The sequence below is a fragment of the Polypterus senegalus genome, chromosome 2 (genome assembly GCF_016835505.1).
Source record: "Polypterus senegalus isolate Bchr_013 chromosome 2, ASM1683550v1, whole genome shotgun sequence".
NCBI lineage: Eukaryota > Metazoa > Chordata > Cladistia > Polypteriformes > Polypteridae > Polypterus > Polypterus senegalus.
Window position 1 is genome coordinate 132,225,295 of NC_053155.1, and position 144,179 is coordinate 132,369,473.

At 40.4% G+C, this 144,179-nt stretch overlaps 1 protein-coding gene across 1 annotated transcript; it reads left to right on the plus strand.

Moving 5' to 3' along the window:
- Positions 1-26,437: 26,437 nt before the first annotated feature.
- Positions 26,438-82,536, plus strand: LOC120523366 (prolactin receptor-like; the record flags this gene model as incomplete). The annotated part of the gene is made up of 9 exons (XM_039744628.1): positions 26,438-26,587; positions 38,474-38,615; positions 41,817-41,986; positions 44,317-44,495; positions 46,061-46,214; positions 53,963-54,050; positions 69,197-69,266; positions 76,440-77,156; positions 82,522-82,536. Coding segments are annotated over exons 1-9 (1,605 nt in total), but the record flags the coding sequence as incomplete, so codon positions are not given.
- Positions 82,537-144,179: the final 61,643 nt, after the last annotated feature.

Sequence of the window (144,179 nt, forward strand, 5' to 3'; positions counted from 1 at the left end):
GTGCTCAAAGTAAGGCACCGAATCTTCAGTTGACCTAGGTTAGCCCATAGCAATTGCTTCTAACATTGAATTCGGCCATTGTGCTTATAACCCTGTGGTGTACTGGATATACAAATATCCAAAGATTCTGAATGTTTGTGGGGGTGATGTATACCACTCTGATCTTTTTATGGGTGTGGGGGGGATTAATTAACTGTAATAGGTTCTCATGTAATACACTTTTATAGCCTGTCTGCTTAAATTTACTGTTCTCAGGGAAGAACAATTCCACTGTTAACACCAATGTAACCAGTTTTAGATTCTCTTCAACACTCATGACAGCTCAACTAAACATAGGATTAAACCAAAGAGACTGAAAGCTCAGTAACAAACTAGCTACTATCTATCTATCTAAAGTCCTTAAGGGATGATAATAATTAACAGTGCTTTATGTTTCCTAATATTTGTGGTATAAATCAAACAACATCTTAATTAAAGAAAGAAAATTATCTTCTAACAAGACAAGTCTGATAAAACCTTGTAATCAGTAATCAGGCTGGAGAAAGGTTTGTCCGTCTGTGTCATTTATTACTCTTCAGCTAATGCTTGAACAGGGAGCATTCTTTCACAGCATAATCTGAAAGGTCAAATATTAAAAGTTTTATAAGGAGCTGAATTTACATAACAGTGTCAATCAATACATACATTTACTTTGGTTGGTTCATTGGTTTACACCCAAATGATCCGTATAAAATCAAAGTCTATTATATTATTATTCTTATATCCTTTGGGTTGAGCCACCACCCTTGCAATTTCTGTGTATATAACAACTGTCCAATCTTGTTGAATATAGTGTCACACACGTGTGCATGGGAGGCAGCTGAAGGGCTTAGAAAATACTGTTTATACATCTGCCCGGGGGGTACGCTGACGCTCTTTCTGAGTTCTCTGCAGGTCTTACCTGGGAAATCCCACCAGGAGCCACCATTTCCAAGAAGGACACATCACTTCTGGGTCCGGCCCCAAGAATGAGGTCACTTCCGGTTCCGGCCCCCAAGGATGATGCCACTTCTGGTTCCGGCCCCAAGGATGATGCCACTTCCGGTTCCGGCCCAGAGGACGACATCACTTCCGTCCTCTGTCCTATAAAGCCCACTGCCTTTGCTCTGGCAGGCAGTTCTGTTTTGGACTCTGTTGTATAAACTTGAATATAATGTCTCAAGTACTTTTGCAGCCAGGAAACCGCATTAAACGGTTGGCTGCCCCAAACCTTTTCACGCCTCACGTCTCATCTTATTACAATAGGATATCTCTTAGTTATCCTTCAGTACATTTTGTATATTACATCATTGTCTTTATTGTTTGCTTGACCTTTGTCTGGTTTCCTGATATGCCTGAACAGGTTTCTGACACATATTAATCCTTTATATTATATCTTTAAGATGAATGCTATATTATCCTAAAATTATTCTCTCACATATTACATTGCCTGATCTGTAAACAAGACAACTCACTATGAAGAACTACACAATTTTTTTTTTGTGTAAGAACACTTATGATGATAAATCTACTGAATATGCAGTTACTGGGGATTGCAACTTGGAGTTTCACAGAAAGCGTTGTATTTGGTGCTTGCTCTAGTAATATAGATGTTGATTTTAAACTAATTGAAGTTCTACTTCCATTCAGCTCTGAGCACAAATACGTCATTTCATGCTATACCTTTTAAACTCTTCTTCAGATGTCATTAGAGCTAAGAAATCTCCTCATTCCTTTCTCTGGTATGTTTATATATATGTATATATAACTTAATGTGCCTAGGGTTGAAGCACTCTAAGCTCCTGCAATCCTTCGCATAAGACCTATGTATGTGTTGTCACAAAATGTTCACATATCGTAATGAAGAAAAAAATATCCTGTGCATAATTCAGAATACTTTGATATTTGGTATGTTCAGAAATAATATAGTGTGGCAATCTGAGCTTTAGTGAGCCATGTGGTGGACTGAAACTTCATCCAATGTTGGCTTCTGCCAGTACTCAATGACCCTGAACTAGATAAGGTAGGCTAGACAATTAATAAATAAATGAAAAAGTATTAGTAGTGTAGCATGTCTATTATGTTCTGAATTGTTCATAAAGTATGACAGCTTTTAAATAGGATGTGCAAGTCATACTACTCAGAAGCACATTAAATTCTAATCCTAGTGTTGGGTGAGGTAAACATTAGAGTTAATTGATGTCACAGCTTTAAGCTTAATGTTAAGCTTTATGTTTTAGTATGCAATTATTTTTGCATACTAAACAAGAACAAGAAATACACAAAAAATGTTATATACCAGTCACACCTTCTTGAACATGTTGTGGAAGAATAATTTTAGGGTAACAGATCATTCATCTTAAAGAAATAGCATAAAGGGTGTGGACACTAGGGGTCGCTGTTGCTCCGTTTAACCCACCAGACAGATGTCCCAGACATACGTGTAAAAGCACAAGAAGATTTTAATGATAATATTCTTCAGTAATAGTGCACAAAGCACTGCACACTCCACAATTCTCCAACAATAAATCAATAATCAATAATACAATAATAACCACACAATCCTCCACTGCCAGCAGCTTCATCCTCTATCACCCAACTCCAGCTCGATCTGCTGGGGTTTCCTGCAATCCTTTATAGTCCATGACCCAGAAGTATTCCATCTCCGGGTCAAACACCTTCTTCAGGTGTCCCGGATGTACTGTGGCTTTCTGTCCTCGTGACTCCTAAGTACTTCCGGGTTAACGTCACCGTAATAGTCCCTGGGTTCTTAGTGAGCTCCCCCTTGCGGCACCCAACCGAGCTGAAGAACCGGAGTCCGTGTCCCATGCTGCCCTGTGGGAATCCGGGGAACCATTTCCGTCCAGGGGAACTGCCATCTAGCGTCCCGGGGGATGTAGTGCCCTAAAAAAGTTCTTTCTCTTAGTTGAGGGACGTCTTGGCCAGACTAAAACGCCGGCCGTCCATCACAAAGGTTAATAAATATCAGAAATCAGATGAAGGTCAACTGAACAACAAAATTTACTGAAAGATGACTAAGAGATGACTAAGAAGTAAGCAGATGTCCTATAAAGAACCAGAATGGACAGTTGTTATATCTACAGAAATTTCAAGGGTGGTGGCTCAACTCAAAGGTATAAGAAGAACCAGAATATAATATAATAGACTTTTATTTTATATACAGTGGTGTGAAAAACTATTTGCCCCCTTCCTGATTTCTTATTCTTTTGCATGTTTGTCACACAAAATGTTTCTGATCATCAAACACATTTAACCATTAGTCAAATATAACACAAGTAAACACAAAATGCAGTTTTTAAATGATGGTTTTATTATTTAGGAGAAAAAATCCAAACCTACATGGCCCTGTGTGAAAAAGTAATTGCCCCCTTGTTAAAAAATAACCTAACTGTGGTGTATCACACCTGAGTTCAATTTCCATAGCCACCCCAGGCCTGATTACTGCCACACCTGTTTCAATCAAGAAATCACTTCAATAGGAGCTGCCTGACACAGAGAAGTAGACCAAAAGCACCTCAAAAGCTAGACATCATGCCAAGATCCAAAGAAATTCAGGAACAAATGAGAACAGAAGTAATTGAGATCTATCAGTCTGGTAAAGGTTATAAAGCCATTTCTAAAGCTTTGGGACTCCAGCGAACCACAGTGAGAGCCATTATCCACAAATGGCAAAAACATGGAACAGTGGTGAACCTTCCCAGGAGTGGCCGGCCGACCAAAATGACCCCAAGAGTGCAGAGACGACTCATCCGAGAGGTCACAAAAGACCCCAGGACAACGTCTAAAGAACTGCAGGCCTCACTTGTCTCAATTAAGGTCAGTGTTCACGACTCCACCATAAGAAAGAGACTGGGCAAAAACGGCCTGCATGGCAGATTTCCAAGACGCAAACCACTGTTAAGCAAAAGAACATTAGGGCTCGTCTCAATTTTGCTAAGAAACATCTCAATGATTGCCAAGACTTTTGGGAAAATACCTTGTGGACTGATGAGACAAAAGTTGAACTTTTGGAAGGCAAATGTCCCGTTACATCTGGCGTAAAAGGAACACAGCATTTCAGAAAAGAACATCATACCAACAGTAAAATATGGTGGTGGTAGTGTGATGGTCTGGGGTTGTTTTGCTGCTTCAGGACCTGGAAGGCTTGCTGTGATAGATGGAACCATGAAATCTACTGTCTACCAAAAAATCCTGAAGGAGAATGTCCGGCCATCTGTTTGTCAACTCAAGCTGAAGCAATCTTGGGTGCTGCAACAGGACAATGACCCAAAACACACCAGCAAATCCACCTCTGAATGGCTGAAGAAAAACAAAATGAAGACTTTGGAGTGGCCTAGTCAAAGTCCTGACCTGAATCCAATTGAGATGCTATGGCATGACCTTAAAAAGGTGGTTCATGCTAGAAAACCCTCAAATAAAGCTGAATTACAACAATTCTGCAAAGATGAGTGGGCCAAAATTCCTCCAGAGCGCTGTAAAAGACTCATTGCAAGTTATCGCAAACGCTTGATTGCAGTTATTGCTGCTAAGGGTGGCCCAACCAGTTATTAGGTTCAGGGGGCAATTACTTTTTCTCCCTAAATAATAAAAACCATCATTTAAAAACTGCATTTTGTGTTTACTTGTGTTATATTTGACTAATGGTTAAATGTGTTTGATGATCAGAAACATTTTGTGTGACAAACATGCAAAAGAATAAGAAATCAGGAAGGGGGCAAATAGTTTTTCACACCACTGTAAGTCACTTGGGTGTAAACCAATGAACCAACCAGAATAAAATATATGCATTGATTGACTCTGTATGTCAGTTCAATAGTGAAAAATGAACCTTCATTCTTTGTTTCTCTGATCATTCTGACTCTGCTGTAACAGACCGTTTTTGAAGAATGCTCCCTCTAAGGCATTTTGCCGAAGATTAATTAAAAGATACAATGAACAGTTTTTCTCCTGCTTGATTACTGATTTGTCCTGTTAGAAGATGTTTCTTTCTTTAATAAGATGTTAAATTTGTACAACAATGTACAGTACATCCAAGTGTAAAGAGTTAATTTTCTAGTTGATAACTAAGCTAATTTTCACCAGCAAAACAACAAAATGTTTTGTTACAGGCAGGGTATGTTCCCTGGATTATAATTTAATTTATTTATATTTTACTGTGTCTTCTTTGTTTAATTTTAATCATTTTTTGATATGCTTATTTATGCATTTTTATTACTTTTGTTCTGCTTAAGCTTTCTTCAGTATTCCTTGTGTTTTGTGGATGGAATTTCCTGGAAGCAGGGCCATCCTGACGTCACTGCTTCTGAGACCACCCTCAGCCTAATATCTTTATTGATAAAGATTCTTTGTTGGGTTTGTCAAACAAGTCAAAGGAATGACTGTTTCTTCTTCCTTGGAGGGCATTTTTGTATATTTTTAGGAAAGACATTAAAATTATTTAGAACTTTTGAAGCCAGATTTATTGAGGTCCATTCCAGGCAGACTAAGGAAGGTCCGTACCTGGGGCCTCATGTATAAACGGTGCGTATGCACAGAAATGTTGCGTAAGAACTTTTCCACGTTCAAATCGTGATGTATAAAACCTACACTTGGCGTAAAGCCATGCACATTTCCACGGTACCTCATACCTTGTCGTACACAAGTTCTCCGCTCGGTTTTGCAGACTGGCAGCACCCAGCGTCAAAGCAGTACTACTGTTCCTGTGTGGTTACACCTTATTTTCCTGACGCGGCTTTATAAATACACTGAAACTAACCACATATTGTTTATTAGTGTAATGCATCTGATTGTAATTGACTTGTAACAATATAATGGTCCAGGGAATAGCCATAGTATTACAAATACCATAACTGCGTTAGCGTTGTTACTCTCATTGCACCTTCTTCTTCTTCTTTCAGCTGCTCCCGTTAGGAGTTGCCACAGCGGATCATCTTTTTCCATATTACTCTCACTGCACCACTCAGAGTATTTATATCACTGTATCTGAGTGTGACTCACAGCAGAAGCAGATTGGAAAGAGAATTATTGGTATACAGTATCAAGCACACGCTGTCTCAGCCACGGCAAAATGTTTCAAAGCCTTGCCTGTACGGACCTCGCGGATCAGAAACAGTTTCATTCCAAGAACTTTAAATGCACTTAATCAAGCACTCCTTGTAGAATTGTTTGTACTTATAAGTACAATTACCTCACTGTAAACTTGCACTACAGTTATAATATCGCACAACCTGAGCCACTTTATAAAGCGCGTATTTACATATGATGACAATATCATTTTTAAGATGAAATGCAGCAAAATATGTTTAGTATATTATACAGATAAAACTTTAACTTCATTTAAATAATCTATATTCTTCACTGGGACTGTCGTGAAGGATAGAATAATTAAACATGTACTACGAAGATATTTCAATGTTCCTTAAACGTTTTGAAGAATCGGCGCTCTAAGCTTACAGATGGCTTAACGTCTATTACAGAGCTGATTGTGTGGCGATCGGTTACTTGGAGAAAGAAAAGCAAAGACTGCAGTGGCGGCTACGCCAATATATATCTATACTAATAAAAGGCAAAGCCCTCACTCACTCACTCACTCACTCATCACTAATTCTCCAACTTCCCGCGTAGGTAGAAGGCTGAAATTTGGCAGGCTCATTCCTTACAGCTTACTTACAAAAGTTGGGCAGGTTTCATTACGAAATTCTACGCCTAATGGTCATAACTGGAAGGTATTTTTCTCCATTAACTGTAATAGAGTTGAGCTTGAAAGACGTGGGGGGCGGAGTTTCGTGTGATATCATCACGCCTCCCACGTAATCACGTGAACTGACTGTCAACGCAGTGCGTAGAAAACTAGGAAGACCTCCAAAAGCGCTTAAGAAAACATGCATTATATAATTGAGAAGGCAGCGAAACAATAAGAAGCGAGCGAGTGACATATACTACCATATTCATGAGTGCTGCTACTCGAAAGAAAGCAAGGTGTAAACCTAAACTTTAAATTAAGTTCATAGACAGGCTACCACTGGCGTTTCACATGCCCACAGGTAATGCGGGATACAAGTTTAATGAGAGGACGCAGGATATAAACGAGTTTTGATCACTTTGTAACTAAGTTAAAATTGTAGGTGAAGGGGTGTGCTTATGCAAATTCCGAGAGACTGTGTTTTTGGGGGATTGACAGTTAAGGCGGGTGGGGGAGTCACGTCATCATCTCCCCTCCCATTCATCTAATTTCGCTCTGAGCTGAGCTCCAGCTAACGCCGTCTTCGAAGCTACCGTCAGACTGCCACCAAATACTCACAGAAAAATCCACAAGTTAATACACACACTGTCTCTAGAGTTTCTCCACACTGAATCCTCCAGGCACTACTTACAAAAGGTCACATTGACAATCGTGTTACGTTATTTTTAAAATCTTTCCTTTTCTTAGCACAAGCACAGCTGAGAAGCTTTGATGCATGTGCTCCATAACGCGTTAAAAATAATGCATTTAATCACACTTTGCATTACAAGCAAAGGGGAGCTTTTGTCAATGCATGATTTCCTGGTACTGTACACCGATTACATTGATCAGCGCATCCCGATTCATTTTACCCTCGCACCACCTTAGTTTGAGAAGAAGTATGAAAAAATATGAGGTTAACACAGAAAAACAGATCACCAATTCAAGCTTTATGAATAATCGATTCGCCATCAATAATTGTTTTGGTAAAGCCATCCTCCTTCCATTTTATAATTTTTCCGCCACTAGCCATGATTAAATGAACGGTAAAAAGTAAGAGCAAAGCGAGGGTGACTTATTTAGGCAGGCATATATATGACAGCAACACTCATGACAATGTCAATCATGTTACGTTATTATTAAAATGTTTCCTTTTCTTTTCATTGCTTCTTTAACACACTACTTCTCCGCTAGGCGCTGGTATTTTGCTATATATATATATATATATATATATATATATATATATATATATATATATATATATATATATATATATATATATGAATGACCTCCAAAGAGCTGAGACTTTTGATATCATGAACGTGTCTGCAAAAACTGGGGTCTCCTGCCCAGCAAAAGTCGAGCAGCCAGCGCACGTGCATAGCTGTGCCGGCCTTTGAGACGCTGACTGCGCTTCTGCCTTAAGTCAAAGTGAGCACTTTTAATTTTTTTCATCCTCCCCCTGCGCTATAGCCCAGACAAGTGCAAACACGGGACCCCTTTTCTACACCACGGCAAAATAATATTAAGGCGATTCACACTTTCTTTTGCACGTATATCGATTATGAGGTCCTCAGCTCGGATTATGAAGACACGCACAGGAGTGGAGGACTGACAGTGCCATCACAGCCGATTAATTGCGGGGACGTCTCACCAGTCTACACAAGACCCACCGAGACTGTCCCCAAAAGGCGATCATAACGTCAGTGAACACATCTCTCTATACTATATAAAAGAAAAAGGCAACTTTCCTTTCTTTACACCTTTTTCCTTTTATCCCAAACCAAAGCCTTTTTCTCTTAACACTGCAGAGGACACAAAACTAATTTTCTTTAAATGCCGGTAAGGCACATTACCAGAGGCACAAATTTGAACGTTCACATAGAAAATGTAATTTCAATGTACCTGTACTTCTTAAAACGTTAATGTTTTACTGTTTAATAACTTATAGACTATAATTTATTATTTTTCCCTTGCACTCAGTGACCAAACCTATACACACACATATAGACACATACAAACATACACACAAGTATATGTATGTGTATATATATATACACATACATACATACATACATACACACATATATATAATTTGTGTGTGTGTATGTATGTATGTGTGTGTATATATGATGTAGATACGTATGTATATATATATACAGTATATGTGTGTATATGTAGATATGTATATAGATATGAAGATATGTATGTGTATATATGTATATATATATGTATGTATGTATGTATTTATGTATGTATGTATGTGTGTATGTGTGTGTGTGTGTATATATATGACAGCAGCAATCCAAGCTGTGAGAAAACAGTAAAAAGGAGGCGTGTCAGACGTCGTGGTACATTTTCTGATGCAGCTACCGAAAACAACTTCATGACGCTGCCGCCAAATACACAAAACAATTACTTTGACAATCATGTTACATTATTTTTAAAATGTTTCCTTTTCTTTCTCTTTCCTTCTTTAACACACTACTTCGCCGCTGAAGCGCGGTGTATATATATATATATATATAGATAGATAGAGATATATATATACTGTATATAGATAGATATGAGAACAACATATATATATATATATAGATAGATAGATAGATAGATAGATAGATATGAGAACAATACTCATATCAATGACAAAACAATTACATTAACAACCATGTTACGTTATTTTTAAAATTTTCCTTTTCTTTTTCGTACCTTCTTTAACACACTACTTCTGCGCTGCGAAGCGCGGGTATTCTGCTAGTTGAATATAAAACAGAAAGAGAAAATAACAACACAGCTAAAAACGCAGCGACACATTTTGGCAAAAGTTAAATGCTTGTGTCATGAGCACGAGGCGGCTATGCAGTGTCCGCAACGGACATGGCCATACACCATGCATAAGATACCATATTGACATTGATTCTTCCTCTGCCCAGTGCCACCACAAGCCTAGAGCTGCTCCTGAGTACTGCTGCAATAAATTATTTCATCGAAGGTCGCACACAATCACTGCGCCGTGAAACCCATGTTTAATAACGTGCTTTAACTCCTATCATCATGAAAATGATATCACGTACGGTACAGGCCAAAAGTTTGGACACACCTCCTCATTCAATGTGTTTTCTTTATTTTCATGACCATTTACATTGGTAGATTCTCACTGAAGGCATCAAAACTATGAATGAACACATGTGGAGTTATGTACTTAACAAAAAAAGGTGAAATAACTGAAAACATGTTTTATATTCTAGTTTCTTCAAAATAGCCACCCTTTGCTCTGATTACTGCTTTGCACACTCTTGGCATTCTCTCGATGAGCTTCAACAGGTAGTCACCTGAAATGGTTTTCACTTCACAGGTGTGCCTTATCAGGGTTATTTAGTGGAATTTCTTGCTTTATCAATGGGGTTGGGACCAGCAGTTGTGTTGTGCAGAAGTCAGGTTACTACACAGCCAACAGCCCTATTGGACAACTGTTAAAATTCATATTATGGCAAGAACCAAGCAGCTAACTGTGTAAGGGCTATTTATTTATCTACCAATGTAAATGGTCATGAAAATAAAGAAAACACATTGAATGAGGAGGTGTGTCCAAACTTTTGGCCTGTACTGTATACATCTCAGTATTTTAGTTATTCAGAGAGCTGTAATATCACGAATGTAATGGATTCTGTGTCCAGTTGGAGGAAGAGAGCCAGTTTAAGAAGCAAGTAGTGATTCACACACATAGAGCACATAGAAAATCAAATACAAAACAAAGCATTTAACATGCTACTTTAATTACGATGTGATTTGAGAAACTGGTTAATTAAACAATTTTAAGATGAATTTTATGATGTTCCACTTTAATGACAAAATAAACTACGTGATTAAAGTGGAAATGTCAAGATTGAAGTTGACATTTCGTGCTTTTTCCCCACTGTGTGCCTTTTTTTCTTTGTACCCTAATAAGCTTTCATATGAGACAGTGGGCTACAACTTGCCTTTTCACGGCGACTTTGATATGTGACTTCTTTTTTATTTCCGGCACTGTGCGATTTTGTGAACGTGAGCTTTCATGTTTCTCCAACATGCTATATCACTCGATCAACTTCCTTTTGTTGATTATACCACGGCTTATTTGAACAAATAGTATGTTTTTCCTTTGCCTCCACTTGGTATTCGCTGAAATTCTTATATTTTCCCCGTGCTTTTCCCATTGTCTTTTCACAGAAGGCTGAGCTTAAGGGCGATTTATATTGATTTGCATATTCAAAGAGGCGTAATTCTGGGAGGAGTTGGGGTGTTACATAAAGCGCGTGCACGAGCGTTAGTTTTCACGCTGATCGGGATTTATGTAGCAGAAGAACGTGGAAGTTGGAGTACGCACAGATTCCTGCATCTGGATTTTTCTGTGCGTAAGCACAGTGTGTTATAGTGCGAGTTCTATGCACGGCGTTATACATGAGGCCCCTGGTGTATGAGCCTTTTAGAGTGTAATGGATTTAGTGTTTTTATGTATTTTATCATTGTCTTTTTTGTTTTTGAGCGATTATGTTCCATATTTTATTTATTTTCTATTATGTTTATAATTGTATGCTGCATATTTTAATTTACTTATGTGGCATTACCCTGATGTCACTATTTCTGAGTCCTTTTTCTGGCTATATAAGTAAGCTTAGAAGGCTCTAGAGTTGGGAATCATTAATTTATGTTGTGATTCTGGCACCAGGGAATAGCAAATGGTTGAGTCCTCCAAAAAACCCACAAAATAGATATAATCCAAGGCAAACCTGATACAGGAAATGGGAGGCTTAAGGGCCCAACTAGGCCTCAGACAGGAAATAAGCCTTTAAAGGTAGAAGCAGAAGAAATTAAAGCAATTCTCTTGAAAATGTCTCACCGTTGGAGAACTGTGTAACTCCAACTAGTACAGAGACAAGTCCCTAAGAATCTTTATAAAAGTGAAGATTTATTAACAAAAAAGGCAAATGAAGAGCAGAAGTTCAAAAGACAATCCACAGTAACTAAGTCTGATTACAAAAATCACAAGTCAAAATCCTGAAACAGACCAATAAATGTCAAAAAGCCAGTAAGACAAAGAATAACAATAGCAAAACTGGAGAAAACTCGCCAAACCACCAGTGCCCATAATGTACCCCAAAGGGACTGGAAATCCCATAATTCTTTATAGGGCTGGGAGGAGTCCCTCAATGGTGACTGACAGTTGGCCCCACCTCTTGGGGAAACACCCACAAAATACATGGAATATAAAGGCATTTTTCAATGAACAAAGATACATTAAACACATTGACTAAGTGACAAATGAACATAACTAGATTAACAGAAATAATAATAAATAATTCAGATTGAATAATGAATGAAAAAGACAAGGAAAAAGAACATAAACATAAGCCAAGAAAAGAACCCTGACCAAAACATAACAGTTTATACTGGAGTCAATTGAGTACTGTTTTTTTTTTTGTGGTTTTACTGCTTTTGTTGATATTTTTTCTGAGCTTTTTCTGGGATTATTCTTTTAGATCACGTATTGTGACTTGTCTGCTTTGGTTTTCCTTTTAAGTCAACTTCTTATGCCTGTTTTTGCTCTGTTGAACTTTTTTTCTAGATTTTGGAACTTTTTAAAATATTGATTTTTAAAGATTCCTGTTTGCCATTTTCAATACAGTCCTGAGGTTCACAGTCACCCCTCCTTTTGTGAGGCTTTTGGAAATATATTTTGAGACATTTCAGTTTATTTTTTAAGGCTAAAATCCCTTTTGGGCCTGCAAAGCCTGAGACAAGTCACTGGCACTTGAAATATTTGGAGTCCTCACAACTTTTCTAACTTGCTTTAGATGCTATTTCATAATATACAGGCTTTACACTCTTTTATTTATTTATTTAATTTTTTGAGCGCACTTAACTCATAACACAGATGGGTTCATTGTAAGCTTGTTTTGTCTCCACTGCTTTTAAAACACATTAAACCTAATTTGCATTTTGTATAGGAAACAAAAACAATATATAGCTATGCCTAGAATTTCAATATTGTGCATCCCAAGGGACAGTGACCGTCTGCACAAATATTTATCTTCTCAGAGGACGTAACAGATCTTGGACCGCATCTAAACTTTTTCGTAGTGGTCATGTGTTTTGTGTTGCATCAATGAAGGTTCTCAGTTCACTCAAATAAAAGAAAATGAGTAGTCAAACTTCTGCTGGTATGAATTCCTTCTATCAAGCTGCTGCCCTTCATCTTGTACTCTCCATTAAAAACTAACAGCAACAAGAAAATATACCTCTTTTATTTCTAGAATACTATATATTTTTGAGATGTACTATACGGTAGAGTGCAGTCTGGTAGCTCCAAAGTTGTTAAGACCCAGGCTTCATTCTAGTCCAGTCATGTTTTGTTGACGTGAAGGAGACAAAATGTAAAGACAAGAGGCAGAAGCTCATCAGTGGGGAAGTTATCATTGGAATCCCTCAATAGTCTGTCCCTGGACATGCTACTGTTTCTAGTTTGTATTAATGACATTTTGTAGATTCAGGTATAGCTTGTAAACTAGTGAAATTTACAGAGCATGCTGACATTGAAGGGACAGAAGATACTGAGGTGGCAAACAATACAGAAAGACTTGGACAATCTTCAAAACAAAGAAAAACAATTGGAAAATAAAGTTCAATTACAAACATGAAGAATGACATGTAGACATAAGGAACATTAATGATAAAAAAAGATGACCTACAGGAATCCAAATCTAAAAAGGATTTAGAGGTTTTGACAAAACATCTGGAGAGACAAGTGGAGAAGAAATTTAAAAGGCAAATAAAATGTTACATTATTATCCTGGAAAGCTAATATAGGCATTTGGGAAAAGAAGACATCTTGCTTGTAAGGCCATAGTTGACCACTTTTTCCTGCAAGTTTTGTTCAGATGAACTATGATGAACTGCAACTGAAGTCCGAAATACTGTATTACTCACAATTATTTTATACAGACTAGTGCTGTGTGAAGCACCATTTCATGTTTAGGTTTCACACTTCTATGTATTAATCTAAGTGTATACACTTTTTCTTTCATGCTGTCTCAGTATATAACTCGCAGTATAATGTTAGGTAAGAATGACCAATCAATGTATGGCCAGTTGGAATGCATATGCATATGCAGGACACAGCATAGGTAAACAATCCTGAAAAGATCAGCTGCTTGCACATATTTTTATGATTAAAGCTTCTGGTCTGAGCTGTCTTTCATCAGAACAGCTAGCCAATCATCTGTGTGAAATATAAAGTCCAGAACAGGTAGCCCAAAGGTAAAATAAAAAGAACCATCCACCTGGACATTGAAGATGCCGTCCTTGCAACAACTTCACTTTTGATTTTCAGTAAGCCGTTTTCAGATGGATATTCTTCCTCACATGTATTTTTGGACACTGCTCTTCAGTCTTCATAAGTATAATTTTTTTAACTGGTGTGAAGCTTTTTCACTTTGAAACATGAGTGTATTTTTATTAGGGTTTTACATCCAGATATTCCCTGCTGCTATTATTCTATTTTAATAATTATTGCTTTGCTTTAAAACTTCTGTACTTTAAACATTGAACTAGAGTGACTGAAATACTAAAGTAAATACAGAGCACTTGGTGAAGGGAGATAGCCACTTCTTTCACACTGGGTTAGAGGCTGAAGAAGGAGCACCTCTGATAGTAAGCTACGTGGAATGGAGTGGAGTTTGGGTAAGTTGTGTTAGGAAAGGCGTATCAGTTTCCAGTGTCTAGGTTACATCTGGGAACCAAGGTATGTTAGCCTTTAGTTTCTTGGGCTTACCTGGGGACACCAATGTGGAAAATCAAGCCAAAGCTAGTAAGTCCTTAGATGGAGTTGTAAGGAGTAATAGGCCATGCAGTCATCACTCATAATCAGTGATCAAGTGGGTAGGGTGTGTGTGTATCTTTCTGAATAAGTGTGTTAAGATTAGGATGAGTGAGAGGAGGCCAATCTATAACAAACCTGGTGAGTCCAACTCACCCCATAATAGTACAGATTTATTGTTAACACTGTTGAATACTATAAAGTTGTATTGTAAACACATGTTGGATTGCTGCAGTTATGGCCATCACACTACAACAAAAGACATAGCAAGTTATACAGAAAAGAGCAACCAAGTACATCCTGGGTCTAAAAGGCACACCCTAATCTGACAGGCTCAGGGAGTTAAAGCTGTTAAGTCTCAAGTGGGACAAGTTGTGCGGTATCTAATCCAGGTCATCAAAATTGTCAATGGCATCAATAAAGTTGCTTCATTAGAATGAAATAGTAGGTCATGCCCTCTGGGACACCCAAGTAAATTAAGGGAAAGTGCATTTATGCCAAAATTCTGAAAGCACATTTTTAAACAAAGAGTTGTGGGAATCTGCAGCAAACTACAGAGTCCTATAACTGGAGCAGAAACCTTGACAACCTTTAAGAAGTATCTGGATGAAATATTGGAACAGCTGAGTGTGGAAGGGCGGGAGAACGTGCTCTTTGAGGAACTGGAATGCCATCCAGAGAGTTTTTGTTTAGCTTTAAATACTACCAGTATAAGTATTGGAATGAATCCTGCAGTGAAGCAGCTGGTAAAGACAATCCATGGATGGACTGATGTTTTGAGTAGTCTATCACAAAATCACATCAAAATGAATCTGAAGCAAAGAGAGAAGATAAAAAGAAGTGGTCAACTGGAAAGTGCAGTGTCACTGAAAATTACTCCAGTATACTGTATCTATGATGAGCAGGATAACAATTCTTCCATTTTTGAAGACCTGAAATGAGCGGTGTATTTTGTATGGCCATGTTCTGACCAGATCTGTTTAGCTTTTGCTAAATGGAATCAACAATACAGTTCAGGGCCCAAAGGATTAAAATTCAATGCATTTATTGTTTGATTCATGAGTTTTAAAAGCACATTCATCACTGGTATTTAGTTAGATGCATAAATCAGTTTTGGAATAGCAGTCATGTGTGTGCCCCACAAGAACAGTCATCCTCTAAGGTTACTCTGTGTATTTCTGAGCTTTGTAAAGCATCTGCTGTGCCAAATCTGGAATGTACATTTATTTGAAAACACAAATGGTTAAGCATAAAAAGTCAGAAGTTTGAAAATAATGTTTTGCCAGCTAGTTTTTCCACAGTCTCTGCTGATTTTACATGTGACTTTTATGTTCCCCTCTTTTGAGGATACCTGAATGACACTATGGTGCCTGTGGTTAAAAGAACATCCATAGTGTTTAAAGCAGATGATCCATGAGAGTACAGTTGAAGAAGACAAAGTGAGAAACAGACTCTCGGTAGTTACAAGTAAGAAACATTTTAAAAAGAACAGTACATCAAGTATAGTACATCAAATTCTATTCACCATAGTGTTGAGTCAAGCTTTGAAAGTTTCTGATGTGATACTTTCAATAAATAATTTGTTAATTTAACTATAGACATCTATATGAAGAAATATTTGGAACAAATGTATCTTTAATTAGATTTCATTGGTTTTGTGTTTTTGCTGAGCTGATTTTAAAGTTAACTATAAACATCTGCTTTATGGGAAGGATTTTAAAGGGACACAAGAATAGTCAAGGTCTGAACCTAGAAAAACAATAAATGTATCTATTATCTTCTCAAGCATAACTCATAAAAAGAAGCTTGCCAAATGTCCTGTCTCTGCTTACCTTTGAAAATAATAAAAATATCTGAAGATCCTGGAGGAAGAAGGACAAGACTACCTGAGGGAAAAGGGGAGGAAGTGAGAAAGCACAAACAGGACAGGGAGGTTTGGGTACTGTGACTGCTGGCAGTGTACATACATGACTTACCCAATTACTGTCTCTCTCTAAACAGAAAGATAGAGCTACCAATGGAGTTCCCTAACCATTGTTTCAGTAGCATCTACCCACATTCCCTTCAAAGACAATGAGACAAATAAGGCTCTGTTTTTGTTTGATTTATTTTTATTGTTATTTCAATGACGAACTTATGGCACCATTTTGTTAAGATTTTTTTTTTGATTGCCTCAACAAATTTGTGTTTTTATTTGCAGCAATTTTGTATTTCTAGTTTTCATTGAGTGCTGCCATTTCGTGGGTTTGAATGGTATAATGCTATGTGATTTCTAGGCATGTGATGTGAGAGCAGCAACATTTATTTCTGAAGGACATTTTTATACAAACAATGTAGCTCAAAGTGCTTTATAAGATGTCAAAGAGAAAGTTACAAGAAAAGAGAAACAAATAGGCAATAATATTAAAGAATAAGTAACATAAGTAACAGTGATTTCATTAAAGGTACCTGCACATTTTAAAATGCATTCAAACTTTGTTTAATAATAATGAAAAAACTTACCAAGAAAACCTTTAAAATTTTGGTTAGAATCTTCTGATTAAAAGATTATGACTTTGAATTTAGCAGTCTCTTTAAACTTCAATGGATGATCTGTGTCACACACGTGCGACTAGCATTGAGCTGAGTGGACCAAGTGGAGGTAATTACTCACCAGGCCAGGGGGTGGCGGGGTGCACTAAACCTACCTTTGTTATCTTTACAGGCCAAAAATGGGAAAACCTGCCTGATTCAACGACACTTCCGGTTCCGGCCCCTAGACTGACTAGCCAGATGACATCACTTCCGCTTTTCGGCTTATAAAGCCGCCATCTTTCCTCCATTAGTTAGTTCAGTGGAGAACTCAAAATAATGCAAAGGAGTATTGTAAAAAAACCCTTTTGCAGGCAGCAACAATATATGGGTGGCTGCCCCAAACCTTTTTGTGTGTGTTAAGTATATTCATTTCACGATGGCGTAGTTGGCAGGATGATGGCCTCCTTATGGAACTGGAAGCCAGACCAGAAAAAACCTTGACACACCCTCAAAGTTATCAAGCCAAGAAGCGTCAGGTAGGAGAGTACCGTTCCTGTGTTGCTGAGCGAGGGCTGGTCGGTGTGTATAGGGGGAAGCTGGAGTGGGTTCTGACTCAGAAACCTGTGAAGGGAACCTGGGCTAGTGAACAAGGGACCTACAGAAGAGAGTCAGGTTCAGAAGGGAACACATTGGGGACTAGTTGTGGGCTCCTGAGTAAGGGGACTGCTCAACAATGTCCCAGAAAGGTAAAAACCTTTGATAAAGGTGGGAGTACCTCAGGCTGGCAGGAAAAAAATGTATTGGACTGGGAATTCCACCCAAATGAGTCCACCAAAGAGCAGGCGTACAAGCTTTGGGTGAAAATCAGGAATTGGCTGAGGCCAAATCAAAGGAATGCCCAACAAGTAGTAGAGCAGGTAGCCGGTGCCTTGCTCATAAACGCGCTCCCTATATAGATTGCCCAGCTAGCCTGGGGACAGACGTGCAAAAATATGATCTCTTTAATCAAGATCATAGATCATCTGAGAGCAGAAACCTGCTTGGGGGATCCGAAACAGAACCCATGTGGACCTCGATGAATTTGCGTCCCTACCTCAAAGTCCCAGTCTCATATTGTGGAGCTAGCTCTGGAAAAACCTGGTGCACAGTGGCGCAGAGAAATATGGAGGAGGGGTCAGTGTGCTTTTACTAACCCTCTGGCCTTTTCACATACGGGAGAAACGATAGTTAATGGGCACAAAGTTACCTCTTTATTTGACTCTGGCAGTAACATTTCCATTGTTGCTCGCCATCTAGTGTTGCCGCGACAATGACTTAAATTTAAGACCCGTCTAATCTGCGTTCACGGGGATGTCTGATCGTATGAGTCCACCGCTGGATACATGTACCAAAACGGAGTTTTAAGATAAATTGTGGTTGCAGTCCTCGAGAATCCTCCCTTGCCCGTGATCTTAGGTGGGGATTGGGCCAACATAAACTGATAACACTTGCTAATTCCCCAAACACACTAGTTCTTGTTATGGACGCTGACACCGTGTCCTCAGCTACCTCCATGCCGGAGGAGTGTCAGATTTCAGCCTATGACAATGGCGTGTAAACGGCCGGACCATCACAGCACAACACATCATCTTCAAGCACTGCACCAGCTCGGGTTGAAAACCATGCCCCTTGAGGTTGAAACTGATCCTCTCAGCTGTCTGCAATTTCAATTTAGGCAGACTCCGGCTTCATTTAAAAGGGGGCAGTGGAACGATGACTCCCTTAAATTTACAAAAAATGCAGTGGCCTTAATAGATGGCCAACACACAGTAAATCCCATGCCTCAAAGTCCACACTTTGTGTTAAAGAATGACCTTTTATATCGGGTGGCAGAAAACAAGGGAGAGATAAGATCCCTCCTGTTAGTTCCACAGACTTACCGCCCAACAAGTCTGTGAACTGGCTCATACTCATCCCCTGGGAGTCCATCTGGGCCCCGAAAAAACTTTAGAGCAGATCAAGCTCCAATTTTTTTGGCCTGGGATTAATGAGGTGGTCCACTGCTTTTGCACATCCTGCCCAGATTGTCAACTGCGGCAGATTCCTAGGAAGGACCGCACTCCTTTAATCCCTTTACCCTTAATAGATGTCCCCTTTAAGTGAATCGGGAGTTGACCTGGTGGGACCCCTAGAACCCTCGGCCAGAGGTCATAAATGCATAATGGTCCTGGTAGATTACGTCACCCGATATCCTGAAGCTGTTCCTCTGCGCTCAGCTACATCTAAGGCTATCGTACGGGAATTGGTAGGAGTCTATGCGCGTACCAGCATTCCTAAAGAAATCCTGACGGATCAAGGGACGCCTTTTAACATGGAGACGTGCAAGAAAACCACTAAGTTACTGAAGATAAAACATTTAAGGACCTCGGTATATCATCCTCAAACCAATGGTCTAGTCAAGAGGTTTAATCAAACTCTCAAACAGATGCTAAGCAAGGTAGTCAATGAGGATGGAAGGAACTGGGATCAGCTCCTCCCCCTCATCCTTTTTGTATATTGAGAAGTCCCACAAGCCTCCACGGGGTTCTTACTCTTTGAATTATTGTATGGACGACAAGGTTTATGAGGTTTATTGGATATATTAAAAGAAGGCTGGGTGGAGGTGGCCCTTCCTTCTGTAAATATACTTGAATATATCATGCAATTACGTGATAGATTGGCTAAGATTAGGCCCCTCTTAAAATCTCACATGGAAAAGGTGCAAGCAGCCCAGGCTCGTTGTTACAACCATGGCACGTCCCTTTGGGAGTTCTGCCCGGAGGATTGAGTCATGGTATTGGTTCCTACCTCACACTCCAAATTACTGGCACATTGGCAAGGCCCATTTGAAGTTAAGGAGAGGAAGGGTTTGGTTGATTATTTGGTTATCCAACCTAATCGTTGACTTAAAGAGCAGATTTATAATGTCAATTTGCTGAAACCGTGGAAGGAAAGGGATGCTGATCCTTTCTCTGGACAGCAACTGCTTCCTCTTTGCTCATAAACTGAATTTTAACTTCGGTGATAATTTGAGTCGCCTACAGCGACTGGAGCTCAAAGCAGCTATCCTGTCTGTTCCAGAGGTAGTGAATGAAAAGCCCGGATGAACCTCCCTGGTTGCGCATGACATTGTGACGAAACCTGGGGTTATAGTCAGAGAATGCCCATATTGGATGCCCGAAGCAAAAAAGGCAGAAGTGGAGTTGGAGATCAAATGAATGCTGGATCTAGGTGTGAGGAGAGTTAGGAGTGAGCTGAGTGGAGCAAGTGGAGGTAATTACCCACCAGGCCAGGGGGTTGCGGTGTGCACTAGACCCACCTCTGTTATCTTTACAGTTTGCAAGTACATCCTATTATTAACAACAAGTACATGACCTGTCTGCCTTATCAGTCAGTTCATTATTTGATTATGGACTATTATGCGTCAACCAGCATTTTCCATAATTTTTTTCTTGATTAATTTATAATATGAAATTACATGGAGGAACCGGTATGAAATTGGCTACTATAACCATTTCAACAATGGAAAGCAGGGGAATGCATTATTAAAATAAATATCTATACTAGGCAAAACACCTACAAGAACATTTCATGAAAATGAACAAGAAAAACAAATGGCATAAACATTCATAATCCATATGAATAAAAGGATAAATATCTTTGTGTCTGTCCATTTTCTATGTTTCTGTCGTTCCTATTCTGCATTGAATTTGTTATTTCAACAGATGGTGCACTGCAAACATTGGCACTACATTTACAAACTCCATACCAAATGGCATATAACAGAGACATAAGCATTGCATGGTGCACTGCAAACATTTAAGTTAAGGTCTACGTTGATTATTTAGATTTCATCCTCTCTTTAGACGGTAGCACAGCTAGTATCTATACTAATAAAAGGCAAAGCCCTCACTGACTGACTGACTGACTGACTGACTCACTCACTCACTCATCACTAATTCTCCAACTTCCCGTGTAGGTAGAAAGCTGAAATTTGGCAGGCTTATTCTTTACAGCTTACTTACAAAAGTCAAGCAAGTTTCATTTCGAAATTCTGCACGTAACGGTCATAACGGTTGATAATGGTCGACAATGTCCGCCATATTGAACGTTCTTATTTATGGCTCCATCTTCACAAAATTTGGTAGGTGGATTCCCTGCTCTAACCAAAACCGATGTACATACTTTTTTCGATGGTATGACGCCACTGTTGGCCGCCATATTGAATTTTCCAACGTTAATAATTCTCCAACTTCCTGTGTAGGTAGAAGACTGACCCCATCTTCACGAAATTTGGTAGGCGGCTTCCCTGCGCTAACCGAAACCGATGTACGTACTTATTTTGGTGGTATGACGCCACTGTCGGCTGCCATATTGAACTTTCCAACGTCACTAATTCTCCAACTTCCCGTATAGGTAGAAGGCTGAAATTTGGCAGGCTCATTCCTTACAGCTTACTTACAAAATTTAAGAGGTTTCATTTCGAAATTCTATGCATAACGGTCATAACGGTCAACAATGTTCGCCATGTTGAACTTTCTTATTTATGGCCCCATCTTCACGAAATTTGGTAGGTGGCTTCCCTACGCTATCCGAAACCAATGTACGTACTTATTTCAGTGGTATGATGCCACTGTCGACCGCCATATTGAACTTTTCAATGGTCTTTGGTACTTATGGGCCCATCTTCAAGAAATTTGGTATGCGGGTTCCCAACGCTAACTGAATCCTACTTATGTACATATATACGTCCATAGCCTGCAGCTCGGTCACTGTGTGAGGTGGCATTGGGTCCCCCATCCCAACGCCTCCCACGTTGTTGGCTGCCTGCCTATATAAGGCCGTCCGTCGCTCTGGTCTCCACATTCCCTTCCTTGCTTCGCCATGGGACTCACGTCTCCCTGCTGATAACTACAGCCTTTTTATTTAATCCACGGCTTCTCCGCTGTTTTATTGTTCATTTATTACGATTATAGTTATTGTGTAGATATTTTAGACTTACTTTACATTGTTCAGTTACCCATTTCCTTTATCGTTCCAACCATACCCCCATTAACATGTCTATTGAGGTGATCACCATCGATCAAAGAACTGTCACTTACAGAGTGGTTTCCATACCCGGAGATGGCACCTACCTTTTCCATTCTCTTTGTTACATATTGCACGGCCATATCAGGCTCACTCTTAATATCACACCTATTCTTGATATCTTGATATGGTCCCACCTATTGTGGTTCCACCCACAAAGAACAAGGAACAGAACTACATATAAAGAGGTACTAGACTTGTAGTATGTTTAGTTATTTTTTGATTTTATGTACCTTTTCGTTACACTGATGTGTTACATGACTGGAAAATGCATGCAACTGTGGCTGAAGTTATCACATGATCAATTTCTCTTCTATTGGTTTCAGAAGTGCTTCAGGGCACTGAACATCCTGATTGGCTAAGATTCTCATGCCCGCAGGTCACCTCTGAGGTCAAGCCAATTACTTCTGGGTTAAATATAGGTGCACTGCTGATGTTCAGTATATCTCGGATGATTCTAAAGAAAACAACTTTGCATGAAATGCCATAAAAAAGTGGCATTTCGCTGCTTTTTGCTTATTACTTTTGTTTTCTGCTTTTGTTTGACGGGCATCACATTCGCTTATCCCGGTATTCCTACCTCACAATAATTCCATGGAACTTTGCCCTTATGAACACTATTACACAATCCCATATGAATTCAAGTAATGATTCAAAGTTGAGTAAAACAACATACATTAATCCATAGCACCATTCTTGTTTTCGTAGAAAGAAATTATGATCGGTGAATGATGTGTGTATCATAGTGACTAAGGTGCCACAATAACACACAGACACACACACACATTTTATGAAGACACCTTCTAGAGTACAGTACTTTGGTATAAAATAATGGCAGACAAACTAAAACAACAGTATTGCAAATTTAGTTGTAGGCCTAGGGCTGGCTAAGGGAAGAAACTAAAGATTAAGGCCTCATGGTTGAGCCTGCAAAGATTTGCTTTTCTTATCTGCCTCACTATGGACAAAAACTGAGTACCAATGCAATAAAATAATTATCTAAAGAGCTTTGGAAGAGCGCTAGAACAAAAGATTTCACAAACAAAAAAAAAAATGAAAGCAAAACACAAAAGAACAGAAAAGCAAAATAAACACTAAATTCAAAATAAAAATATAAAGGTTTTAAGAAAATATAATATCGCAAATAAGCAAAATTATGCGAAATAATAGAATCTGACTTGCTAAAAAATTTCAGAAAGATGTGCCTAATTATAGGTGAAGCATGTGGTTGTGCCCATAACATGTTATCATGACCCTCTTAGATATCTGCAATAACAAAAAGAGTGTCAACCAAATGGGACAACATAAACAAAAAAAAAAAAGAAATACTGAAAAACAACAAAACATCCTGAAACACATGTCCTTCCATTATTAAAAAATGTTGCTCAGATCTTTCAGTAGTATAGACTCATTTCATTGATTTGGTTATAATGATCAGAGTGGGGCAGAAAATAAATTTTAATGAATGACGTAAAATGATGATTGTTAATTTTTTAAAATTTAAAACTATGTCATTTGAAAAAGATTTAAAGCCAACTGTTTAAAGTGAACATCTTAAAGTAAGATTTTCAGAAGCCAACAACATAATCATAGCTCTCTTTGAAACAAAAACAGTGCTATTCTATGTTTTTCTTTTTGAAGTGCCTGCATTATTTGAAATTCAGTTGCAAAATTATCAGTGTTAAAAAAAAGATATAATATGTATGGGAGCAACACGACACATGATGTATCATTAAATCAGCCACCATATCTCAAAGATTTCCATAGTCAGGTCCACTGAGGGGAAGTCTTCGCCTTCAGTCACCTCTGACTTCATAAATAATTCCATGTGCATAACACAAATAATATAATAATGCACAGAAAAAAACGTAAATAAATTTAAAAATTCCAGAGCTGTATCGCAAGCTTTTCATAATTCTCAACAACTAGAGGTTAGCAGTAGTAGGGCAGTCTTTAATATTTCATGCCAGCTTTAAAACCTGCAGGAAGAAAGTTGTAAATTATTAATAGAGCGGCAAACATTAACTCGTGCAAGCAGTTTTCACACAATTGCTTCCTACAATATCCAAAATTTCTCTATTGTCTTCAAATATATTACAGCTCACCAAGTTTCATTTGTTCATCGTGTTATATTTTGAGCTATACTTCAGCTAATACAGTAAATAAAGGCTATAGTGAAATAAATGAGCAGAAGCAGGGTAAGAGTTGGGGCTCAGAGTTAAACCCCATGTAAACTGGACTTAAAAAGGGTGTGTGATGACAGCACTGCTCTTCCCAAACATACAGTACATAAACTGTAGGTAAGTTTTCATCCACTTGTGGTCATTAGACATATGATGAGTTAATTGGGGATCCTTTTAAAGTTAAAGAACATTGTTTTCTGACCAGTTGGAAAGCAGCAAAACAAAAACATGGTTTTCTTTTATGAAGCGCCAGGAGATTGTCAAGCCAAAAACTGTAGTCAGGCCACTAGCTGAGGTATAAACCATAAATCAAGACAAAACTAAAAAGTGCAATTCAATAATTTAAAACTAATGTGGAAAAAAAAAAAACATGATAAAACTCTTTTGGACTGAATATGCTTTAGGAAACTAACTCCTAACACTACAATCAGTTGTTTGTCTTGGGAATAAAAAATCTTGGACATAAAGAGAAGTACTGTGGTAAGTCATGTTATGGTGATGGTGTTTACCTGTGTGTGCAATGTGAGCATGTAACTGTTTATAGATTATCATATTTAAATAGTTACAGAAGGTGGCGCCTACCTTGAGCGCTGTGAGGTGGGGCTATTGAGAGAACTAGTAAGGGCGCACCTCTGTGGCATGTAGCAGGGGGCTCATGGTGTGCAACATGAGTCAGCCTAGTAGGGACAGGAGGAGACATCCAGGTGTGATTTACAGAGCTACAAGGTAAAGAAGTTAAAAGTAGCAAAGAAAATTGAATTAGTTGGAGGGCCTGAGACAAGAAAGTGACCACTTGTAGAAGGGTAATCGGAGTTAGAGCATTTGTGGTTGGGCATGTGTGTGTGTGAGTGTGTTTCGTAGATTTGGAAAGCTTCCTTATGTGTTATGGCGCATAGAACAGACAACATAAGGTGCACTTGGTAATGTCTTATATACAGTATACTGTACGTTTTATATATATGTAATGATCTGGAGTTACAGACTCCTAAAATGTGTTTACAATTGCTATATGCTTGTAAAAGTTCACCTTATATATATTTGTTAATGATCTTTATTACATCTAAAAAAACAAAAATAAAAACAGATATAAAACTTTGAATGTCTGTTGTAAAATTATTTAGTACTTATATAGTAATAAAAACATGTTTATGATAAATAAGATTCATTTACATGGCACATTACATACAGTAAGTATTAAAATACAGTCTATATGTGTATTTAAAGCATCATTATGTAATAAAGTCATTTAATTATTAAATATGAATCACCTAATTATGCTTTAATTCTTATATACACTGTTTCATTCATATATTGCTGACAGATGAAACCCAGTTGGAGTTCATTGGAAGCAGAACCCACTCAAATGCAGATGAGGCACAAGTCTATCAAACGGTACTGCTATGTTGGCCCAGTTTTAAAGCAATAAACATTTTAATCTGCACAAACAACACCAGTGTGCAAGAAGAAGAAAACAAATGGAAAAATGTAAACTGTATAAGGGTTTTAACCAGGTAGGATTAAGAGCTGAAGTCAGTAATAAGAGATGTTGCCCAATTACTTATTACTATAAGTATTGATTGGTGGGATTGTTCCTGATTTTGGACAGCTGTGGGATGACTCTATACAGTATGTAGAATGTAATAGAGGAGGAACCAAAGTATGTGTATTATTAGTAGGATATACAGGATTATTTGAATAATAATGATATTCCATCCTTGATGACAGTGGAGTAACCACATGTAAACATCTTATTTGAAAATCTGAGAAGCGTAAAGCTTTAATATACTGTAGATCAAGCGCTGTTTTAAATGGAAGAAAGTTATGGTGTGAAGATGTTACATTACTGCCCTGTGCTTGGAAGACTCTGAATGGAAGTCATTATTCCCTTTAGTCATATGTTAATGCACATGACCATTCGGCTGGGAATGTGTGTCTTTTAAAGCCCTGTGTCTCTGCACTGTTCAGGCACAGAGTTTTAAAGTCTTTCTTTTCTATATAAGAACTAATCATTGTTTAAAATACCAGATGACACTCGTTTGAAATTATTGGATTATAGTTTAATATTTGAAAACTGAAGAGCTAACAATTCAAAAAGTAACATGATAAATTTCATCCTCTTAAGTATAATTTCTCTGCAGCAAGCGGACACCCATGAAAATGAAGTTAAAGGTAAGCAAAATATTTAGCAGGTAGGGTGCCAGTACTATATCATGCACTATGTATTGTAGAATAAAATACTGCATTTTAACACATTCATTGTAAAACCAAAGTAAATAATGTGTCAGTTTCAAAGAACAAAAGTGTAGCTTCTTCAGTTGGCAACGAGTGTATAAAAAAATAATTAATTACATTGTGACTGTAGGTATTATATACTATAACTTGACATTGTATATATGCAAGATTTGTTATAAAATTTATGAAACTGGTATTAAAGAGAACTGTATTGTAAACATTTTTTTCAGTCAATCTTACTGAGTTCATGACAGGGTCTACATATAGGTATGCACTTATATATATCAATGTGTGTGTGTGTATATATATGTATATATATATATACACACTAGGGGGCTCAGCCCCCTGCTCGCTTTGCTCACCAACCCCACTTCGCTCACGTACAGGGAAGCGGATGTACAGTTTAAATAGATTGTTATTTTCATGGGAATTATTACACATGCATAGCAGAACTAACTATTTTACATTACAGAGAGTAATTAACCATAGTAAAAAATAGTAAAACGTAATAAATTGAAAAAAAATTATGTTTCATGTTGCATTAGAGGTATTCATTGTGTTATATGTTTTTGTTCTGTTTGGCTTTGAAATTAACACGCAAATACTTTTTAGACTTATACTTTTACTGTAAAACTTCAGTAAAAACAATTTTTTAAAATAACTTCTCGTCAATATCGCATTGAATTTTGATTCCGTGTTTGGATGTACAGTCAACCCTCGTTTATCGCGGTTAATCCGTTCCAGACTCTGCCGCGATAAATGAATTTCCGCGAAGTAGAAACCATATGTTTGTATGGTTATTTTTATATATTTTAAGCCCTTATAAACTCTCCCACACTGTTAACATTATTAGAGCCCTCTAGACATGAAATAACACCCTTTAGTCAAACGTTTAAACTGTGCTTCATTACAAGACAGAGATGGCAGTTCTTTCTCACAATTTAAAAGAATGCAAACATATCTTATCTTCAAAGGAGCACCGTGAAGAGCAGATAATGTCAGAGAGAGCGCTTGCTAAGAAAAGCAAACCATCAAAAAATCAATACGTGCTTTTAAGTATACAGAAGCACCGCGATAAAGCGGCATTTTGTAGAGGAGCATCCTGTCTTCTAGGCAAACAGCCACTGTGTAAACAGCCCCCTCTGCTCACACCCCCTCCGTCAGGCAGAGAGAGACAGAGAGAAGCAAACAAAACAAGCGCCACGCGGGAAGCATATCTTATAGCATTGAGGAGTTTTAGTTAATATGTAATACGTGCTCTGATTGGGTAGCTTCTAAGCCATCCGCCAATAGCGTCCCTTGTATAAAATCAACTGGGCAATCAAACTGAGGAAGCATGTAACCTAAATTAAAAGACCCATTGTCCGCAGAAAGCGGCGAACCAGCGAAAAATCCGTGATATATATTTAGATGTGCTTACATTTAAAATCCGCGATAGAGTGAAGCCGCGAAAGTCGAAGCGCGATATAGCGAGGGATTACTGTACATCGTAACAACGCATAATATAATTGCCTGTGAGTGAATATCGTTTCTTTCTCTCTAATAAATAAACTGACTTTTTTGAATGTTTGTCCCTGTGATTTGTTAATTGTCATAACAAAAGCTATTCTAACGGAAAACTGTAAACGTTTTAATATGAATGTCATAGCTCCTTTGGTGTCTAATGTTATCTGCGAAAGATGTACTACATTACCTTTCTTGTCGCCTAAAATTTTACATGTCATTGCTGTGTAACCAATTGACATTTTTGCGTTGATTTGTTTGACTTAATCCTTTCTTGGTGCTAAGTTTGCCCGTGTACTCATTTTTTCTGTTGATAACGTTTTGGGATGAAATTCTTCAATAAGATTTGGACATAAAAAGACTTCTTTTTATTGGGAACTTAAAGTGAGGAAAATGTAAAAATATATAAGAGCTGAGAGTGCAGGAAATGTATCTGACAAAAGCATTCACGTGAATGAGAGGTGAGAGAACCATGGGCGTGGTTGAAAATGGTTGAGAGGAGGGTGGGACTTGAAAAAATCCCGCCCTTGGCAAAAGTCTCGTCTCAAGATTTTCTTTTATAATAGAGAAATATATGTAGCTAGTAGTCCACAAAGGGAGAAAATGAATCACACATCTTAAAATAGTTTTTTATTCCTGAGCTTTCGACAACCTACCAGGTGTCATCATCAGTGGAAAATGATTTGACATACAGGAATCGAAGGCACTACATAGCAAATCAGGGGGTGGTGATGTGGGGCAGGGGATTAATAAGGTGAGGTTTGGAGGATCTTGGTCATAAAATATTTTTTATTATTTATGCTATATACTATTATATACCCTGTGGTGGGCTGGTGCCCTGCCTAGGGTTTGTTCCTGTCTTGTGCCCTGTGCTGGCTGGGATTAGCTCCAGCAGACCCCCGTGACCCTGTGTTAGGATATAGTGGGTTTGAAAACAGATATACAAGGAGAAATCAAACAGTTCTAACTTAGCATTTATTAAAAAAATAAGCTGCATATTATACATCATCATTATGTTCTTATTATGTGTTTTCACTTTCAAAGTAGTCTCCCCTACATAATATGCATTTGTAATCAGTGTTCCTGTCGTTTTCGGGTGGAATGCTGAGTTCAGTCTACAACTGAGAAGTTGTTAACATTGTGGATGGTACAAATGCCTTCAAATTTGCTCCTTTTCAATCATTTTGAAGTTTTTCAACATAAAATAAAATTAGGGTTGATTTCTGGAATTATTTTCAGAGAGTTACATGCTTCTTAATGGTTAAAGCTTTGATCATCAGTTGACGCTTGCAGTTGTTTTCAGATAAAATTGCTTTTCTTCAGCATTTTCTTGGATGGTTATTCATTGACTACTTTGAATGTATTCTTTTACTTGAACAGCCACTTCTACATTTCATAACACTGTGGTTATCATTAATGTGAATCATCTTTGACACATTTTTCCTTGTTTTAGAAATGATATATCTACTGATAAACAGCAATTGTTGTCAAACAGTTGTCAGTAAAGATATACAGTATGAAGAATTTCTGTTGAAAAGCTTAATGCAGGCACTTTTTTTCATTTTTATTTATGCAGGGAAGATGGGCGGAAGACATGTATGCTGTGTCTTTCACATGCCTTTCCCAACAATAGGGAAATGGCTTTTTTTGTCAAACACATACAGGCCAGAGGGAGATTCTTTAGCCTAAGACAGGCAATTATACCAAAGATATTCTACCATAGAGCAGTTTAAATAGACTGCAGAAACCCATGTCATGCTGATAGAGGTATATAGATAAATAGATAGATAGATAGTACTTTATTTGTCCCAAAGGAAAATTTTTGCTTTTCACAGAAGCTCAAGAAATGTTATAACAAACAATAACAACTTCCCTCAAATAAATTAAAAAAGGAAGAAACCTCTGACTTGGCTAATGTTTAAGCAAGCAGTCACAGTGAGGCGTTATAAAGGCATGTTGCTACATGAATAACGGAGCCCCAGTGGCATTTCTTGACACACTTCATCTAAATAATTCATTAATTGTACTTAATGGTAGTGTTGCTGTTTTACTTGCCTTTAACATCTGAAGTTGACACAAATTATGGGAAGGACTGCTGTATGGATTTTAAGCTATAGTATGCTTATTGAATTCATGCCCTGGGCTCAGTTATAATTTGTTGTGATAGGTATGCATGAGGAAAACAGTGTTGAGATAGGAGGATACATGCTGCCCATAGCATAGCCCATTACAGAATTCAGTTGGTTTGTAATGGTCTCAGGACAACCAATTTTTTTTAAATGTGAGTTACCATTGTTCGGAGTTTATTGAATGTTATCACTCTAGGATTTTATAAAACGTCTCTATCCATTACAGAAGTTTTAAATAGCTACATCCTGTTTTCAGTTTGGAAGTAATTTGTGGCGGCGCGGTGGCGCAGTGGTAGCGCTGCTGCCTCGCAGTTAGGAGACCCGGGTTCGCTTCCCGGGTCCTCCCTGCGTGGAGTTTGCATGTTCTCCCCGTGTCTGCGTGGGTTTCCTCCCACAATCCAAAGACATGCAGGTTAGGTGGATTGGCGATTCCAAATTGGCCCTAGTGTGTGCTTGGTGTGTGGGTGTGTTTGTGTGTGTCCTGCGGTGGGTTGGCACCCTGCCCAGGATTGGTTCCTGCCTTGTGCCCTGTGTTGGCTGGGATTGGCTCCAGCAGACCCCCGTGACCCTATTCGGATTCAGCGGGTTAGACAATGGATGGATGGAAGTAATTTGGAATGATAGTTCAAATTGCAAGCAGGTAGTATCACTGGTAGTTTGGTGAAAGACATCTAGAAATGAGAGGGCCTCCTTCGGGTAGGGAAGTAGGCAAGCCAATACTACCAGTTAAACAGGGACAAAATGCTGTACAAAATTCTGTACAAAAAGGTTTGGTACTGAACCTGAATTGCATAAATTGGGTTTGAGAATGTTACATTTTGTTGTATACCACTGAACATTTTTTCAGTGTTAATAACTTTTAGACATCTTGTTATAAAAATGATCTTTGCTCTGTTATTTGCAACAATCTCCCAAGAGAAAATGTGTAATTGAAGGAAATGTGTGGTGTTTACCAGTTTTCAGTTTCCTTGATCACCCATAATGTATGGCATGGATATTTGGGTGAGGTATCCTGCACCCCAAACTCAGACGTCTACACTACGGCAAAACTTGAATTCGAAAAAATAATTTTCTTTTCCAAATGCCTTTTCACGTGCTTCCTATTCTTCACAACATAAAGCAAAACAATCCCACTCAATATAAAATATTGTGAGTGTTGTCCTGCTCCACTCCAGACTCCAACTCACCCAGCTGAGGAAGTGAAGTTCCCTTTCAATCTGGGTCCAAAAGCACTTGTGCCATGTCAGCATGGCAAACAAATGACTATGAAAAGGAGCCATCAGCATCACTGAGGGACATGGAAAGTCTGAGAATAAAAATGAGTCTTCAGTCTAGTTTTAAACAGTTCAATTGAGGGTGACTCTTAATATAATTAAGTAAAGAGTACCACAAATGAGGTGCAGCAGCTGCAAAAGCCATGTCCCCCTTAGTTTTACACTTAGTGCGAGAGACAAGAAGAGACAACTGACCAGTAGATCTAAACTCTCTGGACTGATGGTGTATAACACACAATTCAGATAAATATGTGGAAGTATACCCATGTATTGATTTAATAACCAGCAGCAAAACTTTAAAGTCAATTCTGAAACTAACAGGCAGCCAGTGTAAAGAACCTAAAATTGGAGATACAGAATTAAACTTTCTTGCCATGACCCAAGAATGGGCAGGAGCATTCTGCACCAACTGCAGCTTACGTATCAGCAATTTTCTGATCCCAGAATCCAATAAGTTGCAGTAATCAAGCCGAGAAAAAATAAAAGCATGAGTAGCTTTCTCAAGATCTCTAGGAGATAAAAGAGGCTTAACCAGGGCTAAAAGTCAACACTGGAAAAAGCAATTCTTGACCACAGAATTTGTCTGTTTCTCAAAAGAGAGGTTGCTATAAAAAATATCCCCTAGATTTCAAACATGAGGTTTGCAAAAGTCAGCAAAAGAGCCAAGAAGATCAAAACCAATCTGAGCTTTGACAGGAGGACCATCTATCAGCAGTTCTGTTTTATTTTGATTAAGATCGAGAAAATTGTCAGCCATCACGGATCTTAATTCTGCAAGACAATTGGGGAGCTGAGACATTGCAGAGTTCCACACAGTAATATAGACTTGTGTGTCATTAGCATAACAATGAAAAGAAATATTAAACTTCCTAAAAACAGCTCCTATGGGATGAAGATAAATAGAAAATAAAATAGGACCCAAAATGGATCCCTGAGGAACACCACACTTGACAGGAGCGGTAGATGAAAAAGACGAATTGAAAATCACTGAAAGGTTTTTACCAGTACGATGTGACCAGAACCATTTAAGAGCAGCCCACCAGATGCTCAAGACTCAACAGCAATTTCTGCTTATCTCCTCTGGCTTGCACTTCTCTGAATTTGCATGTCCTTTTTACCTCATCAAGTCCTCTCATGCCACTGTTATTGACATTTCTGAACATTGTTCCAACATGTGAATTGCTGTCTTGTCTCTGCAGACTGCTACAAAATATTAAATGAAAAAATGTCTCACTTATAATCACTCTGTTTTTTTGCCACATGTGATGATAAAAAAACAAATCCAAAAACTATTGTTACTGTAGGTATTTCCTTTAGGTAAAAAAAAACCTATTATAAGCTCACTTGAATTTGGCATTAGTGTTTTTTCCTCAACATGGGATATGAACAATACACTAATGAATGCCAACATCCAGCACTGATGTTTTTTATATTCTTTCTGAGGGAGAAGAGGCAGGATAGTGTCTTCTCATGCCTGGAAGTGATATTGTCATTTATGTAGCCCTGTAGCTGCACCCTACTCACATGTGTCTGTCTATAGATAAATAGATAGATATCTAGATAGATTTTTTTATTTGTCCTCAATGAGAAATTAAGACTTAACAGAACCTTAAGAAAAAAAAAATAAAAACTAGCAACTACAAAGAAAAAAAAAACAAGGAGAACACAGAACTTATGGAAAAGCTGGCTGCTGGCTGCACAGTGTCCATAAGCTATGATGCATGCTTTTTTGTAATAATGTTGTTTATAAATGTCTACATATCCACAGAAGTATGACACTATGGCTATAAGTCCTTATTTCCAAAAAAATAAGTTTCTACTTCATTTGTTATTTTATGTACCCAACTGATTGAAATGATGTTATTTAGTTTTTTAATAATAAATACTCAAGGAGCTTGCTGCTCAGTAGCACTAAACTTAGGAAAGTTTTTTTAACAAACATTTAAACTGAAAATATGTGCAAACCAGAAGCTGTGTGCCAAGAAATGATTTATATTTATGTTCACTTAAGGGTATTAGGGTATATTCGCTTTCTGTTTGGTAGGGCAGTAGAGATGCGTTATCAAGATGGTGACAACAAAAGGATTCAGAAGGCACTTGGTGTAGCCTTGGCATTTGTAGTACTAAAACAGTTTGTGCCAGTTCTAGTATTGGAGGAACATCGTCATCACAGATGTTTTCTTCTGGGACAGTTTGCTCTCTTGTTGGCAGAATGAAAAGCTATCTGTAGCTTTTCCTCTCTAACCCCCCACTCTCTCTTTTTGCCCACTGTACTTTTGCCTGTTTTGTAAAGTCCTGGGCAAGCAATGGATGCTTCCATCAATTCAAACTTTCTGTTATGTTAATGCTGTTATCTCTGCCTAATGGCCTTTCAAGACTCATGGTGCACTTTCATAGCATAGCACCCCCTTGAGGTCTGGCCCCTGTATTACATATTTTAAAACACACAAGACCTCTCCTGCTGCACATCTATACTAAACGCTAATGACACTAACTCCAAACTTTAACTTACCCATAACCAGAACTGTTATAACACAAGATAACCACACTAACTCCTAACCTTAACAATTAACCCTAACCTTAAATTACCCCCAATCCTAACCATTTATACTACATGGTAACTACACTATCCCCTAACCTTATCTTCCGCCGTGAAATGGCTGGTGTAGACCTGCAGTAATGTATGGTACAGCAGTTCTGCAGTTGGATATTGTTCCCTGCTGCTCTTCCTTTTTCTCTTTGTCATTGAGGCCTTCTGAGGGACTTGCATTTTTTCTAGACATAGTCAATGATTGCCCATTTTTTTATTTTACATTTCTATACAAATTAATCAAATTGTTCACTTTCTAACATGGTACATGGCTAACAAAATGTTTTGATTAAAATCTCCTGTTATTTTTTAGGGAATATGCCTAGTTCTTGTTCTAAGTTGTAATTCATTGTAACAGAAATCGCAAAATTTTATTTTTCACTTTCTAATAAGTTTTTTTTAAGTTCTAATCAGTTTCTTTCCATCCAAATTTAAAGTTTATGATATTGGAAAGTGTGTGGTAAGGTTAGGGTGCTTCCTCACACTTTTAGGGAACAGTGCCTAATTCCTGGTTGGATCACTGTTTATGTGGTCCACTCTTTTTCAGTGTTTTTTCTCTGTGAGCCCTTGGGTTTCCTACTGCATCTTAAAAATGTGTGTTTTAAATGCAGTCCTTTAAGCTGAATTTGTATATGTGAGTGAGCATTTGTCCACAAATGTGCCTGCAATGAACTGGTATCTCATCTAGGGGAGGTCCCCTACTTAGCTCCCATTATTGCCAAGCTCTGGCACCTTCAGACCCCTATAAGGCAGGGGTCCTCAGTCTCAGTTCTGGAGGGCCACAAGAGTTTCAGGTTTTCAGTCACAGCAGTTTCTTTATTAGAAGTGATTTAAAACTGCTAAAGCAACATACGTTTTGTGCTTAGTTATAGTTAAGATTCAGAACACTTATCTGATTATTTTAATTCTAAACAGCTACAATACATTTTATGTGCATAAGAATTGCTTATGAATCCTTTGAAATTACTTTATTTTTTTTTTTTGTCTGACTTATCAGTACAAGAAAATCCCCACAATATGAAATGCTGTTTGACTTGTGTCGATATCTACTGTAAAAGAAGAATATGATAACACAGTTAAAGGGTTGGGGGACCATCCCCATATACTGTAAAGTCTGGAAATTCATCTGGCACGTTTGTTACAGACACTGTAAAAACATAGAATCAAGACAGTCTTTAGGTGGAAAGATGGTGTATTTATGAAGGAGGGGACGGCAAAAATAATGTCGGGAACAGCAGGGAATCCTGGGAAGGTTGTGATGTCATTGGGAAGGGACAAGACGTGATTAAGGAATGCGGAAATGAGCAACTGATGATGCTGTTACGGTGTCTGAACTCTTTTGTGGCTCGTCCTTCCTATGAGAAAACAGAGAGAGAGAGGGGGGTTAGTACACTGTCTTTCTGCTCCGTCTTGCGGGTTCACGCGGCACATCAGGTCCTTTGGTTGCCCCCTAATCGCATTGGTGTGACACTAGCTCTCTAATATGTCAAGCTCTTTGTAGTTCACCCTTATTTTAGGTTTTCTAGCCCCTAAAAACCTTCATGCTTAGGCCATTTTCGCACTGTGTTTTGTGCTGAAAATTACACCCTTTTGATAAAGAGTAAACCACATCAACTGACCCCAGGGGTTCATCCTCTAATATAAGATGAAAGGTCAAAGTTGCTGCTTTTCACAAAACTTCAAAAAAACAGGGATCAGTAATGTAGGCAGGTGGAGAGTCATTTAATGCTACTTTAAGGTTGCTGATCATGATTTGGATAATATTTTTGATATCTAATTCTTTGCCAGTGGCCTTAGCCCTTGGAGAACTACTCCCTGAAAATGAAAACTGACAAATTTGAAACATAAGCAAGTGGGTATCATTTTAGACTATATCAAGGTCATTGGTAATGAATATGATATTATTTTTGATTTTTGATCCTTTACTAGAGATCTAGCCCTATATAGGGCCTCTACAAGATGGTGAAAAATTACACATTTCTATTACAATCGATTATAATATTTAGACTGAATTTAAAGCACATATTTTAATATTTCAAATATTTTATGTAATTATTCTTATTATGTACATCTAACTAATGAAGTAAATTGTTACATTTCTTATGAATGCTCTGAATTATGGTGGCTTACGCTAATTGAAGACTTTTTAATTGCTTAGTATTTCTATACCCTGCTGCCAACTAATGGGATCTAAATACCAAAGGAAACACGGGCTTGCCTTCTAACCAGGTTCCAATTGCATCTATGTACTGTATATTCATAATGGTATATCTTTTTTAGGAAAACATATACTGTAGAATTCTATTTGAGAGCAAAATGAAAGACCAAGAAATGCAAATATGGTCAGGTCCACAAAATATTTCGATAATGTTCTCACTAAAGGAAAATGTACTGTGTGATAAAAAAAACTTTTGTGGCAGAATATGAGCACTAACAAGTCACTGAAGATTAAGTACCAAGGTTTGTTATCAGCAAGAACTAGCTTCTACTTGAGAAGATGGGTTAGAATGAAAACCTGCAGCGACTGTTGCCCTTCAGGATTCTGCTGTAACTGAATAAGAAACTTCAGAAACAGATGAACGTTTAAATATTTTATAAAGAATAAAAAAACAGTTTTCTCATTCTCCAGGACAAACTCTAACATGACATTAGCCAGTCAGGGCTCGATAAGTAGCCCAATCCCAATCAACAACTTTCCCCCCAGTCAACTCAAAGAAAAGTGGAGTCCAGCATCTTTCAAAAGGTTTGGTTCCAAAACCCAATGAGTGGCTGGCTTTGACTTCCAGCCAGATCCCCTTTCACCCAGTCCCTATTCCTACTGCAAGTGGTAGAACTACAGGAGGGAAATTCCATATTATAAGTTCAGGCACATATTAGGATGGTTAGTGACCGAGTGTGAAGTGACAGGAATGAGGATCAGTGCCTCCAAATCTAAGGCCAGGGTCATCAGTAGGAAAAATATGAGTTGTTCTCTCCAAGAAGGAGATGAATTACTGCCTTAAGTGGAGTAGTTTAAGTATGGGGTCTTGTTCATTGGAAAGTGAGATTCACAGATGGATAGGGGTAATTATGAGCAAGAGTAGTTATATGGTCACTATACTGATCTGTAGTAGTGAAGAATGAGCTGAACCAGAGGGCAAAGTTCTTGGTTCACCAGATGATCTATATCCCTAAACTCACTAATGGTCATGGGCTTTGGGTAATGACTATAAGGACAAGATTGTAGATTCTTGTGGGTCCTGGGCTCTCCCTTAGAGGTAGGGTCAGAAGCACAGACATCCGGGAGAGGCTTGGAGTAGAGCCATTACCCCCCAAACACATCGAGAGGAGTCAATTCAGGTGCTTCGAGCATCTGGTATAGGTGCCTCCTGGGCACTTCCCTGTGGAGGTTTTATTGGCACAACCAGTTAGGAGTAGACCCTGGGGAAGACCCAGGACTTGTTTGAGTTGGCAAGTGTGACTGGAGAAAAGGGACCTATGGGCTACACTGCTAAGACTGTTGCTCCTGTGATCTGGTCCTAGACACGTGGCGGGAAATGAAGGAATGAAGAGAAAAACATTTAAAACAGATGCTCTTCTTCACCTTCAAGGTTTCTGTTTCAGTTACTTGACATAATAGTTTGTTTCAGATTCTCACAGTTCTTGCTGGATTCAGCATTAAAAGCATTTCCCCTCATTTTCCATGGAGTCCTCAAGTATGTGATTCGTTATTTAATTGATTAAAGAAGTTTTCTGACTTAGCTTCATCAATGACTTTGAACATTTTAAAGACCTCAGTTTGGTCCCTTATAAGCTTGGAATTGGAACCTTCAGAGATTTGACTGATTATGTCCTGTCTCTAAGTTCTGCAGGCAATTCCTTCACCCTCATGGCTTAGTGTTTGCTCTGATACACATTGCTAACTGTGAGAACCTCCATAGGCAGATGTTTGTCTTTCCAAATCATGTCCAATCAATTAAATTGACCACACGTTGGCTCTAAACAAGGTGAAAATCATGATGATGACCAATAGAATGGGAAGCACCTGAGCAAAATTTCAAGTGTCATAGCAAAGGATCAGTATACTTGTGTCAATGTGATATTTCAGATTTTTTTAATACATTTGTAAAAATATCTTAAGGTCCTGTTTTGGCTCCATTATTCCAGGATATGGAGTGCTGTTTGATGATTGAGTTTACATAACAAAATGTATAGAAAATGAGGCAGTCTGAATACTCTCTGAATCTACTGCATGTTCATTGATATCCTCCACATACTGTATTCATACATTGTTTATCAATGTTATAAGGTTACTTACCATATTATTAATATTTATGTGTGCCTACAGATACACCTTTTCTGCCAACAAAGCCTCAAATTGAATACTGTCGATCAGCCAATATGGAAACTTTTACCTGCTGGTGGACCTCTCAGTCAGGCAGCACAACTGATTCCATGAACATTAACTATACTCTCACCTATACTGTGGGGTAAGTTCTGAGTAATATCTATAACAAATGTATGTGCATGTTCAAAAACATTTTCTTCTGCCTTACAAAAAGAAAAGCAAAAGTACCAGGCAAAATATCCCTTACATTTACAGTTGTTGAACGTTTCTTGCATTAACTTAATGGCAGAAATGAGAAAGTGTGCTTTACTGCAAGATGCTCCTGTGTAATGAAAGAAAATCTTTGCAGTTTTTAAAAACACAAGAATACAGCAACGTTTACACTTGAGAAGTCCACCTCATTCCTCAGGCTGTATGCAGTTGATGTTTTATGCTAGTGTAAAATTCAGTTATTAAATGATAGCAAAATTTTAATGTCAACAAGATGACTGGAGACCTTGTATAAACATGTAAGTTCTGTCTTGAATGTAGTACTAGGACGTTGTACCGTGTTAGCCATTATGAATGCAGTGAGACGTCAAGCAAAATGACACGTTTAATTGACTAACTAAAAAGATTACAATATGCAAGCTTTCGAGGCAACTCAGGCCCCTTCTTCAGGCAAGATGTTGCCTCGAAAGCTTGCATATTTTAATGTTTTTAGTTAGTCAATAAAAGATGTTGTTTTGCTTGACTTCTCACTTCTGTCTTGAATGTAATTGATTCATTTTGATTTTTCTGAGCATGTGATATTCTCCACTTAACCACCAGATGGCACTTTTTAAAAATAGTTAATTAAAACCTGACCTTCTGTATAAACGGACTCTGTCACCCATAGGTGAGACAGCCTAAAATATAAAACATATGGATATCTGTGTTTTTCTTAAATGTGAAAAATCATGTGAGTATTTACACTCATATTTTATAAATAAAAGAAAGAAGAGCTCATAATAGAGATAATGTAGTCTTGCTACTCTTGCAGATTTAGACACTGGTAAAAATGTGTATGTTTTATATTTCTACTGCACACATTAACATCCTAACTCACTTGTGTGTGTATCATTTCTAATCAAGTACCTTGTACTAAAATGTAAGTTAGCTATGTTTTGGGTTTTTGTTTCTTTTTAATTTCTTCACATTAAAAGCAAGAGGAGCAAAGGTTAGATAAGTTGCAAATTATGTGAAATAAGAGAAGGGAAAAAAGTGAAGATTACTTACATTAATAAAGTTGGGTTAAGTTTCTTACACTTAATTAAAAGATACCTTCTGTTTAAAATATTACTTTGTTCATTGTACATTTCCCCCTGTGACTGGTGCCCATTCAATGTATAACCAATTAGTATGTGTTTAAACATTAACAGGTTATTTATACTTACATTATATTATGATCAGGGCCGGATTAAGACGAAATTGGGCCTGATGTTGCAGCACAAAAAAGGCCTATTTTTCTCAACAATGGCTGTACATGCGCACTCAGACCGACCAAGGAGCCTTAATTGCTTGTGACGCAACCAGCCAGCCTTTATTGAACATGAATAATAATAATGACGTAGTATCATAACAACTCGAGATTAACATCAAACTATGTAACATCAACATTCAATAGCAATTGTCTGAAAAGCGCACTTAATGCAGAAAACCTAACAATGAAATAAACAAAATTTCGCAACTCTTTTACGAAACAGAGTAAGAAAAAATGAATTTGCAGAGACATTGGGTCAAAGTGACTCAGTTCAGGCTCTTGAAGGTAAAAATTTGTCCACGATTTAAATTTCATAATAGACCAGAATCCTGTCGAGGATTTTAAAAATTCTAAACATGCATGGGCTTTTAGTTTTACCTTTACAGATAACCATTTCAATAGCCATCAATTTTTACTGTACAACTAACTTTCAAGGTGAGAAAATTTACTACGTGGCACTTACAGAACAATAATAACGTGGCAAGAATCCCCAAGATATTGCAAAAATCGCAGCTAAATTACTAAGTAAACTGTTTAACGTAAAATTGTTAGCATTAACTTGAAATCTTCGGTTAACAATAAACACAACGACGTTATAGTTACGTCACAGGGCAAAGAACAATGGTAACTGTATAATAAGTAACGCTGTGTCTAGGCGTCTGAAAGTCGGACTCCAAATTACATTCTAAGAATTATTTTGAGGTTAATATAGCAAAGAAAAACTGTTCAGCTTCCGGAAAATTCTCGTCTGTTTTCATCTGGGCCTATTTCAGGAATGGGCCTAATGCTGCAGCATCAATAGCACCCACCTTAATCCCTGATTATGATGCACTTTTATTATATACCTGCATAGAGTGTTTAGCTCAACTGTCAACCGTTTAATGATGTAACAAGGAAATAAGAAGATATCCATTTGAAAAAAATACAAAATTCAGACAGGTGTGCTATTTACACAAGCCCCAAATTTGTGAGCTTTTTATTACTTAATTCATCCCAAATCCCACTTCCAACAGTTTCTAGAACTGTTTCTTTTCTCAATTAAAGGTTACATTTAAAAATAAGTACAGTAGAGCATGGATTACCCAACATAATGAGGACAGGAGGCTGTTCAGATGGCTAATCTCAAATAGATCAGAGATCTGGAAATATCTAAAAAAAACTGCAACACATTTTTTAAACTGTCATATTTTAAAATATGTGCTTTGATATAAATAGCACATTAACGTATTCATTAAGTCATTTGTAAAGTTAATTTGCATTTAGTTATAAATAGATAATTTGTGAAAATCAATGTGACATGTATATTTTTTGCTAACTAGAAAATGAATGCCCTACTGTACATGAAATAGGGAGGTGGGACACCAGCTAATGTCCTTACTCTAAGACTGGCGCTGTCTTGTTGTCAATACTTGTGTAAGAAAAATATACTCTACCCAACAGATTTTTTCTTTGTATTCTTCTGTTGATACTTTATCCACATTATTTAATATGAAACTCATTTTCTTCTGGTGTGGCACAGTGGCGCAGTGGTAGAAGTAAAGAGATCAGGGATCATGTCTTGGGTTCTCCTTTCATGTTCTGCCCATGTCGTTGTGGGTTTCCTCTAGGTTCCTCCGGTTTTCTCCCACAGTTCAAAGATGTGCGACACTAAAATTGCCCAAGTGTGTGTATGTGTGTTTGTGTGTGTGTTCACCCTGCAATGGACTGGCACTCTGTCCAGGGTTTGTTCCTGCCTTGCACCCAATGCTAGCTGGGATTGGCTTCAGCAACCCCTGCAACCCTGTTCAGGACTATGCAGGCTAGAAAATGACAATTTAATCTTTTTCTTTTCTTTTTTTTAAGATTTGGGCCAGTAAATGAATGCCCTGACTATGTGACAGGTGGAAATAATAGCTGCTTCTTTGACAGTAAGCACACTCAAATATGGGAGGTCTATTGTCTAAATGTCAAAGCCTGGAACACTTTTGGATCTCAGACTTCTGATGAATATTGCCTAGATGTGGCTGATGCAGGTAAGTATTTTTCCAGTGCATGAAAATCAATAATTTAGGACTAAGAAAATGCTTGTATTTAAACCATAGTATATTCATTTTATAACTATACTATTGCTCTCTTAAAACACTTTTAAATAACTAATGATGGAATCCACATTGTTACACTTGAATCTGAAGTTTCACTGTTAACGTCCATTTCAGCACCCTGGTGTGACTGAAGATTGTGATTTTTTAGTAGCTGAATATGTCCTTTGATTCTCTTTCTGAGAAATACTTTCAATCCTTTTAGAATAATTCTCAGAAACCCATCGACAAAGAAAACTTAAGCTGTGACACATGTAGTGTACATTCCTGTAGTCGGAATTCTTGGTGGCGAAATCTTGGTGGTCTTGTAATGTCTAGCAGTTTTTTTTTTTTTTTGGCGATCCTGGATAACCGAATGCACAGTTAATTGAAGACCGGATAATCGAGGTTCCACTGTATATACAAATTGCACTGGTTAAATGTACAAATTGCACTGGTTGACTTAAGGTCTATATTGCACATTGGGAGAGAATGATACGGAGCAGTTTTATTCTGAGTTAAGGGCCATGATTGCTTTTGGATAAAAGCTGTTTTTAAGGCAGTTTGTCCTGGTTTTCATTGCTCTGTAACTCTTGCCCGATGGCAAAGCTGGAAGAGGCAATGACCGGGATGTGATGAATCCTGTGAAATGTCTATTTCTTTTTTGTGGTACCGGGTGGTGTAGATTTGTTCCAGAGTGGGGAGGGTACAACCAATTGTTCTCTCCAATGTCCTGACAAACCTGTGGAGCGTTTTCCTTTCTGAGGAAGAGCAGCTGCCGCACCACACACACAGTCCGTATGTGAGCACACTCTCAATGGAACAGTGATAAAAGGCAAGGAGCAGATTTTTGGGGAGATGGTTCTTTCTGGAGAGTCTCATAAAATATTGTCTCTGCTGCGCCTTCTTCAGCAGAAGGTGTCCCTAGGTATTAAATGCGATGTAAACATAGAATATTGTCCTCAAAAAGCAAATACTGAATGAAAACAATACATAAAATTAATTTGCAATAAAACAAAACATAGAAAAATTATAAAAACAACCACAAATATCTAACCCGAAGAAGATCTTCACAAAGCTTTGGAAGAAATCCTGGCAGTCTCTAAGAAACCTGGTTTTTGGACAGGATAAGGACATTAAATATGCAGCCAAAACCACAATGGGGCAGGGGTATTCCTGAGTGGCCTTCTCTGTGACTTTTCATAAATCCAATTGATTACATTTAAAAGCTTCTCTAAGCCATGACTCCTCATCTATTGGAAATTTGATTGATTTTGCAATGAAGACTTTGCAGATATAGTAGCATGCAGATGTGTTAAAGTAGTACAAGAAATTCCTGGTAATGAATATTTATCAGAGTATTATATGGAGGATGTATACTTACAAAATCAGTTGTTTTCCATTTTAAATTGAGAATTATCTACGAAAGTGTGGCTTTATCATGAGATGTGACCTGCTTTACTTTCCCCCTGTTGTTGGAACAGGCTGTGGTTCTCAATGATTTGATCATTTAAAAAGCTGATATAGAGACCTAATGGCTGGGTAAGGTGGTAAAATTTTGTTTTTGCACTTTCATTACAAGGAGAAAAAAAGAAATTAGGTGCATTAATATTTCATACTGGAACATATTGTAATGGCGCTGACAAGTTGCATCACCCAGGGCTGAGTCATCCATATTATGAGCTGGCATTCCATCACCTGTGCCAGGGGTACCTATAAAAATGTTAAGCCTACATTATCACAGATTTTTTTCTAGTGTGGTAATAGCACACAGTCTTTGAAGGATAGCAAGCCACCTGAAAGAGCCATGTAAAGAGCATAAGGATCCATTCTGGCACTTGACGCCGGCACTATAATATTAATAGTTTAAGGAAGGTGAATATTTTTTATTGATATGATGTATGCAAGACACCAGATACTCACAAGAACTCTCTAAGTATATCAAAGAAGCACCAGCTTTTCTGATGCAGCTAACATCCCACAAGACCACTAGAGGGCATAATGAAAACCAAAAGACAAGACCACTGATTACATTTTTAAATTCAGATGTAAGGAATGTGCTAATGTTTGCAACTCTCAGTCTCCTCAATTTAGATATATGGGATCTTCTTAATTAAATAAATGCACAGTTCTAATTATTATTTATAACTTAAGGAAATTTGCTTTACATTACATCTTAACTTAAGTTAAAATGGTATGTTAACAAAATTGAAGTTGGTTGTTTCTATTTGCAGATAAGTGATTGACAGAAATAGTGATCTTTTTATTGTTTTCTTTCATTACAGTTGAACCAGACCCACCTGTGAATATCTCATACAAAATTACAAATGACAGCTTTGGAGAATCAGGGAAAACAGTGGTCATAACCTGGCAGGCTCCTGAGACAGCTGATGTAGACATTGGATGGCTCACATTAATTTATGAGCTACAGTTTCGACTGTCATCTGATCCTGAAGAGTGGAAGGTAAGTGGACAAAACTTTCTTTTGAGCTTTAAAAGTACAGCAATGTTATATGTGTTATTTAAGGACATTGACTAGAGCTGTAGTAATGAGAATGCAAGTTTTAATATGTATAGTTTTGCAAAATTATGTTTAGCTAGTCGCCTTAATATGTGACAGGTAATAAATGCCAAGGCTAAAGTAAAAGAGGAATTTTTATTCTTAATGTTTTGGTCCTTCGCATCACACTGTTGCTCAGTATGACGTCTAGCACTTAAAAGAGCATCCTCTCCATGCTCAAGGAAACTTACAGAATTATGTATTTGATAAGGGTATTTGTTTTATTCTGTTCCACATCAAGTTACTAGTCAGGCTTGCAGCTGTTAGAATTTACGGTAGCAATGCCCTTAGGGTCAGCTCCTCTATGGAAACCGGATAAGACAAAGAACATATAAGAATCCCATGGTGTATATATTAATACATATTTTATTATATAATACATAAACAGGAATGCAGCTGGGGTACTGTAGATATTTAAGGCATTGCATGACCTTAATATAAAGTCCCTGATACATGCATCTGTTTTCTTCAAAGTCAGATAATAAGGCTGAAAACAAAATAAATAAAAGGTCACAAATATATTTTGCTGTTCCAAGTAACTTGACGTTATGGTGGCGTGCTCCTCATTTGCTGATGTTGATGGATTTTCTCTCCCAGTTCGAGGAAATTATGATGGGGGACTCTAAATTGTCCAGGGGTGTGTACATGTGTTTTGTGATTGAGATAGTTACCTGCTTTGCAAACTTTGCTTTGAGACAGGTTGCAAGTCCCCATAACCTTTACCAGGATAGATATTTTGGCAAGTAAGTTAGTATTATGATTTATCTTTGAACCCTCTTTATAACTCTTTATATCCCACAACAATATTTTTGAGCTACAGAAATTCATTTCTATCTATTTTTTAAAAATTCTTGGAAGGCTTGGAAGGAGACGATACGTGATTTTCTCAGAGACACTTTAATGTCCCGTGAGACAAGGCAGTAAGACAAAAAGACAGCTGCTGTACAGGCTTTTAAATGATTGACTCGCAACACGACAAGTTGAACATGCAGCTCGGCAGCAGCAGCAGCAAGTCAGCAGCTGATCTGTCCGCATCTCCTTAGTGTGTGTTCAGCCCCCCACTTCACAACGCGAGTGGCAGAGACACGAAGTGGCTGGTGCATAGTTCGCCCTTGGAATAATGGACGAGCGAAGCTAGAATTACATTTTATGATAGTTCTAAATATTTTGTGTCTTTTCCAAACGTGTCACCATGTGTGGCACCATTTTGAGAGTGAATAAAATTCCTAAAGAGGCTGATTTGGAGGTGTACCTGATTAAAGTTACAGATAGGGATAAGCTGAAAACGAAAATCTTTTGCAAAAATTTGATACAATGTTCATTCCAGAAAGTAAATGGATTTATAAACAGGACTGAAATCATAGCCGATTTATGCATGGTATTGATCTTGTTCAAACTACTTTTCATTCAGCTAAAATAACCCAGGCTTATCCTCCCTCTTCATACATCATATTTTCTTCTTTTTCCAGGAAAAGGGTATTCTACGGGAACCATGCATGGAATTAATAGATCTTCCATCAGGAAATTACATGGTGAGAGTCCGCTGCAAATCAAAAAATTCTGGTCGCTGGAGCAAATGGAGCAGACCAATTACAATGTTCATACCATCTGAAAAATCAAAAGGTACTAAGTAATAAGTGTTACATAATGAGATCCCTTTTTGTTATATACAAAGTAAAATTAAGCAAACTGTACAATATATTCCATTAATATTATCATTGAGCTAAGGCCAGTTGGAGTAGAGAAAAACAAAGAATATAGTCAGCAGCTTCATTGGAGAAAATGAAACTTTCGGGGTGTCACTTATAATACAAAGAAAAAAACTATTCCAGACACAGTCACAATTCTGGAAATTGTACATCCAGTGATAGAAATATGGAAGACCCTAAGAGCAAAAATATAAATAATGGATCGAGTCTATATAATAAAACAGAAGGTCAAAAATAGTGATCAAGCCCAAAGCACAAACCAGAATTCATACTTAGAAAATCCTGACTCAATGTTAAGATGGTGAACTTGTCAAATCTTCCACAAAATCCAGAAACTTAGGCTATCATCAAAGAAAATGGCCATCATGCTGCAACGACTTGCTAAATGTGGTAGTAGTAGCCCAAGCAACTAATAACAATATTACTTCAGCCACTAAGAAAACACAAAATGGAGGAATCTATGAAATACTAGTATAAATGATAATAAAAATGACCATAGCCTTAAAATTATTGGATTTTTGTTAATTTGCTCCACCTCCCAACTCCAGTTCACCTGGATGGGGTCGAGTGGCTTCTTTGTACCAGACCAAGGAGCACTTCCTGTGTCACACGATTACACTCTGGTAGCACTTCTGGGTCAGGCAGAACTTGTAGAAAATGTGTCCTCTCCCCATCGCTCCTTCTGGTGGCACACATGTACCCGGACAGGACTGTCTATCAGGACTACAATTCCCAAGGTGCCCTGTACAAATGGGGGCTCTAATCAAACACCTGGCACACGGTGGGAACTACATGGCCCCAAGAGACAATCTTTTCCTATCCTTCCAATATATCTTCCTGACCAGGAAAGGTACCCATAAACCATCCCACCAGGGATGCCTATCCTAATCCTTCCCTTAGGGCCTCTCGTCCAGGTAAGGGACCACACTCTCACCTGCTCAAAATGCCAGTTCATCCATCTAGGCATCAACAGCAAGAAAACAAATAACAATGAACAAAACTAAAGCCAGGGACATAGTCCTTGTAAGAAAATGAAAAATACACACTCTGGTTTTTGTGTAATGGGTATGTAATGAGTCCGATGGGCAAGTAGGACATTAGATCATTCATGCATACAGAGGGAAATATGGCAACCAGAATGTTTATTTAAAAGAAAAGCTAATATACACTAATTTTTTTTAGCAGCAGATATGAGTAGTGTAAAAGGTGCATTTCAGCATGCCTAAAATGAAAAGTTCAAAATGAAAAACATTTTTTTAACATAAAAGACTTGGCAATTAAATACCTACAAAGAACTAAAACTTAAGAATAACAATAGGAAGTCAACAAAAAATGTGACTGCTGAAGCTAAACAATAACAAACAAAGGAAGTGGTTCGAGAGACTCAACATATAGAAGTGTGGGCACCAGAGTAGAATTAAACAGACAGCAAACAAATGATGTTACAAGGGAAGTGGGCAACGATCTGAAGGAAAGGTGGTCAACAATGCACGGTTAAAGGAGGAAATGGAGAAACCAAAAAACTGTTAAGTTAGCTTGGATAAATAATAGTACAATACTGTAAATATGCTTTCTGGAGGGAAGAAAAACTCTTTTGTTTTCATGGCATTATTCCATTGGGAATTCAGCATGGTTGTGTTGTAATGGTGCTATACAGAGTTGTTCATTATTACCTTTTACATGTGTTCTAACATGTAAATTAGTAATAGTCTAAGCATTGCTTAATAAAAACGATGTGTCATTTTAAAGCATTCGATTTGCCTATCAAGAGAAAAAAGTCTGGTCGCTGGAGCAAATGGAGCAGACCAATTACAATGTTCAAACCACCTGAAAAATCAAAAGGTACTAAGTAATAAGTGTGACATACTGGATTGAGATCCCTTTTTATTATACACAAAGTATAATGAATCAAACTATTTGACGAAAAAAATCCACAACAATATATTCCATTAATACTATCATTGAGCTGTGGCCAGTTGGAGTAGAGAAAAACAAAAAATGTAGTCAGCAGCTTCCTTGGAGAAAATAAAACTCGGGGAGCTGTGAGCCTGTGATGTCCACAAATGGGGACATTTTAAAGGAGGAAGAGTTAAAGGGTGGTTCATCAACATTTTGCAGGAACTGGATTAGGAGCATAACAGCTTAAATTACTTCAAAACATGAAAAAGGTACATATGGTAAAATAAAACGTTTGGCTTTGGAAGCAAAGGCAAGTCAAGCATATTTCTTCAGAGGCAGTGCTGTCTCAGAAAAAAATATTGATGCTAAAGTTAACTTATGACCAGACATGTTGCAATGGATTTTTCTTTCCCTAAATTGGCAAGCTGACATACCCTTCTCTTCACCAGTTCTTGTGCTCTGCTAGTACCAGTTCTAAACTTAGTACTCTTGCCAGTCAGGCACCATTTCACATTATACATACTGTATACAATGTATATATTGTGTATGTAGAATTACACTGTTTGCAATAGTAGAAAGAGGTAGAATTACACTAGAATGAAGTTCTGTGAGTGAAATTTACATCAACACTCCCATCTATTAGATATATGAAACATTACATGGAAATTAAATTTTGAATGTCAAACATACATTGTAGTGGATGGGCCGGGGTGGATTGGCCCTGTTTCCTCGCCTGACCAGGAGGCTAGAGAAGTGAACACTCAGGGGCAGGGCATGTCCTATCTCAGCCAGGAGTTAGACATGCCATGCCAAAATTGATGGACTAGCGTCCTGATGGAATTCAACAAAAGAACCTTGCCCGGCTGAGAGGTCAGATAAGTGGATGGATTTAGGGAAGTAGCATACCAACACTCCATGGACCTCCAGTGCGCTTGGTGGCAGCATACCTGGGTTGGTGCACATAGATCCATAACTGCAGGGCATACTGGGAGTTGTAGTCCTGTGGGGCAGCCCTGCAGGATTCTTCCAGGGGGTGCTTCAGGGAATGGCTGTCCCTAATTTGTGAGGTTTCTGCCAGATACGGAAGTGCTTCCTAGGTGTAATGTGGCAACACGGGAAGTACTCCCAGGTCTGGTATACAGGAGGCCACTCTGCCTCACCCAGACAAGTTGGAGTCAGGTGGTTTAGAGCAAGACTTACCTAGTGGAGAGTTGAAGAGATTCATTATTATATTGTGGTTAATTGTGAGCTAGAAGGAAAAACCTGTGAAAAGTATTTTTATATAACAAAATTTCACTTGATTTGAACCCTTCACTCCATACATGCATTTGAGTCTCGAGTCCAGGGCTCTGGGGTACACTCCTTTTAATCACAACATATTGAAGTTTATTATGTCAAAACCTGATACTTTTTCATATTTGCCGTGTCAGGGTGTTTAAAAAAATCTTTTTTTTTTGGACACCTAATTTGAAGGAATTCAATTAGAATCATCTGTCACTTCTGGAAGGTTTAATTTAAGGGATTATTTGAATTTCTAGGATGTTCTATACAAATATAAAATGGTTAATAGTGTTTCATTATTTTTTAAGGTTTGAAAAACAGGATGGGAAGAGAACCCCTCCTCGAACTGCCACCTTATCGTGGTGGAGGGGTTTACGTGTCCCAATGATCCTAGGAGCTCTGTTGTCCGGGGCTTTATGCCCCTGGTAGGGCCACCCAAGGCTAGTCCTATTTGAGGGATGAGACAAAGAGCGGTTCAGCAGACCTTCTATGATGAATCAAAAATTTGGACGGCGCTTTCCCTCGCCCAGACGCAGGTCACCAGGGCCCCCCTCTGGAGCCAGGCCTGGAAGTGGGGCTTGATGGCGAGTGGCTGGTGGCCGGGCCTACACCCATGGGGCTCGGCTGGGTACAGCCTGAAGAGGCAACGTGGGTCCCTCTTCCCATGGGCTCACCACCTATGGGAGGGGCCAAAGAGGTTGGGTAAAGTGTGAGTTGGGTGGTGGCCGAAGGTGGGGACCTTGGTGGTCCGATCCTCGGCTACAGAACCTGGTTCTTGGGATGTGGAATGTCATTTCACTGAAGGGGAAGAAGCCTGAGCTAGTGCGCGAGGTCAAGAGGTTCTGGCTAGATATAGTTGGGCTCACCTCGACGCACAGCTTGGACTCTGGAACCAATCTCCTTGAGAGGGGCTGGACTCTCTACCACTCTGGAGTTGCCCCCGGTGAGAAGCGCCGAGCAGGTGTGGACATACTTATTGCCCCCCGACTTAGAGCCTGTACATTGGGGTTTACCCCAGTGGATGAGAGGGTAGCCTCCCTCCGCCTTCAGGTGGGGGGACGGGCCCTAACTGCTGTTTGTGCGTATGCACCAAACAGCAGTCTGGAGTACCTACCTTTTTTGGAGTCCCTGGAGGGGGTGCTAGAGGGCATGCCTTCTGGGGACTCCCTCGTACTGCTGGGAAACTTTAATGCTCACACGGGCAATGACAGTGAGACCTGGAAGGGCGTGATTGGGAGGAATGGCTCCCCCGATCTGAACCCAAGCAGTGTTTTGTTATTGGACTTCTCTGCTCATCACGGATTGTCCATAACGAACACCATGTTCAAGCATAAGGGTGTTCATATGTGCACTTGGCACCAGGACACCCTAGGCCTCAGTTCAATGATCGACTTTGTGGTCGTGTCGTCGGACTTGCGGCCACATGTCTTGGACACTCAGGTGAAGAGAGGGGGAGCTGTCAACTGATCACCACCTGGTGGTGAGTTGGCTTCGATGGTGGGGGAAGATGCCAGTCAGACCTGGTAGGCCCAAACGTGTTGTGAGGGTCTGCTGGGAACGGCTGGCAGAGTCCCCTGTCAGAAGTAGCTTCAACTCCCACCTCCGGCAGAACTTCAACCACGTCCCGAGGGAGGTGGGGGACATTGAGTCCGAATGGGCCATGTTCCGTGCCTCTATTGTTGCAGCGGCTGACTGGAGCTGTGACCGTAAGGTGGTTGGTGCCTGTCGTGGCGGCAATCCCGAACCCGTTGGTGGACACCGGTGGTGAGGGATGCCGTCAAGCTGAAGAAGGAGTCCTATAGGACTTTTTTGTCCTGTGGGACTCTGGAGGCAGCTGATAGGTACCGGCAGGCCAAGCGGAATGCGTCTTTGGTGGTTGCTGAGGCAAAAATTCGGGCATGGGAGGAGTTTGGGGAGGCCATGGAGAATAACTTTCGGACGGCTTTGAGGAGATTCTGGTCCACCGTCCGGCGTCTCAGGAGGGGGAAGCAGTGCAGTGTCAACACCGTATATGGTGGGGATGGTGCGCTGCTGACCTCGACTCTGGACATTGTGGGTCGGTGGGGGGAGTACTTTGAAGACCTCCTCAATCCCACTAACATGCCTTCCAATGAGGAAGCAGAGCCTGGGGACTCTGAGGTGGGCTCTCCCATCTCTGGGACTGAAGTCACCGAGGTGGTCAAAAAACTCCTTGGTGGCAGGGCCCCAGGGGTGGATGAGATACGCCGGAGTTCCTCAAGGCTCTGGATGTTGTAGGACTGTCTTGGTTGACACGTCTCTGCAACATCGCATGGACATCGGGGACAGTGCCTCTGGATTGGCAGACCGGGGTGGTGGTCCCCCTCTTTAAAAAGGGGGACCGGAGGGTGTGTTCCAACTACAGAGGGATCACACTCCTCAGCCTCCCTGGAAAAGTCTATTCGGGGGTTCTGGAGAGGAGGGTCCGTCAGATAGTCGAACCTCGGATTCAGGAGGAACAGTGTGGTTTTGTCCTGGTTGCGGAACAGTGGACCAGCTCTACACCCTTAGCAGAGTCCTGGAGGGTGCATGGGAGTTTGCCCAACCAGTCTACATGTGTTTTGTGGACTTGGAAAAGGTGTTCGACCGTGTCCCTCGGGAATCCTGTGGGGGTGCTCCAGGAGTACAGGGTACCGGATCCCCTGATAAGGGCTGTTCGGTCCCTGTACAACCGTGTCAGAGCTTGGTCCGCATTGCCGGCAGTAAGTCAAGCCCGTTTCCAGTGAGAGTTGGACTCGCCAGGGCTGCCCTTTGTCACCGATTCTGTTCATAACTTTTATGGACAGAATTTCTAGGCACAGCCAGGGTGTTGAGGGGGTCGGTTTGGTGGACTCAGGATTGGGTCACTGCTTTTTGCAGATGATGTTGTCCTGTTTGCTTCATCAGGCCGTGATCTTCAGCTCTCTCTGGATCGGTTCGCAGCTGAGTGTGAAGCGGCTGGGATGAGAATCAGCACCTCCAAATCCGAGACCATGGTCCTCAGCCAGAAAAGGGTGGAGTGCCCTCTCAGGGTTGGGGCGAGATCCTGCCCCAAGTGGAGGAGTTCAAGTATCTCGGGGTCTTGTTCACGAGTGAGGGAAGAATGAAGCGTGAGATCAACAGGCAGATGGTGCAGCATCTGCAGTGATGCGGGCTCTGCATCGGTCTGTTGTGGTGAAAAGGAGCTGAGCCGTAAGGCAAAGCTCTCAATTTACCAGTCGATCTACGCTCCTACCCTCACCTATGGTCATGAGCTATGGGTAGTGACCGAAAGAACGAGATTGTGAATACAAGCGGCTGAAATGAGTTTCCTCCGCAGGGTGTCTGGGCTTTCCCTTAAAGATAGGGTGAGAAGCTCAGTCATTCGGGAGGGGCTCAGAGTAGAGCCGCTGCTCCTTCGCATCTAGAGGAGTCAGTTGAGGTGGCTCGGGCATCTGATCACGATGCCTCCTGGCCGCCTCCCTGGTGAGGTGTTCCGGGCACGTCCAAGCAGGAGGAGGCCCCGGGGAAGACCCAGGACACGTTGGAGGGACTATGTCTCCCGGCTGGCCTGGGAATGCTTTGGGATTCTCCTGGAAGAGCTAGAAGAAGTGGCCGGGGAGAGGGAAGTCTGGGCATCTCTGCTCAAGCTGCTGCCCTCGCGACCTGACCTCGGATAAGCGGAAGGGGATGGATGGATGGATGGATGGGAAGATAAAGTGAGTAAAACAGTGGGACTGGGGCATTGTTTATGCAATGCCAAGATGCGTTATAGTATATAAAAACACAAAAAAAATAGCTTTCCATTCTAAAATCTACTTACCGGTAAACAAAATTAGAGTCATAATAAGGAAGAGTCTATCTTGGGTACATAGTATGATACAGCCTTGGGCAGGGTGCCAGCCCTTTTCATGCTCAGAGTCTCAGAGGTGCCAGTTTTGAATTGCCAGGTAACCCAATCAGAACCTCTTTTAGTATGTGGGAGGAAATCCCACCAAAAATAGAGGGAGAATGTGCAAACTCCACATGGAAATATGAGACAGCAGCACTGCCTAATTCGCCATGTGCTGCCTTTCTTTTTCTGATAGATGTAACAATAATGATGGTGTCATACAGGACTAAAAATCTTTACATTTTATAAGTAGTCTAATTTGCTTGTTTTGCTGTTTTCTGAGGAAATTCATTTTGGCATTTTTAGATTTTAGGGCATGAACAAAAAAATCCAATGTGATAGAAAGTCAATAGGGAAACCCCCATTTAAAGCTGTACAGGTCTACATGTGTGCAAGTCTATTAAGATAAATAGCTACATGAATGCAGTTATTGACTTTTTTTTAAGAAATTGGATTGTTATAACTGAGCATGAAAGAAGACAAATCACAAGCCAAGACTTATTAACTAGCAGTGAGCAAACACAGAAGCAGCAAAGGCAAATTCCATGCTTGTTAGAAATATCGTTATTGACACACAAAATCAGTTTCCTTTTTATTTTTTATTTTTTTTGCAGGCACATTGCTGGCATTAAATCTGACAACTGGAATAAGTATAACTGCAATAGTCGTTATTGGATTTGGTGGGGCCTTTCATGGAAAAAGGTAAAGTGAATTAATTAACTAACACAGGATGTTTATGAATTTCTCAACTTGTGTGTAAGAGACTTGTTCCTATATAAATGGGGCATGGTTGGGTTTTTATCTGGTTGTAATGCTGCTGCAATCCTTCCACTAGATGTCAATATTGATTAACCTTCATGACGGAGGCAATATGAGCTCTCCAGTTAAAGATTAGAGTTTTCCTCAATGAACATTTTCATCTACTGTATTTCTGATTTTCTATATTTTTAAATTAATTCAATATAAATAGGTGACGATTTGAGTGAGACCCTGGAATACAGTACAATGGACATAAAATAACTGAGAAAACATGAAAGATATTTTGAAAATATACAAATTATTTCAAAAAGTTCATTGATTCAATTTTTGAACACTCTGCTTCCATTATAGGATAATTGGGAGCTGCACTCTATCCAAGTAAAATTATGTGCAAAGAACCCTGGGTGAGATGCTACTTCATCTCAGGGCAAAGTCATACTCCTGCTCACTCTGGACCAATTTAGGATTAAGCTAACCTGCATGCTTTGAAAATGTCAGATGAAATAGGAGTACCTGAAAAAAGGCAAGAGATCATGTAACCCTAATACAGACAGTGACCAAGACTGGAACAGCAACACCACTAACCACTCAATTACTGTGCCAAAATATATTGCTCATAAGCAATTAGTCTACTTTATTGAATGTCTCAGATTGGGGTGCTGTCTTTATTTGTTTTCCACTGAAGTTTAAAGACTTGTACAGATTTACCTGTAATGTGTTAAAAAAAAAACTTTAAAGGCCCATAACCTGCAATTGCTTTGTCCTGGGTATGACGTTAATCTGCATCCAGCCTTGCAAGCAGGTCCTCCAATCTACAAGGAAAGCTGTGGAGTTTGTGGCAGGATTGGCACACCAGCCACAGTAAAAACCTCACATTGTTCCAATGTGGTGCTGAGGTGTAACCCGCTGCACTCTGGTCCCAATCCAGGTGGTTTGTTGTGTAGTGGGTGTAGCATTGTGCTATCAGAGCATACCCCAACCTCTCTCTCTCTTTAAATAGAATAAAGCTGAAGGAGAAGAATTAAACTTGACTCGAGATGACCTTAAAATATAAGTTACTGTACTTTAATTAAAAGGCTCAGGTAAAACATGTAATGATGACCCAAATTCAGTTGGTACATAAAGTAGCAAGGAGGTTACTGTGATGGTCAATATATTATAAAAGAAACACAAGTGAGACAAAAAGAGTTGACATCAGCTGGGAAAAACTCTACTTAATATGTGGTAGGTGCAAGACCCTTCTCAAAAATAGCACCAGGTACAGATATACAGTATGTTACACAGGATTGCTGCCAGTCAACTGACAACCACTTCCTCTGTTAACCCTCTTTTATGTTTTTAAGGGGAGGAATGAGAAGGGACCAGATGTAATGTCACTTGTCTTTGCTCGAGACTACCTCTGCTTTGGGAACAGGAACATAAATTGTTATTGTATATAGTGTAATCCTACCCTTCAGGTGCCCCCAGTGTCCCAACAAACATACACGCATGGCAATCTATTTGGCATTTTCTCCTCACATCTAAAATCTCATCTTTTCCTCTCACTCACCTATGATGTAAGACCCAAATTGATTTCCTATGCTAAATTCCATCTACCTGTATCAGTATTCTTTGTTCAGAGCCACATCCTAGTCATGTGTCCAATACAGTAAGGACAGACTATGGCCATTCATGACCCTGTAATGAAATAAGTAGACTCAGAAAGAACGAACACTGATTAAGTAAGAATTGTAGTTACATTTAAACCATCCTGGTAAAAATAAAAGCAAGCCCATGGAAGGACTATCCCTGAGAGAATTGACTGTTAGAAGGGTCACATTCTTGCACATGCCCACTAGGAGTGTGTGGCATACTGGTACTGAAAAAGTACTTACAAATCCAAAATTTATATTGTAGGATACCAATATTTTGGTATTTTTGGTAATGGAAGAAAAACAACAGCTTTCAACACGCTAACCCCCTACCCCACCAACCTCTGACACAGGGTAGAGTAGACTGGGACCAACAAGCTTTGACATGCTGCAGACTTCAAGGAGGACCAGCGTCTCCTCTTCAAGACTTCAACGCACAGTGTATGCTGTAAGAGGGAAGCAGTGTGATGGCACAGTGCGTCAGGGAGGCACACAATTGTGCAGTGCACCAGTAAGATGGGTGAAGGCTTGAGGTTATCCATTATTTGCTTCAGAACCTTTTCGGAACTGGTACTGAATTCCAGAAGCTGGTATTGACTCTGAAGCCAAGATATAGTAACATTTTAGTTTATGTATTGCAAAAATGTACTGTATCTATTACTCTGATGGTGTTATTTGGCTCCATGATCCCTGATTGCTGCGAGGAGTCTCTTGAACCATCGATAACATACCCATGGATGAGCTGGGCAAATGAGGACACACAGAGTCAACCAGGGATTGTCGCAAACAGTGTAAGTGCTTTCATTAAAACCAAACAGTTTCCAAAATCTAGTGCAAAAAGATCTTCAATAAAAAATAGTTCAATAAAATTAATGACAGACTGCAAGTTAAAATTCCATAAATAATCCAATGATAAAACTATAATAAAAACAAAACAGTCATCAGGTCCTTGCTCTTCTCTTCATTGTTCTAAGTGAACCCAGGGCAACTTCCATTCTCCTGTCTCTGCGGCTCACCCAATGACTTGCTGAGCTGATGGAGACACAAGCAGCTGCTGCCCTCCCATCCAATTCCCATCTTCGTTGCCTCCGTTGGCGTCTGCCAGACCCCTCAGAGATGGCTGTCCTCCCGTCTCCCTTCTCACTCTCCTGGCGTCCTTTGGATCCCTGATCCAATAAATCATTGGCTAATGATCCATCTCATGTAGCATCAATCTTTCACTGCACCACAAAGCTACCAACCACTCTGCCTTCTCTCTCTTAAGCTGGCTCTGGCATCCAACACTGTGCTCTCTCACAATTCTTTATCTCTTATTATGTGACTCTTTTTGTTCTTCCTCTATCACACTTCAGTTCTCTTTTAAAACCCTGTGGGACGCAGCTGTGGCAATAATGGATCAATGTGCACATGTGGATGCAGGATTGCCTGTCCCCACATCTACCTCTGGAGCCACATCACCTCACTGCCTACACCCCACCCAAAAGTACATTCATTTATTTAAAATGCACATGCCACAGACTTGCTATCTCACATTCCTCACTCCATAAGCTTCCAGTTACATGGGAGGGCTCCACACCCCAGCCAACTCGGTGCAACTGGTCGGTGGCCCTCGGCCGGGATGGAGCCCGCCGGGACGCTTTGGAGGACCGGAGGAGGGCGTGCCTCCTCCAGAACGAGTGGGGCGCCCGGCCCTGGTTAGACAGGGGCCTCGGGTACAGGGCTTGAAGCCCAGCCTGGTAGGGACCCGTGGCCACCGCCAGGAGGCGCCCCAGTGCCTGTTTATTCCGGGAGCCCGCACTTCCGCCACACCAGGAAGTGCCGGGGAAGACGACCGCGAGACACAGATGGCTTCCGGTGCACGCCGGCACTTCCGCCACACAGGGGTGTGGCCGCTGTTAAGTGCCGGAAGCAGCTGGAGCCCATCCGCTCCCCATAGCCTCCCTCCAGTCGGTGGTGGAAGTCGGGAGGCAGAAAGACTGAACTGGAGAGAGAGGACGGGAGGCGGCCAGGAAGGCAAAGAGACTGTGGGCCCTGGACTTTGGGGAATCAGTGCAAGAGGCACTGGGGTTCGTGGAGTGTGCACTGGACTTCTGTATTTGTAAATAGTGTAAATAAACAGTGTGATGGGTGACAAATTGATGTCCGCCTGTCTGTGCCGGGCCAGCGCTCACAGTGGCGTAGTCGGCAGGATGCTCCGCCTGGGACAAGGCGGGACCTGTGTTCAAACAATTATTATCTGTGAACGGCCCGCGCGCAGCAGCGACCCACACACTGGCCGGGAGCGCCCGCACACCACCGCTGAGCGCCCAGAAACCGCCCGACAGCGGAATGGCTTTCCCCGAGTGCGGAGGAGAACCCGACATCGCCGGAGCGCAGCGGGCTCCAGTCGCGCTGTCGAGACGGACAGCCAGGCCGGGCGGCAGCACAGAAGGCCACACCGCAGGCGGGGCCTCGCATGACGGGATCCGGAGGTAAGTGCCCTGCCCTGCAATCATCGCCCTTCGGGTCGGTCTTACCTCTATTCTTACAGGGAGGGACGAACCGGATCGCGTCCGTGGCAGGAGCACGCCGCCACGGGCTGTCGGCAGCGCGCACGGGCGGCAGCAAAGAAGGCTGCGGAAACGGAGCCGCTGCGGCTCAAGGAATCGCCGCAGCTACAACGCTGGGCGAAGAGGCACGCCTCCGCACTCGAGCAGGGAAGGCAAGATGGCCGCGGCCGGATGTCCCGCCGCTGACAGGCACGGGATTGGCCGGTGTGTCTTGCGTGCCCGCCGATGATTGGATAGAGGCGGGCCCAAGGAATGCCAGTCTCGTGCCAAACCGAGACCCGATTGGGCCAGAGGGAGTGGCCCAGAGGAGGCAGGCGCGCGGGAGCTGATGGACAGGTAAGCCCACCGACGCCTGTCTCTCTCTCCACCAGCTGCTCGGCGTGTCGGAGGAGTCCCTTCGCCCGCCAAGCCGCCCTTAGAGGAGCTGTTACGTGTTCTCGCCGCCAGTGTGAGCAGCTGACGGAAAGGCGGTCGCCGGGGAGACGCCGCGGAGACGGAGGATCGGCGCTGGGCGCTGGAACCGAGGCCGGCAGAACACGGCGGGGTGGTGAGTATTACCGCCCCGTAGAAGCAAGTGGGGAGGTTCGCCCAACATGGCGCGTGACCTTTACGGACGACCGGCTCCAGTAGGCGACCTCCCAACAGCGGATGCGGCGGTGCAGACGGCTAGCGAGGCGAGGAGCTCGAACACGCAAGGGCTGGTAGGATCGGGGCTGCTGAGGGCCCTGGGTCCTAGCGCCCTGCGCTTCAAGCCTGCAGCTGTCTCCTGTCGCTTGCCTGGACGCAGACGGGCTGGATTTGAGCTTTTGCTGTGCTCAGACCCAGACCGTCAGCAGCTCCAGAGAAGAAGGAGGAACCGGCGGGTGAATGCCGGTTCCTCCGAGAGAGAGGGCGCGGGCGCTGCGCGCGCCCGAGAAGGGCCGCCCTCTGTGCGGCAGAGGAGATCCCTGGCGGCTGGGCGAGCCGCCTCAGGAGCGTGCCGCTGACAACAGGCGGACGGGCATGGAACCGCGACGGAGGACTTCAGCAGGCAAGTCAGGGGCTGTCGGAGGGGGGCAGGAGCACTGCGGGTACGGAGACCGGCAGGGCACTCGGGGTGAGTGTCCTGGCAGTGCTTCTGGCCCTCTTTCCTTTTTCCACAGGCCCAAGCCCCGACGAGTGCTGGGGACGCGTCGCCAGGGACCTGCCCTCCTGAAACGGGCGCCGCTGGAGGGCTCCACGCCGAGAGGCCAATAGTGTCCCAACTGCGGGAACTGCGGGGCGTAGAGCGGCGCAGACCACAGGGCGCTGCTTGCGCCGGGCGGGGTGCCGACGGATGTCCCAGGGTGCCGTGGTTGGACCCTGGGGCATAGTAGGACCCTCACCGGGACGCTGCCCTTTCGGTTGTGCCGCTCGACCCACGCGTGTCCTCGCTAGCGGTGGGGGCACTGTGGCCGCCGCCGGGCTGGAGCCCGCCGGGACACCCAGGAGGATGTGAGGAGGGCTTGTGCCTCCTCCAGACCGCAGAGGCCCGCCCTGGTTCTATTGGGAGCCACGGGTCGAGGGCATGGAAGCCCTACCCTGTAGGGGCCCGTGGTTACCGCCAGGCGGCGCTCGATGCCGGTTCATCCCGTGGCCCTCGGCCGGAGATGGAGCCCGCCGGGACACCTTGAGGACCGGAGGAGGGCGGTGCCTCCTCCAGAACGAGTGGGGCGTCCGTCCTGGTTAGACAGGGGCCTCGGGTACAGGGCTTGAAGCCCAGCCTGGTAGGGACCGTGGCCACCGCCAGGAGGCCCCAGTGCCTGTTTATTCCGGGAGCCTTCCGCCACACCAGAGAGTCGGGGCAATGTGACCAGACAGAGGCCGGGGCACTGAGAGAATTGACTGTTAGAAGGGTCACATTCTTGCACATGCCCACTAGGAGTGTGTGGCATACTGGTACTGAAAAAGTACTTACAAATCCAAAATTTATATTGTAGGATACCAATATTTTGGTATTTTTGGTAATGGAAGAAAAACAACAGCTTTCAACACGCTAACCCCCTACCCCACCAACCTCTGACACAGGGTAGAGTAGACTGGGACCAACAAGCTTTGACATGCTGCAGACTTCAAGGAGGACCAGCGTCTCCTCTTCAAGACTTCAACGCACAGTGTATGCTGTAAGAGGGAAGCAGTGTGATGGCACAGTGCGCCAGGGAGGCACACAATTGTGCAGTGCACCAGTAAGATGGGTGAAGGCTTGAGGTTATCCATTATTTGCTTCAGAACCTTTTCGGAACTGGTACTGAATTCCAGAAGCTGGTATTGACTCTGAAGCCAAGATATAGTAACATTTTAGTTTATGTATTGCAAAAATGTACTGTATCTATTACTCTGATGGTGTTATTTGGCTCCATGATCCCTGATTGCTGAGGAGTCTCTTGAACCATCGATAACATACCCATGGATGAGCTGGGCAAATGAGGACACACAGAGTCAACCAGGGATTGTCGCAAACAGTGTAAGTGCTTTCATTAAAACCAAACAGTTTCCAAAATCTAGTGCAAAAAGATCTTCAATAAAAAATAGTTCAATAAAATTAATGACAGACTGCAAGTTAAAATTCCATAAATAATCCAATGATAAAACTATAATAAAAACAAAACAGTCATCAGGTCCTTGCTCTTCTCTTCATTGTTCTAAGTGAACCCAGGGCAACTTCCATTCTCCTGTCTCTGCGGCTCACCCAATGACTTGCTGAGCTGATGGAGACACAAGCAGCTGCTGCCCTCCCATCCAATTCCCATCTTCGTTGCCTCCGTTGGCGTCTGCCAGACCCTCAGAGATGGCTGTCCTCCCGTCTCCCCTTCTCACTCTCCTGGCGTCCTTTGGATCCCTGATCCAATAAATCATTGGCTAATGATCCATCTCATGTAGCATCAATCTTTCACTGCACCACAAAGCTACCAACCACTCTGCCTTCTCTCTCTTAAGCTGGCTCTGGCATCCAACACTGTGCTCTCTCACAATTCTTTATCTCTTATTATGTGACTCTTTTTGTTCTTCCTCTATCACACTTCAGTTCTCTTTTAAAACCCTGTGGGACGCAGCTGTGGCAATAATGGATCAATGTGCACATGTGGATGCAGGATTGCCTGTCCCCACATCTACCTCTGGAGCCACATCACCTCACTGCCTACACCCCACCCAAAAGTACATTCATTTATTTAAAATGCACATGCCACAGACTTGCTATCTCACATTCCTCACTCCATAAGCTTCCAGTTACATGGGAGGGCTCCACACCCCAGCCAACTCGGGTGCAACTGGTGGCCGGCCGGGGCTGGAGCCCGGCCGGGACGCCCAGGAGGACGTGAGGAGGGCTTGTGCCTCCTCCAGACCGCGAGGGGGCGTCCGTCCTGGTTCTATTGGGAGCCACGGGTCGAGGGCATGGAAGCCCTACCCTGTAGGGGCCCGTGGTTACCGCCAGGCGGCGCCATGCCGTTCATCCCGTGTGGCCCTCGCCGGGATGGAGCCCGCCGGGACGCTTGGAGGACCGGAGGAGGGCGGTGCCTCCTCCAGAACGAGTGGGGCGCCCGCCCTGGTTAGACAGGGGGCCTCGGGTACAGGGCTTGGAAGCCCAGCCTGGTAGGGACCCGTGGCCACCGCCAGGAGGCGCCCCAGTGCCTGTTTATTCCGGGAGCCCGCACTTCCGCCACACCAGGAAGTGCCGGGGAAGACGACCGGCGAGACACAGATGGCTTCCGGTGCACGGCGGCACTTCCGCCACACAGGGGTGTGGCGCTGTTAAGTGCCGGAAGCAGCTGGAGCCCATCCGCTCCCCATAGCCGCCTCCAGTCGGTGGTGGAAGTCGGGAGGCAGAAAGACTGAACTGAGAGAGAGGACGGGAGGCGCCAGGAAGGCAAAGAGACTGTGGGCCCTGGACTTTGGGGAATCAGTGCAAGAGGCACTGGGGTTCGTGGAGTGTGCACTGGACTTCTGTATTTGTAAATAGTGTAAATAAACAGTGTGATGGGTGACAAATTGATGTCCGTCTGTCTGTGCCGGGCCAGCGCTCACAGTGGCGTGGTCGGCAGGAGGCTCCGCCTGGGACAAGGCGGGGACCTGTGTTCAAACAATTATTATCTGTGAACGGCCCGGCGCAGCAGCGGACCCCACACACTGGCAGCGGGAGCGCCCGTTACACGCGGGAGCGTTTTGCCCCAGAAACCGCCCGACAGCGGAATGGCTTTCCCCGCGGAGGAGAACCCGACATCGCCGGAGCGCAGCGGGCTCCAGTCGCGCTGTCGAGACGGACAGCCAGGCCGGCGTGGCAGCACAGAAGGCCACACCAGGCGGGGGCCTCGGCATGACGGGATCCGGGAGGTAAGTGCCCTGCCCTGCAATCATCGGCCCTTCGGGGGCGGTCTTACCTCTATTCTACAGGGAGGGACGAACCGGATCCGCGTCCGTGGCAGGAGCACGCCGCCCCGCGGGCTGTCGGCAGCGCGCGCGGGCGGCAGCAAAGAAGGCTGCGGAAGCGGAGCCGCTGCGGCTCAAGGAATCGCCGAGCCACAACGCTGGGCGAAGAGGCACGCCTCTCGCACTCGGAGCAGGGAAGGCAAGATGGCCGCGGGCCGGATGTCCCGCCCGCTGACAGGCACGGGATTGGCCGGCGTGTCTTGCGTGCCCGCCGATGATTGGATAGAGGCGGGCCCAAGGAATGCCAGTCTGCCAAACCGAGACCCGATTGGGCCAGAGGGAGTGGCCCAGAGGAGGCAGGCGCGCGTGGAGCTGATGGACAGGTAAGCCCACCGACGCCTCTGTCTCTCTCCACCAGCGGCTCGGCGTGTGTCGGAGGAGTCCCTTCGCCCGCCAAGCCGCCCTTAGAGGAGCTGTTACGTTCTCGCCGCCAGTGTGAGCAGCTGACGGAAAGGCGGTCGCGTCGGAGAGACGCCGCGGAGACGGAGGATCGGCGCGGCGCTGGAACCGGAGGCCGGCAGAACACGGCGGGGTGGTGAGTATTACCGTCCCCGTAAAGCAAGTGGGGAGGTTCGCCGAACATGGCCGTGACCGATCACGGGACGACCGGCTCCGAGTAGGCGACCTCCCAACAGCGGATGCGGCGGTGCAGACGGCTAGCGGCGAGGAGCTCAACACGCAAGGGCTGGTAGGATCGGGCTGCTGAGTGCCCTGGGTCCTAGCGCCTGCGCTTCAAGCCTGCAGCTGTCTCCTGTCGCTTGCCTGGACGCAGACGGGCTGGATTTGAGCTTTTGCTGTGCTCAGACCCAGACCGCCAGCTGCGCCCAGAGAAGAAGGAGGAACCGGCGGGTGAATGCCGGTTCCTCCGATAGGGAGAGGGGCGCGGCGCTGGGTGCGCGCCCGAGAAGGGCCGTCCTCTGTGCGGGCAGAGGAGATCCCTGGCGGCTGGGCGAGCCGCCTGCGAGCGTGCCGCGGACAACAGGCGGACGGGCATGGAACCCGCGACGGAGGACTTCAGCAGGCAAGTCAGGGGCTGTCGGAGGGGGGCAGGAGCACTGCGGTACGGAGACCGGCAGGGCACTCGGGCTGAGTGTCCTGGCAGTGCTTCTGGCCCTCTTTCCTTTTCCACAGGCCCGAAGCCCCGACGAGTGCTGGGGACGGCGCCGCCAGGGACCTGCCCTCCTGAAACGGGCGCTCCGCTGGGAGGGCTCCACGCCGAGAGGCCAAGTGTCCCAACTGCGGGAACTGCGGGGGCGAGCGGCGCAGACCACAGGGCGCGCTTGCCGGGCGGGGTGCCGAAGACGGATGTCCCAGGGTGCCGTGTTGGACCCTGGGGGCATAGTAGGACCCTCACCGGGACGTGCTGCCCTTCGGTTGTGCCGCTCGACCCACGTGTCCTCGCTAGCGGTGGGCACTGTGGCCGCCCGGCCGGGCTGGAGCCCGGCGGGACACCCAGGAGGATGTGAGGAGGGCTTGTGCCTCCTCCAGACCGCGAGGCGTCCGTCCTGGTTCTATTGGGAGCCACGGGTCGAGGGCATGGAAGCCCCTACCCTGTAGGGGCCCGTGGTTACCGCCAGGCGGCGCCGATGCCGGTTCATCCCGTGGCCCTCGGCCGGAGATGGAGCCCGCCGGGACACCTGGAGGACCGGAGGAGGGCGTGTGCCTCCTCCAGAACGAGGGGGCGTCCGTCCTGGTTAGACAGGGGCCTCGGTACAGGGCTTGAAGCCCAGCCTGGTAGGGACCCGTGGCCACCGCCAGGACTGTTTATTCCGGGAGCCCGCACTTCCGCCACACCAGGAAGTGCCGGGGAAGACGACCGCAGACACAGATGGCTTCCGGGTGCACGGTGCACTTCCGCCACACAGGGGTGTGGCCGCTGTTAAGTGCCGGGAAGCAGCTGGAGCCCATCCGGCTCCCCATAAAAGGGGCCGCCTCCTCCAGTCGGTGGTGGAAGTCGGGAGGCAGAAAGACTGAACTGGAGAGAGAGGACGGGAGGCGGCCAGGAAGGCAAAGAGACTGTGGGCCCTGGACTTTGGGGAATCAGTGCAAGAGGCACTGGGGTTCGTGGAGTGTGCACTGGACTTCTGTATTTGTAAATAGTGTAAATAAACAGTGTGATGGGTGACAAATTGATGTCCGCCTGTCTGTGCCGGGCCAGCGTTCACAAACTGGTAGCCAAAGTCTATGGTATGGCCCTAACACTGCACTAAAACAATAAAAGCAACAAAAACAAACCCCACAACAAAGCAAAACCCCAGCCCCCTTTCTAAAACAGTACATTAAAAGAATAAAAACTCTAAAAGACAATAAAATCAGCATTAAATAAATAGTCTAATTATCTAATTAAATAGACTAATAATCATTAGTTCTAAAAAGTCCTCTTAAGGCTTGGATATGCACCTGTCCCTCTTTCTGTTTCTTCTTAAATTTTTGTTCCTCACTGCCACTGGCTCATCCAACCACTACCACCATTTCTACAGGTTGGGTCCATGATCCTATTTGCTTCTGGAAGCCTCTTGATCCCAGTACTGTCAATAACATACCACGGGTGAGTTGGACAAATGAGGACACACTCACAGTCACTAAATGTGTGCTGCAAATGTGTGATGTGTTTTTATTAAAACCAACCAGACAAGCAGCATTCCAAAAGTGCAGTGTTTCAAAAAAAGGTTATCAATAAATAAAAAATATATTAAAACAAATGTGTCATGAAGAGGTTAAAATATTCAATTAATAATCAAAAAATAAATATTCATTAAAAACAAGGTTAAAATCCCAGACAAATTTCTTCTTCTAAAAGAAGACACAAGCCCTGATGCCTCTTTCTAAAACCTGGCATCTCCTCAGCTTATCCCATCAGGATCTTGCAGTATGAGGAGACGCCCGCTGACAGGTACAGTCAACCAATTAATCTGTTTTCGGGTTCCTACTGCTTGACTGTAGGACTCCCTGCTGAACACCACTCACATCTCTTTCAGCCACGCCATCAGCATCAGCAGGGAGGGATTGCATGACAGGGCAACTCCTTCTTCTCTGCATTGTTTTAAGGAGCGTGCCTTCTCCGGACCCAACATTCACACGCAGGCTTATTGCTTACTTCCTGGGGCATACTTCCAACCACCTACCTCCATTCTTTACCAGACAGGCTTCTCACCATCCTATCTCTTTCTTCTTCCAATCCTTTTGATTTTTTATGATCTGACCTCAACTTGTCTTTTTGACCCTGTTGTGTATATAGCCCTGATTGGGTTCAGGTTCTGTCCTTCACCTACTCCGAGGAGAGAATGAAGAATCTGACTGACCCGCTCTCATTAGTACATGAATGCGCGATCAGCCAAGCACCTCAATCAGCCTTGAAGTGGCACACACTTGGAGCCTGCATGCTAGTGTACTTGATTATTTATTTAAATAGCACTTCGCCACAGACCTCTTATCACATACTCATTTACTAAAATGCAACAAGACCATTAACAAAGGCTTCTTTTAGTTTTAATTATGATTATACAGCATCAGTAAAGTAGCTATTCATCTCTGTGTTTAAGATGTTGGTAAAATTACTTATGAATTTTAAAGATTCACTGAAAACAGAAATACTGCAACCCACATGTATTGTTTACAATTGTTGATAACTTTACAAACTGCAGCACTAACAATAAAGCTTAATAATATAAGACCTCAGACTTAAAAGTGGACTTAGGAATTTAGTGTGAACTCTAAAATCAGCCTTGAAGCCCTCCTACCCCCTCAAGTGGGAAAGGCAGGCAGGATTCACCAGAGTCAATTTGTTTTCCTCTAGCCTATCAGAATGCATCACATGTTCTCTGAGTAAATAGAGTAGGATGGTGTGGCCCTTTTAGGTAAGGCAACCCAGGAACTGCCTAAGAAACTTGTAACTTTAAAGGATGTGAAAGATGCAGGGGTAAACTGGTGTCAGAAACTGCCAGGAGAATTTATAGACCCACACTTGATTTCATAGTAATTCTGGGCTTTATGGAAAATGACTTTGGGAAGGAGTTTAACACTAGAATTACCAAAGCCTACAAAAAAACGCGTACATCCATCCCACCTTAAAACGCTTCTCACCTCTCCATCAGCGTCTTTTGTCCTTTAAATGTGTTGATAAGCAGCAAACAGCAAGCAGTCTGCTATCACATCCCCCCAACCCACACAGTTTTCTCAGCTCAAGTCTGTTTACCTGCGTGTCAGCTGTTTAGAGTTGTATAGAGTGAGAAGTCAAGCAAAATGACACATCGTTAAAACAGAAATGTTTTTCATGTTTTAGTAATAACTGACAAAATGTAGACATGAAGTGTATAATGTGTGAAGCCTGCCTGGGTTACGAATCTTTGGTAAAGTATCTTAACTACAGCTTATGTTTAGTGTTTTGGGTTAGGTCTTTTTGTGACATTCCGACTTCTGGCTTTTTACAACAACAACAACAGCTATTTACTTCATTTATAGCTCAAATCACAAAGTGAATGTTTCAATGGGCTTCAACAGACCCTGTTTTGACTTTCTAAGAGGAGAAGAAAAAAAACTCCCAACAAAAACTTGTAGGGTGAAAATAAATGGAAGAAATCTTGGGAAAGGCAATTCAGAGAGATATCTATTTCCAGGGAGGTTGGGTGTGCAATGGATGTCTACAAATGGGGTAAATACTATAAACAAAACACAACACAAATCATCCTCTTCATAGAGCTAGATGACCGATCTATCAATGCCTCCTTTGTTCTTGTACAGCACTCCTCACAAATTGCAGGCATATAAGTGCCATGACAACTTTCAAAGCAAAATGCCAGAATAGATCATACCATTCACTAAATACAGAACTACCACATATGAGATTACTGATTTGTTCAAGAACATCAAAAATAAAGTTGAAAATAATTACCATAAATGAAAAACAACAATAGCTGGCCATCAGCTAATTGTAGAACAACAGCCAGATTGCAGAAATGGAGCCAGAGACAAGCCATACACAAGCCATACACAGCGTCATGTAGACCTTTGTCTGTAAGCTGCCTCCCACCTATTGGCCATTTTACAGCTGAGTCAGTGCGGGGTCAGCCAATCTGATAAAAGGACCCTTCTACCTTTCTGTGATTCTAGTACTGTACTCTTTTATCTGAGATGACTTTTCCACAGGCAGGTAAACAACTTGGCAGTATAGCAGTGGCACCAAGTGCCACATGAGGGTATAGAGAAGAGAAAAGAAGAGTAACAGTTGATTAATATCATATTACTTATATTTTATTACTAATGACAAACAACAGACGTGAAGTATGCACAGCTAACCAGCATTCTAGTCAGGGTGTGCAAAACTAAGGTAGTGAGTCTTTAGTCGGGATCTGAAAGCTGAGACTGAAGGGGCATCTCTTATAGTAGCAGGCAGACCATTCCACAGTTTACAGGCCCTGTAACTAAACGCTTGACCTCTTACTGTTATTTTATTAATCCTTTGAATCATAAGCAGACCAGCATCTTGAGATGTTAACATGAGCTCTGGTTTGTAAATAATAATAAGTTCAGGTAAGTACAGTAAGCAGGACATTGACCAGTTAAGACTTTATATGTTTTATAAGGAGAATTTTGAAATGTGCCCTAAACTTAACTAGGAGACAGTTACCAATGCACACTTTCATTCTGAGTATGCATCATCTTCTGGTACTGGTTGCTTCTAACTCTGTTGTGCTTGTGCACTTTTTGGGCAGAACAATTCCATTTTAATTTCACTTTATGTTTAGCGTCTTGCTATTGGAAATGTTTCAAGTTAATGAACATACTTATTTTCATTTCCTAAACTGCATGGCTCTCTGTAGATGTAATGAACAAATGTACCTGAACAAATATACAAAAGTCAGAATCCAGGAAAGGTATTCCTAAGTGGAACTAGTTTTGGTATTTGAATCAGATATTCTGGTTGACCATATCACTCTGCATTCCCTGCTCATTTTTGTTAATCCCTGTACTTGACATCTGTTTTCTTCTTATGTTAACTTACTTGTTTGGTCTTTTCCTTTGAGGTGTCAAATGTCCCTGAACGGCTTTGAAAAAAGTGTGGGATTCATTTATTATTATTTATTTGAAAGATTTATTTTTTAATGTAATAAAAGTTTTTCAGTCATTACAAAAGTTCTCATAATGAGCTGATTTTGTGGCATTCATGGCATACATTTGAAGAGGTCTCTGTTACATACAGTGTTTCATCTCCGTGACTGGAAAGGAGATCTGAATGATAGCTTTATCTCTGGGCTTTAATAAGGTTATGTGAGTTTTGTAGCTGCTTCAGTGTTTGAAATGGCTTGAAACAGCATTTAGAGGATTGTGGAATTTCAATAATTACTAGAGCTTTTGAGGGCAATTACTACACCAACACTGGTATGATAATTATATGGCTGATACAAAAATCAGCATTTTTTACTGGGGAAACCTTTAATATTATCCTTTGATTTTTTTTTTCTGGTAGGATTAAAGCCTTTGTCTTACCTTCAGTTCCTAAACCAAGAATCAGTGGGATTGATCCACTTCTTTTGAAGGTATGTTCAAAATTAGCTCTGTGCTTTTAACTCTTTAAAAAGATCAAGGCAGACTTAAACACTTCTGGCCTGAGACCATATTCTAAGTTTTGATTTAAAAGAAATATGTTTCTTCCTCCCAGAAGTATGATTTGTAAAATTCTGTTCTGTATAACATACAACAGGATCATTTTGGTAGTATTAAAAATGTTTTAATGTATTTATCCTCAGGATATCCTCTTTCTCCCATATCACAATTTACACTGCTAAATATATTTTATAGCTCATTTTGATTTTGTAACTTGGAGATGTAAACCTTTATGGGAATGATTAGTTTAAAATTTAAATTTTCACCCTTGCTTATTATCTTGAAAAATGTCTGTAGAGTGGTGGAGTCTATGTTGTTTCATTTTTTAAATTTTTTCCTGAAGATATGATAAGGAGACATTATCTATAGTTAGACTCCGTGGACCACATAGGTTCAAAGCCAACTTGGTCCATTATGTGACCCACAAGGTATAACGTGCATCTCAAATGACACCATCAACGTTTAGTAATCTTCAGTATTTTGAAACCAGGAACATTCCCATAAGAATGAAAAATCAAACAAGAGATCTCCTTAATAACTTTTTGGTTTCTCCTAGACAACAATGAGATCAGAAAGAAATAAAGTGGAGACATTTTCTTTTGTCTTATGTTTTTCAGATTTTTCTCCTGACAAAAAATATACTATAGTAAAAATATAGTATTTTCACAAGTGTCTTCTCTGGAGTATCAGCAGAAATCTCAGCAAAGATACACAGTGGGCTCAGATTGTTTTTTTTTAGTTCCTTGACATATTTTTTTACAATTGAGAATTTCTCTAATTTATAATGCTATGCTCCAGTTAGATCACACTCATTCTAGAAGAAAAAGCAGACAGTGTGGTGCAGTGGTTAAGACTTTGGACTTCAACCCCTGAGACTCTGGGTTGAAATCCTTCTGCTACTGACACTGTGTGACCGTGAGCAAGTCACTTTTATCTGCATGTGTTCCAACTGGAGAAATAAAAGAAGGGTAACTGATTGTATCTCAAATGTTGTAAATCACCTTGGATAAAGGCTTCAGTCCAAATCTCTCTATTATAAAAAAAAAATCCAGGCAGGGAGACGAAACGTGATCTTCTCAGAAGACAATTTGACGTTCTGCGAGAGACACTTTAACGTCACACAAGACAATACAGTGAGACAGAAGTACAGCTGCTGTACAGGCTTTTAAATGATCAACGCACACGTGACAAGCCGAACATGCACCTTGGTAGCAGCAGTACAAAGCCAGTAGCTGATCCGTCTGCATCTCCTTAGCTTGTGTTCAGCTCCCCCCCCTTCACAATGGGTGCGGGAGAGACGCAAAGTGGCAGGAGCGTAATGCGTCACCAAGGGGAGGGGTGGGGTATGAGCGAAGACCTGATCGTTTTGAAGAGATACTAATGACGACTCACGAGACTAGACATTACAACCTTAGGAAGCAAAACCCTTGAGACAGTGACTTTTGCACATCTCGCCCTACTTACAAACAATTAAACACGGACCTAGCAGTTGTTGGAATGCTTTTGGCACACACACTTCATGTGCTCCCAGCTCTTAAAACAACGACAAGCAACAAGCAGAACACACAGCTCACCAGCAGCAGCTGCAGCAAGCCAGCAGATGATCCAACCGCTACTTCTTAGCGTGCGTTCAGCCTTCCTACCCCCCCCCCTTCAAAACACGAGTGACAGAGACGCGAAGTGGCAAAAGGACAGCTGCTGTACAGGCTTTTAAATGATCGATGCGCAGTGCGATAAGCAGAACATGCAGCTCACCAGCAGCAGCAAAAGACAGCAGCTGATCCAACCGCATCTCCTTAGCGTGCGTTCAGCCGCAGCCCCTTCACAACATGAGCAGCGTTATACATCCTGCGAGACAGAGATTTAAACATGCCCGGGGCCAGAAATAAAGGACAAATATTGTTTTTACAAAAGTTTTAAAATAAAAGTGAAAATAATGCATATGTAACAATTCCCATGAAAATAACAAACTCATTAAATTGCATATCCGGTAAATCAAACCTGGGGGTGGGAGAGCGAAGAGAGCATGGGGCAGAGCCCCCTAATATAAATAAAAAATATAAAGAGTTAAAGCAGGACTTGAAACAGATCTCATGATTTATAATATGATTTTCAAACCAGATTCTTAAATTTCAACTCTTTTACCTCAGTTGTATCTCATGTCTTCATTTTATCTGAAGCCATTTCTGTTAAGGAATTTAGGAGAAACCTCTATGACAAAGGTGATTCTTAAATGAAACATAAATGAGAATGTATTTTATATCTGATGAGCCATTAAAGATCAGTCATTGAGCAGTTAAGTACCAGTGGTAAAGGTATTTTGCAGTGGATCATATGCTTTCAGCACTCATTGTGTTCTGAAGTAGTATGCTCTGTTAACAGTTCAAAATCTGATTAAGAGAAGGTAGAACATTTGCTTTTATTTCAAACTGAGTCTCAAATGTCATGAACTAGGGAGCTCCTTAGCAAAAAACTCCCAAAAACATTTTGCAAGAAGCCCCACAAGATTAAGGGTTCATCAGTCTTTGGCTTGAATGACAAAGGGCATAAAAAGAACCTTTTTAAAATAAACGATTTATCTCCAACATGCTCTGTCACAGAAGAAGCTCGGAGAAGCACAAAAGACACAGAATGAGTTACCTTCAAAAATAGTCAATCCAGTAGCAACCAAGTCTTATAATCCAAATCCAAAGAGAGAGAGAGATGAAAAACAGAGTGAAAGAGGTCAAATCCCAGTTAATCAAAGAAAGCACAGCAAAGTCACAGAGAACTCACCAACACCAAGTAAATGCAATGTACTGCAGGGGACTGTGTGTTTGCTCAGGCTTTATATGATTGGGGACAGTCACAAGATGGAGATGGACAGGTGCCCCCTCATCTGGGGAGCCAACCACAAAAAACATGGAACATAGTAGAAGAATGGACATACAAAAATGAAATATACAAAACACAAACCTAATAAAAATGCACAATAATAAAAATTTCAATTTTGGATTTTCTTGAAATAAAGTTGCTGCCATATGGGGCAATTCTTTTTTTATTATTTTTATTTTATTATTTTTCATTAAAAGCAGATAGCAATCCATACAATCAAATTAAACTTAACAAAACCCAGAAGATAGAAAGAGAAGAGAGACAGCCAACAAAGCAAATCTTTGAAGCAGCAAGGAAGTAAGAGTGTCCTTTTCTTCAATATAGAAGATTATTCAAAAATGTTATTGATCAGATCCTACCACATTTAAAAAAATTTTAACAAATCTTCTGAGTGAGAATTTGATTTTCTCCAATTTCAGATAGTATAGGACATCAGTTACCCACTGACTTAAAAGTGGTGGTTTGGGATTCTTCCAGTTGAACAAGATAAGTCTGTGTGCCAATAGTGAAGTAAAGGCAATCACAATTTGTTTGTCCTTCTCCACTTTAAGCCCATCTGGAAGAACACCAAACACAGCTGTTACTGGGTTAGGAGGGATTGTGACACCAAGGCTGTCTGACAGGCATTTAAATATTTTGATCCAAAATTGATGTTAATTTGGTACAGGCCCAAAACATGTGGCCTAGTGAGGCTGGAACTTGATTGCAACGTTCACAGGCTGAATCTTGCCCTGGAAACATTTTGGATAGTTTTAATCAAAATAAATGTGCTCAACAGAAAATTTTAGGTTAAATAATTGAGTGCTTTGCGCACATGGAGCTGGAGTGTATTCTGTGCATGACTTCCTTCCACTCCTTTTCTGAAATGTTGAGTGAGAGATCCTTTTCCCACTGTACTCTGGGATCTTTGAAATGGATGGACTGTAAAATATTTTTATAAATTGTGGAGATGCTATCTGAGTCTTCAAGACTGATCAGTATTTCTTCTGGAACAGAAATAGGTGAACGGTGATGAAAATTGGGCAGTTTCAGTTTAGCAAAGTTTCTAGCTTGAAAGTAGTGGAAAAATTGTGTTGATGAGAAGTTCCTGTAAATTTGAAGCTTAATTGTTCGTAGGATGCAAAAACATCGATATACGAGTCTCTAAATGTTTTAATCCCAGATATTTTCCAAGTATTAGATACTGTGTACTGTATGTTTGAGAGGGTAGAAAAAATGGTTCTCATGTAGAGGTGCAACAGATAAGACCTTCTCTGTCTTAAAGTGCTTCCTACATTGGCTCTGTCTTCTGAGTGAATAAAGGGCAATTGGATTATTATTGACAACAATTTGTACTGGGGCACAGAGCAGGGAATTTAAAGAAGTATTGCAAGATTTTAATTTTATTGCTGGCCAGGCTTGTGTATATTCATTGATTTGTGTCAGTATCCAGGTCTTTAAAGCCTGTATATTTGCCCCGTAGTAATAACATTGAAAGTTAGGTAGAGCCATGCTCCTTTCTGCATTAGATCATTGTAGAGTCACCCATTGGATGCAGAGATGTTTATAATTCCAAATAAATTAATTTATGATTGAATCTATTTTCTTAAAAAAAGATTTGTTAACGTATATGGGGATGGTTTGAAATAGGAAAAGAAGCTTGGGAAGCATGTCTATCTTAAAAGTGTTGTTTCTTCTTACTAATGTGAGATGGAGGGTGGACCATCTATTTACATCTTGTTTAATTTTTTCCATGAAAACAGCTACATTTTGTTGAAAAAGAGCTTTATATATATGTGTGATGTTTACACCTATTTAAACTGATATACTAAGATAAATGGGAAGGTGTCTAGTCTTGTAAAGTGTGGTACAGAGTTCACTGTAAAAAGCACAATTTCATTCAAATTCATTTTGAGTTTAGATATTTTTTGAAAATCTGCTAGTGCTTTTAGGAATGCTTGTATGGAAATTTGCAGGTCATATATATATATATATACAGTACAATATCATCTGCATATAATGATATTTTCTTTTCATGTCCTTCTCTGAAAATCCCTTTTCTTTTTGATGCATTTCAAAAGAAAACAGCAAATGGCTCAATGGTGATTGCAAAAAGCAACGGTGATAGGGGACATTCTTGTCGACTACCACGTTCTAGTTTAAGTAGTTTGAAATGTTTTTAATACAAACTGATGCTTCAAGAATAGTATAGACTAGTTTGATTTATGCACATGTGTTTGGGCCAAACGCAAATTTGTGTAATGTGGTGAATACATAGTCCCATTCCACCATGACAAATGCTTTTTTCTGCATCCAAAGATAATAAGATCACCAAGCTGTTAGATTTAATGGGTAAATATATTATATTAAACAAACATAGAAGATTAGAAGCTGTGTCTGCCTTTAATAAATCCGGTTTGGTCCTGTGATATTACAGAAGGAAGCACTTTCTCAATCTTTCTGGCTAGAGCTTTGTTGAGTATCTTAACATCATTATTCAGGAGTGAGATTGGTCTGTATGATGCACATTGTAGTAAGTCCTTATTTTTCTTAGGAAAGATGGAAATTAATGCTTGGCAAAAAGTTTGAGGAAGAATTTTGTTGTTTATAGCTTCTGTAAACATTGCTAATAATAGTGGAGCTAACTTATTTGAAAATATTTTATAAAAATCCAATGGGTAGCCATCAGGGCCGGCTAAATTCCCACTTTGAAGTGAGTTTATAGCATCTAGTAATTCTGAGAATGTCAGAGGTTTATCATGTTCCACAGCACTAAGATTATCTAACTGTGGTATTTATAATGAGTCAAAGAACTCATTAAATTGTGTCTTATCTTTTTTAGAATGAGCATAATGTAAGGACTTATAGTGCTTTCTAAATGTGTGGGTTATATTTTTATGGTCTATGATCTCCATCTGTGTTGGTAATTGGTGTTATTGCACTGCAGACTTCCTGCTTGTGGAGTTGTTTAGCTAAAATCTCATTTGCCTTCTCTCTGTGTTCACAATAATGATGTTGCAATTTTAAGATGATCTGTTCTCTTTCTTTAGTAGCCAAGAGGTTACATTCTGATTGCAAAACCTGTCTTACATAAAGTGTCTCATTTGGAGAACAGGCATATTCTAGATCTATGCTGGTAATTTCACTGATTGACTCAGGCATCTTCTTGGTTTCCAATTTATTTTTGTGAAAAAGATATGAAACAATCTGTCCTGTTAAAAATACATTCAGAGTTTCCCAGAGTATTCCTGCAGAAGCCTCTGGGGATGCATTTGTCTCCAGAAAATAATCAATTTGCTTGGATATGAATTCTCTACAGTGATCATCAGCTAATCACGCCTCCTACAAGATAAGTGTGAAGGATATAGTAAGTTAAGTTGGAGCAATTGTGGCCAACTTTTTCTTTCACTCATGTTTGCCACGAACACACACAGTCACAACTTTGAGCTTTCTTTCTTTCTTTCTCTCTCTCACTCTCTCTTTGGAATCCCGCAGCTCATAGGCATGTGGAAAGCTGCGACTGTGAACATCCCCGCTACTGATGATGTTTTTTTTGTGTTTTGATAAGTGATCTATAGAATCTCGTTTATTTATGAGCATCTCTAGATCCTATTCACTTTAAAGCATATGTAATTACACACTATACAACAGGATGACCAGATTTTCCTGACTGTAATATAGAAAAGATTTGATGAAAAAGAATAAACAACATCTTATGGAAGTCAATGACTAGGAGCTTAGTTCTGATTTCTCTTTTTTGTTTTGCCACTCTAAACTTAAATTGTGACACCAGCCATTTTGCAGTTTCCAATCAAACCACTATGTGGTGCAACTGAAAGTTGTTTAGCTGGCTTCGTTTGGCCATCCTTCTATATAGAAATTAGGACTGTGTTCCAACTTGTGGCTTCCAATGACTAATCAATCCAAGTATGCTCCTCCCATCATGTCCCAGCTTTAGGATTAATTTTGGACCAGATACAGACATGAGAGGCTGTGAGAAATCTGCAGGCAAAAGAAGGGAGATAGGGGCATACAGTATTTCAGATTACAGGAAGTGGAGAGGTAATAATGAGGTAATAGTGACATTTTACACAACTTTTGCACAAAGCGCAAGTCAAAGCTCAAGATATCAAAGTATTATGTATGTTATTAGTAAGGGTGGCAAGTGTGTCTCTTGCATGATTTCAGATTCAAACTAGCTTAACATGTTAAGAAGAAAAACAATATATATAACATGATTCTTTGCATTACAGAGAAACAATATGGAAGAAATAGATCACTTCTTCAGTTCCTTCCTTGGATATATCCCTCCACAATATCTCGAGGAACAGCAGTTTGATATCAGCTTGGAAGAAAGCTTCACTTCTATGGATTTTGATAGTGAACCGGAGATTGCACGTGCAAAAGATAGTTTGGGAAGTGTTTCAGTTGGAAAGCAGGAAAAAGAATCCAAACGTATACCAAAGCTGGAAAATTCAGATTATGTTGAGGAACAGAAGATGGAAACAAGCTTGAATAATAATAGTGACACTGAGAAGAATCTCAGTCAGAATGCTGGAAATGTGCAAAATCCAAAGACATTTTCTGGTTCTGATGTACAATACAACATTTCTTTTTGCCTATCAAAAGACAGTGGAAATCAAGATTTATATACCTGTGTTAATGCAGTGTGCAGCACTGGGACGGTTTCTCTTCTTCCTTGCTTAGCAAGCCATGAACAGCCATTGAGTTCCACTAGTAAACCAGAGAGCAAGGAGAAGCAGGAGTCTGAATTGTACCTGGTGCAAAACCATGTCCCATCCAGTCCTACAAGTACTCCCAATGTGGGAAAACACAGAATGGCAGCAACAGACAGCTCCATTGTGGAGGAGGCATCTGAGAACTTAAAATACACAACAGTGGAAGCTTTACACTTATTTCATGCGATGGAGTCAGATGAGGACTGGCCCACTAAGATGTGCTGTGTGGAGGTCAAGTAAATTTGATAAATATTTTTCTAGCCTTGGTATATCTGAGATGCAAGAGTTTCTATAATCTGACTCTCAGGGAGCATTTCAGCCTGCCTATTTAACTCAATTCTAACCTTCATGCCAGGTTCCAAATGCTCCATGTCCTTACGAGTATGGATACACATCATTAGAAATAATTCTCGCACAGCCTGACGTTCATTTTTATTTTCATATTTCTATTTTTCAACTTTAAATAAAGAAGCTACTCAAGTGATTATTGTGATTAAGAATTATCCGTATGCACCTTACGTTCTGTCAGTTTATTTACACATCTAGAAGCTAATGTAATTTATTCTTAAATGATGAAGTTATCTGTGGTTGATGGCATATTTATACAAAACAAAATACAGAAGAACACTGAACAAAAAGAAAACTAACATGATGAAATAATAATTAGTAATGTAATGTGAAGAAGGTATGAATTAGACTGGAATATCTCAGCTGGAAAGTGGTTTCATCAAGAAGTATTGGTAATAATGTTAAGAACCATTCTTTGAACCTGCTTATGAGGATCTGAGAGTATCCTGGCATCATTGGCCATAAAGATGAAGTAATGAGATGGGGTGCCATTTTATTGCAAACCACATTTATGCATACAACCGATACTCAAACATGTTAACATTTCATTTTCAGAACAATCCACAAAGTTGTTATGTCTAAACTATACCTAATATAAATGTTTCAAGTACAAATTTCATTCAGAGTTCATTCAGGCTTTTTTAATTAATACATTTATCCAAAATCTATTATTATTATTTTTAAAATGATCTTATCTTTACCAACCAAAAATACTGCTGCAGGTACTGAGAATCAGTTGCCTTTATTGGTGGGGTCATTGCTATACTCTTTATGCCATATGAGAAAATATTTTTTGTGTTACACCAAATAAAGCTAAGAATCTTCCCTTATCTCCATTTCCATTCTTCCAAATGTAACTGTTCCACCTAATAGTACAGCACATCCGTAGTGTGGATTACAGAGGATTTGGGGCTCCACTCCCGTGAGTTAGGTACAAGCTCATCTAAAAACGCTTATAGGTTACATTTTAAAGGCAGTTTCTAAAATATTAACAAGTTAAAAATGTACATATGGTGTAACATTTAGGTGTTTAGGCATGTTCTGGAACCTTCCCAATCTATTTCAGGGTTGTGGGAGTCAAAGGCTATCTTACCAGGATTGGGAAAAAGACTGAAAGCAGGCTTGGAGAGGACTCTGGTCTATCACAGGGACTGCTCGCGCTTACACATACAAACACACCATATTAACACTCAGTGACAATTTGCATTTGCCAATCAACATAACCCTCAATTTAAAAAATTCAGACATGAACGTCAGTAGGCTTTGTGCCCTAGGAACCAAATTACCCAATTATTTACTGCTCTGACTCTGATTGTTCTGATCAGAAAATAGATTATTATGATAGTACAGTGGAACCTCGGTTTGCGAGCATAATTCGTTCCGGAAACGTGCTCCCAATTCAAAGCACTCGTATATCAAAGCGAATTTCCCCATAAGAAATAATGGAAACTCAGATGATTCGTTCCACAACCCAAAACTATTCATATAAAAATGATTAATACAAAATATAAAGTAAAATACATAATACAAATTAACCTGCACTTTACCTTTATAAAGAATCATGGCTGGTGTGAGTTTCTAAACTCATGTGGGATTCCACCCAACGGGACCACATGCGGAAGAGCGTCCCAAACCAATCGCAGTCTCCCAGCGCTGTAGCAGTTCGCCGTATAAGCGCATCCAAAAAGATCGCAGACATGCTATAAGTGCCTGTCGTCAATGGGTCATACAAGGAACATTATAAAGATCCCGGTACAATAAATAACAGCGCTGTTGCGGTCTCAAGCTGAATAAAGCTGGTGTTAAAGTACTGAGACTCAGCTTCGTGTTTTGGGGAGCAAGACGGGGACTCGCACTTCACAGCGCACACACACACAGTCACAATGCTGTAGTAAACAGATGTGACTATATGAGTGAGGCACACAGACTCAGACGGAGAATAGGAGACGATTGCCAGAGAGAGAGAGAGAGAGAGAGAGACACGCTAGGCGAGCGAGCAAGCGAGATAAGGAGAGAGAGAGAGAGAGAGAGAGAGACGCGCTGGGCGAGCGAGCAAGCGAGATAAGGAGAGAGAGAGAGAGAGATTTGCTGGGCGAGCAAGCGAGTTAAGGAGAGAGAGAGACAGAGACACGCTGGGCGAGCAAGATGAGAGAGAGGCATGCTAGGCGAGAGAGACGGGCAGGGGGAGCAAGATGAGAGAGAGAGAGAGAGAGAGAGAGATGCGCTGGGCGAGCGAGCGAGCGAGATAAGGAGAGAGAGAAGAACCATCATGTGATCAAATAACACTCAGCAGACAAAGTGTATCCATACTACTCGTATTGCAAGACATCGCTCGTTTATCAATTCAAAATGCATTAAAAATTTTTGCTCGTCTTGCAAAACACTCGTAAACCAAGTTACTCGTAAACCGAGGTTCCACTGTAATTGATAAAAATAATTCATAATTAATCGCAGAATTGCGGTTTAAGTGTGCCTCTTTCTCTTGCACAATTTGACTCAAAAACTAATCAGCACATCATCATCTCAGTCTTAAGTTTTGAGTTTGGTATTTTTCCATCCAGTCATTTTAGCTGTAGACTGTCCTCAAGAAACTGTGACACATATACAGACAGACAGATAGACAGACACACATAGATAGAAACACACTCATCATCAAGATATCAGGGGATCCTAAAACTTTGAGATCCATCAAAAACCGGAGATCAAAATCTTTGACACATCTAAAGTTTTTGCCCACCCCTATTAGATGATAGGTTATCGTGAAAGAGGGTATAAAGCAAATAAAATATACAGTGGAACCTCGGTTCACGACCATAATTCGTTCCAGAACTTTGGGCGTAAACCGAGTTGGTCGTGAACCGAAGCAGTTTCCCCCATAGGATTGTATGTAAATACAATTAATCCGTTCAGACCGCATACAAACTGTATGTAAATATGTAAAAATATGTACAGATTAAGCACAAATATAGTTAATTACACCATAGAATCCACAGTGTAATAGTAAACTAATGTAAAAACATTGAATAACACTGACACAAAACACCCAGGCTCCCTGATCAGCTACAGGAGCTGGCTCGCTCACGCGCTCTCTCTCTGTGTAGCGCGAGCGCACAAACACACACACACCTATCCGTCCCCCCAATCCCTTCCCTGTCAGCTGCCCGGCTCTCTAATCTCTCTGTAGCACGTGCTCAAGCAGCATTTTTTTTAAAATGACTTTTAAGCACAGCAGAAAAAATTCCAAAGCGCTTGCAAAACCAACTCACAAGCAAACAAGAAAGCGAGATTGCAGGAGATCACGCTATTAAACCTAAAGCCTGATCGCTGTAAACAATGTTTTTAAAATGAGTTTTAAGCACAGCAGAAAAAAACATCGCACAAATCCGAACTTCATTTAAAACCAACTGCAAGCAACCAAAAAAGTAACATTGCAACAAATCACACGATGAAGTCCTCCATGTAAACAATTTTTAATGAGTTTTAAGCACAAGGAAAAAGCGAACATTTGAAAAGAGAAATGTAACATCGCACCTAATCGCGCTATGAAAAACTCCATCTGTAAACCTTTCATGAGTTTTAAGCACAAGGAAAAAAGCGAACATTTGAAAAAAGAGAAAAATAACATTGCAACAAATCGCATTATGAACTAAAAATTAACTTTTGAAAACTCCGTAATACAAAAACCACCAAGAAAACTAACCTTGCATGAAACGAGTTCTGGCATGAAGTGTTTTCCTTCAGGTGTTTCTCTCTTGTGATTTCTTGGGTTTCTGGTGCTTTTAGCTGTTTAGCTGGTGGGAGTGAAAGCCTCATGCAGCCATTCCAAAAAGAACGTTCTTGTGACCCTCCACATTACTGGCAGTCTGGCTTTGTTTACATTATGCTGCTTGAAAGCACGAGGGTTCTCCGATTGGTAAATGAGTAAACTGGTAAACATTTTTTCCACCTTTTGTAATTTCTTTCTTTACTTCGATTTCAATTTTCTTCAAAACTTTCTTCTGACAACTCTCCACTTGCTTAGAAGCCATAGTTAACTGCAAAAGCACACGAAATACTGTAGAGCACAAAGAGAGTGCACGTCTTATTGAAAACAATGAACAAGAAGCGGCTTTGCTTAAATGAAAAAGCATGGCAGCTCTCTTTCTCTCTCAGGCTGTCTGTGGGGGGAGGGGGATGTTTTCGCTTGCACTACAGCCTACAGATAGGCAGGCAAACACGTGCAGCAATCTCCTCCTTCCCCTTCCCAGCAGGCACGTGCTCGCTCGCCCTTTCTCTCTCTCTCTCAACTGAGGACGCAAGGGAAACTGGCTTGTTCAGCAAACACGTGAAGCAATCTCCTCCTCCACCTCCCTAGCAGGCACGTGCTCGCTCGCCCTTTCTCTCTCTCTCTTTCTCTCTCTCTTTCAGCTCAGCTTGCAGGCAGGCAAGGGAACCTGGCTTGTTCGTATACCGAGTGTGTGGTTGTGAACCGAGGCAAAAGTTTGGCGATCTTTTTGGTCGTGAACCGGGACGTTCGTGAACCGAGGTTCCACTGTATATATATAAAACTTTCTTTTAAAAAAAACACGCTTATATTAACTTAAAAAGTGTACTAAAAAGTAAAAAAAAACATTTTTTCCAAAGAAATTCATACCTTTTATTAATTTTCAAAATCAACTTTTTCAAAATTTTTTAAAATTTTCAATTATTAAAAAATTATTTAGAGCTCATCCGGAGAGGAGAGGATGCCCGGGCACCCTCAAGTACCCTTCTGAGTACGTTCATGCATTCATAACTCGGAAACTAAAAGCGTGGGCGCTTGTAAAGTAAGTTAGATGACTGAATTTTGCTTTGATTAAGGAGAACGTGTAGAACAGGTAGTCGTTTCTCTGGAATCTTGTATCGCTACCGAGTATTCGATATTGGAAATAGTCAAGAGGTGTGATCTTAATTGACCGCTGTGGTTCCTTCAATCCATTAATTCCATACGGGAAGAGGTAGTACCAGGTGAACTCTTCTGCTCTCAACTCATGTGCCTCATTCACAATGTTGTCACATGTCTTTCGTACGATTTTGTTCAAGTTGCTAGACACTTCAAACTCATCCTCAGCGTCTGGCTGCGTACAGTCAATGGGTGCCATAAGAGATGTTTGTATAGGGTGTCACACACGTGCGCATGGGAGGCAGCTAAAGGGCTTGAGTGAAGGCAGTTTGGAGGCATGCCGGGGTGTGGCAGAGTGCACTGACTCTTTTTCTCCCTTGTCTGTAGACCATTCCCGGGGGATTCCACCTGGCTCTCCTGACATCACTTCCGGGACCGAGCCAATGGAAGTTGACCACACCAGCTCCAGTCCCTCTGATGTCACGTCCGGCTATGATCCAATGGTGGAAGATCACGTGCTTGATCCATATGACCTCACTTCCTGTCTTCCCCTTTAAAACCTGCCCCTTTCCCCTTTTTCCTCAGTCTTGTTGTGGACTCAGTTGTATGCACTTCAGTGCTGATTATTTTGCTGAAACGACTTTTGCAGCCAGGATACCACATTGCACGGGTGGCTGCCCCAAACCTTTATCTGTCCATGTCTTGTTCTTGTGACAAGGGATATTAGATTGTATTATGGACTGCGTAGTAGCTGCTTGTAATAGCACAGATGGTTCCATGCATTCTTCCATGTTGATGATATCATTTTTAGGATTAACATCGATGTAGTCGATTGTTAATGCTGTGTTGCTTGAACCCATGGCCCGCTTACATATTCATACGAGTTCTTTGATGTTATCGCACTCGATTACAAAAGCTCTTCCGTTTGTAGCCGCGGATCCTTTGGTGCCGTGTGAGTGTGAATTGGTGAAGTAATACTTGTTGTCATAGTGCATCACTCCAAATGATTTTGAGCTTGCTATCAACATTCCGGCACTATGACCTCTGAAGAGTGTCTCAACAGCTTCTCTCAATGTCATTCCGATCGTATTACAATTAGCATTGTCTTGTAGACTTCCGACGTATGGAGGATCTTCATCATACTCAATGCTAAAGCTGTTGTTGAACATGAGAAAGTCTCTCTTGATGATGTCAAAGTTGCATACTAATAGTTATCCAGTTTCATCAATTGGGTAAGCGTTTGGGTCGATAGGGTTTCCAGATGATAATATTCGTATGGTTTCGTACATTCCATTGCCTTCTATTAAATTGCTGTCGAGAGTAACCTTGTTCCATCTGTTTGGTGGTAGAATAGCAACTCTGACGACACTTGCTAGGGCCATAGCACAGCATTGGACACCAGTGTAGGCTGATGTGAATATGGAGTCATTTCCTTGGTGCCATGAAGCGTGTACGATTCTGGAAACCTCTCCAATCGGCGTATAGACACTTCTATCTTCTGTCTGTTCGCTATTGTCATTTTCTGGTTGTGGTACATGTACTATGTCACTTTTGTTGATGTGAGCATTGTAGTCAATTGTGACATCATTTCTGTACAGTGGATTGTTGGCAATTAGCCAACGCAATGCATCATACATTTGTGTTCTGTCGATCTTGAATTCACGAGTGGTGTCCAAATTCTCTAGATGTTCAGTCACGACTATGATTCCAGCATTGTCAGTTATTCAAGGTAGCATTCTTGGTAGCTTCTCAGTAATTTTGAAGATGTCTTGAGCAAAGAGCACAGCCTGACCACGAAATCCGTACTGTTCAGAGCGTCCAGGGAGCTTGATAATTTTCAGGAATGGTATGACTCTGGACAGTTGTCATTGTTCGACTTTGAGTAAGTCTCAGAATCTCATCTGGAATGACACCTGGATCGAGATTGTTCCAGAATGCTTTCAGTGGTGGTGTTCGCTTGTTGCTCGTGATGTGATTCTTACATCTGAAGCAGACATTGAGCGGTTTAGGTCCCTTCAGTTTGTCAGGGAGATATGTCATCGCTTCAGTGCTACGACGGCATGTGGTGATCTGATTAGGATAGCATCTCTTGGTGCAGTCTTGACAGATACTATCACAGTAAGTATTGATGGCCTGGTCGAACGTTGCGATATCGGATCTTAATCTTTCTCTAATTGTGACATGTTCTGTCTGACCTGTGATATTCTTGATGCTGTTCTGGTGTTTCTGCTGCTCTAGTTATTGAGTTATTTCTTCTCATATTTTCCAATCGTACATCATGCTGTTCCGGTGTTTCTACAGCTCTAGACTGCAAGATATTTCTTCTCATCTTTTCCAATCATACATCACATTGCTCACTTGTTTCTCTTTCACACTGCCGCTTATACTTGTCTAGTCTAGCACGCTTAGACTCTTCATCTTCCATTGCTAATTTTTCCTGGTGTTTACGTTTCTCTTTTTCGAGTAGTTTTCATTATGTAGTAGCTTCGTTCGTCATGTTTTGTCTAGTCGGTTTGTTGTTTGTTTGTTTGTTAAATTGCATTTTGTTCCCATGAGTATGGCGGTAAATAAAGGTCCATCCTCCCAGTGACCCCTTAGAAGGATAAGGTGCTTATACAACAGGGTGTGCCCGGTGCCCTGAGGTTGTGCGTTAGTGATATATCATTTTTACCCACCCTAATGCCATAAAGCCCTCGGCACGCATCTTACCATATATTGACTTGGGTGCGAGTAGGAATCTTCCCAATGGGACAACTGGGATTTGAACTGGCAACCTTAGAAAACTTCATCTTCCCAGATTTTCTAAAAATGTGCAGTCTTTTCCCTGTTGGACCACTGAGGCTCTTCCTACCTGAAAATCTATATTGCAGAACCTATATTTAAATTGCTAACATCGAAACCCGCCTTCTTACCAACTTCACCACTGAGCTTAATTTAATTTGAAGTTTCAGTAGGTAAAAGGCATATTTAAGTTGCAGGTATTCATTTTTTACTACTTTTGTTATTAGCGCCATCTATAGGTGAAACTAAAAACTATTTTCCCATATGACATTTATGTTAATTGATTATGGTAGATTTATTTATTAATTAGTAAATATGACAATTGAATATTGCATTGTCATCAAGAGCAAGTAAGTGTGCCAAATTTCAGCTTGATTGGACCTTGGGAAGTGGGTTAAATTTCGATTACAAGATTTGTAGCATACATACAAACAGGTGAAGTTAATATAAGCAAAAAAATACATAAATAAATAAAATAATAATAATAATAATAATAATAAAAAGACAAAAGAAACTTTTGTAATTAATTTTTTCTGTACTTGAGCCTGTCTGGCCATAGTAATTTTCATGCAGTGGAACTTCTAAGCCGTTCAGTTAGGAAAATAGTTAAGGAATAACATAAGTAAAAAGCAAACTTTATTGCAGAAAGTAACCATTATGGATATCAGGTGAATGTGGCACGCTGATGGTAAACTATAGGTGACCATACCAGGACACTTGTGTAGCATGTATGCCCACACATAAAGCCCATCCTCATAACGCCTGCTTTATCTTTATCTCATCATCTCTTCATCATGAAAGAGGAAAAAAGGAAAAAAATGCTTTTGTAGATGAACAAATATGATTCCACCTTATGCTTGAAGTGGAAACAAATAAATAGTAGAACCGCATGTTATTGTCTGCTACTTGGTTGTCATCGCAGTTCTTAATCAAATTTTCACCATCAAAGTTTTTTTTTGTTTTTTAACTTTTTTTGAAATTATTTATAGCATGTAACATTCCATACAATCAAGTCAAACATAACAAAACTAAATTCAGTTCAAGTTTTGGCCACAAAATTATAATTATATTACATTGGACTGGGAGCTGGGATATGAGGGGATCACGCTTGAAGTTTCGTATATACAGTTCTAAATATATCATGAGGATTTTTTTTTGGTCGAGCAATGTTTTGGGACATATTCATATAAAATTTTTAATCAGGACGTATAGCCTGAAATTAGGGCTGTCAATGCCACCTGGACATCTGGTCACCCTAGTAAATTGTAGCAATTGTAGTGAAGTAGTAAATCATTATAATCTGTAGATAATGGAGCTTTGAGTTTGAATTCATGTAGTGTAAATAGAAATAACTACTGTAAATATTTTTTTGCTCTGTGCAAAAATGGCACAAGCTACAAGCTACTTCCCGTGGCATCCTTGGTGGAGTGACAAGCCCCTGATCAATGAGAGCCCCTCACCTGTCCAGAACATTTAGACTTCAAGCCCCCGATGTTTATAAGACCAGTTGTTGTTCTTGTTTTGCTATTCTTTCAATGCTCATCGACAGTGTGAAAACTGCAAGAGGATACCTAGACCAGCTCATCAACCCCATGTAAACTCTAAGGAGGAACCCCACCCCTGCATATTCTTTATCAGAGGAGGGGGTTAAGCCCCTAATAAGTTCTGAAGCTAGCAAACCCCTGGGTACTTCATATCCTTATAACCTTTTGGTTACCTTGCTTGCATGTTATACTTTTAGAGTTAGGAACATCATTCAATTTACCTGATAAAACATAAAGCATCGGGAGTAGGGAGACGAATGCAGAGGTTTCTGTGCACGCCAAGCTGGACTTGCTGATAGAGAGTTACCATCCAGCACATGCGCAAAAAGCCAGTAACATTGTCTACCTATCCCACGCATGCAGTCTGCTGGTTTTTTGTTAACATGTATTGGGGATCCGTTTGCCATCAGTAGCAGGTAGAAGGTGCAACAGTGGAAAATATACAAAATATACAAGTTGGTTTAACAGTTGTCAAAGTAGAAATTGAAACAGTAAACAAATTCCTAGTTAAGGTCTAACAGAATGATGCTCTGTTTTAAGACAGACAAGTCTGCAAATTTGACAAAGTTTTTCATTGAGAGATTTTGAAATTTTATAAGTGTATAGAGCGTGATCTGTTCAAGGAATCTCAATCTGTTCAAGGTATCTCAAAAAAATTAAATTTTTCCTTGAAAAATACATGTGCCATATTTCAAGAAAATTGGTCCTTGCAGACAGATAGACAGACAGACAGACATGACTATTTAAATAGGTGCTTTGTGCATTATATGCATAGTCTTTGTTTTCATTACAAAATAGGACAGATCTCACCCATTCCTTGTGGACCTTCTTAACTCCATCCAAAGCTGGTTGTTGTTTTTTTCCTTTGTCTGGAGTCAGGGAACATCCAGTAAGTGTAATCTGTTATATTAGGTTTTTTTTTTTTCCTTTGTCTGGAGTCAGGGAACATCCAGTAAGTGTAATCTGTTATATTAGTTATTTGGAAGCTTCTCCATTCTATCTAGAACTTCACAACCACTTTGTAATACTTTGTAGTCCTTTGTAATACTCAAGGCTGGTCCTCGCAGTCTGCTCTTCAGGCCTGTTTTTCCAATATGAAGGATCTCCTCTTCTCAGGATGATTAACTTCCTACTGTACGTTTCATCAACATGAAAGTCCTTCCTGTGTTCACCTTATCTCTGGCAGTCTTTTCAAAATAAAAGCTTAAACCCCCAATCCCTTCCAAGTGTAAAATTCTGGCTCACTGTGCTTTTGTCACATCCTTAAGGCCACACTTCCACCATTCTGACCACTACTTGCCTGTGCAGCGGTCTGAGTTTTTAAAGTGGATTTCTGCCTGGTAAGTATTCAGAATCTATATTCATAAAAGCCAAATACCACTGTCTCAGTCATCGCGAAACACCTGAACCATGAGGACTTGGGACTTGAAATTTGGAATGTAAGTTACCCTTGGCCCATAGGTGCTTGCTTATTTCTTATAGTGTTGTAGACCCATTTGTATGTCTGTCCGCTTTTCACGAGAGAACTACTTAGTGGATTTAGATTGTTTTTTTTTCTATAATCTGCTAGAACATTCCATTGATTTTGTGACTTTCTCATCACTCTCGTCATCTATATATCATATCTCATCGTCTAAGTATCATTGTTCACTTGCGGTACCGATTTATTAGCACAAATCTGAGAGAGACTCATCGGGCTGCGGGGACGGGGGCAGGGCCTTCCTTATTCATGCATCTGCCTCGGGTAACTTTAATTCGACTTAGCAAACGAGAGAACTACTTGATCTTTTTTTTCTATGATTTTCTTGAACATTCCAGTTGATTTTGCGATTTCTCTCATTGCGCTAAGAATCATAGTTCGCTTGTAGGCGCGATATATTCGCGCTAATCCGAGACAGAGGCTGCGGGCTCAGGGAAGGGGGAAGAGTGATGTCAGGAGTAGGGTCCTATTTCACTAATACGCAGGCGAAGCTGTGGGGGATGGCTAGTCTTGGTATAAATGTGGTGCAGAGAATTTTCTTCTCTCATTGGGCAAGAGACATGTTGATGGTATTTTGGAAAAATGGAGCTGAGATTTGCTGCTTAAAGTCTGAGTGGTGATAAAGACTGCCTCAGGATGTACGGATTGCTGTTTACTTATTCTCTACCTCTAGCCTTCTTTGCCATTAACATCGGATGGAAGGTGATGTAATTGTGGGTGATACTAACAGTTGTAAACTCAATTGGTAGACAGAAGGCACATCATTTGTTCATTAGAAATTGTAGAGTGAGTGAGCAGGATTTTGTGGTGGTCTGTATACAGTATACAGTTGTGTCACACATTCTTAATAAACATAAAATGCTTTTAAGCGCCACCATATTTTTCAGTGTTAAATTGTTAAGTACTGAAAACCTATTAGGTAAACTAAATATAATATTTATTTGTTCCTTCAAATATTATATCTGTAGGATTTAACAAAGTATTTTCGATAGTTTTGCATGTGTGTGTGTGTCTTTTCATTTTTATGATATGTACCTTATGATCCTTTCATGTAATAGTGTGATTTTTATATGGAATAAAAAAGAGAAAAATAACAAATGTTTAAAAGTCTGTTAAGGTCATGAATAGTCTGCCCAAGGATTATTGTGAGCTGACTGAAAAACCAGTAGATATTATGGCAGACAAGGTCAGAATCAAAATGTAAGGGCTAAGACAAACATGAAAGTCAAAGGCAGAACTGAAGCTGAAACTGAAACCAGAATCCTTACACTGGGGATTACTTGGAAAGTAAGCTAAATGGCACTAAATATTTTAGTTCTCTTGAACATTTACTGAGGGATACAGAACCTGATGCATGCCATTATATTGACAGTATAAAAGAAGTACTGGTGATGTCAGTGATCTCAGCTTCAATGATAATGAGAATGGGAACGTGGTGACTTGCAACAAAAATTCCGTCAAATAAATAAAAGCAAACAAGACGGGAATGAAAAACGGCACCCATAAAACAAAATCAAAAGTGGAAACAACCGTATATCCTCACATATAAAAGCTCTGAAGCAGACAAAACTACACATAAAAAAATTACTAAATACTTCAAAGCCAAAGTGGCTTCTTAGTTGACTTCATGGCAAAGAGGGACTTTATGCTGGATTCCAATTTTATAACTTTTAGGGCAAATCTGCTCCTATGTTCAGCCTATTCTTTTTTTCTTCTGCTCCAAAAGAGATACAGTAAATGTATCTGTTTTTCATCATGCATTGTTTTAGTGATGCCTGAGAAAAATGTATCTCATATTTTCATGGAAAAAGATAATAACATTCCTGATACAGGGCTTGAACTGAGACTGAACGCGAACAGTAACAAAAAATATCATGACAAAATATGAGATTCCAGATATAAGGTATCCAGGTATCCAGCCATATGCTCACTACGTCCCACACACACCATAACTTTTGGTAATATATCAGAATGGTGACTCTATGGAGGGTGGGGTGGTGGCTCTGTGGCTAAGGATCTGCACTAGTTTGTAGAAGGTTGTCTGTTCAAATCCTGTTCTGCCAGATGGGGTCCTGCTCCGTTGGGCCTTTGAGCAAGGCCCTTAACCTGAGAATTGCTTCATGAGTGCTGTACAATATCTAACCACCAAAGGTCATGCAAAAAGACAGTTTCCCTTCAGGGATTAACAAAGTATATCAAATCAAAAATCAAAACAACATTCTCTCATGAATGCAGTGAGATGTGAGGGAGTTTTGAATGGATAACACCTCCCCTGCTTATTCATTCCTGGGAAGGCTTGATCTTGGGATGAACTATCTTAAGGAGGTGGGAAATAAGAGAATCTGTTACCTCGGTTGAGCAGTGGAAGACTTCCAGTTGGTGAAGGTGGCAGGCACTGAAGAGCAGAACGAAGATAATTTGGAGCAGCGTGAGTTGAAGCAGTGAAGCTGAAGCACAAATAGATTTGTTTGACTTTATTTTGGGGAGTAGTCAAAGTCTAAAAACATTGATTGTGGGATACACAAAGTGAAATCATCAGACTATTCACACAGTGCTTTAAATCTCGATGAAGTGTAAGGAAAAAGAGAAGACGGTGACTTTACAGGCTACATAACAGGCATCTGAATGAAATCTCTTTCAATGATAGCTACATGTGGAGTATAACATATACAATTTTCTTAAACTTACATAAGAAAAAAAATTGAGAAGTGATTAATTTTTATTAATAAACAATATTTCCTGGTAAAATGTGAACATAAAGACACAAACAAAGAAAAAAACGTGAGTCCTTAGTAGGCAAGTATATGGCCCTGTATATAGCCAATGTCCACTCAGTTGTGCAGCACAGTGTTTGGAATAAAAGTGTGCATACCGTATGTTTTGTGTACTGAAGTGTAATGACAAATTATAAAATGTTGACAGCTCTGGTTCATAATGAAGTGAAACAATAATTTGAAGAATTCTTTTGTATTAAGCATAATGAAGTCCTGTGAACTAAGTCTTCTTATTTTTCGTATCTGCATACCAGCACCTGTAAGCACTGCAGGGTGTCTCCCAAAGTTTCTGCAGCACATTTACTTGTGATAGCACATTCGCAAAATTCAAAACTTCAGAAATGAAGTGCAATTCATAGCTGAATATCCACTCATATTTGTTTTCTGCTCTGCTGGCTATCATTAGCTAGAGGTTTCAATCTAATTGTACACAGAACTAGTTGACACATTATTGCAGCACTGGCATGGGAGAGCAGTATACACAATATACAAAAGATATGATAGATAGATAGAACTTTATTAAGTGTTTTCCAGAAACTCTTTAATTAAATAAACATATAAATATGTGAATAAATAAATATACTTTACGATAAGGTGACCAGAATTTTTTGGGCCAATCCGGGGACATGGGGGGAGTGGGGGGTTGAAGTTCCCTGATTGAAGTTCTCACACCACTACCGATGGAAAACTTTGAGTCGCACACGCTGCAGATCACAACAGAAGCATCCGGGGTCGGACACAAATACGAAAATTCACACTGAAGCCCATCTGAACTGATATTTCCTTTTCCGCAACATGAGTGCGTTGAATCACAGGGATCACAGCGCCAAAATGCAGAAACAACAGGTGGAAGAAAAGAGCCGCCACGCTGCTCTCACATCCAGAAGCAAGCCACGCGTAGACACAGCCACAGGCAGAGGCAGAGCACGGCGTGCCTTTCTTAGAATCTACAGATCACGAGTAGAGACTGTAAACACTACCGAGTACAAAGCGAAAGCTTATCATGTGATTTCTCGCCAAAGTTGCAGTAAAGCATAACCTCTGTCAAAACATTGCGCACTGCGCCAAGTTCAAATTATTGTGGTGATGAGATACATTCAAAAAAATGAACCAGCTGAAACCGGGGACGAAATCTTAAACCTGGGACAAAATGGGGACATGTTTCTGAGTGGGGACAGTTGTCCAAAAAAAGGGGACTGTCCCCAGAAAACGGGGACGGATGGTCACCTTATTTACTATACACACTTTGCCCTAAACAAGGAAGAAAAATAAAAAGAAAGAAATCTTCTGATTCGGCTGTCACAGTCACAGTGAGGCATTATGTAGAGGTAACATTAGCTTTGACCAAAGACTACAGTCTAGACTGCTTTTCCAATGGACACCACTCCACCACATATAACTGCCAATCAGTCTACTAGAGCGGTGGTTCCCAAGTGCAGCCTTGTGGGAGTTCTGAGGCTTCAGGCTTTTGTTGCAACAAAGTTCTGCTTTTAATTGGATGCCTACCATGTTTAAGTAAGTTACTTATTCCAGTTTCTCTGTTTTGGTGGTAATATAGAAATTGGAAACCATTCTCAGTTTTTAGTGGAATGCAGAAAGCATTTCTGTCTGTTACTTTGAAATAATTTTATATTTTTTATCTTCATTTTTAAGATTTTCATCATTATCGTAATAATTTCCATTGACCTTTCCAGGTATTCTAGCTATTTAAGTAATATGTTAGTGGATGTAATACCAAGGGAGCATTCAATGCTATACTCTGCTTGTCATTAATTCTAGGATACAATTAGGAGAGCAGAAGAGTTTAATTAGCAGGATAATAATGAATGAGACTTAAGCTATCTAGTAAAAATAGAAATATTTCTTTATTTATTCTAAATTTAGATCTCACACTTCTTCATTTTTCTGAATGCAGAATAAGACAAGAAAAATAAAAGAGCAGTTAAACAATGAGACAAAGGTAAAATAAATCTCTGATTATGAAACTGGTCAGGTCAAATGTTTCTTAGGACTAGAGCATGTATGTGAAATTCAGGGATGGCAATTACAGCTGACTTTTTGCCCCTTATTTTGGCATAACCACCATCTCTTGCTGCCTGCACAAGTCGGGGTCTCCCTGGTGCTTGTGACTCCTCTTTCTAGATCAGCACTGTATTTTCTCTGCTTTTGTTTTTGTTTTTCCACTAAAATGTTTCTTGTTCTGTATCCAGTTTCAGGAAAATTGACCATCACTTTTGATCGTATTTATTATTTCTTACAGAGTGTAAAAAAGTAAGTAATCAAAATGGAATCAAATATGAAGGTATATTATCACATCCAATTATCTATCAAAATCAATAACCGGTAGGCTGATGCCATCACTCACATATACTTCACTAAGTATTTAAAAGTTGAATGGTAATATTCACAAACAATTGACTATATAATAAAATACTATGGCCTGTGTGCAGTGGCATAGCTAGCTTGCTGAAGGCCACTGTGCAGTGCCCTGAGGTGGGCCCCTCCTGTCTAGCATAAGTGTTAGTAATTTCTTCACAACTAGACCCTAGGGGCCGTCTTGGCAGCAGTGTCCACGACCGCGTCACCGTCATATCACACAATGGTGACATACAAACCAGCTCTCTAAATAAAATTTGTAATACATTTTTAAATTGCTTTATTACAGCCACTGTAAGTTAGCAAAAATAAAATATATTGTGGGAATGGAATGTGGGAGGTGTAGTAGTACTAGTACATACAGCTATGTAAAATGTGGACCTGCTTACTTTTCCAAAAGAACTTTGTGAAAGAAGAAGATTACAATATAAGGTAACCTACAAATTAGAAACTGTTCTATGCTATAAAACGAAGCAATTTCAGTTTGGAACCAATTAAAATGACAACGCCGGCTGACTACTACACATTCGACCTGTTTTACACAAGTTCTGAGAAAATGGACATCATAAAGTGGTCACACTCACAAATCCTCACAGTACTGACGCTAATGCACACAGTAAGCCATACTAAGGTACACAATAAAACAGATTACATAAATCAAAACTTAAACTATTATTAAAAAAACATTTTAGTAAACTGAAATAAAATAATTAATAAAACCGAAATGAAAAACTAAAACTAAACAAAACTATTAAAGTAGCTGGAAAGACTAACTGAAATAAAATAATAATTTACCAAAAATAATTTTAGTTTTCGTTTTTGAATGAATATTCTTGCTGTTAGCTTTCAACCCTTATAACTTTTAACTCTAAAACTGAACGTCATTCACTACGAGCCACCCGCTTATATTCATACAGTGAACGGTGGCTGGTGAAGGAGGCCAGGTGTTCACACAGCATTTGCAGTGACAGAGCAAGCTGAAAAAATGTGTGGAATAGAAAGTGATTTGCGTGCTGCCTTTCTTTGCACTTGTTGTATATTAAGATGTAATTCAAGTGCCTGAAATTGGAATGTGCTGGTCAACAAAAACTTTACCGTATGGACAGAAAAATCACGAGTGAGTAGCATTTCAGTTTATTTCTCAGGTGCCTGCTTTTTGTTGACAGTAATTCACCTGCTACTTCGCACACAAAGTATACAAAGTATAGAGAAAGTATAGTAATCATGAAAAAATAATTCAACCTCGAGATTTGATGAATCCCCAAGTCCAGAAATACAGTTTTTTGGAATTATGTATGTCTGTGTGTGTATAAACACGATAAATCAAAAACGCAACTAGATACATGGATGAAATTTGGCATAGTTACACCAAAATTGTAGATCTGTATTAACTTTTGGGCCAAATCTATCAACCGGAAATGGTACTTTACCTGAACACATAACATGATTTTTTTTTATTCATGCAGCTGCAGAGCCCAATATATTCAACTTTACTTTTATAATAAATGTTCAATATATTATTAATTTGATTTGTTGTTGATGGTTTTTTAACGTACATAATATACTCAGCAAAAAAAGAAACGTCCCTTTTTCAGGACTGTGTATTTCAACAATAATGTTTTAAAAATCCAAATAACTTTACAGATCTTCATTGTAAAGGGTTTAAACAATGATTTCCATGCATGTTCAATTAACCATAATCAATTAATTAACATGCACCTGTGGAATGGTCGTTAAGACCTTAACAGCTTACAGAAAGTAGGCATTTAAGGTCACAGTTTTAAAAACGCAGGACACTAAAGAGACTTGTCTACCGACTGTGAAAAACACCCAAAGAAAGATGCCCAGGGTCCCTGCTCATCTGCGTGAACGTGCATTAGGCATGCTGCAGGGGGGCATGAGGACTGCTGACGTGGCTAGGGCAATAAATTGCCATGTCCGCACTGTGAGACGCCTAAGACAGCGCTACAGGGAGACGGGAAGGACAGCTGATCATCCTCGCAGTGGAAGAGCCCAGATCTCAATCCCATTGAGCACGTCTGGGACCTGTTGGATCGCAGGGTGAGGGCTAGGCCATTCCCCCCAGAAATGTCCAGGAACTTGCAGGTGCCTTGGTGGAAGAGTGAGGTAACATCTCACAGCAAGAACTGACAAATCTGGTCCAGTCCATGAGGAGGAGATGCACTGCAGTACTTCAAGCAGCTGGTGGCCACACCAGATACTGACTGGTACTTTTGAATTTGAGCCTCCCTTCATTCAGGGACACATTGTGAAACATTTTTAGTTTATGTCTTATGGTGTTGACACTTTTACTGTTCATACAAATATTTACACATTAAGTTTACTGAAAGTAAAAACAGTTTAAGTCAGAGGACGTTTCTTTTTTTGCTGAGTATATAATCATTGTCATGCGGTTTACTCCTCAGATATCCATCCCCATATCTGAGTACATGAGAACGTCTAGGTGAGACCACTCACGATTTTTGAAAATAAAACGGCACTGATCGAGAGACTGACAAGGTCATTATACAAAATCAACATATTGTTGCTGACCAATCTCTTTTGCTTTAAAAATGTTGTTTAACAACAAAGGGATACAAACCTTGTAAAATTCCTGAGTTGGCAATGTCTCCACTGAACTACAGGTAGGTAGGCAAAGAGAGTCTGCCAAGTGATAAAAAGCTAAACATTATGTTTTTGTATTTATGCTATAGTTATTAATTTATCTTTATTAGTTAATAATTACAGCTCAAAATATATGAGATTGTGAAAATAATCCAGTAGCAGAATTATGTTTTAAAATTTCTGTTCCCCTTTTTTCAATGTTTCTCTGTCTCTCAAAATAGATAGTTAAAATATCATATTGTTCTTAACATCAGCCATATCATACATATTCCATACCAAGGAATTTTCCTGCCTTGCATCCAAACCTGCTTGTATAGACTCCAAGTTTCCTGTGGTACTGCTCTGGATAAACAGGTTTAGATAATATATATATATATATTGTTCTTAATCTCAGATGCTGTCTCTGTTGTTTTATGCCCATCCACACTCCTATTACCTGCCCTTACTCTTCTCATTATGGGTTTACTGTTCTTATGGTGGGCTATTCCAGTCTCACTGCCCCTAACCTTGACACTACATGCTTGTTTTCCTTTGTTTCAATACAGCTAGGTGGGGTGTGCACACTGATTCAAGTCTAAAAGTCTTTTTCTTCCTTAGCCTGTCAGAACACAGTAGATTCTGTTTTCTAATTTTTTATATCTTTTTAGGCCTGCAGGTGGCAAAATTTTGTCTATAAATTGTTTGTGCCTGAGATGGAATCAGAGATCAATATGGCTGGTAAAAAATAACAAAGGCCAGTATTTGAGATTTTTGAATGCAATGTTAAAGGCATTCATTATAATCACATTGTGTTGAGCAGGATATGTTGTGTGTTGTAGGCATTTTGAGTAAAAAACCCTCACACCTTAAAATTCACCTAAATTTCATTACAAATTGGCCCATTCTGAGCAATGAAAGGAAATGAAAAAACTGCCAACAATCAGATTTGTTTAGAACAAATGACATGGAAAATATTTTAAAAATGCTAAAATTGTGTAAAATTATTCATATTCAGTACCTGGTTTTGGTTATGCATGTTTTTATCAGACAAACACAAAACCAAATAGTAACTGTGTCATGTATTGTAGTAAGTTTCCATTAACATTAAACTCATATTATATTCAAGCTTGTTAAGTGTACAGTTCTGCCTCATTGTGACACAAAAACTAAACTACATAGTAGCTCTTTAACCGTACCATAGTTACTAAAACTGAAACCAATATATATAAAAATAAAATAGAAATGTCTTTGTAATATAAAAGCTAAATTAAAACTAAAAATACACGATGAAGGAAAAATAAAACTAAACTGAATTTCCAAGTAAGGTCAGAAAAAATATGGAAATAAAAACTAATTTAAAAAGGAAAAACTATAATAACTTTGATTTGTAATTACAATGGTGAAGGGAATGCTGCTGCTGTTAACATCACACAGTAGCGCCAACGCAGATGGAGCCCCTGCCTTCTCTCCGGTTGTTTGCCATGTCCATATAAAGGAAGAAGGCACAGGCCGAATGCATATGCAATTAGCCATATGGCATGTCACCATTCAAAACTAATCTTAACCCATCCAACACATGAAATAATAAAGTAACAAAAGATTTTCTACTATTTACAAGGTGTTTCTATCGTAATGATAGAAGAAATAAGTGCAAACCATCTGTTTTGATGGATCATAAATAAAAAAGATGTGCCAGCATGGCTAATTATGCATGCTGGCCAAAGCACAACATCAAAAATTGCTGCATGGCACGACCAGTCAGTGCTCTGAAGACTGGAACTCTGTTAGTGCAGTGATATTTTTTTTTACTTACAATATTTCTAGTTTGTTGCTGTTTGTTTTGTGTTGTTTGTGGCTTGAGGCATGGTGACAAAGTAGTTAGCATTGCTGTCTTCTAGCTCAGGTCACATTTTTGGACACACTAATCAGTCGTATAGTTGCTGCACACTTCCCTAGCCCTCAGGGACACTTAAAACACCAATGCTTCATTATAATTCACTCAAAACTAGTTCAGTTCCTCTTTCACAATCACTCAATTTGACACTGTCAGACATGACATTCTACTGTTCAGAATGGAGAACATGCTGGGTATCTCTGGCACTGCCATCCAGTGGTTCAAGTCCTATCTGACTGACAGGCAAGAGATTGTTAGTCTTGGCAACAGCAGATCCAGCTCAGCGCCAGTCACACAAGGAGTTCCTCAGGGCTCTATCCTCAGCCCTCTTCTCTCCTGTATTTATATGCATCCCCTTGGCCATATTATTCTTAGCTATGGACTGAGTTATCATTTTTATGCAGACGACACTTAACTCTATTTCAATGTCAAAAGTCCAACTTCATGAGAGTTTTCTCAGCCCACAACTTGCCTCAGTAAAGTTAAAACCTGGATGGAGCATAACTGTTTAAATTTAAATTGCAACAAAACTGAACTCCTGCAAATTGGCACTAAAGCGCTACTTAATAAAATGAGCTCCTTTTTTGTCACTCTTGACAGTGATCTCATCAGACCTTCTTCTGACCCAAGGAATCTTGGTATCATTTTTGATTCCTCCCTTTCTTATTCCACCCACATAAATCACATGAAGAAACTTTCTTACTTTCACCTCCGTAACATAACCTGTGTTCACTCATTCCTCTCCTTTTCTAATGCTGAGAAACTTGTCCATACTTTTATCACACCCCACATCAATAATTGTAATTCCCTACTGGCAGGTGCCCCTTCTAATCTTATATCTCAGCTCCAGCTTATTCAAAACTCGGCTGCAAGAGTCCTTACTCGAACCAGCAGCAGCGAGCACATCACACCCATCCTGCTTCGCCTTCATTGGCTCCCTGTGTCTTAGGAGGATTGAATATAAAATCCTACTAATAACCTACAAAGCTTTAAATGGCCTTGCACCGGACTACATCAGTGAACTTCTCCATCACTTTGTGCCTGTCCGCCCAATAAGGTCCTTTGATTCTGGTAATCTTGTTGTGCCCCACACTAATCTGCACTCCTTGGGTGACAGGGCCTTCAGCTCCATAGCACCCAGACTTTGGAATGACATCCCGAAATTAATTAGATCAGCTGTCTCCATTCATTCTGTTTAAAAAACAACTTAAAACTCATCTATTTAGGAAGGCTTTTAACTTAATGTAACATTCTGCTCTTTCTTTCAGTTTACCTCTCTGTCCAGATAATTTGTGTGTCTGTTATATTACAAATTAGGTTATTTGTTAGGTTTTTCTTTTAGTATTGAATTTAGTATTTTACTCTGGTTAATTGTCCTTTATTCTATTTAATGTTTTGTTATCTGTTTCATTGATCTATTCAGGAAAACATTTGTATCCAATGTTACATATACTCTGCTGTTTTTTTTCTAAGACTCTTTGAAGCACATGGGAAAGGCTCTATATATCCATCCATTATATCCTAACTACAGGGTCACGGGGGTCTGCTGGAGCCAATCCCAGCCAACATAGGGCGCAAGGCAGAAAATAAACCCTGGGCAGGGTGCCAGCCCACCACAGGACACACCCACACACAATTTAGGATCGCCAATGCACCTAACCTGCATGTCTTTGGACTATGGGAGGAAACCAGAGTACCCAGAGGAAACCCATGCAAACTCCACTCAGGGAGGACCCAGGAAACGAACCCGGGACTCCTAACTGCGAGGCAGCAGTGCTACCCACTGTGCCACCGTGCTGCCAGGCTCTGTATAAACAAAATGTATTATTATTAGTTACAATCACTCAAATTTTTCCATTTACTGAAACCACAAAAATTTTAAACTGATAGTAAGAAAAGGGAAAACTTGAGAAAATCACACACAGATATGAGCAGAATATGTAATATCTACAGACTGGGTCTGAATGGAGCTGGCAGACAGGAAAGCTAATTAGTGGGTAACCGTGTTGCCTAAAATTCAATCATCCACTTTCCAATTTTGTCGTTTATTCCAGTTTAGAGTTACAGAAATACTGAAATCAAAACAGCAAACAGTTAAAAACTCCAAAATGTATGATATGAATGAACAGGTGCTATCTGTGAAGAATTCTATAAATATTCCCAACACGTTTACTGCAGATAATGTCTGCTCCCAGGATGTGCCCTGTGACTTTCATTAAGAAATTGACTTGTGGCTTTGAATGTCAGAAAATAAAAGATCATACAGTGACTATACCTAATGGAGCAGAGACAACTGAAGTGGGTGTGCATCACAGGTAAAGAGCTTCTGTTCTATAATCAGTGTGGAACATAAAGAGGAAAAAAACAAACTGAGGGAAAGAACAGCACTTCCACATACTGTAAGTGCTTTCTTTTATTTTGCTTTCTATGGGGTTGTAGCACAAATGGTTGCCACCTTTTTAAAAATCCACTTGACTGTCCAGAAAGACTGAGAACAGGTTGGTTAAATATGATGCTGGTGGGGTTAGGAAACTGTGAAAGAAAAATAAGGCAGATTCTTCATTTTTCAATAAAAAGGAAAGAATCCAATACTGTTAGATAAGCCATGTGAGTCCTTGAAACCAAACACTTCATACAACTCCATCAACAGCTGCTAAAATATTTCCGCAATATGGCTGAGATTAAGAGCTAAGTGCAGAATCCTTTTAGAATTTCACCTCATGTTCAAAGCTGTCTTCTCAGGGACTCAAGAAGTTGTCTAGTGGAAATCAATTTTGGATTTCGGATTTCTGAGTACAAATAGCTGTTGGGTTTATCAACACGAAATTTCTGGGTTTTGACAACTCTTATAGTTGTTCTATTTGTATTTGTATCTGTATTTACATGAATCAGATTGGATGTAAAAATGCCTTCATCTACACCTTGATTGGCCGATACCTACCTTAATAAGAAAAGTCACTTGAAATGATTGTCAAATGGGAGGCACAATGGCCCATCCTGCTTCCTCTCAGTAAAATTGACCGGGATTCAATTCTGATCCAGTTCACTGTCTACAGTGCACCCGAGCCAAATTTGTCATAGCAAAGGGTCTATACGCTTTCATCGTTATGATATTTTGCTTTTTTATTTTTAATACATTTTCAAAAATTTCTAAAATCCTGTTTGGGTATTGAGTGTTGTTTGATGAGGGAAAATATGATTGTAAATGATTTTAGCACAAGACTGCAACATTTGGAATAAAATGTGTAAAAAAGGAAGGGGTCTGAATACTTTCTGAAGGTATTGTATGTAATTTGCATGTTCTCCTTGTGTTTTGTCTCAAATTTTTTTTTCCATCTCACATTACAAACATGAGCAGGTTAGGCTGACCATTACATTTTCTTGCTTTGATGGAATGTCATTCTTTACAAGGTTGGTTCCTGACTTGCACCCAGTGTTGCTGGGACAAAAACAGAAGGTTCAGGAAATGTATGGATTGGTTATTAGCACAGGTAGGTAAAGATATATATCGGGCATCCCAACCAGGTTGGTACCTTTCCTGGTTGCAAGGCTGTTATAATGGTTGGACAGAGGGAGACTGCTCCCCAGAGCTTTATGCATTCCCAGTACACTGGGTGGTAGCATCCCATTGGCATGTTTCCCATTCTGACACCTGCAGGACTGCACAAGACCTGTAGTTATGGTGGGAAACTCCATTTGGGTCCTTGAGTGCTGCTAGGGGGAGCTGCTGGAGTCAGGCTCTCCTGTCACTGAGGTCTGCCTAATCCAGAAGTGCTTCCTGGGTGCAATGTGATAGCACTGGAAGTACTCCAATGTCTGCTCCACTTCACCCAGAGAGTCATGGTCAGGAGAGTAGTCGGGCGAAGCTCAGTGGGGAGGAGTAGAGAAGGAAAGAGTTATATTGATGGAGCTGTTGTGGTGGGAAGAAAGAAACCTGTATAAAGTGACTGTGGCAATACAGCTATTTATTTGCATCTGGAACTTTGCATGTGCTGTTGTGTATGGGATTTGGGGTGCTGTTATGTAGCTGGGTGGCTCATCTCATCAGGGGCACCCTGCTTTCAAATCTAGTGGACCTGAAGTGGTGGAGTCAGTTGCCCTCAATAGGTGTTTTCTTAGAACTGTGGGTAGAATATTAGACAGAAGAGTCAGCGATGGCACACCCTGGTGTCCTGGGGTGGTAGTGCTTACCTTTAACGAGCCCGGAAAGTGAGTCTCTGACGTGTGTGTGTGACAGAAAGCCGAAATGAAGTTAAATTTTAGATCAATTTAATTTAGATAAATTTAATTTGAATAATGATTAGTAATATTTCTGCTTTAGTAAACATCACAAATTGTTTTGCTTCAATTATAAATCAATTGCATGTGCCCTCAAGGTTACATTCAGACATGTAGATTTTAAACCGCAGTTGTTAAGCAAATCTCAGAGTAATTGTCTTTAAGCAGAGGTTTCATCTTGTACAGTAATTAACCTCAGATGCACTCCAGCAATTAAAAGGGGCCAATTAACTGAGTTTTCATTTACTTGAAGTTTGGCTTCCTGGTATTGAAGAAAGCCTGGAAAGACACCTGTGACTGTCTTCAAGGTTATATAGACTTTCAAACGATACAGAGAAAAAGAGATTTGCAGTCCGGGACTGTTGTGAGTGGCGTTAATGCAATGAAAACAAATGCAAAGAGTAAAAATGGGTGCCAACTTCTTAATGGAACAAGCTGAAAGAGAAATCACCTTTTTAGTGGATTTGTGTTACTTTGTTCTTTGTGATAAAACACAAGGCATTATGAATGACTCTAAATAACACAAAACATCTGAATCCTTGTAAAATTCTGGAAAATAATCTTAGTAAAGGTGTCTTTTTAAACTGTTTCATTCACGTGTGTCTGCCCAGCCTAATGGGATAACTACTGCTCTGCCTTCTGTATGGTACTACTACTGGCTTCCTGTTTAATGAAACTGTTTTTAATGATAAATTGAGCAGTGTGAAATACATTATAATGAATCTTATATTACTAAAGTAATTTAATTCCAAGCTATTTTAGAAATACATGGTACACTTATTTTTATTTTTAATTGGACCCTGGGCAAGTCAGATGAATTGCTTAAGATTACACAATGTGTTAGAAGCAGTGATTAATTAAAACTGCAACGGTGTAATTTAAATAATGCGCCTTAGCCACGAGGCCATGATGCAGTTTCAATAACAGAAGTGAAATGATAACTTGAAATTGTTCAGATTTGAATGAGAGGGTGCATGTACCTGAGGGGACCCAGCAAATAACTGGTGTTCCAGACAAACCTGCTTCCTGCTTAATGTATAAGTAAACATAAACAGTTGTTTTACTGTATATAGCACATTACTATAGTCCTTGTTGTTCTTAGACACTACACAAATTATTTTTTTTTTTTACAATTAAAACATATGCACTGTCAGGTTCAGGCGCATCGGCTTAAGAATTACCCGCCAAATGAGAATTTGGTGATGTAGTCCAATACCTTCTCTCTTCCTCCTTCTGCTGATGGCCATTCCACCACTGATGTCTCTTCCATAACCCCAGCCCTTTCTGCCGAGTGACATTATGGGAAGCTGGGAACTGGCCATCTTGTCCTTATTTTTGAACTTGCATCTGGAAAGGCATCTCTGCAAACTACTGCATGTGGCTTTATTGTGCATTCTTTCAAGTTATACAGGGTTACCAAGGTGGTGCCCCAACTCTTTCACTTTGTTGTGTCTCCTTTTTACAACACATTAAGTGTGATGCTAAGGATTGAACAGTAAGGCAGAAGATTGGACTGAATTTTCAGCTTTGTGGTTTGAAGCCCTACGTGTTACCTACTTGGGATCATTGCCTTAACAGAGCTATCAAATAAAAAAAAATAATACTGAAAAAAAAAGTAAATAAATGTATACCTGAATAAATTAACAAATGAACAGACATCCATGGTGTCCAAAAATCCAAGAATTTGACACTTAAGTTGAATTACTCTGTAAAGAACTAGTTAGTTGCAATAATCAAGTCCTATCTAACTGATAGGCAAGACTTTGTTAGTCTTGGCAACAGCAGATCCAGCTCAACACCAGTCACACAAGGAGTTCCTCAGGGCTCTGTCCTCGGCCCTCTTCTGTATTTATATGCTTCCCCTTGGCCATATTATTCGTAGCTATGGACTGGGCTATCATTTTTATGCAGACGATACTCATCTCTATTTCAATGTCAAACGTGGAACTTCATCACAGTTTTCTCAGCTTACAACTTGCCTCAGTGAAATTAAAACCTGGATGGAGCAGAACTCTTTAAAATTAAATTGCAACAAAACTGAACTCCTGAAAATTGGCACTAAAGCATTACTTAAGAAAATTAAGATCTCATCAGGCTTTCTTCTGATGCAAGGAATCTTGGTGTCATTTTTGATTCCTCCCTTTCTTATTCCAAGCATAAATCACATTAAGAAACTTTCTTACTTTCACCTCCATAACATACCCCGTGTTCGCTCATTCCTCTCCTTTGCTGAGAAACAGTCCATGCTTTTATCACAATCCCGCATCGATTATTGTAACTCGCTGCTGGCAGGTGCCCCTTCTAATCTTATATCACAGCTCCAGTTGATTCAAAACTCTGCTGCAAGAGTCCTTACTCGAACCAGCAACAGTGAGCACATCACACCCATCCTGCTTCTCCTTCATTGGCTCCCTGTGTCTTACAGGACTGAATATAAAATTCTATTAATAACCTACAAAGCTTTAAATGGCCTTGCACCGGACTACATCAGTGACCTTCTAAATCACTCTGCTCCTGTTCGCCTACTAAGCTCTGATTCTGGTATTCTTCTTGTACCGCACACTAACCTGCACTCTTTGGGTGACAGGGCCTTCAGCTCCATAGCACCCACACTTTGGAATGACATCCCGAAATTAATTAGATCGGCTGACTCCATTCATTCTTTTTAAAAAACAGTTTAAAATTCATCTATTTAGGAAGGCTTTTAACTTAACATTCTGCCCTTTCTTTCAGTTTACCTCTCTGTTCAGGTGCTCAGGATAATTTGTGTGTCTCTTATATCACACATTAAGTTATTTGTTAGGTTTTTCTTTTAGTATTGAATTTAGTATTTTACTCTGGTTTATTGTCTTTTATTCTATTTAATGCTTTGTTATTTGTTTCATTGTTCTATTCAGGAAAGCATTTGTATACAATGTTACATATACCCTGCTGTTTTTTCTAAAACTGTGTGAAGCTCCTTGAGCATGGGAAAGGTGCTATATAAATAAAATGTCCATCCATCCATTTTCTAACCCACTGAATCCGAATACAGGGTCACGGGGGTCTGCTGGAGCCAATCCCAGCCAACATAGGGCACAAGGCAGGAACCAATCCTGGGCAGGGTGCCAACCCACCGCAGGACACACACAAACACCAAGTACACACTAGGGGCAATTCAGAATCACCAATCCACCTAACCTGCATGTCTTTGGATTGTGGGAGGAAACCGGAGCGCCCGGAGGAAACCCACGCAGACACGAGGAGAACATGCAAACTCCACGCAAGGGAGGACCAGGGAAGCGAACCCGGGTCTCCTAACTGCGAGGCAGCAGCGCTACCCACTGAGCCACCGTGCTGCCCCTAAATAAAATGTATTATTATTAAAAGTATTTCTCCATTAGAATTTAAGGTAAAATAAATTCAAGCAGAGACACATTATTGACATACCTGTTGAGCTGAGTAAAGTTAAATATTTTAAATAAGACTGCTGTTTTAATTCCCACCTCTGCCTCAGTCTGTAACCTTAAGCAAACTACTTGCAAGCCGTGTTACAACTGTAAAAGATACATAGGCAAAGAGTTACACTGTATTAGCTTGTTGATTCGGTGGGGCTCTTCTGAAGTGATGTTACCAGTCCAGCACAACACAGCATAGACAATTGCTCAGGACATCTCAGAGTTATAGAAGATGTGGAGAATGTCACTTCACACATTAAAGGAATGCAGTCTCCTAAGGAAAAAGAGCCTCCTCTGTCTTTTCTTATATAGTTTCATTGTGTTCCAAGACCAGTCCAACCTGTCATTAATGTTGACCCCCAAGTACTTGTAGGAGTGCACCACCTCTACATCCACTCCCTGAATAGTGACCGAACATTTGGAAAAGTCTTTAAAAATCAATAGCCAATTCCTAATTTTTGCTGACGTTAAGTTGCAGACAATTCTTTCTTCACCAATGAACAAAGTTCTCTACCTCACTCCTTTTGTCTGTCTCATCCTCCTTGTCAATATTTCCTATAAGTGCAGAAGCATCTGAGAATTTCTGCAAGTAGCATGACCTGGTATTTATAGTCGGAGGTGTACAGAGCAAAGAGAAAATGTTACAGTTATGTTCCTTGTGGTGATCCAGTGTTGCTCTCACCCATATCAGAAGCACACTCCTTGAGTCTCACAAACTGGTCTGCCTAATAGATAATCCATTATCCAGGACACCATGGACTCATCCACTTGCATATCTCAGAGTTTACCCCTTAATAGGAATGGCTGGATGGTACTGAATGCACTGGAGAAATCAAAAAACAGTATGCTCACATTGCAGGCAGCTTTGTTCAGGAGAAAATATGCCTTATGGAGGAGTTAGGCAAACTGCTGTGGGTCCAGGTGGTCTACCACAAGAGGACTCATATAGTCCAGGAAGAGTCTGTCAAAGGTCTTCATGATGTGAGACGTAAATGCCACTGGTCTATAGCCATTACCTGAAGAGGTTACTGCCTTGTTTGAAACAAGAACAATGTTGGCACAGCATGCACACCACTTCCTGCACAATTAAGAAGTTTAGCATGAGGTAGCCTGGTGGCACAGTGGTAGTGCTGCTGCCTTGCAGTAAGGTGGCCTGGTTTCACATCCCAAGTTCTCCATGTGTGGATCTTACACATTCTCCCCATGTTTGAATGGAGTCCACAGTCCAAAGGTAAGTTGGATCGATGACACTAAATTGGTCCTAGTGTGCATGTGTAAGTGTGTTCACACACAGGGGGATTGTTCCTGCCTTGAACCCTATGCTTGCTGGGATAGGCTCCAACCTCTGGCAACCCTGCTTAGGATTAAGCAGACTTGGGAAATGGTATGGTATGCTGTTTATTACAGTTAGTGTTTGTGGCAAAACAACTTTTGCTCTTTATATTGATAACGTTTTAGGGATTTGAATTTTGGCTTCATTTTAGTGTATTTAGACTTATGAATCTTTGCTTGTCTTTAGGCTCACGTTTCCATGGAAAAATGCGTAAAAATTACAGTGATGTGATTAAAGTATATATTAAATGAACTAAATAGCATTTTTGTAGATTAGGAATTATGCACTTTTGTATTGTTTTTGACACTCCTGTGAAAAGTAAGTACACCCTATGAAATGTTATTTTCTTTTTTAATATGTAGACATTTCAAGATTAATATAAAGGTGATACAACTGGAAAAATGTAATAGCTGACTTTTCAATAATTCAACACAATCTTAAGAGATGCAATTTCAGTCTATGGAAAAAGTAAGTACACCCTTGGCTCTAATAGCTGGTATTGTCTCATTTGGCAGAAACTCCTTAAGTAAGCATTTCCTATAAGTCTCTACTGGTCTTTAAAGCTTTTCTCACTCCACTATGCAGAATTCTTTCACCTGTGTGATATATGAGGAATGTATTGTATGCACAGTCCATTTCAAATCCCGTCACTGATCCTTGATAGGTTTCAGATCTAGACTATGACTTAGCCATTCTAGGACCCTCCACTGCTTTCTTTTTAGCCATTCCTTGGAATGTTTAGAGTCATTGTCAGGTTACAAGGTCCACCTTTGGGTGAACTTTTCTAATTTTATGACATATGGTCTTATGTTATCCTCAAGGACCCTCTGGTACAATGAAAAACTCATAGTGGATTTTATGATGGTGAGCTACCCAGTCCCTAATGTATCAAAGCAGCCCCAAACCATAACATTTTCACCACCATTCTTTATAGTTGGTGTGAGAGTCTGGTCAAATGCTGTCTTTGATTTTCACCAAACATGTCTTCTGGTACTGTTGGCAAATAACTCTCTTTTCCTCATCTGTCCAGAGTGCATTGTTCCAGAAGTCCTGGTCTTAGTCAGAGTGTTAAGGGGCAAACTTTAGTTTTGCCCTAATGTTCTTTCTGGACAGCAATGTTTTCCTCTTGGAACACCTTCCATGTAGATCTGTTGTATGTAGCCTTTTTTTCTAATGGGAAATTCATGCACTTTGACATCAACAGTGGCAAGAGCTACCTGCATGTCCCTGGATGAAATTCTGGGATTCTGCTCTCAGGCTGTGCTTATCGGGATGTCCTGGACAAGTCAACAGTTGTTTGAAATTTTCTTCACTTGAAGTTGATGTTTGGGAAAATTGAATGGTTGATTTCCAATTTTTTGGAGATATTTTTAAATCAGTTCCAAGACTCACAGGCATCTATAACCATTTTTTTCGGAAGGCCTTAGAGAGCTTGTTTGATCTTGGCATGGTGATAACAGACACTTCAATAACAAAGAGCAAACCAAACTAAGTGTTTGAAATTTAAATAAGACAGCTTCATCTAAGATCCTGATTAACAAATAACAATATCTTACTTAATAAGTGTTGTCAAGTTTGCACTAGAGGATCACGTACCGAGTTTATCTGAGGTAAGCTATATCACCCACGGGCAGGAGGGGGCACTGTTGCTAACAGTATTGTGTTTTTTTCCACCTACAGTGGCAAGAAGATGCCCCTGAGAGCAAATAACTTGGCTTCTTCTGGTTTGAGCACTAAAGACAGGCTATTCCAGAGAGAGATGTCTCAATATTGACCAGACTGTAACCAGAACAGAGCAAATGGAAAAGACCCACTTTACCGAGCTGTTAACTATTAAGAGTTGTGTTACTTTGTTTGCCTTTTGTGTCATTGAATGCCTGTTTCTTTAACACTTTGAATGCATATTATGAGTAAAGCCGTATCTCACTGAGCCTGTCAAGGCACAACATATGATAAAACTCGTATCTTAGTATACAGCCAACTATTGACACAACCAGCTTGCTGCCAAGCTTTGCTGCCACATATCAGTTGTCTACTCTAACGGATCACCTTAGAATTTTTTTTAAACACAACAGGTTGCAGAAAATAGTGTTTTAAATAGACAGTCTGTAGTTATGCTGTTGTGAATAAAGTATAAAGCTGCTGATGTTTTCAAACAACTAGTTTTTTTGCATAATGAATATTTTGATGATAATGACAGTGATTGAGATAGTGACGATCATTTGGCTAATATGAAATCTATAGTCTCTGGTTGTGATGCGAATAGCTACCTTGAAGGCATTTCTTCATTACAAGGCATCCGACTTGTCTTGACTGTCAGGACAACACTACATTGACATTCTGCCGCCAACTGAAAGTGAACTACGGGAGAGGTCCAGGTGCAGCCCATGATTCAGTAGCTCTGCTGGACAGCCAATTGGATTGCAGGTTTTTGTCATTTGGTTTACTTATCTTGGGTGGGATAACCATCACCCCCCCACCCTAATCTTAACCAACTTATATATAAACATCTATACTCAGTAAAAAAAGAAACATCCCTTTTTCAGGACTGTGTATTTCAACAATAATGTTTTAAAAATCCAAATAACTTTACAGATCTTCATTGTAAAGGGTTTAAACAATGTTTTCCATGCATGTTCAATTAACCATAATCAATTAATTAACATGCACCTGTGGAATGGTCGTTAAGACCTTAACAGCTTACAGAAAGTAGGCATTTAAGGTCACAGTTCTAAAAATGCAGGACACTAAAGAGACTTGTCTACTGACTGTGAAAAACACCCAAAGAAAGATGCCCAGGGTCCCTGCTCATCTGCGTGAACGTGCATTAGGCATGCTGCAGGGAGGCATGAGGACTGCTGATGTGGCTAGGGCAATAAATTGCCATGTCCGCACTGTGAGACACCTAAGACAGCGCTACAGGGAGAGAGGAAGGACAGCTGATCATCCTCGCAGTGGAAGAGCCCAGATCTCAATCCCATTGAGCACGTCTGGGACCTGTTGGATCGCAGGGTGAGGGCTAGGGCCATTCCCCCCAGAAATGTCCAGGAACTTGCAGGTGCCTTGGTGGAAAAGTGGGGTAACATCTCACAGCAAGAACTGACAAATCTGGTCCAGTCCATGAGGAGGAGATGCACTGCAGTACTTCAAGCAGCTGGTGGCCACACCAGATACTGACTGGTACTTTTGATTTTGAGCCTCCCTTCATTCAGGGACACATTGTGAAACATTTTTAGTTTCTGTCTTATGGTGTTGACTCTTTTACTGTTCATACAAATATTTACAAATTAAGTTTACTGAAAGTAAAAACAGTTGAAAGTCAGAGGACGTTTCTTTTTTTGCTGAGTATATGTGTGGAAGTGTGTGTGTCTGTCTGTCTGGCCCAGAAGTACGAGGCTACAGCATGAAGCTCAAAGAAATCGACTCTGTCGCCAAAGTGAAACTGCGAAGAAAAGAGAGAAACTCACTTAGCCGCTGATAGACAACAAGGCGAACACATTGGTAAAACAAAACCTCGAGGAGAGAGAAACTTGCTTAGCTGCCGATAGACAACAGAGGTGAGCACGTCGGCAAAACAAAACCACCGAGAAAACAGAAACTCACTTAGCTGCTAATGAGCAACCGATGTGATTGATTGATTGATTGAAGTGCCAGAATCCATGGTTTCTAGGAGCCCAGGCTTTTTACAGCACGGGCTTACACAGCTAGTAGCATATAAAATAAAGCAACAACTTCCTCAATAGTGTGGAGTCTGCAGCTAGATTCTATTGAAACAGCCACAAACTGCCAAATGCGTTGTGTACAACAAGTGTGGACAGTGCAAAGAAACACGTTATATTTGAGGCACATGTTCCAAGCCTGCACTCCACACTCTCATTCAAATGGAGACTTTTAGTCATGTTGCTGATCAAAATAAAGTAATTAACAGTTTCTTTACATTTTTGACAGTGTTACTGTTGATAATAAAACCGTTGCTTTCTAAAAAATTTCTTTAAATTTTTAATGAACTTTGATAGAATTCATTTATCATGTACAGTATGTGTAGACATATACTGCAGTATCCTGGTAATAAATGGTCCAGCAGTTAATGTAGTAATAATATTTGAGTTAGGATTAAATGCAGCCCCCCGGCTGGCACCCCAACACTTCTGTGATGTCCTCAAGTGTCCTTCCACCTGTCCACAGTGTATAAATCAAGTGTGATGAAGGAAACAATCCATTAGGTAAAGAGAATAATGACCAAGCACATACACTACATAAATAAATTAAAGAGAAAAAGGTAATATCTTTATACAGGAATAAAAAATAAACATTTAACATTATTGTAACAAAATAATAACAAAGAAATATTAAGAGGAGCATAAATAGCCAGACACTTCATCATGGAAAAGGAATAAAGAGCAAATAGCAAAACAGCAAGCAATTCAAATCTACTTAAGGAGAAATTTGTCAGTCACCATTGACCAAAAGAAAAAAGAGAAATGCACAAATAGACAATATTGAAATAAAAATAAATAAATAACATGGAATTTTGGCACATAGCAATACAATTAACACAATAATAATATATCCAGTAATTCAAATAAATTATAAACAAAGATGGTGGAATGTAAATGGCTATATAATGAAATGTTATAATGACAGTAACTATATAATTAACTTTAATAAAAAAATGAAACAATAAAAAAATAAAAATGAAAAGAATTTTCAATGTTACAATAAATTAAGATGCATTCCAAAACAATATATAAGAAAGCATACACATCAGAATAATAAGAAAAAGAAAAAAAAATAGTATTATGTATCCTTAATTTATAAACCAGCACATCTTAAAAGGCTTGAAAAGCGATGAGCACATTCAGTGGGTGTTTCATCACTGGGATTTTAAATAGAGCTAAAGAGAGAGAAAGAGGGGTTTGGAGCAGGCGCTGACAGCAAATTGCTGCACCCACCACATGCTGAACCACCTGGAGATTCTAAATAGTTAATATATTTTGTATTTTAAGAACCTCTTCTTTAGGGCAAAACAAGCTTTTATAAGAAAACAGCTGAGCATGTTAGTAATGATTTTTCAATTAGGATAACCATGAGAAAAAAAAGAGACAGCAAGCTAGAAATTGTACAGAATCAGATACACACTACAACTGGTGCCATCATTATACCATCTGGTCAAGAGGCTGCTGTATAAACAACATTGAGAAAGTGGCAGTAAGTCAGATGGAGGAAGACGGCTGAAGAATTAACCCAGAGACAAGGCTCATAAAGAACAGACAGGGAGCTTAGCTCACTTCACCTTACTTTACTCTATGCACAGTTCAACAAAAAAAAATTGTTTCCATCCAATTCCTGGTTTTAATTAAATCTCAGTTTCAGTAAAGAAGTTTGTTATTTCACACATTATTACTTTTTTATGTCAATTCATCAGTTCCTAATATGATGTATTCATTCTGCAGTTAATTAACAGGGGCCTCATGTATAAACGGTGCATACGCAGAAAAATGTTGCGTAAGCCCATTTCCACGCTCAAATCATGATGTATAAAACCTAAACTTGGCGTACGCACGCACATTTCCACGGTAGCTCATACACTGGCATACGCAAGTTCTCCGCTCTGTTTTGCAGAATGGCGCCACCCAGCGTCAAAGCAGTGCTACTGTTCCTGTGTGGTTAGCCTTTCTTTTTTAGATTCACATCCCTGACGCGGCTTTATAAATACACTGAAATTAACCACATATTGTTTATTAGTTTAATGCATCTGATTGTAATTAACCTGTAACAATAAAATGGTCCACAGAATAGTTAAATTATTCTAAATACAATAGCTGCTTTTGCATTGTCACTCTCACTGCACCACTCAGAGTATTTATATCACTGTATATGAATGGGGAATCACAGCAGCAGCTGATCAGAAAGAGAATTATCGGTATATAGCAACTAGCACACGCTGCCTCAGCCATGCTGCCTGTTTCAACTGCTCTCATATGACAAACGCTTCAGAGCTTTTCCTCACGGTTCAGAAACAGTTTCATCCCAAGAACTCTAAACGCACTCAATCAGTCCATCAAGTGCTCCCTGTAGAACTGTTTGTACATATAAGTACAATTACCTCACTGTAAACTTGCGATACAGTTATATTGCACAACCTGAGCCACTTTATAAAGCACGTATTTACATTTGATGACGATATCATTTTTAAGATGTAATGCAGCAAAATATGTTTATTACATTATACAGATAAAACTTAATTTAAATAATCTATATTGTTAATTAATAAACATGTGAGGACACATTGCGCTCCGTTCACGGATTGTTCCTGCCTCGCACTGTATTCTTGCTGGGACTGGCGAGACACTGGATGGATAGAATAATTAAACACGTACTACAAAGATATTTCAATGTTCCTTAAAACTTTGGAAGAATCAGCATTCTAAGCTTACAGATGGCTTAACGTGTATTACAGAGCTGATTGTGTGGCGATTGGGAATTTGGAGAAAGAAAAGTAAGGACAGGAATTAGGGGTTAGTACGTTTGAAAGAGACAGTGCTGCTGCAATAAATTATTTCATTGAAGGTCGCACACAGTGTAGCAAGCATCTTGCGTGAGGCATGAACAATCACTGCGCCACCGTGTTCCCATGTTTAATAACATGCTTTAACTCCTATTATCATGAAAATGATATCAAGTATACATCTCAGTATTTTAATTATTCAGAGAGCTGTAATATCACGAATGTAATGGATTCCGTGTCCTGTCGGAGGAAGAGAAAGCCTAGAAGCACGTACAGATTCACATACATAGAGCACATAGAAGAACACATACAAAACAAAGCATTTAACGAGCTACTTTAGTTACGATGGGATTTGAGAAACTAGTAAATTAAACGATTTTAAGATGAAGTTTATGATGTTCTACTTTAATGACAAAATAAACTACGTGATTAAAGTGGAAATTTAGAGATTAAAGTTGACATTTTGTGCTTTTTTCCCACTGTGTGCCTATTTTTTGTTCTCTGTACCCTAATAAGCTTTCATATGACACTCAGACGGTGGGCTATGACTTGCCTTTTCATGGAACACAGGAGACAGAGCTGGAGGTGGCAGAGGTAAAGATGCTAAGATTTGCACTGGGTGTGACAAGGATGGATAGGATTAGAAATGAGGACATTAGAGAATCAGCTCAGGTTGGAAGGTTGGGAGACAAAGTCAGAGAGGCGACATTACGTTGGTTTGGACATGTGCAGAGGAGAGATGTTGGATATAACTTTTCAAACCATCCTCTACTGGCTTTAAATTCCTCACTTTCACCACTCGTAGAAGGATAGTTTTGCAGCAAATCGGCATGGATCTTCCTGGCTTTCTCTCATAACATCGTCTTGCTTACGCTATCCCCTACAAGTTGCTTCTCGTTCAGCCACACTAGCAACAGTTTTTCCACCTCTTTCAGTACTTGAGGCCTCTGCCTGGTTAACACTGTAACTCCTTTTGCAACATCAGCTGCTTTAATCACCTCTTTCTGCTTTAGAATATTCAAAATCGTAGATTTTGACTTCTTGTACTCGGCGGCAAGATCAATAACACGAACGCCATGCTCATACTTTTCAATAATTTATTTTTTTCTTTAATTCGATTTCAATTTTCTTCAAACCTTTCTTCTCACCACTCTTCACTTGCTTAGAAGCCATGGTTAACTGCAAAATTAATGCAAAAGCACATGAAATACCGTAGAGCACAAGGAGTTCACAATGAAAGCACGCATGTCTGACCGAGAACAATGCACAGGGAGAGTCTGAACATGTGAGGAACTTATTGGCACGTATGAACCGGAAGGGAAACGAAATAGAGCACAAAGAGTTCACAGCGAAAGCACGCATGCATGTGCAAGCACGCACGTCTGACTGAGAACAATGCAACACGTGCAGAAATCATTGCCGTGTACAAATCGGAAGGGAAACTGGCTTGAACTTCAACCGAGAGTGTGGTCGTGAACAGATGCAAAAGTTTAGCGAATTTTTTGGTCGTGACCCGATTTGTACGTGTTCAGAGACATTCGTGAACCGAGGTTCCACTGTATAGGGAAAGTATTGTAATCATCCAAAAATTCAATATTGAGATTTTAATGAATGTTGATGTTTTAGACCTCCCTAAGTCCGAAAATACCATTTTTGTATTGTATGTATGTACACTTGCACTTAGGTCAACCAAATTTTGCATACAAGTATTATATACAAACCGTAGGTTTCTATCAACTTTTGGGCTAACCAGAAGTGGTATTTTACCTTTTATTCATGCAGAGTCCGGTTTATTCAACTTTACTTTTGTAATAATTGCTCAATATATTATTAATTTGATTTGATTTGTTGTTGATGGTTCTTTAATGTACATAATATAAAAGGATAATCATTGACTTGTGGTTTACTCCTCAAATATCCATCCCCATATCTAAGTATATGAGAAAGGCTAGGGGAGACCACTCCCAATTGTTTTTTTTTTTGTTTTCCTCGCATTTTCAGCTTTTCCATTGTAGGAGGAGAGCAGGGGTCCCATTTGGGAAGGAGGGCAGTTTTTTACCCAAAGGGGATGCTGGAGCGGAAGGGCAGACGAGTTGGCTGGCAGGACGAAAAAATAAGTTTGTGCCTGCATGGGGTAATATGTTGTTTGGACAAGCAGAAGCTGGTAGTGGGGAGCAGTTCCATCTCCCATAAAGCAGGTGGCAGTGGTCCTTGTGTGGCAGCTCAGTCAGGACACCCACAGGGGTGCTTGGGAGTTGGAGTCCAGAAGTGCCCTACTTTCAGGGTCCCTGGATGCCAATAGAGGGTGCTGTCGGGGTAGGACATCCCTACTTTCTACATGGCCTGGAAGTGCTTCCAGGAAGACACAGTATGGCACCAGAGGAATTCTTGGGTCCGGCTTAAAAAGGAGCCTGCTGCCTCACATCGAGGAGTCAGAGTCAGGAGGCAGCAGACAATACTCACTGGGTGGAAGAAAGGAGTAGGAACTGGTTTATTTGGTTTATATTGTGACTGATAATTAGAAGGGTGATTTGGGAAAAATGTAAATACCTTTTATTTAAACCTACAAGTGTGTTGGGCTTTACTGTGTCTTGGGACTCAGTGGCACCCCCTGGTGGTTACACCATTTACTTCACGTTGCTCTGTTAACCAACATTGCAGTATGGTAGAAAGCTGCTTGGCGGTAAAGATACAATGCTCTTATCTGACAAATCTTGCATGCCTCAGTAGGAGAGATTTACAGTTTTTAGCACTGCAGTGCGGATGACAAACTAAAATAATCTGAAAATACTAATTTGGACAGAAAACATTTGAAATTGCCTTTTCAGATTTAGTTAGTGTGGACTAGGCTTTAGAAAGAGGAAGACATAGAGCAGGTGCCATAAAACTAATTAAAGAATGCATTTCTTTATCATTTGACATGGAAAAAAACATGTTTTATCTAAAAAATATTAATGGCCAATTGTTTGAATGATCTTCATTAATTTGATAAATTCAGTTACAATATATCCTTAGCATTTAAGTTGTCCCACAGATAAGTCGGGGCTTGATTTTACCGTATAATTTCTGGGATTTTATAATGTCAGTCATATAAATCAAAGGCAGAAAACCCAGACTATTGGTCTAAGAGATTGATATGCTAACACCCACCTGAGAAAGCACACTGCCTTTTTTTCTCTCTATGTATTGCGCCTATGTGACCACACAGTAATACCCGAACTATTCCGAAGCGATGTTTGCACTGATTTCTGTCCTCACACCCTCTTATCGTAAGAGCATCCCTTATCTAAGATGGAGTGTTCAATCAGAAGAAAATATGATTTTAAATTAAAAGTTGTTGAAGTAGCAAAAGAAATAGGTAACTGCGCTGCTGCAGCAAAATTCAATGTGTCTGAGAAACTGGTGCGAGATTGGAGGAAGCATGAAGATGTAAAAAAAAAAAAATTGAGTGTCGTATTTTTGAATGGGTGTTTAAGTTGGGTGTCTGATTTTATGATCGATATTTTGAGTTTCAAGACCTAACTTATATGCGAGTATATATGGTACTTTAATTCACAAAAAATAGCCTAACATTGTCAAACCATCTTAAACAAATTCAGATTCATGGGGAACTGGAAAATAAACAAGCAACTAAATTATTTGTGTAATATATAGTACATTTTAGGCAGATGTTTGAATCATAGAGGTATAGAAACTACAGAGAATTAGATTTTCCACCAAGAGCAACAGACTGCATGCAGCCTTACAGTGGGGGAACAGGACCAAGAGTTGGATATTCCTGTAAGGCTTCTCAGAAAATTACAACGGTCAAAAGTATGAAAGGCAGCATAGAGTCTGTTTTGTGATTTACTAATAATGGGGTGCACTGATAATGCTTGCATTCATATTACCATTAGAACATTAGAACAATCTAGACAAGAACAGGTCATTCAGCCCAACAAAGATCGCCAGTCCTATCCACTTTATTCCCCAAAGATAATGTCAAGTCGTGTTTTGAAGGTCCCTAAAGTTCTACTGTCTACCACACTAATTGTTAATTTACTCCATGTATTTATGGTTCTCTGTGTGAAGCAAAACTTCCTAATGTTTATGCAAAATTTACCCTTAACAAGTTTCCAGCCGTGTCCCCATGTTCTTGGTGAACTCATTTTTAAATAACAGTCTTGATCCACTCTCCTAATTCCCTTCATGATTTTAAACAGTTCAATCATGTCACCTCTTAATATTTTTTTGCTTAAACTGAAAAGGCTCAGCTCTTTTAATCTTTCCTCATAATTCAACTCCTGTAGACCTGGAATCAGCCTAGTCGCTCTTCTCTGGACCTTTTCTAGTGCTGCTATATCCTTTTTGTAGCCTGGAGACCAAAACTGCATACGGTACTCCAGATGAGGCCTCACCAGTGCATTATAAAGCTTGAGCATAACCTTGGGGTTCCACCCATAGAACACAAGGTATACAACAGAACATAGAACAATACACAGAAACTAACAGTGATGAGAAAATCATAGAAATGTTTGCGAAGTTAACGCAGAAATAGGAACTGAACCAGTTTTGAGTGGTGTGAGATGTGGCCGGCTTGTCATCCCGGCCAATACCCCCAGGCCGCCAGATGGAGCTCTCCCTGAAGTATGGAGGTGCCCCGAAGACCAGAAGGGGGTCATGGACTATGTAATTTTTATCCTCAGCCCTGCTGGATACCACAGGGGCCGCAAGAGGGAGCTGCAGGGAGGACCAAAGACTTATTTGTGCCCTATGACCCGGAGGTTCGTCAAGGGAAGAGCGACGGGCTTCCAGGGTGAAGAAAAGAACTTTTACCTGACCCGGAAGTAATACAAGATCACATGGACTGGGGATTGGGAACACTTCCGGGTCAGGGAATATAAAAGGACTGTGAGAGCTCCCAGACGGCGAGCTGAGCTGGGTGGAAGGGTGGCAACATGTCTGGGAGCTGGAGGATTGGTGATTATTGTGATTAGTGGTTTGTTTATGAGTATTGTGGAGGAGAGGGTGCTTTGTGCACTGTGGAAATTTAATAAAGTCAATTTGAGGACTTTTACCTGGTGTTTGGAGTTGTGGACAGGGGTTCAAGGGAGCGAGAGCGCCCCCTATCTACCACAGTGGATTATAATGGTGCAATGGTCTAAGTATCTCTTAGGGCTAGGTAAAAACCTGTCAACTATGCTGGACCGACTATGGTGTCCATATTTGTGATCTGAGCTGTGAGGCAGGAGTGCTAACCATCGTGCTGCCTGCGTACAGGGATCAATGTTAAATATCCTGTGGCAGTACTCATAATATTGTTGTTATGGTCAGCTAATGTACCCCTCAAATGAAAATAATGCAAGTTTTTTGTTTATATTTTTTAAATGCATCTGAGATGGAAATCTGGCAGTGTTTCTCAACCTTTGTGGCTTTGCAACCCATTTTTAATCTATACTAATAAAAGGCAAAGCCCTCACTCACTCACTCACTCACTCACTCACTCATCACTAATTCTCCAACTTCCTGTGTAGGTAGAAGGCTGAAATTTGGCAGGCTCATTCCTTACAGCTTACTTACAAAAGTTAAGCAGGTTTCATTTCGAAATTCTACACGTAACGGTCGATAACAGTCGACAACGTCCGCCATGTTGAACTTTCTTATTTATGGCCCCATCTTCACGAAATTTGATAGGTGGCTTCCCTGCGCTAACCGAAACCAATGTACGTACTTATTTCGGTGGTTTGACGCCACTGTCGGCCGCCATATTGAATTTTCCAAACGTCACTAATTCTCCAACTTCCCGTGTAGGTAGAAGACTGAAATTTGGCAGGTTCATTCCTTACAGCTTCCTTACAAAAGTTAAGCAGGTTTCACTTCAAAATTCTACGCGTAATGGTCATAACGGTCAACAACGTACGTCATGTTGAACTTTCTTATTCATGGCCCCATCTTCACAAAATTTGGTAGGCGGCTTCCCTGCACTAACCGAAACCAATGTACGTACTTATTTCGGTGGTATGACGCCACTGTCAGCCACCATATTGAACTTTCCAACGTCACTAATTCTCCAACTTCCCGTGTAGGTGGAAGGCTGAAATTTGGTACTTATTTCAGTGGTATGATGCCACTGTCGGCGCCATATTGAACTTTTCAACGGTCTTTGTTACTTATGGGCCCATCTTCAAGAAATTTGGTACGCGGGTTCCCAACGCTAACTGAATCCTACTTACATACATATATACGTCCATAGCCTGCAGCTCGGTCACCGTGTGAGGCGGCGTTGGGTCCCCCATCCCAACGCCTCCCACGTTGTTGGCTGCCTGCCTATATAAGACCGTCCATCGCTCCAGTCTCTACATTCCCTTCCTTGCTTCGCCACGGGATTCACGTCTCCCTGCTGATAACTACAGCCTTTTTATTTAATCCACGGCTTCTCCGCTGTTTTATTGTTCATTTATTACGATTATAGTTATTGTGTAGGTATTTTAGACTTACTTTACATTGTTCAGGTACCCATTTCCTTTATCATTCCAACTGTACCCCCATTAACATGTCTATCGAGGTGATCACCATCGATCAAAGAACTGTCACTTACCGAGTGGTTTCCATGCCCGGAGATGCCGCCTGCCTTTTCCATTCTCTTTGTTACATATTGCACGGCCATATCAGGTTCACTCTTGATATCCGGAGGAACATTGTGTCTTATGTATTGAATGACTGGGACAGGTTCAAGGTGTGGACTGATGATGGTACAGGAGATAATTATACTACACAGGAGCACTATAAGAGTGAAATGCTTAAGCCCTTCACCTATTGTTCTGCATGTGAGTTGATAGGTGCTGCTGAATTGTTCGGTTGTCGCTTTCAAGTGTACCGAAATGGCCAAATATTTTACACCTTTGGACAACCACCAATGCCTCTTAAACATCTTAGACTCATAGGTGACGATTTCAGTAGTGGACACTTTGATGTTTATGAATGTTTAAACTCTCAAAAGCTGGATATGAAGTTATCGATGAAACTGGTTGTATACTTACAACACTTGACAGATGCTGAATGTCGCTTCAACACAAGTCCTACAAATACTGTCGTAATTGAAACAAACAATGAAACTCAAACAGACTATGACAACAGCAATCCAAGCTGTGAGATATTAAACAAGGTTACTGTTCACATACGTTGCATGCTCAAGAGTAAGCTCAGCTCACAGCTTGGTCATATTACAACCGGAGGGCCGAACTCACAATGTGGTATACAAAGAGATCCTTAACAAATAATTATTGGTATATTTTCCCACAGTTTGCGAAGCGCAGGTATTTTGCTAGTACAGTATAAAAATAAAAATTTTACAAGTACGGAGCAGAATTTAACAATGGATGACATCATATAATATGATTTGGATTGGTTTATAGTTCTGGAGACCTCATCCATCATGCTGCCTCCCCCTTTGGCCATTCCACAGCTGAAACAGTGCTGGGCCAGCCAATCAAATGAAAGGACCTCTCTTTCCCATGATTCCAGCGATCCTCCATCAGGGATGACTTTACCATAAGCATGCACAACAACTTGGCAGGTGGGCCATGGCACCAAGTGCCACATTTGAGTACCGAGAAGAGAAACAGAATAGGTGAGGGTTAGTATCAAATTATAACTATCATGTTACTTATGTTTAAGTGCTAATGACTGACAATAGAGATGCAGTATGTACAGTAAATCAGCAGCTCTAGTCAGGATATGCTAAAATGATGTAGTGAGTCTTCAGCCGAGATTTAAAAGCTGAGACCGAAGGGGCATCTCTTATTGTAGCAGGCAGACCACTCCACAGTTTAGGGGCCCTGTAACTAAAAGCTCGACCTCCCACTGTTATTTTATTAGATAGATAGATAGATAGATAGGTAGATAGATAGATAGATACTTTATTAATCCCAAGGGGAAATTCACATAATCCAGCAGCAGTATACTGATACAAAGAAACAATATTAAATTAAATAGTAATAAAAATGAAAAAAATTTAAATAAAATTAATGTTCGCATTTACTCCCCCGGGTGGAATTGAAGAGTCTCATAGTGTGGGGGAGGAATGATCTCCTCAGTCTGTCAGTGGAGCAGGACAGTGACAAAAGTCTGTCACTGAAGCTACTCCTCTGCCTGGAGATGACATTGTTTAGTGGATGCAGTGGATTATTCATGATTGACAGGAGTTTGCTTAGTGCCCGTCGCTCTGCCACAGATGTTAAACTGTCCAACTTTAATCCTGCAATAGAGCCTGCCTTCTTAACAAGTTTGTCCAGGCGTGAGGCGTCTTTCATCTTTATGCTGCCACCCCAGCACACCACCGCGTAGAAGAGGGCACTCGCCACAACCATCTGGTAGAACATTTGCAGCATGTTACTGCAGATGTTGAAGGATGCCAACCTTCTCAGAAAGTATAGTCTGCTCTGACCTTTCTTACATAGAGCATCAGTATTGGCAGTCCAGTCCAATTTGTCATCCAGCTGCACTCCCAGATATTTAAAGGTCTGCACCCTCTGCACACAGTCACCTCTGATGATCACAAGGTCCATGAGGGGCCTAGGTCTCCTAAAATCCACCACCAGCTCCTTGGTCTTGCTGGTGTTAAGGTGTAAGTGGTTTGAGTCGCACCATTTAACAAAGTCTTTGATTAACTTTCTGTACTCCTCCTCCTGCCCACTCCTGATGCAGCCCACAATAGCAGTGTCATCAGCGAACTTTTGCACGTGGCAGGACTCTGAGTCATATTGGAAGTCTGATGTATATAGATTGAACAGGACGAGAAAGTACAGTCCCCTGCGGCGCCCTGTATTGCTGCACACAATGTCAGACCTGCAGTTCCCAAGACGCACATATTGAGGTCTGTCTGTAAGATAGTCCACAATCCATGCCACCAGGTGTGAGTCTACTCCCATCTCAGTCAGCTTGTTTCTAAGGAGCAGAGGTTGGATGGTGTTGAAGGCGCTAGAGAAGTCCAAAAACATAATTCTTACAGCACCACTGCCTCTGTCCAAGTGGGAGAGGGATCGGTGTAGCATATAAATGATGGCATCCTCCGCTCCCACCTTCTCCTGGTATGCAAACTGCAGAGGGTCGAGGGTGTGGCGGACCTGTGGCCTCGGGTGGTGAAGCAGCAGCTGCTCCATGGTCTTCATCAGATGTGACGTCAGAGCAACAGGCCGGAAGTCATTCAGCTCACTAGGACGTGATACCTTTGGGACAGGAGTGATACAAGATGTTTTCCAAAGCCTCAGGACTCTCCCCTGTTCCAGGCTCAGGTTGAAGATGCGCTGTAGAGGACTCCCCAGTTCCAACGCACAGGCCTTCAGCAATCGTGGCGATACCCCATCTGGACCCGCTGCTTTGCTTGCACAAAGTCTTTTCAGCTCTCTGCTCACCTGGGCTGCTGTAATTGTGCGTGGGGATGTCTCACCTATGCTGGTATCAGCAGAAGGATGGTTGGAGGATGCAGTACTCCGAGGTGAGAGTGGGTTACTGTGATCAAACCTATTAAATAAGTTGTTCATTTGGTTTGCTCTCTCCACGTCTGTCTCGATGGCAGCACCCCGCTTCGAGCTGCAGCCAGTGATAATCTTCATCCCATCCCACACTTCCTTCATGCTGTTGCTCTGCAACTTCTGCTCCAGCTTTCTCCTGTACTGCTCTTTCGCCGCCCTGAGCTGGACTCGGAGTTCCTTCTGCACGCACTTGAGCACATGCTTATCACCACCTTTTAAAGCCCTTTTCTTCTGGTTCAAAAGGCCCTTGATGTCACTTGTAACCCATGGCTTGTTGTTAGCATAGCAGCATACTGTTCTTACTGGAACTACAATGTCCATACAGAAGTTGATGTAATCAGTTGTGCATTCAACAACCTCTTCAATCTTCTCACTATGTGACCCCAGCAATATATCCCAGTCTGTAGTTCCAAAGCAGTCTCTCAGAGCCTGCTCTGCCTCAGAGGACCACTTCCTGAATGAGCGTGTAGTTGTAGGTAGCACCCTCACTCTTGGTTTGTATTGAGGCTGAAGCAGAACCAGGTTATGATCTGCTTTCCCAAGCACAGGCAGCGGGGTGGCGCTGTATGCGTCTTTAACATTTGCATACAGTAGGTCGATAGTCCTGTTTCCCCGAGTGTTACAATCCACATACTGGGAGAAGGCAGGTAATGTTTTGTCCAGCATTACATGGTTAAAGTCTCCAGTGATTAGCACAAGTGCCTCAGGGTGCTGCGTTTGTAACTTAGCAACTGCGGAATGGATGATGTCACTCGCCATCTCCGCGTTCGCTTGAGGGGGGATGTAAACAATAACAGCAATCACGTGTCCAAACTCTCTGGGCAAGTAATACGGGCGCAGACTTACGGCCAACAGTTCGATGTCCCTGCAGCAAGTGGAGATTTTAAAGTTTACATGTCCTGAGTTGCACCACTTTGTATTGACATAGAGAGCGAGTCCTCCTCCTTTCTTCTTTCCGCAGGTACTTGCGTCTCTGTCCGCTCTAACTGTGCTAAACCGGGTAGCTCCACGCGTTAGCATCTGGGATGATAGACGTTAGCCACGTTTCACTAAAACACAGCAAGCTGCATTCTCTGTAGGTTCTGACATTTTTCACCAGCACAGCCAGTTCGTCGATCTTATTTGGTAGTGAGTTTACATTTCCCAGGATCACAGAAGGCACCGACGGTTTATAACGCCATTTTCTCTCAAGTTGTCTCGATTTAATCTTATCTTTTATCTTTTATTAATCTTATCTTTTATTAATCGTTGGAATCATTAGCAGACTGGCATCTTGAGATCTTAATGCGCGTTCTGGTTTGTAAGTCATGATAAGTTCAGAAAAGTAAGCCGGATCTTGGCCATTTAATGCTTTATATGTTAAAAGGAGGATATTTGAAATCTGCCCTAAACTTAACCTGGAGCCAGTGTAAGGATATAAGAACTGGAGTTATATGTTCGTATTTTCTTGTTCTTGTGATAATTCTTGCAGCAGCATTTTTGGATTAACTGAAGAGCAGTTTGAACATCCAGTGAACACCGCATTGCTGCAGTCAATCCTACTAGAAATAAAAGCATGAATTAATTTCTCAGAATCCTGTTTATTTAGAAAGCACCTTAATTTCCTAACATTTTTAAGATGGAAGAAACATGATTTGGACAACTTTGTAATACGTGCTTTAAATGACTTGCTAGAAACTGGAAAGGGCCTTACAGTCTCAATTACTCAACGAGAGCCGGGAATAGCGGGGACACCGGTTACAGTAGAGCCAGACGCTTTACCTATGGTACAAGTAAGCACAAATGAAATGTCTAAACTGGAGGTGATGCTCGCTGAGCTCATACAAGATTTAAAGAAAACCGAGAAGGCAAATGAGAAAGCAAGGGCAAAGGCACATGAAAGACTGAAACAGGAATTGAAACAGGAATGGCAACAAGCAAACGAAACGCAGCGGCAGGAGTTGCAACAAGCAATAGAAAAGGCTGCGACAGGTGCTGGGTAAAATTGAAATGCTTACTGATCAATTGGAGGATCTCAAGGAGACATTCACGACTAGGATTGAATGAGCCGATAATTTAGCTACCAGTGCTGAAGAAAAAGCAGAAAATATCAGCTCCGAATGCAAAAACTTGGAGACAGACTGGCTGCTTTGGAAGATGGAAGTAGAAGGTATAATGTCAGAATTGAATGTCTGCCTGAGATTCGAGAAAGTTCAAACCCTGTGAAATTCGCAGCTGAACTTTTTTCTAAAATAATCAGGGACGACTTTAAAGCAGAATCTGAGATAGCAGCGGCTTACCGCGTACGCGGATCAAACACCGTTAGACCCAGACCCAGATCTTTTATAGTTCGTTTTGAACGATTATCATTTAAGCTAGAGGTGATGGCACTCCTCAGAAACAAGGAAGATATTATATATGAAAATAACCACATTCATATCTTCCTGGACTTCTCTCCAGCAACAGCTACTAAACGCGCTGCCTTCTACAACATTAAACAGCGGTTACGGCAAGCCAGCGTCAAATACAGCCTCTTGTATCCAGCAAAACTTAAAGTGGAATGGCAGGGTCAATTCTATGTCTTCGCTAGCAAGGAAGAAGCAGAAAAGGAACTAAGAAAGCTGATCCCGGGACTATTCTGATACATAATAGTGAGTCATGGCGGTTAATGATAAAGCAAGGATTAATAATCTACTGTCTGATCTATTCATTTTAAAATACGGGTTTTATCAGCATATATTCTCATATATTCTCATTATTACTTAGTATTACTAGGGCTATCTGTTTATGTTTTATTGTGCTTAATTACTTTTCTTTTTCTTTTTTTAATTATTTCATCTCTACCCTAAACGAGACTGTTCAATATCATACCCTTGGTTTATTGGCATTGTTATTGCTGCATTAAGACTTGTTATGCTTATTCTGGACACATTTTAACACCATCACCGGGTTTATTATCTGGGTGTATCATCTTAATGCACTAAAATTGCTGAAGACTATATATATATTTTAAGTGCAAAATTCTTTTTTTTTTTTTTTAAAGACAATATATTGGTAACAGATATCTCTATCTTTTAACCCTAAAGCGCCGCTGCATGGGGCTTGTTTTGCTTTGGACGTGCTCTGTCTCTGGGTATGTCAGAGGACTGGGACTGTGTGAAGTGGGTTTTAGCCTCACTTGGGGAGGCAAAAGGGAGGGTGGGGGTTAAGGGGAGAGAAAGAGAGCAGGCTTGATCTATACCTAATCTATCCTATCTTTATAATTATAACTACCAACGTAATAATAAGCTGCATGGCAACAACTCTAGGGGAAATAGAAAATTAAGACCTAAACTGTCTCACTTCCAGTTAAGACTATAAAATGACATCAAAAACTCAGAATCAGTGTCTCCATGATGGGACAGTTAAATTCGTAAGCTGGAATGTTAAAGGCCTGAATCACGAATTAAAGAGAAAGAAAGTACTTCTCACCTAACAGGTCTAAATGCTAAAATAGTATTTTTACAGGAAACCCACTTACTAAGCAAGGATCAGTTCCGGCTGCAAAAGACTGGACTGGCCAAATGTTCCATTCTAGTTTTACAAAGAAAACTAGAGGGTGGGAATTCTCATACATAGAACAGTACCATTTGTAGCATCAGATGTAGTATTGGATCCTGAAGGGAGATATGTAATGGTCATGGGAGACTTATCTAACTGTAAAATGATTTTGATAAATGTTTATGCACCTAATGTTGATGATAAGGAATTTATACAAAATTTATTTGCATCCATTCCCAATCTGAACACTCATAAAGTTATAATGGCTGGGGACTTTAATTGTGTTCTAAATCCACTTTTAGATAGGACTTCCTCCACAGGGGAAGCATCTAACACGCAAAGATAATTACAAAGTTTATAACTGATCACAACTTATCAGATCCCTGGAGGTTTTAAACCCAAATTCAAGAACATATTCTTTCTACTCACCAGTACATCATTGCTACTCAAGGATTGATTACTTCTTTATAGACAATAACTTCTTGCCTAAGATTAAATCTTGCAAATACGATGCTATTGTTATTTCTGACCATGCACCTATGATCTTGGAGCTAAATTACTAAGCCCCATACACTCACCCGCAGATGGCCTCAACCCTTCTATTAGCTGACGAGAATTGTACTGAATTTATATCCAAACAAATCAAATTCTTTCTAGAGACAAATACATCCCTGAGATCTCTGCAGGAATACTCTGGGAAACTCTTAAGGCCTTCTTAAGAGGACAGATTATCTCATATCTTTCCCACAGAAATAAATCCGAAGCCAAGAAAGTAGCAGAGATAAAAGCGAAATTACTAAAATAGATGAAGAACATGCCAGCCAAGCGAGACTCTACATAGGAGGAGGCAGGCTCTACATTCAGAATTAAACCTCTTGACAACTAAAGAAACTGAACAACTAATTTACAAATCCAGACATCATTATTATGAACATGGAGAAAGCTAATAAGCTTTTAGCTCAACAAATTCACAAGCAAGAAGTGCAACGCAATCTCGGTAATCACTAACATAACGGAGATAAAATCATGAACACAAAAATATAATGCACACTTTCAGAGACTACTATAAATCCCTATATACTACTGAGTTTAAAGAAGACAATACACAATCTAATGCATTTCTGGATACATTACAGATACCACAAATAGACGCTTTTAGTGTGGAGGAACTTGATAAACCTCTGGCATTATCAGAATTACTAGATGCTATAAAGTCACTCCAAGGTGGAAAAGCAGCAGGCCCTGATGGCTACCCTGCAGAGTTTTACAAGAAATTCTCCGCTCAGCTAGCTCCCTCCTATTAGCAACATTTACAGAAGCCAGAGATAACCAATCTCTTCCACAAACCTTTCGCCAAGCACTAATCACTGTCTTTCCAAAACAAAATAAGGACTTATTACAATGTGCATCATACAGACCAATTTCACTTCTGAATAACGACGTTAAAATACTCTCTAAAATCATAGCTAGAAGGATGGAGAAAGTGCTCCCCTCAGTAATATCACAAGACCAAACTGGATTTATTAGGGGCCGACACTTATCTTCAAATCTTCGACGCCTGTTTAATGTAATATACTCACCAACTAAATCAAACACCCCAGAAATATTATTATCATTGGATGCAGAAAAAGCATTCGACATGATTGAATGGAAATACCTTTTACTACATTGGAGAAGTTTGGGTTTGGCCGAACATTTGTGCATGGATTAAATTACTGTATACTAACCCAGAAGCTTCAGTTTGCATCAATAACATTTGCTCAGACTACTTTAAACTAGAGCGTGGCACTAGACAAGGATGCCCTTACCACTGCTGTTTGCATTGCCATTGAACCACTGGCAATACATTGTCGAAATACTGATCAGATAAAGGGGATTAGCAGAGAAGGACTGGAACAGAAAATCTCATTATATGCAGATGACATGGTACTGTATATATCGGACCCAGAAAATTCTGTGCCTGCAGTCTTAGCAGCACTCACAGAATTTCAAAAGATCTCTGGTCTCAGAATTAATCTGAATAAAAGTGTACTCTTTCCAGTGAATTCTCAAGCATATAATATTAGATTAGACACCCTACCTTTTATCATTGCAGAACAGTTTAAATACCTCGGGGTAAACATCACAAGTAAACATAAAGCTCTTTATCAACAAAATTTCACGTCTGCATGGAAAAAATTAAACAAGACTTGCATAGATGGTCAACCCTTCATCTCACACTAGCTGGAAGAATTAACACTGTTAAGATGAATATTCTTCCTAAGCTCCTTTTTATTTCAAAACATCCAATATACATTAATAAATCATTCTTTAAGCAATTAGATTCAACAATAACCTCATTTATTTGGAATTCAAAACATCCACGCATCAAAAGAGCGACCCTACAAAGACAAAAGGCAGAAGGCGGCATGGCTCTACCTAACTTCCAGTTTTATTACTGGGCAGCAAATATACAGGCGATAAGAACCTGGACACAAATAGAAGAACATACACAGGCTTGGACGCAATAGAAGTAAAATCCTGCAGTACTTCTTTGTATTCCTTGCTCTGTGCTCCAATAAACACACGTTATCGGCAATACACTAATAACCCAATTGTGCTCCACTCACTTAGAATCTGGAACCAATGTAGAAAGCATTTTAAGACGGAGAAGCTTCTATCTGTGGCACCTCTGCAAGAGAACCACCTCTTTCAACCTTCACAAACATATGCAGTTTTAATATCTGGAAAAATTTGGAATTAACTTGCTTAGAGATCTTTATATAGACAACGTCTTTGCATCCTATGAACAATTACATTCCAAATTTAACATTCCAGCTACACATTTCTTTCACTATCTTCAAATCAGGAACTTTGTTAAACAGAACCTTCCAGATTTTCCTCATCTTGCACCCTCATCCATGCTGGAAAAATATTGCTCAATTTCAAGGACTTAGACTCCATCTCTACAATATATAAAATCATTTTACAATCCCTTCCTTTCAAAGATCCAAGAGGACACTGGGAAAAGATCTCTCAATTAATATATCAGAAAAGGAGTGGAAAGTAGCAATGCAGAGAATTCACTCGAGCTCCATATGCGCAAAGCATACAATTATACAACTCAAAATTATATATCGAGCACATCTGTCTCGACTAAAACTCTCAAAAATGTTTCCAGGGCATGATCCAACCTGTGAACGTTGCAACCAAGTCCCAGCCTCACTGGTCACATGTTCTGGGCCTGCACCAAATTAACATTATTCTGGACAAAATTTTTAATTACCTTCAGACAGCCTTGGACTCACAATCCCTCCTAACCCATTAACAGCTATGTTTGGGGTTCTTCCAGAGGGGCTTAAAGTGGAGAAGGACAAACAAATTGTGATTGCATTCACTACACTCTTGACACGCAGACTCATTCTGATAAACTGGAAGAACCCAAACTCTCCTCTTTTAAGTCAGTGGGAAACCGATGTGTTTGTTATATTATTTGAAACTGGAAAAATCAAATACTCAGTTAGAGGATCCGTACAGACTTTGTTCAAAACATGGCAGGATCTAATCAGTAATACTTTAAAATAAGTTTATAAAGCACAGAGAATTTATTAATTTAGGTATGTTTACAAGCCTTAAATTTTACGCCGTTTGGCTTGCTCTCTCTCTCAGGGTGGGGATCGATCTGTTCTTAACTCAATTTTTCTTTTTGTAAAAACTTGATTGCTTTGTATGGATTGCAATAAAATTAATAAATAAATAAATAGACAACATGCTAGAGTCAAAGAGAACTCAGAGATTTCAGGCTGATTTAGTAAAATTAATGGTGATTCCAACTGAGTTAAACGATGACAGAATATTGTTGTGATCAACGTCATTCCCTCCAACAATTAACATCTCTGTTCTATCTGTGTTTAAAGACAAGTAGTTCTCATCCATCCAGTCATTTAATTTACTAACACAAATGATTAAAGACAACAGTGGAGAAACTTCATTTGATCTAAATGAAAGGTATAACTGGGTGTCATCAAGTGAAAATTAACATTATGTTTCCTAATGATAGATCCCAGTGGAAGCATGTAAAGTGAAAACAGTAAAGGTCCCAGTACTAAGCCTTGCGGGACACCATATTGGACTTCTGTGTATAATGACGGAGTGCTGTCAGCACAATTCTGTACATATTGGAATCGATTTGATAAATAAGAACTAAACCAGTCGAGCATAGTGCCTTTAAGCCCAACATCATTTTCTAGTCTGTGCATTAAAATAGAATGGTCAGTGGTGTCAAATGCTGCACTTAAGTCTAACAACATAATTACAGTGGAGTTTCCTTTATCAGAGGATATCAGAATGTCGTTTACATCCCATGTTAGTGCCGTTTCTGTACTATGACCAGTGTAGAAACCAGACTGGAATTTCTCAAATAAATTGTAATGCGTAAGATGTGACTGAAGCTGATTGTCAACTTCTTTTCCTTGTATTTTAGAAAGAAATGGTAAATTTGAAATAGGCCTTGTCACACACGTGCGAGATGGAGGCAGTCAAAGAGCCCAAAGGTGAGTGAAACATCGCGAGACAAAGGGTTATCACGTGATGCTTACCTTAATCTCTCTTCACCTACAGAAAATTTGAAGAAAAATAAGAAGTCTCACTTGCGGGTTCAAAATGGCCAACACGACATCACTTCTGGTTAACTCTGATGACGTCACTTCTGGTTCCATCAATCCATTGCTCCTGTCCAATCCTGATGATGTTGGTTCCGTTTCCCCCTCCAATCGTCACTTCCTGCCAATCATTTCCTGTCTCATAATCCATCCTGCTATATAAATGCCATCTTGTCTGCAGTTGATCATTCATTTTGTACTGAAAAGTCTTATGAATCAACCTTTTCTATCATTTGTCTGGGCGACAATATACAGGGACGAACCCCAAACCTTTATTTTGTATGGAAAATATTTTCTTGTGGAAGCATCTTATCACTATTGGCGTAGTCGGCAGGATTTTTTCACGATGTCTGAAGAACAGGAACTCAACACTGTGCTTACCAATCAATCAATCAATCAATCAACATTTATTTATATAGCACATATTCATACAAAAAAATGTAGCTCAAAGTGCTTTACAAAATGAATAGAAAAATAGAAGACACAATAAAAAATAAACATAAGTCAACATTAATTAACATAGAATAAGTAAGGTCCGATGGCCAGGGTGGACAGAAAAAACAAAAAAAAAAACTCCAAAAGCTGGAGGAAAAAAAATAAAATCTGTAGGGGTTCCAGACCACGAGACCGCCCAGTCCCCTCTGGGCAATCTACCTAACATAAGTCAAACAGTCCTCTTTTTATTTAGGGTTTTCTTTGAAGGACCTGATGATGATGGTCACGTAGACAATCATGGGTGACCTCCAGACTCTGAAGATCCAGATGGGAGAAACACGAACCCAATTGACAAAAGCCGAAGCTCATTCCCTTGCTGGTGTACAGACGGAGGTGGCTCGGTCAATACCGATTCAGTTGACTACACTAACTAAATCGGATGATATTGAGACCTACTTTTTGATTTTTGAACGGACCGCTAAGCGGAACGCTTGGCCGAGGTCGGAATGGGCGTACCAACTGTCTCCCTATCTGAAGGGGACGGCGCAGAGGGCTTATTATGACTTAACTGAGGAGCAGGCTGCCGATTACGATGCTCTGAAATTAGAGGTGTTCAAGCACTACGGCGTGTCACCGGAACAGCAGGCGAGGGAATGAAGGGAGTGGCAGTTTGACCCCAAAAGGCCATTAAGAACCCAGGGCTTCGAAGCCTGGGGAAAGGTGTGTCGTTGGCTATAAATATTATATATTAACTAATATTAAACTCCTCACACAAGATGGCCGAACTACTAGTGTGCAAAACCTTCGTACATGCTCTCCCTAACCATATTGCCGAGCAAGTCCGGAAACATGATTATAAAGATATGGAGACCTTGATTCAAATAGCGGAGTGTCATTGGGCGGCCTGTAAATCTGGGTGGTTGAAACAGTCCACTCGTCGAACTCAACAGATATGTGGGGCAACTCCTGAGCCCACCTGGCAACTTCCCGTACCTGCCGTCCATAGAAGAGACAGACTAGCCTGTCTTCCTCGCTGTTTCAAGTGTGGGGAGATCGGACATCTGTCCCCAAACTGCACTTATGAGCCAATGGATTGTTCTCTAGTTAAGGGAGAGAGGTATTGTGCCACTGTGGCTAACCCTTTGTCTCTTCCCTATACAGGTGCAGTGGTTATAAATGGCAGGAAGGTAAGGGCAATGTTCGATTCCGGGAATAACATCTCTATTGTTGCTACCCGTTTTGTGTTACTACAGTGGACTAAATTAAAAACTAGTCTGAAATGTATTCATGGAGACATCAAATATTATAAAACAGCCAGATGTGTGGTCTCAGTAAATAAAAAATAACTACTATGGCCATGGCTGTATTTCCGGAGTCTCCTGTTCCAGTCATATTGGGAAGAGACTGGAATAAAATTAACAGCGGTAATAACGTCACTGTACCTAATAAAAATTTGGGCTTAGTAATGAAGAATGATACTGTGGCTGCCTCCACACTGTGTCCCTCAGTAGCACGGACCCACACGGGTACCCAGTGTGAAAATTTCAATGTCCCATCATCCTCTGCGGGAGCTGATATAGTTGTCATAGAGGAGGTGAAGACTGAAGCCCCTCCCATTTAACTTGCAAGGGATCCCATACAAGATTTGTCTACACAATTCCTATTAACACCATCATCCTTTTAAAGAGAACAATGGAATGATGATTCTTTAAAATTTGCTAGGAATGCAGTAGTATCAACCGAGGGTTATACAACTCTGGATCCCATGCCACAGATGCTGTTCTTTGTAATTAAAAATAATCTATTATATAGAGTGGCAGAACACGGGGGCGAAGTGAGAGCTTTGTTGCTAATCCCATGTGGTTTTCGGCGAAAAGTATGTGAATTACAACATGCTCACCTTCTAGGAGCCCATTTAGGCTCTGATAAGACATTGGACAGAATTAAACTCTAATTTTACTGGCCGGGAGTTAATGAGGAGGTCCAGCGATTTTGTTGTTCCTGTCCCGAGTGTCAACTTCGCCAGATTCCAAGAAGGACTAAAGCTCCTCTCGTTCCCCTTCCCCTTATTGATATCCCTTTTGAACGAGTTGGTATTGATCTCATTGGACCCCTAGAACCCTAGGCAAAGGGCTTTAAATACATTTTAGTCCTAGTAGATTATGCCACTCGGTTTTCCTGGAAGCTGTACCTTCGTGTTCAGCTACTTCTAAAAATATCGCACAGGAGCTGGTAGGGATATTCGCTCGTGTTGGGATTCCCAAGGAGGTCTTAACTGACCAAGGAACTCCCTTCACTTCGGAAATGTTCAGGGAAGTTGCTAAATTACTCAGGATAAAACATATTAAAACATATGTTACGCAAGGTAGTTAACAAGGATGGAAGAAACTGGGATCAGTTGCTTCCTCTCATTTTGTTTGCCTATCGGGAAGTCCCTCAGACCTCGATGGGATTTTCTCCTTTTGAATTATTATACGGAAGACAACCCAGGGGGCTTTTGGACATGCTAAAAAAGAAGGATGGGAGGAGGAGGTACTCCCTACTTCAAATATTCTTGAATATATCGCGCAGTTGCGTGATAGACTAGAGAAGATGACCTATCTTAAAAGAAAATTTGGAAAAAGCACAAGCATCGCAGTCACGTTACTATAACAGGAACACCACCATTCGGGAATTTGTCCCGGGTGATCGTGTTATAGTATTAGTCCCAACGTCCCACTCAAAATTATTAGCGCATTGGCATGGCCCATATGAAATTAAAGAAAGGAAAGGACTCTACAACTATTTAGTTAAACAACCTAATTGTCGACCGAGTGAGCGAGTGTACCATATTAACTTGCTGAAAGCGTGGAAGGAAAGGGAACACGATCCCTCCTCCGGACAGTCTAGTTTACTGTTTATGTCTTGTGCCCATCTTAATTTCGGTCCCAAGTTGACACCCATACAATGACAAGATCTCAAAGCTGCTATCTTGTCTGTCCCTAAGGTTGTGGATGAAATACCTGGGCATACTGCGTTGATTGAGCATGAGATCATTACGGACCCTGGCATGATTGTCAGAGAGAGACCCCTATAGGCTCCCTGAGGCAAAGAAAGCGGACGTAGAGCTGGAGATCAGACGAATGCTAGAATTAGGGGTTATTGAAGAAAATTATAGTCCTTGGTCTAGTCCAATCGTCTTGGTTTCCAAACCAGATGGGTCATGGAGGTTCTGTAATGACTTTCGTCGACTCAATCAGGTCTCTAAATTTGATGTGTATCCAATGCCGCGAGTGGATGATTTACTCGATCGATCAATTCCTAACTACGCTTGACATGACAAAAGCGTATTGGCAAATTCCCTTAACGGAGTCCGCTAAAAAAAAAAAACGCTTTTAGTACACCCAGTGGACACTGGCAATACAGAGTCCTTCCTTTTGGCTTGCACAGAGCACCAGCTACTTTCCAACGTCTGGTGGACACATTTTTACGGCCTCACAATTCATATTGTGATGTTGTCATCTATTCCGGCACGCGGAAGGATCATGTATGGCAGGTTCAAGCAGCTCTCTCCACACTAGCGTCAGCAGGGCTTTGTATTAATCCGAAGAAAAGGTTGCTGTTAAACCACAATGTCTCAAAATTGATGCCATCATGAATTGGCCCTGTCCGATATATAATCGGCAAGTACAAGCATTTTTGGGATTGGCTGGTTACTATCGACACTTTGTACCACTTTTCTCTGAAATTGCTACGCCCTTATCAAATTTGACAAAGAAATGCGCACCTTTGAAAGTGGTATGGGATGAATCGGTCGATAAAGCATTCAGTGACTTAAAATTGGCCCTTACATCAGCACCTGTATTGAAATCTCCTGACTTTTCTATTCCTTTTATTCTCCAGACCGTGCATCGGCCACAGGATTGGGTGCCGTGCTGAGCTAATGTGTCGATGGTGCTGATCACCCCGTTATGTATCTGAGCCAGAAACTGCTGGTCCGGGAGACTAAGTATGCTGCAGTGGAGCAAGAAGCCTTGGCGATTAAGTGGGCTATTACATCTTTAAGGTACTACCTGTTGGGGCGGGAATTCACTGTGGTGACAGATCATGCCGCCTTACAGTGGATGTCTGTCCTTCGGGAGTCGAATCCTCGCGTCACTAGGTGGTTTTTGGATCTTCAACCGTATCGTTTTAGTGTTACTTATCGTAAAGGTTCCTTGCAGGCCAACGCTGATGCTCTCTCCCGTGTTCACGACCTCTCGGTGCAGGTCACCCGACCTGATGGGTCTGGGCTTGGGGGGGATCATGTCACAAACGTGCGAGTTGGAGGCAGTCAAAGAGCCCAAAGGTGAGTGAAACATCGCGAGACAAAGGGTTATCACGTGATGCTTACCTTAATCTCTCTTCACCTACAGAAAATTTGAAGAAAAGTAAGAAGTCTCACTTCCGGGTTCAAAATGGCCGTCACGACATCACTTCTGGTTCACTCTGATGACGTCACTTCCGGTTCCATCAATCGATTGCTCCTGTCCAATCCTGATGACGTTGGTTCCGTTTCCCGGCCTCCAATCGTCACTTCCTGCCAACCATTTCCTGTCCCATAATCCATATATCTATATAAACGCCATCTTGTCTGCAGTTGATCATTCATTTTGTACTGAAAAGTCTTATGAATCAACCTTTTCTATCATTTGTCTGGGCGACAATATACAGGGACGAACCCCAAGCTTTATTTTGCGTGGAAAATATTTTCTTGTGGAAGCATCTTATCACAGCCTATAATTATTAAGTATGTGTGGGTCTAGGTCTGACTTTTAAAGTAATGGTTTAATGACTGACCCTTTTAGTGCTTCAGGTACTGTACCATGCAATAATGAACTATTGATAATGTTTAGAATAGGCGCTGCATGAACATCCATGGCACTTTTTACTAATTTTGTTGGCACTGGATCTACGGAACAAGTAGTGGGCTTCATTTTAGAAATTAAAGTTAAGACTTCCTGCTCTGTTACAGGATTAAAATGACTAAAGTTCTGAATGCAATGTGCATCAGGGTCTGCTAAGCTAGTATGTGGTTTGTGCTGTGATGCTGAGATCTGGGATCTTATATTTTTAATTTTCTCATTGAAGAAGTTCATAAAATCTGTACTGCTAATGTCTGGTATTTTGCACTGCAGATCTGAATTCCCATTTGTTAATTTAGCCACTGTTCTAAACAGTACCCGAAGATTTTTATTATTGCTATTATTGTAGAATAGTATTCTGAGCGAGCTTTAAAGAGGGCTTTTTTATTTTTATTAACACTCTCTGTCCATGCAATATGAAAGACATGTAGTTTTGTTGTTCTCCATCTGCGCTCCAGTTTTTGACACTCTAATTTAAGAGCATGTGTGTTTTCATTAAACCAGGGAGAGTTTCTATGTGCTTTGATCACTTTTGTTTAAGGGGAGCCACTGTGTCCAGAGCATCTCTCAAAGTCACATTATAATGTGATGTTAACTGATCTAAATTGTTTTCCACGCTTACATTTGATGTTAACTGATCTAAATGGTTTTCCACAATTACACTTGACTTACTCAAAGTATCTACAAATTTTGAAGTAGAATTACAATCTAGATGTTGCACTGTCTTTGTTTTAATCTGTGAGTGCGTTGGCAAGGGCAGAACTAAATCAAATATAATTAAGTAGTGATCGGAAATAACTTCATTTAATGGAGTAATATTTAAATTTTGAATTTCAACTTTATAAGTTATAATTAAATCTAATATGTGGTTATGATTATGAGTTGTGGCTTTTTATTCTCATATGCTTGTGACTCATTGATGTCCACATCGGCAATAATCTTGCAGTAAGCATACGTGAAAGTTCTGTACATAGTTGCTACAGCTCTGTAATGTCACCCTGGCCTCACAAAGCATCATGAGGCACTTGGAAAAAAGAGTTTGCCTAAGCCGGCTGCACAGTAAATTTCCAAGAACATATCTGGCAAACAAGGTCACTGGAAAACACACCATATTCACTGTAAAAAACACACTGGTCAATTTCACCGATCAACACTAGATAGTAAATAATAAATAAACAGAATAATATTAACAAAAATGCATTATTATAATAAACATATGGAAAATAATAATTTAAGTTAAATAAAGAATGCAAGAAAAAGAAAACAAACCCTGGCTGTAACATAATACTACTTATCTGTCTATTTAGAAAGAGGAAGTTGTATACAAGGGCGGTACGGTGGCGCAGTGGTAGTGCTGCTGCCTCGGAGTAAGGAGACCCAGGTTTGCTTCCCGGGTCCTCCCTGCATGGAGTTTGCACGTTCTCCCCGTGTTTGTGTGGGTTTCCATCAGGTGCTCCGGTATCCTCCCACAGTCCAAAGACATGCAAGTTAAGTGCATTGACGATCCTAAATTGTCCCTAGTGTGTGCTTGGTGTGTGTGTGCCCTGCAGTGGGCTGGCACCCTTGCCCAGGGTTTGTTTCCTGCCTTGTGCCATGTGTTGGCTGGGATTGGCTCCAGCAGACCCCCCTGACCCTGTAGTTAGGATATAGCGGGTTGGATAATAGATGGATGGATGGAAGTTTTATACAAACAAAACTTTATGCACACTCGGGAAGTTTTTGATTTGAGGTCCTTTTTTTCCCTGCAGTGTAAGGTACCTTAATCAAGTTTATGTCATTTAATGCAACAAATAGTGGCTACAGCATTTATCTTTTTATTTCTGTCAGAATGATATCCTACCACCATCTGGTGCCAATGTCACTCTTCAGGAGCTATCTGATTGATTGCATCCAATTTACTTTATTAATCTTGTAGATTGCAGGGTACGTACTGTATGTTCAAGGTTATGTGCAAATGTTTACACATTTCCAAACAACATTCATTTTAATGAATTCTGCTCATGTTTAACAGTGAGCAGAAATATAAATGTACTGATTAAAGCCACTGTGCACAGGCAAGGAATAAGCACAAATCTCTGTTGTGGAATGGAATCCAAGACTTTTAGAGTCTTGGTAGAATGGCCAGCTAGATGTGCTGTTTTGGTAGAGCAAATAAGGAAACACCAAGCTGAAGGTAGACATGGGAGAATAAGTCAGAGAAAGCCAAACTTGCACTCCAAATAGTGAGGATAGGATGACTGGGTAGAAGGACAATATGGATTAGTGTATTTAGAAGTTCCAGGAGCTTACAATGGTAAGCATGAACAAAGATCAAGGGGCCTAAAAGTGAAATAAAAGTTGGTTCATAATCCAGAAAGATGAATAGATAGAAAAATATTGAAATACATTACTTAAGTTCCAATACTGTAATGAATATTATGAATGAGAGTCATATGCTTTTAACCCTGGTATCATATTCTGACTATTAAATAATCCAGACTTGGAAAACTTTCAGAAAAAAGACACCTCTGATTAGAGAGATAATAAACTCCTTTGGTTTTCTGCAAATTTTTTCTTCTTTCTGCAAACAAATAAGTATCATGACAAGAAAATTGAAGAATCATTATTTTTCTGCAAACCAAAAGAGTAAAGCAGAGTTGCGGCAGCACTTATCAGACAGAAGACCATATTGCAGTCAAGCCTGCATATGCTTAGTTATTACTTGACATATTATTATAGAATTTGTAGCAGCGGCACTGAACTAATTGCTGTTTGCCCGGCTCAAGCATCAGACCTAATTCACAATCACATTTTACACTAAGGCATGTTTTTAATAAATTAAGAAATGTCAATTTAAAGATGAATGCCTTGCAATTGCAGAAACTACAAAGCCGGTATTTTTAATTGATTTTTTATGTTATTAGCTGCATAATTAACTAGAGCAGCGGCACAACTTAATTGGTTTGAATACATTATGCCCCTTAAGAAATTGCATGCCTCCTGCTTCATACTACTGTATACGAAGATAAAATGTTCTGCTCCTACCCTTCACATTTTAATGAATAGGAAATGTCAGAGACAAGAAAATAATTCTGAAATATTTACCAATTTTGTGCCTTAAAATACATCCTTGACAATTTCATGCTTAATTGAAATGGGAGCTGACAATCTCTGTTTTACACAACAGTGTGTAATCTGGATTTGTGGTATAAGAAAGAAACAATTCAAATAAAATGAAGCAAATAGCAAATTGTAATTGTCTTTGTTTCTCCACTTTGCTTTAGCGCTTTTCATATTGTGATTGAAAACGTGTATACAGTACTGCTCTTTTAGAACTCAAGGAACACTTAACTTAAAAAACAAAGCAGAGCGTTTAATGTCGGAAGGCACTGTCATGCAAATCAGGAGGCCAGTGCTTGAATTCTGGCCCAGTCATGGCCTATGTGGTGTTTGTCCCCCATTTCGGGATAGGCATTTCTCCACATGCTCTGGCATTAGAGTGATTATAAGGATTAAATGGGCTCATTGTGAAGGTTGGTGGCACTCCAACCAAGATTCATTCCTTCTCGTTACCCGATTCTTTCAAGTCAAGTCAAGTCAAGTGGCTTTATTGTCACACCATCCATACACAGGACTGCAGCATACAGGGCACGCAAGAATGTTCCCCAGGACTACGGTGAAACATACATGAACTGAGAACAAGTAAGGTAAAGCATTATACTATACTATACTATTATAGGCAAGTAAATAATAGGTAAGTGAATAATTTGGGTATCACAAAAATGCTTCTATTACTCATTTATTCTTATGTAACCAGACCTTAACAAAGGCTTTTTTTGGTCTTCATGTCACCTCTAAAACATCAGTAGATAGGTTATTCATTTCTGTGTAGTGTGGTATATTAACATGATGGTAAAATGACTTGTTAATATGAAGAATTCACAGGTCTTATATTAAATATGTAATATCAAGAAAAATATGTATCAGTTAAGTCACCTCAGGCCACTCCAAAGTGAAGTCTTGTTAGTAGGTCACATTGCAGAGATGAAGAAACACTTTACTGCTGCTTTGTAAGAGTTATGAAGAAAATAAAGAAATGTTTGTTAACATCTGGTTACATAAGAGTAAATGAGTAATAGATGCAGTACCTAAACTAAAATATTACCAGTGTAATACATGTACTGCCTATAAATAAGCTAATTGGAACAGATCAGAAGGGAGGAGGTCAGCACAGAGTTCAGAGTCCACCAAGGGGCAGAATCTGCCAGAACTGGTTTGGATGCTACAGTACCTTCTGGCAGATGGAAGTGAGACAAAGCGATTATGCGAGGGATGGGAGTGGTGTTTCAAAATGACTTTGCAAAAGCAATGCTTTATAAAGATGTATTTAATGGAAGGCAGAGAGGTCCCATTGATCTTTTCTGCTGTGTGCACTATACATTATTGGACCTTATGAACAGAGACACAACAGTTCCCCAAGTAGACAGTGATGCAGCTGGTCACAACACTCTCTATGGTGCCCCCATAGAATGTGATGAGAATGGGGTGCGGTAGTCTTGTCTTATTCAGCAGTCTGAACTTGAAATGAGGTTGCACCTCCTTGGTTATAGAGGAGGCACAAATTGACCAATTCCATGGCAGAGCTTTTGATGTGCAGTGGGGTGTGGGCAGCATGGGCCTTACTGAAGTCAACAATGACTTTTTTCATCTTGTCCACATTAAGAGACAGGTTGTTGCACTTGCACTGGCCTGCTAATTGTCACATCTACATTCTGTAAGCTAATTCATCCCCATTGCTGATGAGAACTTCTACTGTTGTGTCATCCACAAATTTAATGACTGTGTTCGAGCTTTATGCAGCCATACAGTTGTGAGTCAGCTCCAGCCTCCCATGACCTTCAACATTATTTTGCATTATCTGTATTTTTACCATGACTTCTCATCTGCATATATCTGAAATGACAGTGAGTTTTTACTGAGCAAAAATTTTAAGTTATATACCATGGATTCATGGTGATGATTTTGCTACTCTTACCCTATTATTAGTAACAAGCATGTAATTTGAGTTTTGTTTCACAAGAAAAAAAAAGTGAAACTATGATGTTTTGTGACCTGTGAAATTTGGTCATTGGTCCAGGAAAAGAGGTGTTTAGTATATATAGTATATTAAACCCTTTTTGCCTTGTATTTTTTTATCTCATCTGAAAGCATGAGGACTACATTTCCCATCAGGCAGCAGTGCATTGGGAATGATGGGAGGACACTTTTAATAGCACACACAAAGCTTCAATATATATTACTAGTAATTAGTGTTGTTTGTGGCTGAAAGTACAGCAATAACCTTTTTAGGATATGCCTTTAGATACTATAAGGCACTTCTTCTGAATTCTGTAGGAAAACTACGTAATGTGGCAGCACCATCAGTCACACAGTGCGTGGAGATACTTCAACATTTTCAGCTAATGAATGTCAGGTAACAGACCTTAGCTTGAAAGTCTTGTCAAGCTGAAATGGAGTGCAGTGGATTCTAGGAAAGCTGAATAACAAAGCAAAATTTAGAGTGTTTTGCTTAGTCAGACAGTCTAGGCTATTTTCATGGGAAAATAAACCTGTGTTTGTGATAATGATTTAGTAACATTTAAGCATTTCAAGACACCACTGGGGGACATATATGTCGCTTTTAAATAGTGTTAAAGATTAGTTGATTAGGATTGATTACAAATGGCCTCCCTTCTTTTTGGGCCAGTTATGGTCTTGTTCAGGAAGCCCTGACTGGAACTTGTGGTTCACTTTGCTCATCTTGGATATGTTTACTCTTGTATATCTTAGACATGTGGCATCAGTGGTATAACTAGAATTTAATGACCCTAGTACAAAAAAAAAAATAAATAAATAAACCCCCCAAAGCATATAAACTACATAAATGGTCATATAAAAGGTCAAAGGTCATTAGGCTTCATGGAGTTGAGGGAATGATAACACCAGTAACCTTCTCATTCTGTTGTCAAGTAGGCCAGCATGTTAATAACCAGGCCTTCTAAAACACAAATTATGAGGTAACCATGGGCCTCTGACCCACCTCATGGGCCCTGGTGCAAATGTCCCACCATACTGCCTGGTATCAAGCTTCTTCCTGAAGAAAGTATCCACTCATCAGTGGACTTTCCTGTGTTTACAGATTTTCTAGAATCAAAAGGCACAAAGAACTCTTAACAGCTGTAAAGAATGAGCTTCCCTTCCAGGGACGGCTTCTCCCTTTTCTCTATTGCCATGTTTTTAGGAAGTATCACATTTTTTGCATTGCAAAAACAGGATTGCAGTACAAAGCAGGCTATAACTTAATGTCGAATTTATCGAGGAAAAGTATAGCAATGTTTATTTTTATGCTTATTTTTAATATAACATATCAGAGTTCATGGATTTCAGTATAGCTCAAAATCAAATATAAGAGTGTGCCACACTTAAGAAAACTGGAAGAATCAAAATGCTATTTAATCAACAATCTTGAGAGACAGCTTGTTTAATGAAACAACATGGCACAACGGTTTTAATTAACATGAACAGTAGGAAAGTTCTCCTGCCATATTGGCTGCCTTTAATTGGACTTAGAGTGTTGATAAAATCTGACAAATATTAATTACCCTCACATTTGTGCTTTTAAGGTTGCTCTTTGTTCCTATGCTCCCTTGAAAACCCTTGTTGCTCTGCTGGATGTGTGGTGAAAACAAATCAACAGCTCCTGCACACCAAGCCAATATGATATGAATAATCATTTAGGAAGTTTCTGTAGAAAGAAGCATATTTTGTGGTCTTGTGAGGATATTTAATAATGCTGTTTGATTTCGTTTAAAACTTTCTTCCAGAGAGCATGAGATGGAGCTTTCATAATGTAGGCTTGTAATTGTCAAATGGATTAACTGCTAACTGCAGCATTTCAATAGTTAAAAACATATGTCTAATTAAATTATTAGTGAGGAAAGCTTTGGCAGCTACATTATAGAAGCTGATCAAGTTAATGTTGAATTTACTGAGGAAAAGTATAGCGATGTTTACTTTGTTACATACAAGACTTTATCTAACGTAGACTTGACCCTAATGTTTGATTTGATTTTTGATTTGATAAGCTTTGTTAATCCCCAATGGTAAATTGTCTTTTTGCATGACCCTTGGAGGTCAGAGTGCATGGTCAGCCATTGTTCAGCATATCTGGAGCAATTTTCAGATTAAGGGCCTTGCTCGAGGGCTCAATGGAGTAGGGTCCCTTCTGGCATTAATGGTGATTTCATGCCAGCTTCATGTAACATTTGTATAACTTAGACATTATACAGTTTATTTCCAGTCAATCACTTGCATACTGTGCACTTTCATTATTAAGCCCTGTACACCACAAATTTTACATTTAATATGCAACAAAACATAAAGCAGTGGTCAATATGTATTGTCACAGTTCACTCCCCTTCTTTGTAATGTCTGAGCTGGGGACACAAGGTAAATCTGGGGACTGTGCTATTTTCTGCAGGAATGTCATTAAATGCCCAGGACGCACACACAGCCCACTAAGAGGAACATGGGAAAAGAAAAGCCTAACTTCTTCTGGTCTCATGTTCCAAAAAACTCTTTATGAAAAAGGATAATGAGAGTTCCTGGGCCAGTTCTCTTCTGACAAGCCAGGGAAAAGGAACTCCACTCCATAGTGGGTGTTATTAATATGAAAGAAGGGGACAGGTTAGCCTATAAGTTAGGAAAGCAGCTAATTTTGTTTAGAATCTATGGAGCAAGGATCCTGAGCCAAGAATTATGAGATATCATAAGGATAATAAAAGCATTATTAGTTTCCTTTAGGGACTTAATAACTAATTTTTAATCTTTTCTTCTATATAAAACGTATTATTAAAAAAATGGAATGGTTTGTTGTCTCAATACAATAGTAGTGGCACTACATAGAAATATAGAAATGCATGCACATTTTATGTTTAAAGTTTTCTGTTCAATAAATTTGGTTCTTTCAATACTTATAAATGATTATATTAAAAAAGAATGGCACCTGCAAATTTTAAACATATGCCAG